Genomic DNA, 144,179 nt, shown 5'->3' on the forward strand with positions numbered 1-144,179 from the left:
TTTCAAAGATTTTCTTCAAAAAAGTGCATCAGAACAGCTGATTTAACAGTTTCATGATGTTTTCAATAAAACTTGGTGTTTACACACCTTTACTGGTTTAAGGTACCTTCTCAGCCTTTTATCCTCTTAAAACAAGATTCATGCCGGGAAGAAGCCAGAAGTTGATTTTGTAAAAGTAAACATAGTTTCAAATATTGTCTTAAAAAAAGTGCATCAGGACATTTGATTTCACAGTTTCATGAGGTTTTGATTAGAACTTGATGCTTACAGCACTTTACTGGTTGAAGATGCATCTTTACACACACAGACACACACAGAAATTTAAGAATTGGATTGTAAATTTCATCTCTACATGAGACAGCGTTGTACCCAACTGCAGATTAGCGATGATGCATTTTAACATTTACTGTCGATCTTTGGGTAGTTTTTGTTTTGTTTTATTTGTTTTTTTAGTCGCGGTACATGGCCGCGGATCCTGATCTAGGGACTCCGCTTTGCTGCCATACGCTCCCCAGGCACAAACAACATGAACGACACTTACCACTCAACACGCCGAGGATGAAGAAGACGAACAAGACTCATTAAAGATCTACAGTGTCAGCCCTGACTGAAGGCTTTCCGCCATCCATGAGCCTGGAAAACATCACACAAGACAGCTGTGAAGAATGCAACATGCTGAACCAAGCTGAGGATCAGTTCAACAAGCAAGAAGTTTCATCAGCACAGACGCAAGGATGCCCAGCTGATAATGTATCAGGCCATGAGAGGAGGCTGAAAGGAGGGGCAGAGACTTTGACACACACCAACTGAAGACTTTGGGTGCCATAAATGTGGCAGCTTGGACCTTAAAGAAGAGGCTGCTCATTCTCCATGGATCAAGGAGTGGTGGGAGGGCTCGACAATCAGCCATCAGACTGGGGAGGGGCAGCAGTCAAGCGGAGTGGACCCTAGTGATGGACCAATGACGCACACACATTACAACACAGAGGGTGAGTAAACTTTAGATTCTTTAGTTGACAAAGCTGTACATGCATTACACACAATAGAAATTAGACAAAACACCACTCATACCCACATAGCACATGTATTCAAATGAGTTTATTGGAAGAAATACTGCTGTTGTCTCTGTTTCTGTCTCCCACACAATCTGAGTTGTATTTTGCTTCTGTACTTATTAAATATCTTTTGATTTGCGAGAGAGAGTTGAGACCCCTTTAACAGGACCCAAGTCTCTTCCTGACCTTCCAGGCCAGGCCTGAGGCTTCTAGAACTGTCTCTGTTTTAAACAGATTACACATCAAATCAAGGTGTCAACCTTTGTGGTGCAAACTTCTTCCATTGACCTGCCGTGTGCAGACAACATGGCTAAGCTCCGCTATAGGGCTTCCTTAATATTCTAAAAGCATCGTTCTGATTATATCAAACAAAACAAATGTTCACATTCTACAAATTCTATAATCAGATTGGAGCACATTATGGTTGTAGTCAATGGAATTGGAAAATAGACTTGTTGAAAAACACGTCTGTGTCATCGTGCAGTGTTTCCTGTATTACGTAGTTTAAAGATGTGTGAGCAGTGTGCCACCTAAAAATGAAATGAAGTCCCAAACTCACTTGATTTGTTAGCCATGCTTGACAAATACTGAACAGCACCAATTTTTTTATTTCACACATTCATTATTTGAAGGGGACTTGAAGTGAGATGAAATTAATTAAAAGGTAGATTTTAAATCAGTAGATACCCTAGAAATCCTATGGGCAGCAATAAGGATGGAAACACTTTATTAAAGACTACACTTCATAACTGAAATACAACAGCAAATATAACACAATATAAACACAAAAGGATGGCAAACTTTGTATACTGTTTTCGAAAAAAAACCCTGTATATTTGAATTTAAAGACTTTAATACATTTTCCATGATCACTGGAATCCACCATTCAGAAAGGTGTAACAGCATTTACTGTGTCCACAAATCAGAAGATAGATGTGCAAACCATCAGCACACAAATTAAAACAGCAACAGAAGCTACTTAAAAAGTGAATTTAACACAGCACGTCAGTGACAGATTAGTTCAGGAGCCTGTGATGGTTTCACTTCCACCTGGAGTTGAATTGAAATTCTGTGCGATGTCATGACTCCACCTGCTACTGCTTCATGCAGAGAAGTAAGCAGAAGCTACGGAGGGCTTTGTTTGCTGAGAGAACTCTACAAAGAAAAAAGAAAAGAAAATGGACATGTTTATCAAAATACTTTCAAATTAGCATGGTTGTGGTGGTGGTGGGTGGGTGGGGGGGTTGCACTGCTAATGCTGGAACATTGTTCTTCAACATTTTCTGAGCCGCGGTACATTTTTTACATTAAAAAGATCCCGTGGCACACCAACAACCAAAAAAGTAAACGACACAGCATATATACTGACAATTTAATGACCGGTCTCTCAATTTGTTGATCCTTACTCAGTGTGAAACCTGGGCCTATTTAGATGGCAGAAACTGAAGAAAGGCTCACACAAAGCTCTTCCTCAACAGCTCTCAGCTCTCTAATTTTGTTGTTCAGGACCCAGTTGGGAGTCTGCATTTTTTCTTTTCAAATATTTCTCCATCGCTGTTCGTCTTGTCACCACAACCTCTCCTGCGCATCATTTATTCTACTGTCTTAAATTAACAAGGTCATTATTGCGCTACATACTGCCACCCACTGGCACGGAAGAGTATTTCATTACTTAGCCAGACACTATATTGCAGGCACAGCAACTAAATAATATTTTTTGAGACTCATCTCATCTCATCTTCATCCGCTTATCCGGGATCGGGTCGCGGGGGCAACAGCTCCAGCAGGGGACCCCAAACTTCCCATTCCCGGGCCACATCAGCCAGCTCTGACTGGGGCGCTCCCAGGCCAGTTTGGAGATATAGTCCCTCCACCTGGTCCTGGGCCTCCCTCGGGGTCTCTCCCAGCTGGTCGTGCCTGGAACACCTCCCTAGGGAGGCACCCAGGTGGCGTCCTTACCAGATGCCCGAACCACCTCAACTGGCTCCTTTCCACGCAAAGGAGCAGCGGCTCTACTCCGAGTCCCTCACAGATGACCGAACATGTCACCCTATCTCTAAGGGAGATGCCAGCCACCCTCCTGAGGAAACCCATTTCGGGCACTTGTACTCACGATCTAATTCTTTCGGTCATGACCCAGTCCACATGACCATAGGTGAGGGTAGGAACGAAGATTGCCCGGTAGATAGAGAGCTTTGCCTTGCGGCTCAGCTCTCTTTTCGTCACAACGGTGCGGTAGAGCGACTGCAATACCGCCCCAGCTGCTCCGATTCTCCGGCCAATCTCACGTTCCATTGTTCCCTCACTCGCAAACAAGACCCCGAGGTACTTGAACTCCTTCACTTGGGGTAAGGACTCATTCTCTACCCGGAGTGGGCAATCCACCGGTTTCCTGCTGAGAACCATGGCCTCAGATTTAGAGGTGCTGATCCTCATCCCAACCGCTTCACACTCGGCTGCGAACCGATCCAGTGAGTGCTGGAGGTCACAGCCTGATGAAGACATCAGGACCACATCATCTGCAAACAGCAGCGATGCAATCCTCAGCCCACCGAACTGTAAACACTCCTCACCACGACAACGCCTCGATATCCTGTCCATGAATACCACAAACAGGATTGGTGACAAAGTGCAGCCCTGGCGGAGGCCAACCCTCACCGGAAACGAGTCCGACTTACTGCCAAGGACCCGGACACAGCTCTCGCTTTGGGCGTACAGGGATTGGATGGCCCCCAGAAGTGGCCCCCTCACCCCATACTCCCGCAGCACCTCCCACAGTATCTTCCGGGGGACCCGGTCATACGCCTTCTCCAGGTCCACAAAACACATGTAGACCGGATGGGCGTATTCCCAAGCCCCCTCCAGGATCCTTGCGAGAGTGAAGAGCTGGTCCGTTGTTCCACGGCCAGGACGGAATCCGCATTGTTCCTCTTCAATCCGAGGTTCGACTATCGGCCGAACCCTCCTTTCCAGCGCCTTGGAGTAGACTTTACCAGGGAGGCTGAGTAGTGTGATACCGCGGTAATTGGCACACACCCTCTGGTCCCCCTTTTTGAACAGTCTGCCACTCCCTAGGCACCGCCCCAGACCTCCACACAATGTTGAAGAGAAGTGTCATCCAAGACAGCCCCTCCACACCCAGTGCCTTCAGCATTTCTGGACGGATCTCATCAATACCTGGGGCTTTGCCACTGTGGAGTTGTTTGACTACCTCAGTGACTTCCACCAGGGAAATTGATGATGCTCTCCCATCAGCCTCCAGCTCTGCCTCTACAATAGAGGGCGTATTAGTCGGATTCAGGAGTTCCTCAAAGTGCTCCTTCCACCGCCCGATTACCCCCTCAGTTGAAGTCAACAGAGTCCCATCCTTACTGTATACAGCTTGGATGTTTCCCGGTTTCCCCCTCCTGAGGTTCCGGATTTTTTGGGACTGATTAAGTGAAATTGGACATTTTCCCACGGCACACCTGACGATCTCTCACGGCACACTGGTTTGCCAGACACAATGTTTCCCTGCTAAAGCAGTCATTGTGAAGCTCTAAATGATAAGCGGTTTACCTTTGTGAAACACATTAGATGACAGACCATAGACTGGGATGCCATCATCTCTCCTCTCAAAGTACTTAGAATCCAGACCTGCAGAGTCTCCACTGAGGACAAGAAGAACACAGTGAAAATGACGTACATCGTAAAAGTTGAACTAAATTCCCCAACAAACATGACCGACATGATGAAACAGAGAGCAGACTTTGAAATTCAATTCTGATTTAAAGCTTGAATAAGTAAACAGTGAAATGCTAGTCCTCTTTAGAATTAATGTATTGTACAGTGTATACACAAGTGTATACTGTGGAAAGAAAGAATATACTCACGTGTGTCTGATGGTTTGCTGCACTGATCGCTGATCAACAGGAGACGATGCACTTATCCCTGTCTGAGGGAAAAGTACAGCATTAATTTTGTTGCTGTACTTTAAGTGAAGTGTGACAGTACTGCTCATGTGAACTACAGTGTACCTTTAGTCCTGTTGCTGTGGATAGAAGTGAAGGCCTGTCCAAAGGTTCAGCAGACTGTGACTTTCTGGAGAGCTGCTTTTCATTTAGCTGCTTGTTGAGCCAATTTATAACTGTAGTAAAAGAACAATAGCACAGAAAATGAGCGAGCTAAAAAAGTGACAAGGTTTTTTGATCTCTAAAGTATTATAATGACTATAATGCGTCATAAGTGTGAGATCTAATGTTAGGAAGTATTGACTTAACTTCTGAAGAATTCCTGCTGCCATACGAAAGATTTATCGCAGCGCAGCTTCACCGAATGAGTGATGTGCCGGATCCCAAATAAGATAGAAATTCGAAGAAACACCCGCTACGAAGCAATCTCAAAGTAAGAGGCTTTTATCTCGGCAGATATAAGTCATAGTAAGTTTGTAACCTTGTTGGTTTTGTTTTAAGTTTACGTGTTATTGTGTATGTTTACAGACCGCTGAGTTACGTTAGTGCTGTGTAAAAGTCACTGTTGTGTTGTTGCTGCAATAATTGTGATGTTTCAATGCTGTTTTTATGAGTGTTATTCAATGCTGCTGTAATAGTGCTGTTTACATCAGTCACTGCGAGTAAGGTTGGTAACTGTAACTATCAGTTAAAAGACCAGTGCCGTGCCTGCCGAATCTGAGTTCGCCGGTCGGGTTTCTGTGTGATAAGGTAAAAGTTTCTGTATTTTACTGCGGCGGTGAGGATCTGCCTTGTATTGAGTGTTTTCCTTTTCCTTGTTTAAACTAACCCACACACACACACACGTACAACAGTCATATCGGTTGTGCTGTTATCTGCCTTTTTGGTAGTTTCCTCTCTCCTCGCCAATTTATAGTCTCCTGTGGCGTGATCACGGCCGCCATTTTTATTTTGCTCTCGCTTCTCCCCCGTACACACATGCGCGCAAACATACAGGATTGTTTTTTGATGATCGATAGTATGCTTGTAATTGTAGAGTAGTTGTTGTTAGCTTATAATATTATTTACTTGATCAATGTTATTAGAATTTAATAAACTGTGTTATAATTTAAAGAGCAGCTTTCTGTGATTACTTTGGGCATGTGTATTGTGATAATAGCTGGATATCGTGGCCTGTGCTAAAATTCAAACCTTCCCTGCTCACTCCTAGTGTGGAATAGTACTTTGACTATTGACATTTTGAGTAATTATGAAACTTTAATTTATAGTTTAGTTATTGGTCCCTGATCTCAGGGTTGTGCCCCGTTATTATTTATAATCGTATTGATATTAATCATTTTATTAATGTCAATCATTTAGTTTTCATACTTGCTGATAACCAAACATGCGCCTGCCAGATCCCAACATTATTCAGGGTCCTAAATGTGTTAAAATAGTTTTTTTGCTTCTTGTTACGTGACTCTAAAGTTTGACCAGAATGACGCATGTGCAAAGTTTGAAACATTCCTCTGTGCTCACCTTGAATCGCAGTTGTTATATATGTATATACAAGTAGAACTCTGTGACCTCACAACTTGCTGGAAGCAAAATGGTCCAGTATGTAAGGGACATGTGGAATGTGCACTGAGAATGGACTTTTCAGTGAAGTAGGAGACATCTGGAGACCAACAGTCAACAACATTTGTATAACTATATATATGTATAATTTGGGAGAAGGGGGAGATAGAATTTCAACATTTTCTAAAGAGGTTACGGAATTTGTGAGTAAAAACACAAGTTAGGTGTCTTACAACATGTCTGACAACATCTCTGATCTTTACACACTCACGGGATAACTGATGGGTCCTCTAAAGTCAGTCGGTTTAAAACTTAAACTTTATTCTTGTCATCACATTCATAAACTGTGAGCAGGGGCTCAAGGACACGACATGAGGACAGAGGAGCCGGGGATGGAACCACCAACCTGGCTCTCCCCCCTAAGTGAGACAAGCTTCCTCACCATTCTCATTTGTCTTCAACACCTCTCTGCTTTCATTTAGCTTCTGTACCGTTGTCTCCAACTGCTCCTTCAGTTTTGAAACCTGTAATACACAAATCCAGTTCATATTAAACCGAGTCTTTCCTGTTAATATGCCAACTGGCCTGCAAACTGATGTTCCCTGGGTAATGTTGGTTCGGTACCTCTCAACCAGGGAACATCAGTTTGCAGGCCAGTGCAGGACAAGATGTGTTTATATGTTTGTAGCTCAAATAAACACTACTTCAACAAATGAATGCAAAGAGAGGGGGCACCATTATGTATAGTATAAAATATAAATTCTTTCCCTTTGGTTTCAGATGTTTTGTCAAACAAGTGATTTACAGAGTAAACACATTTAAGATAAGAAAAAGTGAGGTGAGGTAAGATGCGGCGAGGGGATGTACGATACAAACTAGATTATTAGAATTAGATACTTTATAAAGTTGCACCAATATGGAAGTTAACTGATCATTACTGATGTTGTGGCTGATCATACAAATGAAAAATGTAAACAAAGGCTCTATTTTAGACCAACATGTTTATTTTTCTGATCATCACCATCTAGAATTGTAAATATTTCAATATTGAAATATTGTAAATTTAGAATCCGAGTTTTGTTGCGTAAGTGGACTCCTGATTGAAGAGCATCAGTGCGGTTAAGAAAGCTACATGAGAAATGGAGACATACCTGCTCAACCCTGGTGACGAGCTGCTGCTGAGTGCTCTGTAGATCCTTTTCAACATTCTCAAGTTTTCCTGATGTGTCATGGAGGAGCTTCTCCTGTGACACAGTCACAGTGTTTTTCACTTTTATTTTTCCAACTAGGCCTCGAACCTCTCCCTGCAGCTTCTTAATGATACCGTTAGCCTGGATTTAAAAGAAATAGAAGGAAGTAAGACACTGGAATGGACCATATTGAAACATAAGGTGCAGTTATACACTGAGCTCAGCTAGTTTATTAGTTACACCAACAGGTGCTTTTATTATTTTCTCCACCCCATTTATATAAATTCAGCTAAATAACAGCAACCTTTCTTTCGAGTGCGATGCATTAATCAAATCTATGAATAGATGCCACAAAGCCAGTTTGTATGGACACAGTAAGAGGGGATACTGATGGGTAACAGTTATCTCTTTACTTCACTTGTGGGGTTAAACCATAGCAAACCTTTATGAGCTCCTCAGACAGGGATTTCACCGTTGCCTCAAGTTTTGTAATCTGAAGTTCTTTACTTTCAGCATTTTCTTCCATTGATTCCTAGAAAACAAAACACCTAGAGGTTATGTATATATGTATATATATATGTGTGTGTATATATATGTATATATATATATATATATATATATATATACACATATATATATATATATATATATATATATATATATATATACACATATATACATATACATATATACATATACATATACACACACACACACTATATATTAGGGGTGTAACAATATACGAAAGGGATACCGTTAATACAGAGCTGCCATACCTCTAGATGAGTACAATGTTCTGTACAATAAATTTAGTTGTTGAAGTTTGAGTAATATGAAAGAGCAAGCCTAGTTTCAGAATGCCATGTTTTATGTTGGCATTTCTCAAAAAAAAAAAGAAAAAAAAAAAAAAAAAAGGGCAATGTGATGTTCACAGTAAAACCACAGCAAGACCACGTTAACAAGTGTTTGTACGAGCCTCGATATAATAGGCCTGTTGCTGTTCATCAAGTCGTTGTTCATCTGGTGCAGGGACGTGCGGTCAGGGGAAATCATGAAAAGTAAAACACATATAACGCTAAAATAAAATAAATATTAATATTTCTCTACTGATCTGTGCTATAAATGTATTTTTTGTATGATTCCAATCATTTCTATAATCAAAATCGCTGAGCATGTCCTGTTCAAACAGAGAGGAAGACACGCAAGGTGACAAACTGGGTTGAGCGCGTGCCTTTTGCTGTCTCATCGTTTGTCACCACTGTAATATTTGTAGACACTTTTATTATACGTCCTTTCTTTACATAGAATAGGTACTGTATTTCACGTATGTGTAGAACCTATTTAGTGTTGCTGATCTGACAGTGTGGCAAGCCGGCCGGCCGGTGTGGAAAGCCGACTTTTCCCACACCGGCATGCCGGCCGCCTTACAACGACAGAGGAGAAATGTGCTTCTCTCTCTGAAGAATCTGTTTCTTCACTTCTGCAGGAAAATTGTCCACTTCCTCTCCCAGGAAGCAAAACAAAAACAAACCAAACAAACAGTCCAGTAGATTCGTCCAGTGAATATAAAACGGTTTAAAACCTAGGATTTTCGGTTAAAAACATAGCAACGTTGCGTGCTTCCTTTCACCGACATCAGGCTATTTTATAGAAACAGGGGCTGAACCACAGGGGTCCTGGGGTGTCTGTGGCCCTCGGCCAATTAGATCGCAGTTTTTCACATTCCGCTATGACACAGCATCGCAGTTACTTACTAAACCTGCTAGCTGAGGGAGAGGGTTATACGTCTCAGCAAATCGGATTTTAGAAATTTGACGCTCAGGTAGTTTTTTTATTCTGATTGGTTAACGAGTCTGTCAATCAAAGTCACGTTGGGTCGTCTCAACAGAAGAGGCTCTGACGTGTCTATGGAAGGTTCATTGGGTCAAATCGACCCATCATACACCCTGTAAGACCCTGGAAGAGATAAAATCTGGAATTCAGACAAGAAAATCCCACATAAACAAGCTCAGAGAGGATCCAGGCTCGCAAAATGATGCCAAACTGCTGTATTTGGATAGATTGAACACTATATATTTCACTTCACTAAAAGAAGTGAAATATATAATTATATAGTATATAAAATTACAATGGAACAGCTGGAACAAAATTACATTTTGGCTGACCTCGCCTGACCTCTCTGTACTAAAACCTCTAACTCTTGAATGCTTCACTTTTCACAAAATTTGCAGAGAGACTCAACATAATGTGCTATGATCTGGGAGAGGTTTAAAGCTTGCAGCTACACCATTAAAAAAATATATTTATTGAAAATTTTCAATTTGTGCTGTGTGCCATCTTAATTTACTCTTAACCAGTAACATATATACTGATAATTACACATATGAACAAATCTCACAAGTGGTACCTTTATTATAACACCAAAACTATTAACATTCACCTTGTAGTTAGAGAAATGCACTCTTTTTAGTATGGGTATGCAATTTTCGAGCAGAGGCCTAAAAATAGGGCTAGGGTACAGAAGGTTAAGAGACTTGGGATGTACCCCTGGTAGTCAATCGGTAATCAATGTTGATGTTTAAGATTTCTGGTCACGTGATATGGGTGTTACAAATCAGGGAAGGACACGTCATGACTGCTAATAACCAATCAAGTAGCGAACGCGGGTGTGGGCGTTATCGTTTCCAAACGTATCCGTTTTCGTTCGTCCAGACGAATACGCTACCCGGAGTTTTCAAACTTATCCGTCTTTGGGAGCGCTTCCAAAGTCCTCTACTTTCGGTCCTCGAAAACGCCAGCGTAGTGTGGACGCTCGGTGTAAACATAGCAAAACATATGCGTTTTCAAATAGAAACGGAGTAGTGTGGATGTAGCCTCAGTTCTGACGCCTGCTGGTGGCCAATCACGTGACAGGAAATCAGTTGACCATTCAGATCAAATGGGTCCCTCAAATGCACCATTTAAGTGACACTCCTACAGTGTACTTGCTGCAACACCTGATTTGGTGCGAATGCAGAGTAAACCACATGGTGGGATTAAAGGGCTGGGCCTGCAGAAAATAACTGCTCTCTGAATCTAAACTTTGTGCTTCTAAAAATGAAATAGATGAGGTTGAGTGTCTCAGGGTTATTTAAGTTGTTGTTTCGGCTTTTCAGGCGATTAAAAAAACCCACAGCTGAAGTTCCTCTTACCTTCTGCTGCTGAGTAGCTTCCAGCACCTCTTTCGAGCGGTGCATGAGCTGATCCTTATCTTTGATCTCCTGTTCCAGAACAGCCACTCTCATCTGCAGCTGGCTCCCCAAACGCTCCTTGTCATGGACCTCTGTGTCCAGAGAGCTGTTCTCCCTCCTGAGAGACAGGATCTGCTGCTTGGAACGCTGGCATTCCTACACACATAACAGCAGGAAAACAGTCCCAGCGTCAATAATCTTTCTTGAAATAATCTGTATCATCTACAGAAGTGGACAAAATAACAGAATAACTACACCACAGAACAGGAGCCCCACAGTCCAGTGTTGCTGCTCATTTTAGAGGCCATTTTGTACTGTTTTTGTAAAAAGTAAACAGTTTGTTAGCCCCCACCCCCCCACCCAGCCACTTACCTCCTCTGCACCCACTAGTTTAATCTTCAGGTCCCTGATGACAGACTCATTCTTGTATTTCCTCTCTGTCAGGTCTCTGCAAGAGGTCTCCAGCTCTGTCAGTCTGCTGTGGAGCTGCTGGCTGCTCTTCTTATGAGAATTCTCCAGCTCCTGACGGAGCAGCTCCGTCTGCTGCTGAAGTCTGCTCTGTAACTAAAGACACCACATAAAACTTTCTTACAAGTCCTGATGCAGAACGCATGTCTTTGCTGTTCATCCATGAGCTTGGTTAGTTTCAAATACTGAACCTTAATTTCCAAAGGTATTTATCTCAAACAAAAGGTATGCATCTCTAAAGAAATGATGGAAGCGTTTGACAGGTTTTTCCTCTGTTTTAACTCTATGTAAAGCCTGTGTACATGTGTATCTTTGAAGTTACATCACTATGGCAACTATTGATCCTGGCAGGCACACAGGTGATTGATATGAGCCAATTAGTGCACACATGTAGAGACACAGACACACGCACATACACAAATGACTTGGAGATATTCAGGCAAAGGCATTATAATACCGTCCCAGCCTTTCAAAATAAAAGCTTCACAGAGTGAATTCTAACTGGAATGCTTGTGATGAAGTCTGTAATTTAATAACCTCTGTGTGTGTGTGTGTCAAACATTATGATTCTGTCTCCTTTCCCCCTCTCTCCTCCACCCAGTCCCACCCTTTCAAAATAAAAGCCCCATGGAGTAACTGTATCTTAACATTAAGATTACATTTGAACACATGATAGCATTATAAATGACCTTTGTTCAATTCTCATTTTTACAGTTTGGAGCTTGAATGCACCACAATATAACTAAATGGAACGGTATACTAACAGATGTTAGCTTTTCCTGCTGATTTCAACACAGATCTATTCTTCAAAATGTAACATTATCAGGGATCAGCAGATAAAAAAACTCTAATGCTCATCTCCAGATCACATATTTTTACTCAATAACAATCCACAGTAAAACCTTTTCTCACTATGATGGTTTAACTGTGTAATTAATCCGCAGTTCTTTGACTCCCACACTGCTGATTTAAGGCTTTTTTGACAGATATACTGTAAAGCTGGAATGTTGGTTCCCATTTTACAGCTCTTCTTCTCAACGCCTCAGGTACAACTCCCTCTCACACAAAACACAAACGTTAAGGGACTCAGGGGAGAGACTCATTTTCACAGGCAGGAATCAGAACACCAAAGATATCGTAGATTCTTCAATTCTTATGATTATGAGGTTACGTAGCCGTGCTCCTAGTTAAATTAGTTAATCCCGCCATCCCTAGTTCCAAACAAATAAATGATGAATACTTGGCCAATAAATCACTAAATACACCACATTTGGCAAAGCCTCAAAACTTTGAGAAAGCAATAACACATCACAGCTAATACAACCTGGCATCAGAAACATGGTGTGTGCAGATGAGTCTTACCTCTACAGCCTTCTCCCTCTCTGATTGTAACTCTTTACAATGACGGCTGGACAGAGAGCTGGTCTGACTTGTCCACTCTAAACGCAGTTTGTCTAACTCTTTAGTCTTGTCAGACAGCGTCTGTGAGAGAAATACATGTGTTATGAATTAAACAGATTATTTTTCAACCACTCCCATATATGAACTATACTTGTATAACCTTTTTCTACCTAAAAAGACAAAGTGCTTCACAATTGGCCTCTAATTCACACACTCAGTGACGGAGTTAGCCTGCCCATCGGGTAGTCAAGGACACTCGAACACATGGACAGGCCAACCCTGTGATGAGTGGACGACTTGCTCTACTAGTAGCTCCAGGCAATTACAACGTTTCAAAATCTCGATTTTGTTTTTCAACTTTTCTCATCTTCGTTTCTCTGTTCGTCCAGCTGTAGCTCAATCCTTGTCTCTCCAAACGTTGTCATGATAATCGTTGCATTAAGATGACCTGCTGTGTTTTGGTGTTTTTGTGCAGCCTTAGTGAAATAGTAGGGGTGTAACAACACACATTCGTATTGAACCATTCGTTACGAGGCTCACAGTTCCGTCCGCAATACGAATCGAACAATACGTTTGAATAATACTATTGCATTTGGAAAATGCAGAAGCTTAAATTGTGGGAAATATAATGCGCTTTAGCTCTGTTTTCCATAACGGAGTATGGTCTCATGTCTGCAGCAATAACAAATACATTTGGTAATAGCTTCAGCCCGATCTGATTCTGCCATAAACGGTTTCTAAATGCTGCGGTGATAAGTTGTTGTTGCTGTTGTTATTGTTGTGCCTTGGTCCCTGTCACTGACAGACCAGGATGGTGGCACTTCATATGTGTGGACATGCTCGCTTATTGCCGTCCTCATATAGATCTTTCTCGTTAAACAATGCCTACATACCGTTTTGTCCACCATCCTTATCCCGTCACACACTACTGCTTTATATCTTTTCACTGCAACTCTGCATAGATATTTAGAGATGTATTACGTGAAAAAGTGTGTGCAGCAGTAAAACTTTATATTTAAACTGTAAAAAAAAAAAAAGAAGCAATTAATCCGTGGTTCACATGTGTGCCAAACCGTGAGGGGTGGTCCGTTACACCACTAATAAAGACTGAACATTGCGGAAGTTAGAGCAAGTTGAATTTCAAGAGGATTTTACAGCTGCTCTCTAGTCCCCCATTCCATCCCACCCCATTTGGTAAAATGTCAGAGGCTCTGATAATTTCCTGAATCTTGAAGAAATTAAAAAGTTGAACTGCTTTAAGAAAGTCCCAAGTGCCGTGAACGTTTTAAAGTTGATGGCCACGTTTGACGGTTTTCAAACAATGTTGAATATTTAGAAAGGTTTTAATAGGATGTGAAAGTTGAATGTGAAAGATGTGGAACATTTGAAGTTTGATTAGAGTTTCTAGGTGAATGTATGAATGAGTAGATAAGAAGCACACCTGTTGGGCATAACTCAGCTGCCTGGACAGATCCTCGTCAGTCTTCTGAAGCTTCATCTCTAGGGCCTGCTTCTCTGCCTGAAACATTGAGAAAACATGTCTTATCAAACATGACTTAGGACAAAAGGTTTGGGTTACATGAAAAACATTATGGATGCTTAGATTAGATGATTCCACTGAAACCAGTACTTATTATACATTTTTTTCCAAAAATATCCAGGTATCAAGGTATCAAGTCATTGAACTACTTAAACTCACCTGGTGGAAATGTACGAGCAATAAGCAATCAACAAGTCAACCACTTCAACAAACAGCACAGACACGAAAGCTCTTGGGATTGTTACGATTAAAGTATCCCTATAGACAAACCTCAGTTTGATCACAGTTCTACAGTATTCTGATGAATGAACCAACCTTGAGAGAGGAGAGACACACTGCCAGATAGTCTTTAATCTCTTTATCAGAGCCGTGAAAAAGCCTCAAAGACAAGTGGTTCAGGTGTTTGAATGCATTTGTCTTTACAACACTGAAGTTGGCAGGGCCTTCAAGCACTGGAGACTGACTTGACAAGTGCAGGAGAAACCTGTGGAAAAGATAAGAAAACAGTCATGTAGAGTCGGGTATTGTTTCACTAGACTACAGTGTATAAATCTCTAATATTTTGTCCATCCCACAGATAGAAGTTTATCAACTGATAAAAGCAACCACATGCATGTCAAGTTCTCTCCAGGAATATGAAACCAATCTTAAGAGTTATTATCCAAATCCACTTTTCTCTTTATCTCACAATATTTATGTAAAAGAAAATTAATTGCAATGGAATTATTAGGACTGATACAAATCCTTATATAATGTGAAACTGGGTTTATTCAGTAGGACAGTGTACTGTTGTGTGGTGGTTTTCTTCCTACCTTGGATTGTCTGACTCTTGCTCAGAATAACACAGATTAAGCAGGTCAATAAACTTCTGAGGAAATGATGCAAAGTCTATCAGTAGCCCCTGTTGGACTTTCAAGCTACACAAACAATAAGAAAGAAAGACAACGTTAGAGAAAGTTGAAGAAAACCTGTTCATGACATGAGTTCAAACACCGAGCATTGTAATTTATAGAGCTTTACCAGTACTTACCTTTGGAAATCTTCTTCTGATATAGAGAGGTTGAAGAGAAAATATGGATCAGTATCATCTGTTAGTCTCACTATAAGATCCTAATACAAACAAAAACAACCGGAGGTTAAGTGAGCAGGCCGAAAGCTGTTATAAACATATAAAAGGCTACACTGAGAACTGAAGTAGAAGGAATAGGTGTAGGCCTTAAAGTGTTTTTCCAATTAGTGGACGACTAAAAAATACAGATAAAACTATTTCTGTTGTTATGCAGAACTCCTACTCACCCTTTTGTGTACTGGACTGTTTGTCAACTGAAGCTCAATGGTGACACGGATGTTTGTTTTTCTGTAAAATGAAGAAGTCTCAGTCACTATTTAAAGCTCATGACCTTAGGTGAGGGTTGGAACGTAGCTGGACTGGTAAATTGAGAGCTTTGCCTTCCAGCTCAGCTCTCTTTTCACCACAATGGTCTGTTACCACGTCCGCAGCAATGCTGATGCTGCACTGAACCGCCTGTCCATCTCACCCTCCATTTTACCCTCACTGATGAACAAGACCCCGAGATACTTCAACTCCATCGCTTGGGGCAGTGAACCACTTCTAACCCAGAGGGTAAAATCCATTGTGTTCCAGCAGAGAACCATGGCCTCACCTTGGAGATACTGACTGTTATCCTAAATGCTTAACACTCGGCTGAAACACGCCCCAGTGCTGCCAAGGTGACGTTCTTACGGAGCCAACAGAACCACATCATCTGCAGAGAGCAGAAACGCAATTCTGAGGTCCCCAAACTGGACACTCTCCTCCCCCCGGCTGCACCTTGAAATCCCATCCATGAAAATCACAAACAGGATTGGTGACAAGGGACAACCCTGTTGGATGCCGACACGCACTGGAAACTCATTTGACTTTGTGGCAAATTTACAGACACAGCTCTTACTTTAGTCATACAAGGACTGGATAGCTCGTACCAACGGCCCAGGTACCCCGTATTTCAGCAGTACCTCCCACAGGACTCCTCAAGGGACACGGTCATAGGCCTTCTCCAAGTCCACAAAACACTCCCATGACCCCTGCAACAGACCTGCAATGACTGACAAAGAGCTGGTCCACTGTTCCATGGCCAGGAAGGAATACACATTTCATCACGTGGATCTGAGATTGGACGATCGGTTGTAGCTTCCTTTTAAGCACCCTAGAATAAACTTTCCCGGGGAGGCTGACCAGTGTGATACCCCGATAATTGGAGCACAGTCTCCAGTTCTCCTTTTTGTGTTGCCGAGATTGAAAAGTGAACGATGGTATGCCACTGTGATTCAGCGACATATGCCGCTCCCCAGAGTGGTATGTCACTCTTGTTCCAACGGTATATCGTTTCATACAGCAGGAGCCGCTTGAAAGTGAAAGTCCACTGTCAGACAGGCACACCACTCCTAATGCATATGCAAATTGTCTTTTTCTTTCACAAAATAATCATAAAGAACAGATAAGAGTATCGATAAGGAACCGAACCGATAAGCAGTATCGATAAGAGTATTAGTATCGATAAAATCCTAACAATACCCATCCCTACTCCAAGCAGTGTGATTTTTCCCAAGGTGTTGTGGATCTCAAGATATATATTAAAGTGAAAATCAAGAAGACTTAAAAAAAAATGTACCCCATCAATGTGCAGCCTGTTGGAAACTGTACAAATCCTTTCCTGGAGGTAATAAAGCTAATTATCTACTGCATAGCCGTGTGTTCAGTCACAATTGTATGGCTTTCGATACATTTAATTTCAGTTTAGACCAAGACTTGTGTTGTAATGTCATCTAAACTATCTCTATGCTCTTTCAATGATGTATTGGACAAGAGAAGAGGACAACTTCAAGGGATTTACAATGATGCACCTCACCATGGTTTCTGCAGACAAACATGCACTCTGACAACAGAGACATTTTTTTGTTCATAAACCACATCTTTGTGACAGCATGCCATTTCTTATTATTAACATGCCACTTCTTTCTGACACAGCATGCCATCTCTTTTTATTTATATGCCACTTATTTCTGACAGCATGCCATTTTTTATTTATATGCATTTTCTTTTTTAACAATAAATACAGAAATACATGATTTTTTTTTGTTTTTCATTTTGAACAAAAAATGGAAAAGCACAGCCGTTTTTCCGTTATTTTGTTGTCTGAATCCAAAAAAGAAATGAAAACGAAACTCAAATAAGAAGCATATTTAGTTTTTTTCAAATCTCTCTTTGGTTTTTTATTTCGAAAAGAAACGCAAAGCAAGACAGGTAGTACGAGTATGTCAAAATAAAAGTCAAGGCAATAGAATGACCGTATGCAAGCAATTCTTATATACAGTATATAATGCAAACACTTACCAGGGTAACATCAGAAGAAAAATAAATTATTGTAAATAAATAAACCTGGGCCGTTTAGAGTTTGTAAGCAACAGTAATGGATTAGTGGCAGCTTAATATTTATTTATCCATGTACACAGCGACAATAAAGTTTTCGATTAATTGGTACATTGTTTGATGCAATACAGTTCGTAATATAGTTTAATCAATGTAATTTTTGTGTGTCCAGAGTGGTTGCTGTTAGCATTGATATTTATTTTTCCACCGTATTCTGAGTGAAGGCAGAGCACACAGCCTGTATAAGGAGATTAAGAATAAATGTGTTTACCATTTTTACCAGTAGATGGCAGGATAAGTGTATTTAAACCAAAGATTTAGTCATATTTACCTGTGTCTTTGTTAATTATCTAGGTTATTGATAGATATGTATTTAATGCAGGTCATTTATTCTGATACATCTGAGGCATTCTCAGACCATGAGTGTTATCAAGCATGGGAAGTTTGGGACCGTTTGGAACAAGTTCAGCTTTTTTGATGGGGAATCACGTAAAGTAGTCGCCCGCTACGGCTAAGCCATTCCGTAAAATGTAAAGCTTTTGATAACTTTTAATCACAACAGTCTTGAGATTGTACTGACACAATTTGAAGTGGATCTGACAAAGTCTCTAGGAGGAGTTCGTTAAAGTATAGCGCCTATAAATTGTCCAAGATCAAGGGAAAATTCACACAAATTAAAATGGCCGACTTCCAGTACAGTTTTTTAAAGTCTTCATGGGATACATGTGCCTACCAAGTTTCATACATGTAGGTGAAACAGCGCTGAGGCTGCTCTTTTGAAATATTGTAGGGGGCGCTATGGAGGCAATTTAAAACTGCCAAGCCAAAAACCCATCGAAAATATGTCTTCCCATGACCTATGACACGTGAACAAAGTTTCATGAGTTTTTGGGCATCCCAAGCCACTGAACCATTAGCTTCTTTTTCATGGCAAATGATGCGTTGCCACGGCAACAGCGTTCAACAAAAGTCACAATATTCATGATGATGCATCTTCAATGTCATAAGGCTTTCCTTACTACATTTAAGACTGTTCTGGTCAACTGGCTAGGAGGAGTAAATAAAAGTATAAAATGTGACATTTCCTTTTGACAGTAGGTGGCACTATGAGTTATTGAAAATGTTGGCATTGATATATGCTCAGAATTGAAGTAGCATCATGCATAAGTAATTTTTTGCAGATTGAATAATGTACCTTGGAGTTAACAACTTTATTGTTCATGCCGAATGAGGCAAAATGGCCGCCACGCCACGTCAAGGTTCTTCCATGAAAACGCACAAATTTTATAACTTTTCATCACAAAGATCTGAAGAGCATCTTGACCAAATTTGAGGTTGATCCTATTAATTCTGTAGGAGGAGTTTGTTAAAGTAGAAAGGCTGAAAACTGCAAAAAGTGACCAAAAAGCACAACATGGGGAGTTTACGGTAGCGCCCCTTAGTGGTTGAATTAAATGAAAATGTCAGGATATGGTACGGGATGCAATGTGCACATATGCTGCAAATTTGGTGAGTTTAGGACAAATGGTTGAGAAGTTATGTGTATTGATATACAAGCCACGCCCCTAAGAAGTGGATTGGTCCATATCTTGTAAACGCAAAGAGATATCAAAAATCTTCTAATACGTTTTGATGATGTAGATCCAATAATGATCACGGGCAAATTTGGTAGCAATCGGATTCAGCGTGTAGGAGGAGTTTGCAAAAATGTGTTTTTCACAAAATTAAAAATGGCGGAAAATCTAAGTAGGCGGAGCTTAGGGGTCTGAGAGGCTTTTTTGTAGAGCTAACGGAGCTGCGCATGTGTGTCGAATTTCAAGTAAATCGGACATACTGGCTGAGGGGCGTCGCCGGTCCAACTTGTAGGGGGTGCTAGAGAGCCTACTCTAGCCTATATCAGATGGCTATTTCCACCAGGCCTGACAAGTGTGAACAATTTGGTGAGTTTTCGAGTATGGCAAGTCCCCCAAATATGCACCCGATGTACTGTGTGTATTTGAATTTCAATGGGGCCTTCGTAGCCCGACGTTGTCGGTTGCTCGGCCCTAATTAACAAAGACACAGGTAAATATGACTAAATCTTTGGTTTAAATACACTTATCCTGCCATCTACTGGTAGAAATGGTAAACACATTTACTCTTCATCTCCTTATTCAGGTGGTGCTCTGCCTTCACTAAGAATACGGTGGAAAAATGTATATCAATGCTAACAGCAACCACTCTGCACACACAAAAATGACATTGATTAAACTATATTACGAACTGTATTGCATCAAACAATGTACCAATTAAACTTTATTGTCACTGTGTACATGGATAAATAAATATTAAACCGCCACTAATCAACTACTGTTGCTGACATACTCCAAACGGTACATACATACTGTGCTCTGTGAAACGGCCCATTATTTACAATAATTTATTTTTCTTCTGATGCTACCCTGGTATGTGTTTGCATCATAGACTGTATACAACAATTGCTTGCATACGGTCATTGTAGTGCCTTGACTTTTATTTCGAAATATGCTTACTTCCAGGTTACCTGTCGTGCTTTGCGTGTGTTTTCAAAGGCAAAAAACAAAAAAAGATTTGCAAAAAACAAAATCAGCTCGTTATTTGAGTTTGGTTCTCTCGTTTTTCAAAAACGGAAAAACAGCTGTGCTTTTTGTTTTTTCCCGTTTTTGGTTTAAAACGAAAAAAGCCATGATATTTCTGTATTTTCCTTTCTCGATTTAACGATAAAACAAGATTATCAAAAGGTACACGGACCCACAAGGTTGGTAATTATTCTTGTTAATGCAGTTACACTAACGCCAAGTGAAGTTACAGGTTAATGTACACCGACTAGTAGCATGTACATCCATCTCTTGTTGCTAACATAAACACATTAGAAAGATATCTTGAGCTTGAGATATCTAGGTTTTGTTAAAATAGGTCATCTCACGTCAATGTCCGCAGTCTTACCTCTCCTCACAGTCCCTGCACCTCACGTTCACTTGCAACCTTTTGCTGAAGAGTTCCTCCATGTTGTATTCAACCTAAACGTTTTTCACTGGGGTAGTAAACTGATTCGTTAGTAATCCGGTTAGTTCTGAGAGGCAATGGCTTCCATCTTTACTTTTTAGTTGTTACCCCGTCAGGATTTTTGATTTGGCGCTTCTCAGCCGCCAACTGAATCGCCCTGGAAACGGAATGTGAATTATCTTCTTCTTCTTGACGTTTATTTGCCGTTGGCCAACATAAAACCCATTACCGCCGCGTAGTGACTGGGAGTGGAACCGGAGAGGATTGTCTTCAACAGCAACAAGTCATAATCACAGCAGGGAAGATTTAGTGTTTATAGTAAGGTGCAGTGCAATTGACCATATGACCCTTTGCCATTCAAGTGGCCCCTGCAATGAATAATTTTTTCGTTTATTAGTTGAGCAAAACACAGAACACACAGAGGGTATGACATGGAGGGGAGTGGGGGTTAGGTGTAAAAATAAGAGATAGGTGTTTCAACAAATACATAGATATAAGGAGATGAAAGAAATATTTTTTGTGTGTGAAAGAAAATATCCACGTGTTTGGTGATTTTTGGATTCATGGCGAAATCTGCACCAGGCCCATGCACGTGTTTGGAATGGGTGGCGCCCAGTATTGAACGATTGCAAAATAGTTGTGCGCATAAGGTTCAATTGACTCCTTTTACATTAACTAATATTCCAATATAATTCTGAAAATGACAATATTGTAAATTAGATATGGGTTATGGGTCCGTGCACAAAGTTTAAATCGTCTGCCATTGTTCACATTGTATAATGAATTTCAGTTTATGGGTATTGCCTAATTTCATTGGTCTACTTGTGTTCATATAAAGGTATTCTGCTATGTGTGAGTTTGTTGTTCGATAGCCTAAAAGCGGTTAGCGGTTTGTCTGTGTTATTGTTGATTTGAATGAACACGTGCAATGCAATTCAACTCACCAAAACAACAGCTTGTTCCATTATCCAACTAACAATGAAAATTGAGTCAAGGAAGTCGAGAGCCGGATACAGAGACAGCTCGCCTTCAAAGTAAAAGTTGAGCGTTTTTAAATGTGTTTGCTCCAGCAATCAATTTAAGGAGAGTTAAATTAAATACATAAACAAATAGCCTAAATAAGGGACATAATATATAACTGTGATAAAGTCATATTTCTGCCACTTTCCCCCAATTGAACGTGAATAGCCAAAAACTAAATTATTCATTATGTAATTTATTTATTTATTTAATTAAGGCTTCTTAAACTATTTGGGTGAATGTTTCAGGCTGTAGTGTTGAGACATATGATGAGTCTGACTGTAGAAAGGGTTGATTTACCTTGAACTTTGACTTTATAGCTGGCTCTGTTGTCATGACAATGACGTCACTAATCCCAATCCCATGTAAAATCCTTCAAGTTTATTTAGAGTTTGCACTTTTAACTATTCTAAATGACATAAAATAAATAAATAAATGAAAATAATTTTTGCAGGATTATCCTCTGTGCTGTGTATAGAGTGCTTCAACATCATGACTTTTCACTGTATAAAAGTCACTATCAAACATACTCACGATGGCAGTGCCAACCCATAATTAAAGAATGAATAAAAATAAATAAATAATAATAATTTAAAAAAATACATTCATCACTTAACTTAAAGGCAGCTACAAGAGCCCTCCCCCCACCCCACAGCACCCCATTAATTATCTTTCACATGTACCTCCATATACACATACATGCCCATACCATCCATCCATCCATCCATCCATTTTCCACACCTGCTGTGGCTCGACGGCGGCAGCGGCAGGAACCCGCTGCGGCTCTGAAACGACAGCGGCTGGAACTGGAGCCCACTGCGGATCGGAGACGGCAGCGGCTGAAACTGGAGCTTGCTGCGGATCGAAGACGGCAGCGGCTTGGACTGGGGCCCGCTGCGGATCGGAGACGGCAGCGGCTGGAACTGGGGCCTGCTGCGGCTTGGCAGAGACGGCTGGAGTTGCCCGCTGTGGCCCGGCAGGAACGGGAGATCGCTGACCCTTCCTCTGCCTCTGCCTCCTTTGAGGATTGTAAAGGCAGTCCATCAGGTCACGATTTGCCTTCTGGACACTCTGAGGACCTCCAAAGGCCAGGCGGGTTCCCGCAAACTCTTCATACCACTCAGGGGATAAGGGCTCAAAACCTAGGTCTGCTGAGTCCAACAAGTCATGGTTAGCTCTTTGGAAACTCAGAGGTCCTCCCCTGGCCCAACAGATCTCCCTAAGAGGGTCAAACAGGTGTGACGCAAAGCACACCAAATGATGGTCTGCTGAGTCTGACATGGTCGGATGGACCCGACAACCCAAACAGGGGAGTTTATATGAGGAGGTTCAAGTTCCGGCCGCTGCCTCCGCGGGGCCACAGATGACTTGTTGCTCCACGTGTCCTGTCGGCAGTCCGACCGACTCTAACTCCCCGTGTCCAGTCGGCGGTCCTATCGACTCCAGCTCCCTGTGTCCGGTCGGCGGTCCTACCGACTCCAGCTCCCCATGTCCTGTCGGCGGTCCGGCCGACTCCAGCTCCCTGTGTCCTGTTGGCGCTCCGGCCGACTCCAGCTGTCTCCTCTGAGCCACAGTTACTCCCAACCTTCAGCTCCTGCCGTCGGCGTCTCCGAGCAGCAACGACCTCCAGTTCCTGCCGCTGTCTCCGAGCAGCGGTAACCTCCAGTTCCTGCCGTTGCCATCTCCGAGCCGCAGCGACCTCCAGGTCCTGCCGTTGCCGTCTCCGAGCCGCAGTGACCTCCAGGTCCTGCCGTTGCCGTCTCAGATCAGCAGCGACCTCCAGCTCCTGCCGTTGCCGTCTCCGAGCCGCAGGGATCACCAGTTCCTGCCCCCGCTGCCGAATGCCAGCGATCACCATTTCCTAGCGGTCACCAGTTCCTGACCCCGCTGCCGAATGCCAGCGGTCACCAGTTCCTGCTGCCGCTGGGCCAGCATCCTGTTCCACGGAGCCCCGACTCCGAGAGTCCGAGTCGGGCTTGCCTGAGCACCCATGTCCGGAACAAGTTTGGCAGTCCGGCTGTCCGCCGGAACACCCGTGTCCGGAGCAAGTTCGGCAGTCCGGCTGTCCGGCTGTTCGCCAGAACACCCGTGTCCGGAGCAAGTTCGGCAGTCCGGCCGTCCCCCGGGCTCCTGTGCCCGGAGCAGCTTCGGCAGTCCGGCTGTACCCCCGAGCTCCTGTGCCCGGAGCAACTTCGGCAGTCCGGCCGTTCCCCGGAGCCCTCCTGTCCGTCCCCCAGAGGCCTGCGGCCAGTTGGATCTGGGCAATTTGTTGCTTTCCTGTGTGTGCTCTGTGTTCCAGCTTTGTTCCCTCCACATCCCATGGTTTGTGACTTTTTTTGTGACTTTGCCTTTCTACAGTTTTGGGATTTTTGCTCGCTCCCTGTTGGAGTTGTTTTTGTGTTCCCGTGTATGTTCGTTTTTTGTGCAAGTAAAATAACCTTGCCGTCCACCTCGTCTCCACTGTCTGCGCTTGAGTCTTTTGCTCTACCCCTGCTCCACACCACATGACAGCAGGTACTATTGTAAAATGTGTAGAGTAGAAACAAAACAGATGTCTTGGTGGGAAACACACCTTCCCCCCTTCTCTTTTGATGCTCTGACCCTTTAAAAGATGTGCTCAAACTGCACACAGGATTCTCCATCCCACAGACAACACAGGCACTCTGTGTGATGATTGAGTCTTCTCTGCGCAGAGAATAAATACTTTAAGGTCAAACTTCTTTCCTCAATGTTTCTTGTTTCGGTATTCAGTATTATAGGACTCAATTGGTACTATTGAATCTTTTTTTTTTCCACCACAGTGTACAGACACAAACTTCTCTAAAGTCTCTCCAGCTGTTAAAGCCGACTGACAACAGCGTCATCAGGAACAGACATTGCTTTACTTGACGCTTCAGAGGAAAGGACGTCTCATTTCTCTTAAAACATAATTCCTTGTTTCCTCTACTCGCATTTAAAAGACACAAGTGAGGGAAACGGGGATAACCTCCTCCTGGTCCCAACTTACCTTCCACCTACTCCCTACTAGTTTGTCTGCTTCTGCTGAGTGCTTACTTGGTTCCGGACTTGCTGCTTCTTTGACCACGTCTTCTGCTTGGTCCTTCATGGTACCTTTGTTCTTCTACAAACTGTTGCGTGAGTGTGCCACCACCTTATTGCACTCACCTCTGTCAAGTGACGAGACATGATGCAAAGTGGCTGGTGTGTTCCACTTCAAACTGTCACCGGTATTACACTCAATGCTACGACAGCCTTCTTACACACACACACACACACACACACACACACACACACACACACACACACCTAGTGTTGGTATCTACTGAGCCTTTGACAGTTGACACCATTCTTTAACCCTGCCCTTTAGTACCTTTAAGCTGTTTGACCAGGCCTTATATCTGCTTAGGCTAAATCTACATTACCAAACTGATTTGATTTGGAGTTTAATGTCATTGCCTGTTGTCCAGCCACATCACATTTTATCTACTTCCACAAGTCCAACAAAGAAATTAAATAGCAACCCCTCTGGGAGCAGAAACTTTTCCATGTCCCTTGACCAGTCTTCCCAAATAGGTTTCATATGAACATGAAAAAAACGCAGCCCACAAATTAAATTGACCTAGGCCAGTTTGGCGGGTGCAGCTGGGGTTTCAACACTAAACTCTCTGGCAAGAAACTTCAAGCTGCCACACTACAACATTACATCAAATGGCAAGGCCCTGCATTGGCCTATCAAATACAAGCAAGCATATACAGTATTTCTGGTAGATTACATTGTAACACATATTTCTACTGTTCAACCTCGCAATTGACTTTTCAGGGTTGTAATATTCTATCTCATAGTGTTATAACCTGCTGTGCATAAACCCTCAAACCGGCCTTGCTGGATCATGTCTTACCTGTACCTGGAACTACATGTCAACACCGATGCAGGGCTGTTTTCGTCTTAAGAGTGCAGGCAAGTCTCCACAGTCATACAAGCAGATGTGAATAAAATGAACAAACGGGAGGTCTGTTGGCTGAGTTGTGGTATATCTTGTTTATTAATGGTATATATTTTTGCATAGGGAAACATATTAATTTCCAGTAATGAACTCATCAGCAGTTGCTGATAGCAATGACTAAACATGGTTATAATGACATATTATCAAAGATGTTAATATCCCCCACAGCAGAATAACATTAGGTCAGAAACACTGATTGAGACAGCTGTCACTCAAACTATGAGACATTCAAACCGGAACAGAAAGTCCAACCTTGAGCAGACAGTTGTCAGTCCATGGGTGTTTCTAAAAGTCAATGATCCTTATAATTCTTCCGAGGACCGAGTTCTTCGCTCGGAGGCTTTTCAAGCATGCATGTGTGTATCCTCCGCGTTCTTAAAACACCCACATTTTCTTTCCACCCTTTTGGAAATGGGGGATATATGCCAGTAAACTTTACTTCACCTCAGCAGTACGCCAAAATTTGTTCAGAAACAGATTCTGAACAAATTTGAGGGAAGAAATTGCCAATCCAGTTGCTGGAACTTCACTCATATTAGATCTACAAGCCATAACTTAATCCCACTTTAGTCGCTCAGTGAGAGACTTGTTCAGCATGCTATGAATAGCAACGACAGGGAGAGATCGCGTGGTAGAGCCAGTATATTTTCCCATCTAACTCTGTGAATAAAGGCTTTATTTAACCTGAGTTGTTGGAAAAACAGAAAGAGATGATTTTGATGAGTTTTAGAGTGTTTCAATGTGGCTCTCCGAATGCTAGAAAGAAATCTTGCCTAGATGCCTCTGTAGGACCTGACTTGGAAGGACCGTCCTACCAAGGAAGGACCCTTGACTTTGAGAAACAGCTCATGACTTTAGTTTAGATGGTCATGAGAAGACAACATTTCCTGTCCCTGTCCAAATGCAGTCTGAGAAGAACAGTTTACATCATGCAAATAAAGGTTGAATATTGACAGCTTCACCTGAAAACATCCTAAGGAAAAAGTACTTAAAGCTCTTGTCAAAGCTGCTACAAACTACATCCAGCACCAGAGCAGCAGCCCCTTTCACAGTGAACATCTCAAGCCAGGTTTAATACCAGCTCTACCAATCTGGAACATAAGAAACACAAATGGCCTCTCCCCCATTTATAATTTTCTTATATTGGGATACCAAGACATGTATTATTGTGTGTTGGCTGCCAGGTGTCAATTAAAATTGTATAGCAAGTTAATTAGTCAAGTTAGACAAGAAAGTTGGGGCATAGTCCTTTCTTTAGGGAGTGGCCATGGTATGATAAAGCACTCTGAGGTGTTCCGATATATAAAATAATAGACTTCACTTCACCCTTGATTTGAGATATTGATTACCAAAGATTTAGTGTTGGTATTCCATAGCAAAAAAACTATATATTACCCTGATGTACAGTTCATGTGAAAGGTCTGTGGTCCTGGACTGTGGTCATGCAATAACTGATGAAAGCTGTTCATGCCTATGCTCTCTCTGATGTAAGGGATATATTTCTGGAAGCAAGCAAAGCAGTCCTTTACTATAATATCTAAGTTATGAGAAATATGAGACTGCATTCAAATGTTCTCTGAGAAACAACTCTTTTGTTCATAACAAACTGTCTTCAGCACATGTAGTATACAGTGTGCAAAAGTAATGTACCCGCAGATACAGAAAGGAATCAATATGGCATCACTATCACAGGAAACAAAATCCGATTTTCAGAAACTAAGAGGTTTTCCAACTGTTGTGAGTCTGAATTACAGAAAGGGGTTTGAAGGGCCATTAAAAAAATACAATTCAAATAAGAAATATCAAAAAGAAACATATATTGGAGTTACTACGTTTTCAGGCAACAACAGCAGTAGGGTAGACTGTTGAATACCATTAGTAGTTTATAGAAAAGAGCCATCTATGAAAACATGCCCCAATCCCACAAAACTCAATTGTTTAGATACCCTTTTTTCTCATACAGCATTCAGCTACAGAGCTGATCAACTGCAGCTGCTGAGCTAACAAACAGAAATCACGCCCTGCAGTTCTGTTACAATAAAAACGACTTACAACACCAACCGTAACCAGCCAATCACAATGGTTATGATTCTGATATGATGCATCTTAACAGGAGTCGTACAGAAACATTGTATGGTTATTCTCTGCCAACAGTGGTCAGAATAGCACTTGGTTTGTATTGTAAAGATCTAGATCTAGATCTAGAGGGAACATGTTAATCAGCCCTTAGCCAACAATTTAAAAGATCTTTGAATTCCTAGAGTGCATATTTCCATAAAAGTAGGCCGGATTTCAGAACCTGCCATCAGGGCAAAACTACAATCATGTCATCTTCCAACCAACTTTAACACACCATCAGGTGGATCCAGCGGTTACGTTATTAACACGGGGGATACTGACAACTGCATGGAACACATTGGCTCCATAAAGGTGTGGCAGTAACAGTAAACTGTAAGGTACTCAAAATTCTCACTAGTCCCCAACTAGTAAGGGTGAAATTAGGAAGTGCTAATGAGTGCATAGTTAACTAATAGCTCCTGAAAAAAATCAAGGATTGTAAATAAGATAATAATGAACCAGTATGTAATGATTTGTTTCTATAGATACTTACTTAACAAACTGTTGCTGAATAACTCAAACGCTGAAACGATGCTGAACCAAAGTCTAAATAGTACATAATGACTAACTACACACTGCATCTTTATGTGCATAATTATTAGCTACAACGCCAACGCTGGTATTGTTTCACCTTGTGAGTCTTTGTATGTGTCACAATGGCAAAGTGCGGTCCAGGTGACACCTCCTGTAGCAGGACTACCTGAGAGGAGGTCTAGAGCCCTTCGCCAAGTGACACCTTCTGTAGCAGGACTACTTGAGAGGAGGTCTAGAGCACTTTGCCAGGTGTTTATGTCCGTGAAGAGTCACACCACTTAAATCACAAAACATTACAGGTGCTAAGTTTAGAAAAAAATGAAGGCCAGGTTCAAAGATGGTTGTGGTCTGAGCAAGGGCGCCAGAAGTAGGGGGGTAGGAAGTGGGGAAGAATTCGAATTTTGGCCGAGGTGTGATCGCTTTGTGAGATCGTCTCTAGGAGTCTCTTTGTGTGTCCTACAAGTTATATTGTGCATTATACTGAGTAGTTATTTGGCACACACATATTGTTGACGAGTTAATGTGATATTTAGAATGAACTATCGGTATATGGGTTTTAAATATAACTGACCAATACTCGGCACCGGCCTACTTCTCCTACTTTGCCCATAGCTCAGCATCTCTCTAGTCTAATGCTTTGGTGGCCAACAGCAACCTTATATATAACTAATGCACAAAGGCCCGAACAGCTGGCTTGCAGGACCATTTGCTGCATGTAATTCCCCAACGATTTCTATTATGTGTGTAATACTAATGTAATTATCCTTTTTATGTTGTCAGCAGTAGGCCTTTTTCATAGTATATAGTTCTACTTGCCATAGTAGGAATGGCAAGTAATAACATTAACAACAGCTCTTACTTAATCGTGTGTTTCAGCATGACATTGAACCACAAGCACAATACCAGGGTATAAAGCTTTTCCAACTCTGACATGTCAAAGTATGTTGTGTGAAAAGGTCTTATGAGGTCAGTGTGCTGAGCAAGAGATAAAGCAGACAAAGGGGTTTAGGCCACCGCTTAGGTCCCTGAACATGATCCAACCTAAAGTGAAGAACCATGAGCCATGAATCCTGGTCTGTTTACTCTAGATTTTCTTCAACTCTTTGGGATGTTTATGGCTTGTTACCTCAGGACCATGTCGTGTTTGAACACAACACATACTGCAAAGCGCTCCATAGTAAATAAGAGAAAACTAGCAGTAGAATGATAGGCACTGTCTTTCTCTGTCCATGCTGTCTGCATGCTAGTATATTTGAGTAGAGCAGAGAAAGTGATGGTGTGACGTTCTCTGACCCGAGAGAGCACATTGTTTGCCCTGAACTGACTATTTTCTCTCCAAGTTCAGTTTTGTGATGAACACTTTATTCTCCCCTCACCACACTTTTGACTTTTGACTTGAAATTGTCAACATTCAAAGTGGAGATAATTCTTACCAGCGGGTGTGACCCCAGTCACTGAAAGCTGCACGGTACTTTACCTTGTCAGAGTGTGCTTGGTATACTGTAGAGGCCTGGGCTTACTGTATGTCTTGTGCAATTTTGCTTGCTGGGGGTATTTCATTTATAATAATCAAATGTCTCTATTCAGTACATTTTGTAGAATGGAATGAAGAGACATCCCACTGCACAGCTGACACATCTTCACAATCCAGTGGATTTGTCTTCCACTCAGCTGGCTGCTGTCATGCAGGGAACCATTTGACTTTCTTTGTGCATTGACTGTTGTCAGCAATAGAATCAAAGTGAAGAGGATTCACACTTCATAACCTGCTTCAACACAAAATCAAACCTCTCCTGATAGCCAGGAAAAATACAAACATCATCTCTACAAGTCCAGGGTTAGAAATTAAATAAATTTCTTTTCTGAGGTACAAACAGAGCTTCTGCTAGACAAAATGAAGCAGTGATGATATTCTTAAAGTACAATGAGCTCTGTAATCTTGGCCATCACCCACAAAGCCACTGCAGTACATCAGCCTTACAATATACATAACCTTTGCACTTCTTCCAAGAGAGGTGATTTAAATGCATGGCAATGTTGAGCTTTGTTGTGTTGGGTTGTGCGGCATTATATTATTGTGTCCACCCCCTAAATGTATTTATCCTGCAGTTTGTAGCTCTAAGTGGCAGCTACATGAGTTCCACAGGCTCCATACCTGGTGTGTTGCTGGTTACACAGTCTTGGATGTATTACCATGGTCATAATATTTAGGACTTCAGTTTGATTGAAAGAGGGAGTGCAAACATTTGAGCATGTAACATTGAAGAGACAAATGTTAGTGTCAGGTGTACATCTGTAGGGATAGCGCCTTCATGTGGTCATTTACAAAGCACTTTTCACTTTGGCTCATCAATTGCCACAGAACTCATAACGAGAGGTCTTTGCGGGTCCACTGATATCCAAGACCTGACACAGGACCTGAGTTAGCCAGGTCTGGTAGGGTCCCGTTTTACTACTCCCATTCAAAGCCCCAATATTATTGTAAAAATGCTTATCAGCATGACATTGGGGTCTATCACCTATCAACCTGAATTTGATTCAGTGTCACATTAAAATAACTAATTTAGAGGACTGTGACACCTTAGTGTAGGTGCGTATTTTAGCTCCATTTAACTTAATTTGACTTCCAAATTTGTCTCTCTCCCACTACAAGCAGTCATCATCCCTCACATGGCTAAACTTTGAAAGCAGCCCACCCACAATTTTACCCATTTAATGGCTCCCTTGTAGTGCGGCTTGGCCACCATTTTAAGAAAGCCAAAATAAAACGCACAAACAAAACAAACTTAGACACTCTATACATCCTTTTTATGACTGATAAGTCCATGTTTTACATATTGTACACACACTGCTGTGTTTAAAACTATAATGCCACAAGCAACATAATAACTCAAGCAATAACTAAAACAAGACCTAAAAGCCAAGTTGAGTAACAATAATGTTAAGTGCATGCATCCATATAATAAACTCAAACTCATCTATTGTGTTTGAAGTAACTTGTCACATGATTCGTCACATGGTCAAAGTCATGCAGGCTAATGGACGATGTTCTCGTGGCCATAGTCATAAAGCTGCAGTCTTGGAGCCAGTTTTCTATTAGATGGGACTTTGTGCCTAAATGCCTGACAATATATTGAGTTTTCTCTGTAATAAATACTATCAATGTGTTTAATACTTAATATTAAAACAGGATGTGAACAATTAGGCAATAATTAACCGCCAGACTTCACATTCAGAACCAAAGTTTTTGTTTTTGCAAAGTGCAATTTTGAGATACAAGGTAGCCAAACTGTACCCTGCGATAGTGTTTCATTCACAACCAATTGGCTTCCCCATTTAGGGACAACACACATCCAGTTCATTTTCCACACTGTGTCACACACAGCAACATTGTTGATGTCCTCACAACTATGAGCCATCACTTTAGCTTGAAACAGCTGAGCTACTGAACCAGATCAGCTCTATGAGAACACCTGGTTATGGCGGGGTGATCGTCATTGAAAATCACCTCTTAAAGAAACACTCCAGGTATTTGGGTGCTACTGTTCTTTTCTAGTATTACCAAGAAAAAGGTTTGCTCAGCTGTCATGGGGATGATTCACATGATCAAAGTATAGAACTTCATCATGTGATACAGAATCTGGAAGGCAAATCATAACCACTGATGCCATTCTTGAACCAGGATATGGGTTTAGATCTCCCTTGTATGTGACCACTTGTTTTCAGCAGAGCAAAGTTCCATACTTTGGTCACTGGATGCCACCAGAGCCGACACATTGGCTGATGAAACCTGTGAGATGAGGTCGAATGTAATGGTCAAAGGTAGCAAATGGACCTTGAGGTGAGATAATAGGGCCAGGGTTGGGATGTTAGCTATGCGTGGGCTGCTGGACGGGGGAATGACAGATATTATTCTTCTCGTGAGACTCTGAGTATGATAGCAAACATGTGGAATTCCCTAAATGTCAGACTTTTCCTTTGACTGCAGACGTTTACAGCTTCAGGTGGTGGATAGTAGCAGAGGATGAGCACAGCCCCAGCCTCTACTAAAGCTGATGAAAGCTGTCTTTGAGCTTGCAGTTAATACACTGCCCCAGTCTACCTGCTACACTGGTTAATGTCAAGCAAGCACACATGCCGCTTTTTATTGTTGTTTTTTAAGTGCTATCAGCTGTATCATGAAAAGTACATCACTTCTCCATAATGTATTATTGTTCTTTAACTAAAGGGCAAGGCACATAATGTGTTTCATGAAATATCGTGCAAAATAGAAGTTTAATAACTGAGCTATTATCAAAATCTAAAGAACTAGACAGCCCTTCAAGCCACTGTCTTCGGATGTAATACAGAGTACAGAGGGAGAAAGGGGAGGAGGAGGAAGAGTGGGATAGGGAGGGAAAGGTATCATCAGTTTGAGCCATGCATTCATTAGGTCAACACAGCGACCAGGGCAGCACCATGCAGTATACATCAGCTTTAAGCCAACTTTAACCAAACCTTAAACCTGGCCCTACCAAACAGCTCATATCAGCACCTTCAGTGGAAACGCTGAACCCCTGGCAGACACTGACACTTACCCTGGGAAAGGAAAAGACACCTGTGATCAGAATGAATGCAATGCAAATAGACATGCCCCTACTGCATGCAGAGTCAACGGAATGACTCAGATCCTTGGCTGCACAAGATCCTGTGGAGATCCTTCTGTGTAAAAATCACACAGTTTGACAGTAACATTTAAAAAAGCAAAGAGGCAAAAGAAAAACTGTTTCTGGTGATTTTCGAGTCAGAGCCGTCACACAGACACTCTCTGGTTGCTGCATGCTGTGTGCAGCTGGTTCACTGGCTCAATTTGAGCCAGGGGACAGTTATCTTTTACTACAGTGGGTTGCAGCTTTCCCAGATGTCTGCCTTCTACCTGGAATGATCAATTATTTTCCCAAAGTGACACCGTTGAATGAATCCAATATTTCCACTGGGTGTTTCACAAGGTGCCACCTGCAGGGGCTACCATGCAAGGTGCCCAGAAGGACTAACTAACATTCACACACCGTAGGCACAGCTACGGGAGCAACCTGGGGTTAAGTGTCTTGCCCAAGGACACATCAAAACTGCCAATCCTCTGATTGAAGGACAACCCTGCTCGTCTACTGTCGCCCCATGCCCCATGTTCCCTTCACCGGATGTACATCAGGTCCACTGCTCAGACATGGTGGGAATTAGAGCATTTGAACTTTGGTTTGGCCCTTGGAAGTCATTTTTTCTTTCCAGGTAGATGGAAGACACCTGTGGGACCACTGCTGTAAAATAATGTTGTGACTTCTCCCCTACTGTTTGCACAGGGAATGCAAGCGACCAAATCATGGAGTATAACGTCTTTGGACCATAGAAACACTCCAGCGGTTGAATTCATGTGAATAACGCAAATTGGCTTGCTGTTCCATCTGATTGCACCTCAACACAAGAAACACCAATCCACATCGCCAGGCAACGCATTAAAAATAGACTGCTTTATAGTTGCAAAGCCTCCAAAGAGATGGTGTACAAAATAGCAAAAGGCTAGGTGTATGTATTGACTTTTACTGACAAATATCAATAACGCTACATTTTATCCTTTGATTCTGCTTCTGCATTCAGATCTTTTGATCTACACACAGACTGAGTTGTTGCTATTCGCTGAACTGACATCTCTCTCTTTGTTACTTAAAGGATTCTAACTCAAAGTTAAAATGCAGCATGTAAGATTTTAAGCAATTACATGTTTTTCAAAAGATTATTGACTGAATTAAGCTTTGAAAAGCTAGAATATTGCTTTGCCTCACTAAAGCACTGTCATTATCCAAATATTGTGTCAAGGTTGGACACAGAAAAGCAAGCAAACTTGTTTGAAATGCTTGACTTGTTCCTTGCTGCTGGTGGTGGTAAACCATCAAGGTTGGACTTGAAAACAACCATATCACTGTGGCTAACCTGTCCTGTTCATCTGAACTCCAACACAAACCCTACTGCTGCAGACTGGTCAGGTCGGGCTTCTAGACCATTCTGGAGCTGAACAAGAAACTTCAAGTCAGTCAGAACCATAACCATCAACATGTACAAGAGAAACCTACCACAGCCTGCCAGCTTGCTAACATGCCACATCATGGACTTAATCCTCGTGCCTGCTGTATCTATTTCTAATTTACCTTCCTACCAGGACTAACCCGTCACTGTGCTCTCTGAGACACAAACCAAATCTAGAAATCATTTTAAAACAGAGCAGGGATGAGGGTGTAAATGTAGGAACCATACTCACAATCTGACACACACACACACACACACACACACACACACACACACACACACACACACACACACACACACACACACACACACACACACACTATGCTGCAGTTTCAAACACATTGAGATCAGCAGCCAGTCTACTGCTGCCACATGGTCCAAGTTTCAGAGACAGGTGCATGTCTCCTCCGAACAATATTGTCATGACAAAATGATGATGTTGTGTTTGAGCAGGGATGAATATAGTTCTTCTATTCCACTGTTACTCTTTGATTTATGATACAAAAGCATATTCAAACAACTTAAACACATGAGCATAGCAAAGCAACGAAATGGTTTTAGGCTGATGATTGTCAATAAAAAAGACAAAGCATCTGTGTTTTGGTGGGAAGAGAGAAAAAAATTGCTGTTTCAACTCTAAATATTCTTCAGATGTATCCATAACACATTAAAAAGTGCAAAGAAAAATTACGTACAACAGGATCTCTCTTTCTAGTGGGTTCAGAAAAAAGAGAGGCTTATTTGCATATATATTATAAGCAGCACCTGCAGCGGAGAGGGGCATTCTGGGTGTTGAGGGGGTATGAGGTCTGTCCCAGGGAAGAGGCCTTGCACTGGATTGGAGAGACCCAGGTAGAGGGCTAAAGGCTGACATCCATTCCAGGAACATGGGCCTCATCCTGGGAACACAGTTGGGATACAGGTTTCTTAGGATGTGGTGTGTTGAGGCCTGATTCTGATCTGAGTTCATCTAGACCAACCACTGAAGATCACAACTCGCACCAGTGGCCATTTCTGAGAACTATTTAGTGTCACATGGCATAGTTCACTCCGTGTCTGCAACATGGCTGAGGGAGAATAACATCCTTCTTCCATCCAGTCTGTCTCTTCTGGGTACATACAGATATACAAATATATTACACTGTATATTTATATATATGTATGACCACATGTTATACTTCTACAAAGATGAATATATTTTTCCTCTGGTAATGTCATGACAGCATCGTTTCCTTTCCTCCAGGGCAGTGCTGCTTTGACAATCACCTTTCCTCCACAGTTCACTCAGTTGCCCAAATACCAAGACTGGAACAGAGACAAAGACACAAGATTAGAAATGTTTAACTTCAGCCTGCATTTCTTCACACACAAGTACATAGATCCTACCATTGGTAATCAACACACAGTAAATCAGGGGTCCATTTCGAGAGAATTTCCTCATGCAAAGGTGCAGAACATCACAATAATGCCAAACTTGCTCTGTGATTTAGTCCCATATATATTGAAGTAGCCAACAGTTGTATTAACGTCTGTATGTAGTCAACAACTGATGTCAAATCAAATAAAAAAAGTGAATTATTATTCGATAATAACTATTCCTCTCTGTTGGACAGCCAGGAAGCAGGGCTTCAGCACCTTCTTGCTTTATCCCGCAAAACTCAAACTGACCCGCGGCGTAGAGGCTCACCTGTTCCAGACACACACGGAGGCTGAGGAGTTCATCAACGGGAACCGAGTCGAGAAACTCTAGAGAAGGTACTGAAGGTTTATCAATATGATATCACTGTCTCTGTCCTTACCTTTTGTACCTAAATAAGACCGGCCTACCTGGTACATTTCTTACTTATGTATTTTCTTTTGATAGTCAGTGTTTTGTGCTGACTGACAGGTAGGCGAAAATAAGTTGTTTCTAAATAACCTAACAAGCTGGGATTTGCAGCCTGTTATGGAATATGTTTATATAAAGTCAGATCCAGTCGAATGCTGATGCTAAATTATATTACGTTAGTAATTATACATAGAAGCGAGATATTGCTCTCGACGAGTCTGCTGTCTTAGCGTCACGTGACCAAACTGTGCTGGATGAATGATGGTACAACTTTTGTTAGTACTGTCAGGGAACTGGGGATATTATAGATATGCTTTTTTGTTATTTAGTTTTATTGTTTTGGGGTATCTGGGGAATGGCAACTGGGTAATGGGATACAATACATCTTCTATTCACTTAATTTCTTGCTTTGGGATGTATAATATTGACTTCATAATCTACCCATATGACTACGATTAATATCGCGAGCTGGAACATTAATGGCCTTAATAACCCGGTTAAACAATCTGCATGTTTAGACTTTCTCAAGAGGCATGAGATTCACGTGGCACTTATTCAGGAGTCACATCTTACCATTAAGGATGGTCATCGGTTTGCTAATAGGCACTATTATACAGCTGCTACGGCCTCATTTAACTCTAAGAGCTGCGGTGTGTTAGTGGTCCTCAAACGTAACCTTTCCATAAGCATTATAGAAACCTATGGAAGCACTGATGGCTGCATGGCTTATGTTAAAACAAACTTTCCAGGTCGCAAAATCGCTTTTGTTGCACTTTATGCACCTAACCAATTTGATCCTACTTTCTTTAATAATATTAACGATCTCTAAGCCAAGTTGGAAGGTTTTTCAGTTGTAATTGGCGCTGATATGAATGCTGTATTGGACTTAACACGTGACCGGTCTGTTGATTCAACCCAATACTCACATAAACGTACCATGTCTGCATTTCAAGGTCTCATGTCTGATTTTAGTCTCACAGATTTATATCGTGTTACCAACCCTACATCTAGACAGTATACTTTTTACTCAAACTGACACAAATCTTATTCTAGAATAGACTATCTGCTAGCTAGTTCAACCGCATTTTCTCAAATTCATTACGTTAACATTCTCCCCTGTTTGTTATCAGATCACAGCATAGTCACTTCTAAATGAACCTTGGCATATACACCCAAAAGAGCTACAAGATGGCGCTTTAATGTAACGCTACTGAGAAACGATGAGTTTTGCACTTATTTCAGAGAAGCCTTTAATGTTTATATTTCAGAAAATGCTGGGACCACTAATGACCAGCGTATTCTTTGGAACTCTATTAAAGGCTGTATAAGGAACACTGCAATCTCATACTCTTCTCATCTCAATAAAACTAGACTAAGCCAAATTAATGATTATGAGACCACTCTAAAAAGTTTGGAGTATGATCAGCAAAATACTAACTTCTCAGATGATAGGGAAAAACAAATTAAATCCATAAAAAATAAATTAAACTCCCTCTTAAGAACCAGAGCAGAATGTCTAATTCACAAATCTAGAAGGAACTATTACTTCAATGGTTCCAGACCAAGCCACCTGTTGGCTTTAAATCTACATAAGGGTGAGAAGTCTGCTAGTATTATATCTATTGACTCTGGCCTGAAAATGTTTTCGGACCCTAAAGAGATAAACTCAGAATTTCATTAATTTTACTCTAGACTGTATGCTTCCGAAGTTCACAAAAAGTGACACTCCCAACTCTCTCTTTGGATGAGTCTAATGACTTAGGGGCCCACATCACTCTGACTGAACTTAGAGATGCCATTGCAGGGATGAAAAGGGGAAAATCACCGGGATGGGATGGTATTCCCCCTGAAGTTTACTTCACTTTTTGGGATCTGTTAGGTCAGTTTCTATTGGACATGATTAACTGTTCTATTGAAATGAATTGCTTTTTAGACAACATTAATTTAGCTTTATTATCGGTATTACCTAAATCTGGCAAAGATCCTACCCTATGTAGCAACTACAGACCCCTGTCCATCCTTACTACCGAGATTAAAGTGTTTGCACGTGTATTGGCATCACGTCTTGAACCATATATGACCAGATTTGTTCACTGTGACCAGACAGGCTTTATTAAGTCACGATTGGCTTCTGATAATATGCGCCGTCTTCTGCACATTATTCATGCTACAAAAGATATCGCGTCCCCAAGTGCTGTCCTTAGCTTGGATGCTGAGAAGGCTTTTGATAGGGTTGAATGGGATTATTTGTGGGAAGTATTGGGAAGATTTGGATTGGGGACAAATTGTATTAAACTGATTCAGCAACGTTATAAAAAACATGATCGTTACTAATGGGATTGCCTCCCCCCAATTTCACATTACACGTTCCTGTCGTCAAGGCTGCCCCTTTAGTCCCTATTTATTTGCTTTGTCACTTGAACCACTGGCACAAACTCTAAGAGAACACCCATCTATTTTTCCAATAACTTTCAATGACACCAGTCATGTAATTTCTTTATATGCTGATGATATTTTAATATATGTTGACAAAGCCCCTACTTCTATCCCTCACGTTTTAAGCACCTTTGCAGACTATAGTTCCTTGTCAGGTTATAAAATAAACTGAACCAAATCAGCTCTTCTACCATTAAATCAACATTTGATACAGAGATCCCTACCCTCTGATATTCCCATTGTTAAACACTTTGAATACCTTGGAATTGAAATTTTCAATTCCCTTAATACAATCATCTCAAAAAATGATATGGGCATTTATAAATGTATTGAATCTGACCTTAACAGATGGACTCAAAGTTCAAAATTGCTACAGACTCGGGTTTCAATTGTGAAGATGGATATTCTACCGAGGGTCAATTTCTTTGGATCTATGTTACCCCTCTCTCTCTCTGGAATAAATTATTGGAATAAACTTAACTCCTTAATTTTGAAGTTTATATGGGGAGGGAAACAACCACGGGTTAAAATGACTACATTACAAAGACATAAATCTGAAGGTGGTCTTTCAGTACCAAATTTTAAACACTACTTTTGGTCTTTTGTTCTGAGACCACTTTCAACCTGGTTGAATCCAGAAGTATCAGTATCTTTGAAACCAATCGAAGAAAATCTTGCCTCACCACGCAGGTTAGAGGACGTAGTTTTCTCTAATATTCAAACAATATAAACTCTGCCTTGGCCCAATTATATCATTTATATTATCAACATGGCGCATTGCTGAAAAGGAGACCAAAACAAATCTCAAATGGCATCTCGATACCCAAATTTTTAATAACTGTCTACTACTTACTGGTGTGGCCCCATTTTAATCAACAACATGGCCAAGCAAAAAGGTACATAAACTGGCAGATATCTTTAATGAGAATGGTCTGAGGTCATTTAGCGATATACGTAGTACCTTCAATTTACCTGGTTCATAATTTTTTCTATACCTACAACTAAGATCATCACTCAAAGCATATGGGGTACCATGGAATGATCCTTTGGGATCACATCACCTACATACAATCTTGAATACACAAGGCCAAACAAAGGGATTAGTATCAAAACTGTACTCCTTCTTTTCTGTCTCTTCTTTTAAACCTCTGTATATCAAACAGGTCTGGACTAAAGACCTCGAACACCTGATGGAGAATGTGTCATTGGACTGGGATTACATTTGGAAAACCATAACTGAAACCTCTAAAAATCCTAATCACCAACAGATACATCTTAACTTTCTTCACCGAACTTACCTCACACCTAGGAAAAATTTCTTAATGAAAGTAATTCCATCACCAATATGTACTCTTTGTACAGAAGGACTTGCTGGTTCTTTTATGCATATGTTTTGGTTTTGCAAAGATGTAACTCTCTTTTGGAAAATGGTATGCTCCTTTTTGACAAATGTTCTGAACTATGTAGTTTCATGCATTCCGACTGTACTGCTCCTAAATGACATGTCCCTGCTAAAATTATCACAGCAACAAAAACGCACCTTACTAACCGGCCTAACAGCTGCAAAAAAAATGCTGGCAATGCGATGAGTCCTCCACATGCTCTCACAAAATCCCAGTGGTTAGCTAGTTATCTCAATATGGTAAATATGGAACTCTCAGTAGCTAGAATGCATGGAGCTAAAGGAAAAGCTATCTCATCCTGGACTAGAGTTTTCAATCAAATTCAAGAATTTATGTAATCAAGTACATTATAATATATCCCCTAGTATATTGTATGGAGATGTATAATGGGGGTGGGTGTCGCCAATTGGGGGAGGGGGATTACAGAGTAAGAGCATGTATGTGTCTATTACTTAGATTTTTTCTAATTTCTTTATTTTATTATTCTTTTTTATGTGTATATATACGTGTGTATATGTATGTGTGTATATATATGTATGTATGTGTACATATGTATATATATATATATATATATATATATATATATATATATATATATATATATATATATATATATATATATATATATATATGTGTGTGTGTGTGTATATGTGTGTACGTATTCATTGTAATGTATGGTTGATTTTTAATGCATATCTTGAAAATCAATAAAAATTTGATCACAAAAAAATGATCTATCGGTTGTAGGTCCAGGGTCCGGATACAACTGCGTCTGGGTCCGGATCCAGACCGCGGTCCGCCTATTAGTGACCCCTGCTGTCAATTATATGATTTGTGAACCATAAAAAAACATGCATGTACATCTTTTATGACTTCTTACAGACTGTGAAGCTATTGATAATACAAATAAAGATCATATCTGATTGGTGCTGACCCACTTTGTGGAACATTTTAAATGAACATAGAACTTTCCTGATTAGCTTCAATCAGTACCAGTGAGAAAGGTTATTCAGTATGAGTCTAATTCCCCTCAACACTGAGCCTGCGAGGATCCATGGTCCATTGCTGCTCACACTGTCAGGTTAGTCAAGCTCGAGAGCCATTACACACAGAATAAGAGATGGTTTAAAACTGAATCCTGCGTTGATGCTCACCCTAAACCCAAGCTGTAATAATCCATGAGGGCAACAATCAAATCATGACAAGGCAATCCATAAAATGACATTATGAACTTGAGTCATTTGCTTCTGCACAAGAAGTGTGTTCTGACATCTGATTCTCTTAAGGAACCTTCTCCACTGTGCAGTTTGGGGTTTACCATATCAAAGGTGCAGATCGAAAGAGAAGATCTTTGGCAGTCAATTAAAAAAACTGCTCCTGCATCGCTGATGTGCAGCTCTGGATGGTGTCAACATTCTGTTACAGTGTCAGAAATGTAGGATCAAAAACAGCCACAGACCAAATCAATTGATGGGGAACACTGAGGCTAACCCAAATTTCACACTATAAACAGCAAATGCCCTGTTTGTACTACAGCTAATTTCTGCGGCATTTTCAAACATGAGAGCAGTGCAGATGAATCATTTGAGTAAATTACTCTCTCCATTGTTGTGCTACCACTCACCAGGCAGGCATTGCCTCTGCCATGCCTCAAACTGATGTCCTTCAGTCTGAAACAGATTACCACCAAGACTTTTGGACCCATCTGAGTGTGACATGCAATGAACCTGCAAGCACCGTCAGTGTTCAGAAAACTGTCGATTGGAACGTGGTGAAGCTGCTTTGTACTGTTTGATTTTGCAAGCTGTTGTTTAAAATATAATTCCCACTCCCATTCATTTTGACATGTTTCACTAATCAAAAGCAACATAAATTTCACTAGCACGGACTACACCATCAAATAGAAGCATTTACAGATTTATTAAAGGAAAACATGATTGATATGCTAAGCTTGAACTTCACGTAGCACATCCGCTTATAGATGAATGCGTTGTAGAGAGCAAAGCTGCTGTTCACTATTTAAAGACAAAGTCAATCCTCCTTTCTTTGATTACAAAGAGTTCAATGACACGGTTGTACAGTACATCGGTGCATTTCAGTTCCAGCAAGAGGTCTTTCTCGATTGCCATGGACGCCAGTGATGACAGTCGAGCCTCCCTAGTTGTTTTTCTTGAATATGTTTTAATGCGTTTGAGGGCTGAAAATGTCTGCTCGACAGAGGCAGTAGATATTAGGATTGTCACCGCCAAACATGCCAAAACGCTAGAAATGTAATGTCACGTAAAAACTTCTTGCATATCTTTAAACTTTAACTCCCACTACTACAAAGTTCTGCTAGCTAGTTTCACAACAGTCCCACTAGCCCACTGACCAATCAAGCTGCATGTTAAATGATGATGTACTTGTAGGCCAGCTAGAAGGCTCTGGCATGTCATAGGAATACGCCCAACATGTCAAACTAAAAGTCTGATTGGTTGAAGACTATGACAAGCAACAATATCATACCCATTTACGTAAACTGCAAATGGATTCACTTGTAATTCTGAAGGCAGATTTGTTTTACTTAGAGACAGCATAGGGGCAAACTCTGATTGGATAAAAGCTCTACTTAAAGCTATTTATGAAAAATAATTAAATTATAAAATAGCTATAACTTTGTGATTCTGTCTAGGCCAGCAGAGAAGGCCTTGCTGGCTGTGACGGTCCACCACTGTCTCCAAGACAGTCAAACTTCTGAACTTCTGGATTGACAAACGAGAAAAACAATGGCGTTAGAGTGGCCCGGACTTGTGCTGCGTGGAGAACGTACTGGTGTAATAGACTGCCAGATTAGACGTGAACTGCATGATGAATGGGGCATTGCGGCGTGATTTGATGATGAGGTAAACGACTGCAAGATTGTCGATAGTAAAGAGATGGACTTGCTGGAACATTTGTGGCCCCACAGAATGGCCGTGGCTACTATTGGGTAGATTTCATAGAGAGAAAATGACTTGGCATTCACTTGCGAGCTCCGGGATCTGATTTAACGCAAACCACCCAAAACGAACAGAGGGAGCTGCATCGCGAACCAATTTGTGAGGGTCTGTTGCTTGATCATTTTAACCCTATAACTCCCTATTCCCTACAGTTTGGTAGAGCACATTTTGAGTCACTATATCTTATTAAAAAATGTATTGACTTCAACTTAACCTGATTGAGCTATCTCTACAACTTGTTTGAGGTCTCTTCTCATAAAGAAATCCACTAGATGTCACTGTGTCTGGGGTAGGCCTTCTTAACTTGCCTCTTCACAAGAAGTTAGCAAGACAAATTTTCCTCCAAACATGTGGACACTATTTGGTGAAAATTTCAAAGGTAAGCAAATTTATTTGACATATTACAGAACACAAGGTCTTACTGAACAGAATTATGTAACTTGATACAAAAAACAACGAATAAGGGTAAAATATTTTCCTAAAAACATGCTTGACCAAACGGATTAATTGTCACTTTATAATAAAGGTAGCGAAGTTAAGCTAACGTAAATAAAAGTCAGAATTTGCTATAAAATAAAACACATCTGATTATTTATTGTTGTAAATATGATACATTTAAGGTTATTTCATCATATATATATGCCAAATTATTTAATAAACCAGATTTCTTTCTGTATAAAAAGAAAGCCGCTACCGAACGGTTGATTTATCATTTATGGTAAACATAAGGATTCTGAGATAAATGTATTTTTTTTTTAATCAAAACCACTACATATTCACTGCTGTTAATATATATTTAATGTTATTCCAATAAATATTTGATGAAAAATTTTAACATTATATTGTTTTCCTAAATGGTTTTATAAATAGGTTTTCGTAAAAAGTAAATATGGTAACTATCTAGAATAAATACGGAGAAGTAATAAAACTACTAATTGGATGGTAACCAATTGACATATTCTCGAAAAGAAAAAGGGAAGAACGCACTAAAAACTCTTTCATTGGTGGAGCCAGAGGACACACCTGACCCAAGTTCACCCTCAGGCCCAAACAAAGGCACAAGGAGAATCTGGAAGCTTGAAGACATTGAGGAATTCCAAGTTCCTGAATCAATATTTGAACCCCCTGAGGCTGTAAAGACACCCTTCCAGTACTACAAAATGCTCTTCACTGACCAAATTATTGGACATATTGCTCATCACACCAATCTGTACTCTGATCCAATCAAGACTAGCCCTGAAGAGATTGAAGACTTCCTGGCAATACTACTCTTCATGGGTGTGTTCAACTTCCCATCCATTGAGGACTACTGGCACCACGAGTCACGTTTTGATCTGATAGCTGATATCATGCCGAAGAAGAGATTCCAGCTGTTACGCCGGTACATCCATTTTAATGATAATCAGCAGTGCAAAGACACTCCAGACAGATTTGACAAAATCCGCCCCCTCTTTGATATGCTTCGTGAGCAGTGTCTCTTGATCCCATCCACTTACAAGCACAGTGTGGATGAGGTCATGGTGGCATATAAAGGCACAAGGGCTGGCACTCTCCGCCAATATATTGCCAAAAAGCCAGACAAATGGGGCTTTAAATTGTTCTGCCGGGCCAGTTCATCTGGCATCATCCATGACCTACTGCTCTATTAAGGGGCAGCCACATTCTTCAATATTGCCCCAAGTGAGGAGGAGCAGGGGCTACTTATAGGAGCCAAAGTGGTGACAACCTTATGCAAAACCATAACACAGCCACGTCTTTCTGTCGTCTTCTGTGACAACTACTTTACCATTTTCAACTTGATCCAGAAGCTGAACGCAAACTTGGGTGCCAAGTGCATCGGCACTGTCCGACCAAACCGCATTGGTGGAGCTACCTTGATGACAGAGAAAGAGTTGATGAAGAAAGGACGTGTAGCTTTTGATCACAGGTCTGCTGAAGGGATGATCGCAGTGAAAAGGTATGACAACAAATGTGTCAACCTTTTGAGCAATGCCTGTGGGATCATGCCTCTTTCAACTGTCAAACGGTGGAGCAAAGAGGCCCGTACAAAGATTACTGTCCCGTGCCCATCACTCATTCCTGCCTACAATCAGCATATGGGAGGCATTGATCTTTCTGACATGCTGGTACAGCTGTACAAGACCCCAGCCAAGTCAAGGCGATGGTACACACCCCTGTTTGGATACATCCTTGACCTGTGATCTCAAATTCCTGGCTGGTCTAGAAGAGAGATTGTGGCCTACTGAACGAGAAACCAATGCCTCTCAAAAGATTCTGCCTGGCCATCGCCCACAGTTTGATGAGAGTCAACAAGCCAGCACCCAAAGTTGGCAGACCATCGTCCTGCTCTCCACCACCTCAGAAGAAATGTTACACCCCAAGACCCTCACAACCACAACCAGATGTGCGTTATGACAACTGTGGACATTGGCCCCTTCACTGTGAAGAGGTGAATCACTGTGGGAGGTGCGTGTGTGTTTTCTTTGTGTGTCCAAAGGGTGTGTTGAGATGGAAATGTCAGAAAAGCAACGTTGTCTTGTGTTTGAATGCAAACCAGCAATGCTTTGCAGCATACCATCAGAAATAAAGTAGAAATAATGCTCAAAAAACATTTGTGCTGTTGAAACACTGCACAGATGAGGTGTGTTGAGACTGAAATGTTAGAAATGCAATGTTTTTCTGTGTTTTGCAATGTTCCCTTGTTTGAATCAAAAACAAGATAGTATATCACCAAAAATCGTATTTGTATGTATTTTGGTACTTTTACCATAAAGTGACCTCTCAACTGTTTGGTAGAGGCCTGTATTTAAAAAACTGTGGGGTCTGTTGAAATATTTTTTTTGGATTGTTATAACTGCCCCAAAGAAATAAAAAATGCAAATTAATAATTTTTCCATTACTTTTTTCTTAGTGAGGACATTAAAAGGTTAAGAGATAATAATCCCATTCCTGTAAGCGAGACGGTTGAGCAAGACACAGAGTTTTGCAACTTGAACGGTCCAGTGAGATAACGCTTGAGGTGCCCCAGCAAGGGCAACTTGCTGTGGTTTGCTTGAAGTAGGCATCCTGGACCTAGGTTCCCCTGCTATGGCTGGCTGATGTGATTGCTGGAAGTGGATAGCTTGGGGCACTGGCATCTATGTGCCATATGTCATGGCTAGAGAGAGCTGCTCTGATTGCTGTAGTAGGCAGCGGGCAACCAGGTTTTTGTGATTGCTGAGAGTGGAAAGCTGGAGGTATTGGCAACCCGGCATCATGTTCCTATCCCACTCGCTGCTACCGTGGAGCAGTCACTCGAAACATGGGAAGCTGAATGAGACTGAATGAACGGTTCTTACAAACTGTGACAAACCAGGGGGAAAAGCCGAGCAGACCCGACACGGGGCGGATCCCCAAGCTCAGGTTGGGGGAGGTGATAGAGGGAGTCTATTATCCAGTTCAGGTGCTGCAGCCATTAGGCACGTGGCATTGGTCACACCTACAGCCCATCAAGTGAAGAGTGAGCATATGTTCACAGAGCTGGGAAGGAGCAGTGGCAGACAGACTGGGCAGAAGATAAGGAGGATTTCCTGAACCACTTTAGACAGGCTGCATGAAATGGGAGGTAATCCAGCAGGCTCACCGCTCTCCTCTGCTCTACCTACACAGGACGGTTGAACTGCCTCGCACTGAGTGTAGACTGAAGGCCAAAGACCCTGACCGGGAGGAATCTTTTGTTAAGTTTAACCCCATCCCCCTTTACCCTAACCTGTTTATTAAAGGACACTTTTTGTTACATAGCCACTGTCTCTGAGTTTCCTGTTTTATTTCTGAATCTTGCCTTCACGTCCCCTGGGTTGCCACAAAACGAGGACGTCTGCTATTTGTCCAGGAATAACAAAATTGCTGCAATCACAATACGTTTCTATATCGTATATATATATATATATATATATATATATATATATATATATATATATATATATATATATATATATATACACACACACACACATACAAACACACACCTCCCTCTGAACCTGCCATTACTGTATACCTACTGTAGCCTGCCACTTCTCTACCACCCTGCTGTAATAGCCTCATTCCTGACACTGAGCCACTCACACACTGCCTGACCGTTACAAGACTCAATTCACAGCGCACACTTCTGAGACACTCATAGTTTTGGATGGAAGCTGCAGGAATTCCCTGTCAGTGTTCTGTGATAGAAAATGTTGTTGTGCTAGTACATTTCTACTGGGATTTAGTTCATGTTACGGTCATTTTTTTTTTTTTTTTTTTTTTTAGAGACTTTTTAAGACCATTCCACAGTAAAGGAAAACATTCCAAATGTCAGTCAGCTGATTTGATCGCGGAGATGCGAGTGACATCTCTATGCATGCTGGCGTTGTACTCTGATAAACATAAGAGGAAACCATCTTTTGTTTTATTGAGAAAATGAGACAATCAACTTTTGATCTCAAGATAACAGAATTGAAAAATAATGGCAAGCACAGCTGTTCTCGGCTTCCGTACATAGTGATCATTTCACTATATTTTAATATCTGTTACTTTTTGTCTAAGGAGGATGTATCCACTCTAGACTATGTGAGCTGCCCTTTCATTCATGTTTTGCTTTCCTCTAAAAGTTGTGTCTCTGAACTCATTTGTGAATCTACTGACACCCTCTGGTATGTGCTCATGTGCCTTACTCACTAACAAAACTATATATGTGACATATGATTGTGTACCTAGGAGAGTGGTAACAGGACCATATGTGTTATCTCTGCCTTTTGCTTTGATAAGAGGAAGTAACCAAATGGGGGTTGCAGTTTAACCAAATAATGTTGAAGTGTGAAGATTCTCAGAGATAGGCAAGGGTAATAAAGACAAATCTCTTTGGGTGACAAGGCTCAGAAGAGGAAGGGGATGACTGGAGGGGTCAATGGGAAGCTTGAAACTGCTGATCAATTGTTATGCTGTAAATACCTGAGTTTCCCCCTACTGTGTGCTGAGATGCTTAAGAGCAGGAGACAAACTGAACTCTTGGCCCATCCTCTGCAGACTGAAATGCAGTCTGTAGGACGGTGAAGCCTTCTCTGGCCAGAGAATAAATATTTTAAAGACAAACTTCTTTCCTCAATGTTTCTTGTTTCAGTATTCAGTATCATAGGACTCACTCTGTACTATTGAATAGTTTTTTTTCCACCACAGTTCATTTTCCCACCAATGTTTTATTGGCAGATAGATTACACATTTTATTACAAGATTCTGTCAAATGTGATCCTTGTCATAGTACCACAAAAACCACAGAGCACTGAGTTTATTATTGAAAGCAATCATAAAACTAAAACCAGAGGGTGTCAGTAGATTCACAAATGAGTTCAGAGACACAACTTTTAGAGGAAAGCAAAACATGAATGAAAGGGCAGCTCACATAGTCTAGAGTGGATACATCCTCCTTAGACAAAAAGTAACAGATATTAAAATATAGTGAAATGATCACTATGTACGGAAGCCGAGAACAGCTGTGCTTGCCATTATTTTTCAATTCTGTTATCTTGAGATCAAAAGTTGATTATCTCATTTTCTCAATAAAACAAAAGATGGTTTCCTCTTATGTTTATCAGAGTACAACGCCAGCATGCATAGAGATGTCACTCGCATCTCCGCGATCAAATCAGCTGACTGACATTTGGAATGTTTTCCTTTACTGTGGAATGGTCTTAAAAAGTCTCTATGGGAGCTGACAGCTAGCAACGGTTAGCGGTAATGGTTAGAGTTTAGTGTATATATGTGACTACTTCCTGTTTTCAATATAAGGTGTTCACAAAGGGTATGTACAAAATACATTCTGTATGTAGTCAGAGATGTCTGCAACTCAAATGAATACCTGCCATTGTCAAGAACTATTTATTTTTTTCCCCAGTAACCCACAAATCAAAGATTAAAGGCATTTCCCTCACATTTTAGTGGTATCTTCTTGTTTATTGATAAGGGACACAGGTAATGTGTTTTATACTTCTTGTAAACAAAATCGAATTAATCTTATTTGTTTTATATATGTATTTTGTGTACAACTTTTGTGAAGTACTCCACTAGCTGTCAGCTTCATAAAATGGATAGAGACATAATATATTATACTTTTCAGCTCAATTTTAACCGCTTGAATGCATTTCCCATTAATGTCACTAGATGAGTGCACTACTACCTTAGTGTCAGCTGATTTGACCGTGGAGACGCCAGTGACGGCTTGACCTCAGTCATCTCTACATGCTGGCATTGTACTCCTGACCTCTGATAAACACTACAAGTAATAGGAAGAGACGACCTTTTGTTATCTCCATATAATGAGTTGGTTATCTTGTTATCTCATCACAAGTTAATCAACTTGTGATTTTGAGATAATGGCAGTATAAAAAATGATTGGGAGCATGGCCGTTATCGGCTTGTTGAGCTTTGAGCACCACGAAGGAAATTTTATTTGTTTATTAATTTTCTATTGACCTCTTATCTATGTTGGGAATGGCAGATATCTCAGAGAAGGATACATCCAAACCTCAGCATATAGAAGCATCTGCTGCCACTATTTTGACTGACGAGATACTATTATGTGTAAGCGGCCACTGATTAGTTTTCGTTGCAGATTCTGGAGCTCTTAACCCTCCAATAATCTGGGTTGGAGATTTGAATCTCTTCTAAATTGAGTTTAACATTGTCAAACGAACCATACTAACCTGGGCTTGGTAGAGTCCACCTGGGTCTCGAGGGGTGACTCCAACGAAGGAGGTGCGATTGGCAGGGGGTGTCCCAGGGGCCGAGTATGCTGAGGGTGTTTGCGTTAACAACATCAGTCTCATACTGTCTCTCATAATGCCATGTTGCTTGTTAAATTGCAAAAGGCTGTAGCCTACTTCAAATTAAATCTGTCCATATCAATAAGCAGCTACAACAGAGAACAGCATCAAACTGGCCAACCCTAACTGCTGGCAAATAAGTCACTCTATGGTTGTTTTATTTTGTACCTGCTCCACTCTGTCTTTATTGTCTGTCTATTGCAGACAGGAAGTCAAACTCCACCCAGCTGATATGTTTACACCTGACCTGAGAGGTATTCCAGATTGAGGAACTCGCAAAATGTCCAACACCTGGTAATATTAACCCACTTTTACTGCAGGAACATAGCAGAATATCATGTCATGTGTGTCCATTGTTTCCTCTGTTGTCTCTTTGGGGACGAATTCTGGACCCCTGGCTCAGTTGCCAATTCTGGATGCGCTTTGGATAGTAATAAGTCAAGTATCACATCCCACTAAGGACAGCTATAACAAACACAAGAGCAACTATTGCTTTATATGGAGCAGGACAACCAATACTATAAAAATACAAACTATAGAAAAAAAATAAAAGATTACAATACATTCAGCAAAGCAAACCACAAACCTACAAAGCTTCTTGACTTGCTAAACCCTGTTTATGGAGAACCAAGCAGGGACCTGAATCATCCCTCAGAGTACAAACTGTATCTCATGTTTACATAACCTGCAAGAAAATCAATGATTTTATGATTGCCTGTCCCACAAGCGCTTACTTCACTCATCTACCAAAACTACGAATGAAAGCTCCAGAACAGCTACTGTATGGTTTGGACCTTGAATGGATGGACTTTTGGGTAGGGTGCCTTTGTCAACTGCTCTTTCAAAGGCCTTTAAAGTAGCATCATGGACGTTACTGGAAGAGACATGTCCACAGTTGGATTTATCAGTGTTTAAAGTTTGTGTGGAAACAAACAAGAAGAATAGGTTGTTTGGTTCATTAACCTTCAACTGTGAAATCACAGTAAGAAATCACAGTCTTTTGATCACACATCATTACCTGAGTATTAACATCAGACCACCTCCATCTCCCTCCTGTAGCCCTCTCTTCCCCTCCACCTCCACTAACCCCCCTTGACCTCCACCTCCTCTAGCCCTCTCTTCACCTCCACTTCCTTTAACCTTTTCATCTCCACCTCCTCTAACCCCATCCTTACCTCCACCTCATCTTAACCCCTCTTCAACTCCACCTCCTCGAACCCCCTTTTCATCTACACCTCCTCTAACCCCGTCTTCACCTCCACCTCATCTTACCTCCTCTTTACCTCCACCTCCTCTAACCCCTTTTTCACCTCCAACTCCTTGAACACTATCTTCACCACCACCTACTTTAATCCTCTCTTCACCTCCACCATCTCTAACATGATCTTCACCTCCAACTCCTCAAACCCCTATCTTTTTCTTTTTTTTATTCTTTTGTTCTCCTATTGAGTCTTTAGCTTTCAGAAACCTCTGAGGTTTCAGAAGACACGGTTGTTTTTACTAAGAAGTGATCTGAGAAGTCATTTAATATGGTTCTATCGTTTATTGCTTTGGGTTTACAGATCTACATACGTACAGTACATCTATTAATTTAGTTTCTTCACATAAAAATTTGCCCTCTGGACACAGTTTGAAGGACTTCTTACTATGTTTGTCTTTTTCTTCAGTAACTGTGTTAAAGTCCCCACATAATATAATTTTATAACCTACTGACAATAATTCTCTGAGTCTTTTAAATAAACAGATTGTTTTGGGATTTGTCAGGAGAATTATACATACATATTTATCATTCTGTGTTTTTCTCCTCTAAAAAGACAATCTAGCATCAAAAGCCTGCCTGGAATAATATTTCTTTTTCTAATAACATCATGAGTTTAAAAAAAAATACCGACACCATCAGCAATGCTCTCACCACATAGAATGTCAAAGTCAGTGTCCAGTAAATGTTTAATTTTTTGGTGACAATAAACACTGGACTGAACACCACGAGCATTCCAGGTGGTGATTTTAAGAAAGCTCATAGTGGAGTGGAGGTGAGAGCTATGGTGAATCCCTGGTCAAACCCCTTATCCACCTCCTCTAACCCCATCTTCACGTCCACCTTATCTTACCCCCTCTTCAATATAACAGGAAACACAGAAATCTAACAACCAACAACAATAACAAAGTGCAGTCTACTGTCACTGTCTCTCACTGTTCCTCAGTTTATGGCAGGCAGCCCTTAGGGTCCTTCCTCAATAGAACTGATAATTTGTCTTCATCTGAGAGCGGTAGAAAACTTTTGGCTCTTGAATGCATTTAAAAAAATATATATTTCCCTAATGTTTTTATATTTGTCACATTTGGTGAGAGCTTGTCAGGTCAAGTCTGTTTCAGGCTCACTAAGGGAGCAGTAAGAGCACAGCCATGGCTCTCCAGCTGGGCTGTGCTCCACACTACTCCGTTTCTATTTGAAAACGCATAATGTTTTGCTATGTTTACACCGAGCGTCCACACTACGCCGGCATTTTCGAGCACCGAAAACGGAGGAGTTTGGAAACGATGACGTAGACTTGATTGGTTATTAACAGTTATGACGTATCCTTCCCTGATTTGTCATACCCATATCACGTGACCGGAAATCATAAACAACAACATTGATTATTGATCGGCTACCAGGTTAATTTAACATGGACAACTGATTACAGACGTTGCTGACCTTGTTGTCTTTACTAGCAGCTGTTGTTCAGTTAAAGTCTGCATTTTTGCGGAGGAAGCAGCTGTTAATGGAGAACGATGGACAACGATAGGGAGAACGATGGACACAAAACGGAGGACTTTCCTGTCCTTATTAATGCTTATCATGCGTTAACGTATTAATTAATTAATGCCGACAATTATTTTATCTTGCGTTAACGCAGTTTTTATTTTTTATTATTAAGTGGACATTTTTAACACAAGAACCGGGCAGCGAGCGGTGAACAGCTGTTTGTGTGTGTGTGTGTGTGTGGCATCTCTTCCTGCTGCTGCTGCCGCTCCCTCCCCCAGTCCAGAACCCCCCCCTTCACTCCATCACCGTCGGTCCCTTCTGTCTCACACACACGTGCACGATTGTCTCGTTACAGGATCAAACGTGACAATATCAAAATACATATTGTCGTGTTTTTAATCAAACATACAAGCAAGTGAGAACAAACTGCTCTTAACTGCAACTCTTTATTAACATAACTTCCACATGCACGTTACTGCCTCGACTCCCTCCACGTTCCATGCTTCACCTACATTCCCCTGGGTCCTAAGTCCCTCCATGTACAGCTTCTTATCGCCTTCTATGTAACGTACATTTATAACAAATATCACACATATTAGTTTTTAAAGTTTATTGTTTGGAATATGTATAAGCATATCATTTAGTTATCACTACTGAGAATTTAACAAACATAAAAAAAACATGACGGAGATAGGTTTGCAGTTTTCAAGGTGTATATTTCAAATTGCATCTATTACACACATGAAAATAAAATTGTGAACACCGGCTGAATAACTATTATCAGAATCATTATAACTGTATTTTAACTGCTACTGTGTAAAGGGAATACTGCTGTTAAAAAGCACCTTATTTGTTTAAAGTATTTGCAAACCAAATGTTATTGCACTTTTGTTCATATAGCAGTACTTTTAAAATAAAAGTGCGCATTACACTACTTTTGAATTCATTGTTGAATTTTGCGCATAACAATTGCAAAACAATCCTGCGATTATAAATTGTAATCGTTGCACTAGTTTTTTTTTGTCATGGAGCAAAACACTCCAGAACAGAGACAAGATGTGGCTGAAATAAAGAGAGATTTTGCCTGTCTGTAGCTCTTACAAGAGCAAGCAGGCTCTTGTAAGAGATACAGTTTATATGTTGAATGAAAAGGATGAACCTACCTCCTATTTCTTTGGGCTGGAGAAGCAACAGGGGAGATATACACATACATTCACTTCTGAATTAAGAAATGAGGGATGGGACAGTGGACTTTTAAGAGAGACTGTAGCAGAGGGGGAGTGTGATCCAGCCAGGTGGCAACCTCCGGTTCTGCCGAGTGAAACCAAAGGGAAGTGTCTTAACACTTGCATTATCTCTACTGACCAGCAGGGGGCGACTCCTCCGGTTACACAAATAAGTCTGATTGTATGGAAGTCAATGAGAAAATGACTCTACTTCTCACTTGATTTATTACCTCATTAAACATTATAAACATGAGTTTATGATCTCAATCGCTAGTTTTAAGTCTTCTTCAATACAGCATGATGTTCATTTAGTAAATTATGGTCCATTATGGTGCTTTAGGGCGGGCTTACTGTAATTGACAGGTCGCTGCCACTACCAATGCCATATACGGCGTCGCTACATCACTCCTCTGCATTTCAAATATTGTAACTTCTGATCACCGGTTGCAAAAAGACGGCCTAATCCACGATGGCAATGTAAAAATCGCCGAACTTGAGGCCTCATAACGGCAGTCCACAAACAAAAGTCACGATGATTACGTCCACTTCTTATATACAGTCTATGAATCCAGCATGTGCTAAAGTACTGATGGAGAGTTTGCCAAAACTATCCCCAGCACTGAAGGCTGAACCCAAGAATTTGCATTACAAAACACAAATCAGAATATAAATCAGACATTTTTTTGTCCAATCACTACAAAACTCACAAGATATGTTTCATGACAATGTTGAACCACGTGTGTAAAACTATTTTGAAACTGCTCAATAGGGTTCAACACTAGTTCCAATCATGTGCATGGGCCTGATGCAATTCTGGCTATAAATCAATGACGTTTTGTCTAACCATCACCACAGTTGCTACATAATTTTATTTGACATGCCAAGACATGTGACTGGAGAGATGTTGAGTGTGCAATTATTGACAAGATGGATTAAACCCACTAAAGTGGCTTTTCTCAGCTCTGTGAAGCCCAAACCCCCTCGCTGCTGCCTGCTACAGCAACTTATACTGTAATAATCTGCACATAATGTTAGAAAACCATGAGCACGTAACGATACAACAGTTTTGTGCATAATGTATTAAGTTATAACATTATGAAAAGAAAAGAAATACTCTCCTTGTCTTCTTAAAGCAAAGGAACCTTTCTAGTTTTACATGACACAACTGCAGGCCTTAATTCAAAGCAACTGGACTTTTTGGTCCAGAGGACATTTTCATCAATAACACAAAGTTAATGAAGCCTCTTCAATGTGTAACAGAATTCACGACACAAGTTATCCAGATGGATGGATAGATAGATAGATTGATACTTTATTAATTAAAAAAATTAAAATAGAATGGTTCCTGTTCTTTAAGAAGACAAGGAGAGTAATCTTTTTTATTATTACATTATGTGCTGAATTTATTACATTATTCAACCAGTTTTTGCTAATGTAGTGTCATAACTTAATGCAAAACTGTTATTATGTTATGTGCTCATGGTTTTCTTACAATATGTGCTAATTATTGCAGTATGAGTTGCTATACTGTGGCTTTTGGATTTTGGCAATTGAGCTGCTTCTTTCTCTTCCGTAAAAAAGGGGCTTAAACCCAGAATGACCGCTTCTGCTGTGCTGGTAGCAATGTCTTTTTATAATGCTGCAGGGTTTGGCGGGTTTTCTTTGTGTGTGGTACAGTGCTGTGACTAGTACATGATAGACATGTTTTATTTTAAAAGTCAAAAAGTCTCTCTATCAATTCAATTCAATTGAATATGCTTTATTGGCATTAATGGTGAACAATCATGCTTTTTAAAAATTTGGTGCAATTTAGACATGCAACACATTTAATATGAATAAAAGTTGAATAAACAAACACACAAGCATAAAAACATATCAATGGCCGAAGAGCAAAACCTCCTATCTGAAAGATGCCTGGATCATTTTGCAGATAGCAGCTTTTGCACTTGGTGCAAGTTGGAAGAGGTTCTACAAAACAATGCTCTAAATTAGGTTTCAAAGAAGGGCGGGATTATCTTGCAGACAGACTGAATATGAGCAGCCGTCCTTGTTCTCATCATCCAAAGTGAAATCTGGCAATCAGAAAATTCTGCAGATAGGAGGTTTTGTGCTTTGGCCTAACTTAATAAAGTGACATCACTGCTAACAGCATATTAACAGTGCTCAAACCCTTCTTTCTATAGTAAAACTATTAGTAGTAAAACTATCAATAAATGCACACTACAAGTACTTCACTCAAATGTTTACTTCAAGGGAAGAGGGACAGAGACATTTTCAGCACAATGTACTTATTATATATTTATTAATTATTTACTTAATGCATAATAATGCATCTTTTTTTATTTTGTGTGTCATATCTCAATCTGCAACGTGACCAGTAAAATGTAGTACGACAATGTTTTCCTCTGAAGTAGATGTACATAGTAAGTAGTATACAGTCCAGTTGCATATTTTTTAAGTGCCTCTCATAAGTTATTTTGGGGTACATTGACATAGAATAAAAAGTAATAATTGCATATCTAAACATCATAATAAATTTGTAGCTTTTTGGCTCGAGGCAGTTGTCTACCTCGTCTAACAGTTAAGTCTGCCCCTGGTGTTTTTTCCTGAATCCAGTGTATTTCAGCAGTGTAATTCACTTATGTCATGGCAGGTGTGTTGCTGAGGACCCAAGGAAGCTCAGTGTTAAATGTGAAGTTGTTCGAATGAGCGGTTCTCCAGAAAGCTGCCAGAAGCAACACCAAGCACTCAGCTCGTTCGGAAGAGCCACTGCATTAGTATTATATAAAAGAGGGTATTAATTGGATAATTATATCACATTTTATTGTCTTAAACAGAAAAATAGATAACTGGTAGATAATAAAAGGAATTACAATAAAATGATGAGTAAGTCATCAAATCTTTCTATTGTGCGAAAGACTATTCTCTTTTCAATAAACAATAACATTCTAATTTGGTGATAGATGTGTCATTAAGCCAATATTACATGTATTTGGATTTATTCTCCTTATTCATTCTTTTTAGATGCTCTTTGTTTCTGAGCTGGTAGGTTTCTCTGAGAGGATCTGTTTCTGGGCAGGGGCTGTTACTCAGAAAGACTTTGATAGTGGGTTCAGGATCAGCTTGTGCCAAGTGAACCTGGAACTGGGTCACTCTGTTAATCATCCATGACATCTTGTTTAGTTCCCGTTTTATTTTGCAAGTTCTTTCTTCCTCCTGTATCATGTCTGGCTTTACTTTGCCTTTGTAATTTTCCACCATTGTGTAATCAGTCTGTGTGCTTCCCGTTTCTGACAGTTCGTCTTCTTACTTAAGTCCAGTCTGTTTCCCTGTGTGTCAGTGCTCCTGGTATGTTTTTGGATTTGCCTCAGATTACCTGTTTTGTGGACTTTCTTTTAAGTTGAATTATCATTAAATCATTTATCACCACCTGTCTGGGTCCTCACATTCCTGAAGCGTGACAGAGAAGTTTCGCAGCTCTGCTCTACATTAATGGTTTGGGCTGTTTCTGTGGACTTTGAGGATTTCCTTACATACCTGTAGGTTAAGTTTTAAGTAAGTTTTTTTTCAATGGGGGATATTCCCAAAATGTATGCCACTGGTTTATTAGAGGGCCCCAACTTCACTTCCACATGAGGATGGGTTGAATAATGTTCAACCCATCCTCACTGAATGGTTTTAGCCAGACTTGAATTGGGGGATTGATTATATTTAGATATTTTGTGATGCTACAGTAGGCCCTGTGTGCCTAATCTGTGAGGGAATTTATTTATTTGCCATACCTCCTAGATGCACTGATGGTTATGCCCTAGTATGTTGAGATTAGATCCCCCTGTAGTGAAACTGTGTATGGATTTCTGTGATCTGAGCTTTCCTTGAATATCATGGTCGTATTTTTGGTAGAGGTCCAAGGGTCAATTAGGACATGATTAACATCTTTAAAACTGAGGTTTGTATTGGACATGTTTTCCAAGGCCTCTGAGGTGGTGCGGCTCCAGATCTTTTTGGATCTTCTGCCAGGGAAGAGGCGTTTTATATGAATGCGTTTCCCATTGGAATCACACAGAAACATAACTTTTGTTTTGCTGTGTGTGTGTCTTTGAGAAGGTGTTGTTTGTACAAGGAGATTAGGAGAGTAGGGGGTACAAGGCAGTGTTCCTCTTGATAGAGTCTGTTATTATTGTCTCTGACTTTGTACTCAGGACTTTCAGGACTTCTTCGGGATATTGAATTTTTAAGTCATTCATGTGTCCTGAGTGGCTATGTGTAGCTTGAAATGTTTCTACTTTCTGTCTTAATTTTCGACTGTTAAGTCGATGCTCCTGTGTGTCCATCAGCATGGTGGATATTAACTGACAGTTTGTGACAACTGATTGAAAGCAGTTATACTGAAAAGATCTGGTCCTGTAGATGTCCTTAGTTGAGAGAAACGTATAAAATTGTAAACACAAAATCATATTGTGCTCGCTTGCAACATACATGTATTAAAGCTTATCGATAAGCGCGCACACACACACACACATCACTTAGACAGAAAGCACCTTATGTCTGCAGGCTGATCCTTTCGTACTAAGAAACAGAGAGACTATTTTAGGACATAATGTACACTCAACATACGAACAGGCTTCCTGGTAGAAGGACATAATGAGCCCTAATGTCATAATGTCATAATGACAGGAGGCTCCTTATTAGGATATAATGTACACACAAGAGTCTCTGCTTGGTTGAGAAGCAGAACACCCTAAGACAACTGTCACATCCTGCGAGAGGCAGAGAGCAGAAAACAGAAGCACATAAATACCGAGATCTCCGGTCTCAGACCCAGAGACTTTTCTCCTCTCCCCTTTGCAGACTTTTAGCCTGGGCTCTTCTACAAGAGACTCTCTCCCCATAGCGGACTTTTAGCCTGGGCTCTTCTACAAGAGACTCACTCCCCATAGTGGACTTTTAGCTTGTGCTCTTTTAAGAGACTCTCTTCGATCTGCAGGCTCTTAACCTACGCTCTCTACAGAGACATGCTTACATATTAGTTAGTGCCTACGGGACATATTACATATTAATTAGTGCCTATGGAACATATTAGTATACGCAAAGCCTTCGAGGACATTCTTACATATTAGAACTGAATGCCTTTTTGGACAATTTAGTGCAGGGGTCACTAATAGGCGGACTGCGGTCCAGATCCGGACCCAGACGCCGTTGTATCCGGACCTAGGACCTAAAACCGATAGATAATTGAGAATTATTACATTTTGACGGAGTGCTTGTATTTTAACCGGCGCAGCTTTTTCAGCCTTTACGGCACTTGGTCAGCGGCGTAAATCACATCAAGTGATGCAGCTCAGCCAATCAAATTTGGGTATTCTGGCACGTTTCCTGACTCGAGTGAGATGTACACACACGGGGGAGAGACGAGGAATGACAACGAGGAGTAGGAGAATTATTACGTGAGTCATTGAAGTTATTTCACATGACGTTCTCCAAAAAGAGAAAAGTGGTCAGTGAGACCACAGAGACCAGAGAGACCAGAGTCTTTAACCAATAATGAACAGACTTTTATAGGTTCATTCTTCACACAGACAGTTTAAAACCAGTGTGTCTCATATGTTCAGAGACCGTGACGATTATTAAAAGCGGTAAAGTGAAGCGCCACTACGAGACAAAGAACAACTCTTTTGAGCAAACGTACCCACTCACATCTGAAATTAAGTCACAGAAAATAAACCTAACACGTTAATTCACTGACCAACAATGATGTTAACAGAGAGGATAGAGCTGAAACAAGTGGTTTAATAACCACAGATAAAGTCCCTGCACATAGATTTATCTTGTTAGAAGATGAGAAAAATATAATAATGTGGCTTTTTTGATTGACATCACTTCACACCTGAATAAACTGCATTTAAAGCTGCAGGGCGATTCAGTGAAATTAATTTTTCTAAAATTAAGTGCTTTATTTTAAGATGCACATTTTTCAAAAGCTTTCTGTTATGTCAGTTATTCTTTAATCCAGCCCTCATTTTACTTGAAATGAGAAGAACATTTATGTATTTCTATGTATTATTTATAATCCATCCAGTTAAATTTGAAAACTGAGAATAATTGTTAAAATATAATTGATGTGTACTTTCTTTATTTGATTTGACAGTTTGACTACACAGACGTTGTTACTACTTCTAGGCTTCTTGAATATATATATATATATATATATATATATATATATATATATATATATATATACATATATATATATATATATATATATATATACACATATATATATATATATACACACACAGTATATATATATATATATATATATATATATATATATATATATATATATAGCGCTAAATAGCGCAAGTAATGTTCCAAACCTTTGCTCGAGGAGATTTTCTCAATCTGGACCTTTTGGAATGTTAATTGAATACCCCTGATTTAGTGCATATCAGGGAATGCCTTTTTGGACAATTTAGTGCATATCAGAGAATGCCTTTTTGGACATGGGATATGACATAAATATACTTGCTTGCTTACTTGCTTGATTGTTGAATACACCTGTAAAATAAATCTTACTTGCTTGATAAACCTGTAAAGGAAATAAAAGTACTCTGATATACCCACTCAAGGGATATAGAGAAATCAGCCTCTGTCTCTGAGTACGAGGCACCTTCCTGTGACGTGAAGGTGAGTGTGTATTCTTCCTATAAAACTTGAGACTGGTGATAGACATTAAAACGATACAAAATAAAACAAACAGGGCTGTTCACAGTGGGGAAGTCCACCCACAGGTACTACCTGCCTCAGAGTAGTTAAATCGTCTATTCGCTCGGCAAAGTGAACCTACGTTAACCAGACCCCTTTTCAGAAATCCTCCTTGAAATCGTTGCCCAACATTGGTAAACTGTAGTAAGCAACCTAAGGGGCGGGAGGCTGCATTTATCCTGGTGTAACTAGATGGTCTACTAGAGACGAGCAGCCTAAAACAGACTGGCCGGGGCTCTCGTGTCATACTTGATATCTTGATATATAGTCAAAGACCACCGGGAATATCTGCTGAAGAGAGAAGACGCAACACCTTACATCAGGGGTATTCAATTAACATTCCAAAAGGTCCAGATTGAGAAAATCTCCTCGGGTAAAGGTCCGGAACATTACATATATATATATATATATATATATATATTCAAGAAGCCTAGAAGTAGTAACAACGTCTCTGTGTAGTCAACAACTGTCAAATCAAATAAAGAAAGTACACATCAATTATATTTTAATTTATATTTATATTAATTAATATTTTAATTTAATTTTATCTTTGTTGATAATGTAGACAAAGCAAACAAAGTGATTGAGTTGGGCATTGTTGTTATGTGTTTGTTTCAGTGTCTCCTCTCACTGCAGCGGTAAAAGAAGAAAGTAAGAAAGTTTTCTATGCCTGTAAAACAAAGAAAAAGAGGAGGCAAGAGGAGACGCAGCGTCAGAATGAACATAGTGAGAGTATAGCAGAGACACAGCAGAGTCAGTATAAAAACTGAAACTAGAGAACTCAAATCAAGCAAGTGAAGCAGAGAGAAAGAGGACAGGAAAAGTAACGGTGAAAAAGAAGCTGCAGTAGAGCAGGCACCTTCGGAAATGAAGAACTGGCATCCAGTCTACAGACTATGAAGTGGTATAATAGTGTGAGGAAGGTCATGGAGAAGTTCCTTCACCAGACCCAAACCCACTGTCTTCCTGACAGGTCCATTGTTGACAATCTGTCACTAACTAGAGATCTTTTGGAAGTCTCTTGTTCTTTGGGTTTTGACGCTTGTCTGCTTTCTTTGGAACCATGGCTTGACACCAACTGTTACTATCATTATTATTATTAGTCACATTACTATTACTATTACCGATACCATTACTGCTTTTATTATCCTTATCATTCCACTGTATTCACTGCTGCTGTTATTATTAGTAGATGTCATTTTTCCATCATTATTATACTTACTACTCTCAATATATGAATAATTTCTGTCAGATGCATTGAATGTGTTGTAACTCTGTTATGTTCATTCTGTACACATGACATCTATCACACTTCTGTCCATCCTGATAGAGGGATCCCTCCTCTGTTGCTCTCCAAGGTTTCTTCCATTTTTCTCCCAGTTAAAAGGTTTTTTGGGGAGTTTTTCCTTTTCCAATGTGAGGGTCCTGGGACAGAGGATGTCACATGTGTACAGATTGTAAAGCCCTCTGAGGTTAATTTGTGAAAAAATAAATTTAATTGAATTGTATTAAATAATAAATAACCTGGTAGCATTTACTCTATGGCACAGGTTAACAAGTATGAAGCACTGTTTTGGCTTCAGGAGGAGCCTTTACTCCACGGGGCCCTGATGGATGTTCCGGTAAGCAGCAGACCTGGCATCACCCAGCGTTTGTGTTCAGCTGGGAAAGTGAAGCTGAGGCCCAGAGTGGATGCTGCAGGTCCAGGACTTGGTAACACAGAAGCAGTGGCCTCTCTACTTGGTCTGAGGTCAAGTTGTCACACCAGAGACATATTAAACACATGGACTAAAAGGCTGACGACTAAGGAGCTGCAGATACTGTAGGAGTACACCACCGGAGCATAGACTCCCGGTGAAGGGGATCGTTTCACTGAACTCGGTCTTAAAGTAGATCCGACTGACGGACCATTACTGGTTTTAAACCTGTTGCAGCTGCAGACCTGTACATGTTGAGTGGGAAAGCTCTGTACAAATACTGTTTCCAACCTTTGAACAAGAGAGAGCTGAGTGGGAGAACAGACAATGTGTGGAGAGAGAGATTAAACTGGTTTGAAGGCTGTTTTATAAAGCACCTTTTAACAAAAGGTCAGTGGAGAATCCTGCAGGGGGGCTGGCTGTCAACTTCTTTGTTTCAAAGATCAGTCCCACTGTGTCCAATAAATGTCCTTTTTGTCAGGAACCGGAAATTTATTTTCACGATTTTCTGGACTATAAGAGACTTGAAGTGTTGTTTGAAACTTTGAAAACCTAGTTTTTAAACTGCAATAAGAGTTGGTCTGAAACTACTTTTATATTTGGTGCTGGTTATAAAAAAGTAAAGAAGTGGCAGCTGTTGAACTTCATAGTGGGACAGACCAAACTGTACATTTACAAAAGGACAAATCCAGAGGGAAATGTTTCAGGCAAGGGGCTGCTGTCAATGTTTGTGTCGCTGCTGAAAACCAGAGCCAGTGTGGCCTTCAGGTTTAATTCACTCATGAAACATGTTGATGAGTTTGTATCTCAGTGGTGTTTCACTATAATTGTCTGTTCTGTTGTTGAAGGGCAGCTGTGTTTTAACCTTCCTAATTATTTGATCCTTGTTTAAGAGTGTCTTGATTTATTGGAAAATAAAGGTTTTTCTAAAAATCTGAGTCTCTCTCTCTCTCTCTCTATGAATGTATTGAGAGATAAGTTCTTAGTGGTTTGTAATGACAACTTGTTGTTAAGGATAATTTGAAATGATTGCAACCCACTCAGTTTCAATTGATCTATTTAAACTACAAAACAGTTCCTTGCATCTACAGTGCTGTGAAAAAGTATTTGCCCCCTTCCTGGTTTCTTATTGTTTTGCATATTTGTCACACTTAAATGTTTCAGATCATCAAACTAATTTTGATATTAAACAAAGATAACCCGAATAAATACAAAATGCAGTTTTTAGATGATGATTTAATTTATTAAGGGAGAAAAGCTATCCAAACCTACTTGGCCCTGTGTGAAAAAGTAATTGCCCCCTAAACCTAATAACTGGTTTTGCCACCCCTGGCAGCAACAATTGCAATCAAGCATTTGCGATAACTGGCAATGGGTCTTTCACATCGCTGTGGAAGAATTTTGGCCCACTGTTATTTGCAGAATTGTTTTAATTCAGCCACATTGGATGGTTTTTGAGCATAAACAGCTTGTTTAAGCTCACGCCACAGCATCTCAATCAGATTTAAGTCCAGACTTTGACTAGGCCACTCCAAAACATTCATTTTGCTTTTCTTGAGCCATTCAGAGGTGGATTTGCTGGTGTGTTTTGAATCATTGTCCTGCTGCATAACCCAAATACGCTTGAGCTTGAGGTCACGAACTGATGGCCGGACATTCTCCTTCAGGATCTTCTGGTAGAGAGCAGAATTCATGGTTCCATCAATTATGGCAAGTTGTCCAGGTCCTGAAGCTGCAAAGCAGCTCCAGACCATCACACCACCACCACCACCATGTGTGACTGTTGGTATGATGTTGTTTTTATGAAATGCTGTGTCAGTTTTACGCCAGATGTAACGGGACGCACACCTTCCAAAAAGTTAAACTTTTGTCTCGTCAGTCCAAAGAATATTTGCCCAAAAGTCTCGGGGATCATCAAGATGTTTTTTGGCAAATTTGAGACGAGCCTTTGTGTTCTTTTTGGTCAGCAGTGGCTTTCGCCTTGGAACTCTCCCATGGGTGCTATTTGTGCCCAGTCTGTTTCTTATTGTTGAATCATGAACACTGACCTTAACTGAGGCGAGTGAGGCCTGCAGTTCTTTAGATGTTGTTCTGGGGTCTTTCCAGATTGATTCATGTCAATTACTTTGTCTCTCATCTGTTCTTGAATTTCTTTAGATGGAGGCATGATGTGTTGCTTTTAGAGATCTTTCAGCCTACTTCACTTTGTCAGACAGGTTCTATTTAAGTGATTTCTTGATTCAACAGGTCTGGCAGTAATCAGGCCTGGGTGTGGCTAGTGAAATTGAACTCAGTTTTCCAAAAAAATCACAGTTGATTCATGATTTATCAAGGGGGGGCAATTACTTTTTCACACAGGGCCAAGTAGATTTGGATAGCTTTTCTCCCTTAATAAATGAAATCATCATTTAAAAACTGCATTTTGTATTTACTTGGGTTATCTTTGTCTAATATTAAAACAATTTTGATGATCTGAAACATTTAAGTGTGACAAATATGCAAAACAATAAGAAACCAGGAAGGGGGCAAATACTTTTTCACAGCACTGTATTTATTTTATTTCCCATAAGTTGTCATGATCTCTTCTCCATCAGTAATGTGGTTCTAAAGATTGTAATATTATGAGTCAATGAGCTTTTTTTTATAAGTACAGTGAACGCTGCGTCATTTATTTATTTAAAGTTGTTGAACTCATAAATCCAACCAGCTTCCTGTGCCTACTGAAGACAGTCCAAAGCTGAATACAAACAAATCAAATTCATATTATAACCACAGAACATTTTTTGCACTAAGTATAAATACAAGTATAAACATTTGTATATATATAATATAGTTATTCCATATATTCCATATAAATGAGTCCCTTGCAGTAAGGATAGAAAAGATTTAATTAAAAGGGTCATCACCAAATGAGCAGAGTCACTGTGTCATTACAAGAACAAGAAGTAGTTCTGTGTTTGAACTCATTTCTTATGATGAGCTGAGAGGAACAAAGTAACACTTGGCCGTCACAATGTGGGAACATGTCACCAGTGGCTCTTTCATGTGTTTACTATACTACTACTACTGCTAGTAATAGTAATTAGTAACTATTAAGTATTATTATTATAACAAAAACAACAAAAGTAATCCACAACATTATAGCTTGCGGACACATAGTGAGGAGTCAGTTTGTCAGTCTGGAATACCCCCCAGGAGCCTTTACACCAGTAAACCATTTGTGTTCTTTCTTCTGCACTTGTATCTCAACCAGTTTTGTATTTAACTATAAATGATAACATATTGTGTTGGAAGGTTTTAAATATACATATACATGCCACACATCAACACTGACAAAATAAGTATGTTTTGACCACTTACTGGGTGATGTGGGTGAGTTTGCTCCCCCATCAGAGGAGGTGCTAGTGGCCTTGGACTCTGCAGGCAGAGTCGGCCTGGGTAAGGTGGATGGAGGAGGAGCCAGGGAGGGTGCAGGTCCAGAGGGGGCCAGCATCTGAGAGGAGATGTAGTGACTGGGCACTTTCCCTTGGTTGCTGCCATTCAGCTGGAAAAATCAGACAATCAAACAGAGATAAAGTGAAATTTCACATGTTGCAATGCTGCTATACTTTGTCATCCTAAATAATACATCCAAAACATTTTATAATTCATTAGCACTCTGAAGCTAAAAGCTTTAGAGGGGCAGTTTTCCATCACATTTGGAACTCACCTCACATAAACAAAAATTACCGCGAAGGACTTAACAGTGAGTGGCACTGTGCATGTCCAATATGTAGAAAACAGTAGGGGCTACTGGCTCACATTAATACTAAGTGGTTGTTTATAGAATTCTATTGAACCCTACGAAGATGCCTTGTCATAAACTCTAGTGTTTGTCTGACTAGTTCTATAAATACCAACCTGCAAATCCTTAAGGAAATGAAAGTGATAGCAGCAGCAGTGGAAACAAAACAAGTATTAGGTGCTGCAAATGTAATAGTTTGTATGTAAGCTGTTTCTTCTCTCTCGCTTTCTTGGTGTCTGTGCATGTCTGTTTGTTGAGCTTTTTGTGTTCCTGATTATTGACTTGCTTGAATGTAGCACCACTGTGTTTATTCTCTTTTTCAATTACAACTTATGCCACCAGCAAAAATTAAATATTCAAAATACTAATTATAGTAACACACTGACCTACAGACTAACCTCAATCTAGGTTGGTTGTGAAACAGAACATTTCAGCGTTTTAAAATTTTGCAAATTAATTTGTTATGTCTTTATATTTCTGGCAAACATCACATACAAGCTAGTTTTGTTGAGTCATTTCCCAGGTAGAATCTGACCAGAGCTACCTGTTCTACCAGTAGACAAACTAATTCAAGTTTAACATCAACAACTTATTTTGGTCAACCTACATAAGTCATTTTCTTTTATTGTGACGTTGGAGCTTCTGTCAAAAAAATCAGTAGATGGTGCACATTGGTGTCTACATCTGTGGTTCTAAAGCGTTGCTGGTATTACACTTAAGGCACTGCAACTGGCTGGTATTGGTTTGTATTCAGAACTAGAGTAGAATAATCTGTTTGCAAAGACATACAATTATTTGAACAGTAAAACGCTAGCTGTTATTCAGCTAAAGTAGTAGTGGAGCTTTGTGACATATTCTTTGACTGGTAGTACTCACTGAGCTGGGGGTTTGATTGGCAGGGTCACAGGCCAATGAGACCAGATCTTTGAGGGGGTCCTGGGCCAGGTGAGGAGGATAGCGAATCGCTCCGTGGGGAAAGTAGGACGAGGGTGAGAAATGAATAGATGACGAGGGGTGGGGACTCCGAGACAGACCTGGACAGAGAGAGACATGAGACAACACAGTAAATGGTATTTTGTTCCATGTATGTATGTGTACGTATATATGTATGTATTTAATTGAGAGAGAGTGTGTGTGTATTTATATGTATGTATGTATGTATGTATGTCTGTGTCTGTGTCTGTGTGTGTGTGTGTGTGTGTGTGTGTGTGTATTTTAGCGTGATTATGTATGTGTGTGAGGAAGCCTGACAGGAGTGGTTAGGAAAGTGGTAGGTGGCAGACACGAGAAACTTTGTCCGGAAAACCAAAGGTGTTTTATATATAGTGCCACCCTGTTACACATGTAACCAAAAAAAATATATTTACTAAACAAACAGTTAACTTGCCTTAACTGAAAAAAAAACTCAACTCATAATAAAGGTAACTCATATTTACATAATTTCACATGGACGCAGCTTTACACTGACGTCCATCCCCAGTAACACCCAAAAGCATCTGCTTAAATAGAGGTTTCCATCAGCAGGAGTAAATCTAGTCCGTACCATGACTGCAGGTAACTTAAATCATCTCCTGAGAAAGGGAAGTAACAAAGTGATTTCTTTATACTAACCTTTAGAAAATATTTTCACATAGTTAAAAATATCAAATACTTTTGCAACCATGCAGAACAGATCACAAGGGTGAAGGAAGAGGAAGTGGGTGAGCAACTCCTTTTGACTCTGGAACACATGGTGGGTATGGTATGTAACAATGAAAGATAATGATTAACTTATGGAATGCAAAGTGAACCAGTAAACAATAACTAAACACAACAGTACCTGTCCGTGTTTTACTTTAACCAGAAATGTTAAATGGGACAGGAAGTCAGCGATGACATTCTTGTGTCCTGGTCTATACTGGACCTGAAAACAACAAGGCTGGAGAGACAAAATACCATCTGGTAATTCTAGCATTAGTGTCTTTCATTTTGTGGATCCACTGCAATGTAAAATGGTGTTGGGATCTGGCAGGAGCGTGTTTGGTTATTAGCAAGTATGAAAATGTAATTATAATAAGATTATTAACATATATTAACAATAACGGGGGACCACCCTGTGATCAGGGACCAATAAACAAACTGTGGATAAAGTCTAAAAATTGGTGTTCACTCACAATGTCAATTTTTTTATATATAATTTTTTTAATTTTTTTATTATACTTTATTCTTTTGTTCTCTGCATTTGACCCAGCAGTGGGCTGCTCCTGAGAAGTGCCCGGGAGAGGTTAGGTTTTTTTTAGTGTCTTGCTCAGGGACACTCCGGCACAGGACACGTGGTAGCCAAGGATCGAACCGAATCCTTGTGGCTACCGGACAACCCCCTCTACCCCAAACATCTATTATGCAATTACAAGCATACTACCTAAAAGCAACAAACAATCACGTGGTCAGGGGATTATGTGTGTGTGTGTGTGTGTGTGTGTGTATGTGTGTGTGTGCGTGCGTGCGTGTAGGAGGGGAAGGAGTGAGAAAAAGAGAAAAACTTTTGTTAAGAAAGACTTAACAATGGCGGAGGCGAGAGGAAAAAGAGACGGGGAGCAAGAAGGCAGATGTTATCACATAAAGTAGTCACGTCACAAAATGCTCCACAAATTATTTAACGGGGGAATAAGACACACAATGGAGGCCATGCTTCCACGGCACGTGTGTATGAAATAAGCATAACGGCATATATGGGTGCGTGAGCGTTTGAGTGCGTTAAAAAAAAGACGAAGAAGAAAAAACACTTAAAACAAGACAAATCCTAACACAGCAGTAAAGTACAGCCACCGTAACTTTATCACACAGAAGCCTGACTGGAGAACTCTGGTTCGGCAGTCGCGGTACTGGACCTTTAACTAATAAAGTACAGTTTACCAGCTTTACTCATGGTGGCGGATTTAAACACAACAAAGCTCAGTAGTGTGGAACAACACTATTACAGCTGCAACAAGGACAACAATTATTTTACACAACAATAAATGGGACTCAGTGGTCCGTTTTTTTGTGATTTCTGTTTCTGTTTCTGTTTAAAGAGAATGGGGAGTTTGTTAAGTGTGCATGTGTGTAAGTAAACACGTAAAGTAAGTTCTACAGGAGTATAATAGATGTAGCTGCTGTTGTTGATGTTGAGCTGAAGTTTCAGTAAAGGTTTTAAACATGTACAGTTGTCGCTGGAGTTATTAAACTCACAGAATGAACATTCTTGGTTAAAGGCTCTGGTCTCGCTGTCCACTTTTCTCTTTTTGGAGAACGCAAGGTGAAATAACTTTTCTGACTCACGTTCTCTCGAACTGTTGAGTCTCTCTCCCCGTCTCTGCCGTGTGTGTGTTTATCTCACTGAGGGCTACGCTTATCAGAATACACATATGTGATTGCCCGGGTAGCATCATGTGATGTGATTTACAGAGTGGCGGACCATGCATTTTATACCTGGGCCTTCTGTGCCGTCCTACTACACTTGAGCCATCTCCTAATAAGCTCATTATGACGCCACAGCTATGGTTATTTGTTTCTAGAGGTGTAATAATACACGCATTCGTATTAAACCGTTCGGTACGAGGCTTAAGAACCAGACAATACGTTTGAATAATACTAGTGCATTTGGAAAATGCAGAAGCTTAAATTGTGAGAAATATGTTTTCGGAGGACTGCTCTCACGTAACAGACGACAGGCTTTGTGACCTCTGAACCCGGAACAATAACAAAAAACAGCTGAGGCTGCGGCCCTGCACGTGTCTTCAGGGGGGCTAAGCTAAGTAGCTTAGCGGGGAAACAACAGCCCGAATGGATTCAATTGTCCGGACAATAACCCCGCGCATGACGGGATGCTTCGTAATTAACGGACAATGCATATAGTCCAAATCAATGTAATTAACACAATGACAAGAAAAACTCACAAGAACCAGTCACATATATTTATATGACAACAAAGCAACAAATCAATCCAGCAACACTGCAGCGCTAGAGCACGAGCCATTCATATAATTCATAAAAACTACACGATAGACAAATGAACACTGTAGAAACGCTACTGTAGATGTAAAGACCCAAAATCAGTTAACTTACCACAGCTGCTCTTCACTTAAAAAGTCCACTCAGGTCTCTCCAAAAGTTTTCAAAAGCAAGTAGCTTGTGCTTGTCCTGTCCTGTAGCTGCCTTGGTTAGCGTAGCATAGCTCCAAACAGCTCCAAACACCAAGAGCTCAGTTGCAAATGAAATGCATTCTTAGCCATAAAATGTGCAACGCTTCCCCCGCTGTCAGCCAGAAATACAGTTCGTACAAATCCTTTGCCATGCTGGGTCAGGGCTGCTAGCTGTAGGCTTGACCGACCCTTTGATACAATGTCCAGCATTTCTGGAAATGTCCTTCTCCAGAAATCTGTTTAAAAACGCTAAAAATGTCATGTCAATGTCATAACTTCTTACATATGTTTCAACTTGAACTCTTACTAAACATTAAGATTTGCTAGCTAGCTTTCTGTTTGACAAATGTCAGCTGGCCCACTGACCAATCATGGCGCACCTTAATGCTGACATACCTAGCAGGATACCTCGGTAGCTCTGGCACGTCAAAGAATACGCCCAACATGTCAAACTAAAGATCTGATTGGTTGCAGACGATGACAATCACCAATATCGTCCCCATATACTTTAATCTGCAAGGTCTACCTAGAGGACCTTGGGTCTCTCTCCTTACCTAGAGACATAGAGGCTGAATCTGATTGGATAAAAGCTCTCCTTAAAGCAAGCTGCGCTGGAAGCAGAGCAACTGAGGAAGACAGGAGCTGTGCAATGAGAAAGTAAGATAATGGGAAAAAAATTATAATACTTGTAGTGTATTTGTGAAAAATTATTAAATTATAAAATAGCTATAACTTTGTGATTCTGTTTAGGCCAGCAGAGAAGGTTTAGCTGGCCCTGACGGCCCACCACTGGATTTACAACACATGTAATTGGTCGGTGTGTTTCCTGGACCGGTGAACGAGTATTGTAAAGGCTAGAAAAGCTGCGCCGGTTGAAATAGAGGCGTTCCGTCAAAATCAGTTTTAGGTTCAGGGTCCAGATACAACGGCGTCTGGGTCCGACCCCCCTTGGTTCATGAATACATGAACCAAGGCACCATTCACTCTGTCATGAACCAACTTCTCATAAATCTGAACCACCAGATTAAGAGCACACACATTTTCAAGCAATAATCAGAGCGACAAGGCAACCACAGTTAAATATTTCAGTGTATTGAATTGTGTATTTACAATTTAAACCACATTTAACTAAATAAAGTGTCCTTTTCAGGAAAGACCACAAATAAAGAGTCCTGATAAAGATAAACAGTTTTATGTTGAGTAAATCTTTTCCAAAACAAAATCAATAAAAGATCTCTGTTCGGATTTAGTTGTTCCCCACAAGGAAATATTTGTCGCAAACAAATCAATATGGGAATTCTGTTAAAGAGAGTTACCTCCAGTACTGGGCAATGATAGACTTCGTGCACATGGTGGCTGATGGTGATGATCAACATTTTATGTGAAGAAGGGCAGATTACTCAGGAGGATGCCAGAATTCAATTGGCAGAAAAGGTGCGAAAATAACTTTTATATTATTTCTGTAATTTATATTGAGAGAATAATAATAAGAATAATTGAAAAAAATAATAAAGGCAGATTGCCACAGTATGCATCAGGATCAAGACTAATTCACATTCATGATGTCACAGTAATCTGGTTCCGGGAGAAATTTGGGGTTCAGTGTCTTGCCCAAGGACACTTACACATGCAGACTGGAGGAGGTGCCAGGCATACCTGCATATGTGTGTGTGTGGTATATTATATATATATTTATGCATACTGACCACTGTGAACAGCTATGACTGGCCGGTGGTGCTGAGTGAAGGAGCCCAGTCTTGGTGAGTCTTCCTGGGAAGAGGGACTGTCCTGCTCTGCTTTCTTCACTGGAGGAGACAGACCTAATACAAAAACACAGAGGGACATATTTATTGATGCTAGAACCAACAGCACTAGAAACTTTTTGGTTTAAAGCCTCCAGCACCACCATTGCCTCATTGGCCTTTTATGGCAGTTTGTGTGAAAACTAGATGCCTCAGACATTTCCTCAGACAAGTACCCTCCTCCAATAAACCTCTGACCTTTAAGTTTAGAACTAGAATATAATACAAGCCAGCAGTGTATTTCCTGTATTAACATCAGGCTGCAACCTCTAGGTCTAAAAAGTGAGGCCAGTGGTGAAGTGCATTTTTTTCTAATGGCCATTATACTCCTCTGGTTGTATATAAGTCAATGACAAAATTACTCTACTTCTCTCTTGATTTATTACCTCAATAAAAATTGTGTATATGGTCTCAATCTCTAGTTTCAAGTCTTCTTCAATACAGCAACGATGTTCATTTAGTAAATTAGGGTCCATTTAGAGTAAAATAGATCATAAAGCAGGGAATGCTTTAGGGTTGGGCTACTTTGTGATTAACAGGTCGCCACAACGGCATTGTCTGGGAGATGTCTGTGTTTTTGACATACAACTTTAACCCTTTCACAGTGCGTTTTCACTCCATCAATGTTAATTGTAACATTTTCGTTGCCTAAAAATGTCTTATTTAGCGTTCTGTTGCACTTAGCTCCACCCTTTCATAACACTTCTGGTTGCAAAAACACAAGATGGAGATGGCCAAAAACCAAGATTGCATTGGCCAATATGCCAAAATCTAGTCTTTAAAAATGCAGTCCACAAACCAATGGGTGGCGTCATGGAGACCATGTCCACTTCTAATAAACAGTTGATGGGTAACGTTCTGACAGAGTACTCCTCTCCTCTCTGTTATGAGGCGACTGTGGCTTAATGTGTGGCAGGACACTTAACCCCAACTTGCTCCCGTGGGACCTTGCATGGTAGCCCCTGCCATCACTGTATGAATGGGTGTGAATGGGTGAATGACATGTAGTGTAAAAGTGCGATGTTGGAAGACTAAAAAAGTGCTATACAAGTCCAATTACCATTTACTCTCTAATCTTGATTGATCAGTGGTGACATGTACGCTATGTGATCTGATCCGATAAATCCTCCGTATGGCAGCGGGAATTCCTCGGAAGTCAATTTTCTTCCTTACGACCGGCAAATGTCGACTTGATTGGCAAGAGAAGTTGACCTTCTCTTCCTCAGAAGAATATGATCCTTCCTTCTGCAGGTTAAAGTTGACAGAGAATGGGACGAGTTGTCCGCTTCTCTTTCGGGATCCAAAACAGTCTATTATTCGTCGAGCAAATTATTACTATTCCTCAGTTTTCTTACATCCATACTACTCCGTTTTCGTTTGGAAACAGAGTTTTCTTACGAAAACGATCTCCGTCCACACGGCGTTTCAGCCATCGTTTCTGAAATGATCTCCGTCCATACTACATGCCTGAAAACAAATATCACATGACTCTTCACGTACACTGGGCATGCGCCGATGTAAACAGGAAGTAGATTGTCGTATTTTGTAACTAAGCAACCAGAGTAATAAAGTAGTCTTTAATGATCGTAAGTACATGTTTGATACTTAAGATCTTCTCTAAAATCTTCCTCTATAAACTCAAACAGATACAGTTCGTGGAAAGTTCTATAAGTTTCATTTTTCAGACTTAACGTTAGTTACAGCGCTGCCAGTCTCTCTCTCTTTCTCTCCCTCTCTCCGCTCACTGATCTCTCTCTCTCTCTCGCCACTCACTGATCGCTACAATAACAGCTGTTTCCTCCGCAGACATGCAGACTTTAACTGGACAACAGCTGCTAGTAAAGACAACAAGATCAGCAATGCCTGTAATCAGTTGTTCGTGTTAAGTTAACCTGGTAGTCGATCGCGGGTGTCTATGTCATCGTTTCCAAACTTATGCGTTTACGTCTGTCCAGACGAAAACGCTACCCGAAGTTTCCAAACGTATCCGTCTTCGGGAGCGTTTCTAAAGTCCTCCGTTTTCGGTGCTCGAAAATGGCGGCGTAGTGTGGACGCTCAGTGTAAACGTAGCAAAACATATGCGTTTTCAAATAGAAACGGAGTAGTGTGGATGTAGTCAGTGATGCCAGGGCCGTAGCACAGAGAGCCCCCTGTGGTGCCCATGGACCTCGTCCAATGAGACGTCAGTGTTGAGTTTGGACCAAAAATCACACCTCGTGAGATTTAACATCTCTTGGGGCTTGTTGCGATTTTAACCAAAATCAGGCTGTTGAACCATGTAGGCCCAACTCCCTTTGTTCCAACGGCATGGTTGGGATTTCACCATGCCGTAGCTCATATTTTGGAACAAGCTATTATTCCTTGTCCCTGTAAATTAAAACATTTTTATATAAAAGCTGAAGCTCTATTGTGAACAAGGGTTGTTATTGCTGTAGAGTGTCACTATTCTTGTGGGGATGCTATTCATTGTGTCTGTAAAGTGAGATTGTTTACTTCCCTTTGTAATAATGTATTTGTTTCTGCATAAGCACGTGGTTTAGTGTTTGATGATATATTTCACCACGGGGATACTATATACAACCAAACAATGACATTATGTATATCTTTATTAACTCCCCATAAATGTGATGAACGTTTTCTTATTCCATTACCTCCTTCCATGTCATCAGTCCAGTTCCTGGAGCTGCTGGCGGGAGAGGATGGTGAGTGGTAATACTCCCCTCCTGGACTATCAGCCTCTTCCTCCATAGAGCCAGACTTATGACGCTTACTCCTGCAGACATATATAAAGACACTCAGACATCTAGGATCATGGTTTCATGTTGCACTGTGTGAAGTAATGGAAGCAGAGAGCTAGAAAATATACGTCCAAAGTGTCTTCTTAAGTAGGTTCTTTGGGGTCAACGGCTGCAAGTGCTTCAGTATCTCCAGTAGAAGAAATGGTCGGAGGGTAAAGAGTGAAGTAAGGCCTCTAGTGAATACAGATGTTATGAATAATAGCTAACATTTATGCAGAGAGATTATTGACCATAAATAAAGTTTCAGAAAGGTTTAACCAGTGTTGGGGAGTAGTGCACAGCATGTAATCAAACTAGTAGTTTCACTACATTTTGCAGTAGCTTGCTGGTAGTCCAACTACAATCATATTTAGATCGTGATTGAAGTAGTTTCATAAAAATACCTCACACAGCAACAGCATCATTATGAATAAACCTCCGACTCTCAGCCTGAGGAAGAGACACCATTAAGCAAATACATGACACTGACTAGCTCCACCGACAAAACCTACAGTTTGTAGTATGAGCTATGCAAGCGAGAGTAAATACACTCTACGCACCAATGACCAGTTTTTTTGTATTATAATTTTTTATCACTACAAATTGTCAATTTGATCTTTTTATAATTTTCTATAAAAGTTTGAACTTTTTTTTCTAAGAAGCTTCAGTTGACCAAACTATGAAGCTATTACATTTATTATTAAAGGAGTAATCCAGCAATTTAGAGTCACACCTCCATAACATTGGAAATATCCTGGGAAGGATTCACATTTCTCTTTATTATTTGAAGATGATGTCAAACACATGCTTTTCACATTGTCAGTTTATAATGCTGACTTGATATGAATTTGATAACCTGTGATGACATCATCAGGTTTATTTTCACAGTCATGACACATTTCCTGTAGAGCTACAGAGGACATAATACAGCTATTTCACATGACCAGTAAACTAACCCTCATGTGTCAGTGGCAGCAAAGTGATTATTGAATGCTGTAATTTTTTTACATACTACTTTTGCTTTAGCTTACAACACTTTCTGCACTCTTTCTGAACAGAAGCTAAAGCCATGGACTGCGGTTGCGCTGGCAGATAAACCAAGGACAGTTTGCAGGAGAAATGTTCTTCCTCTCTTTACATGACTCACTTTGAGCTAAAGATTTATTCTGGTTGTTTACCTTTGTACTGCTGTTTTGTTCTTTGTTTTTTACTCCACACCACGACTTGTGAATAAATTAATCTGAATCTGGCCTGGCTATGCTATGGTCATGGTAGGTAACTCAACCATGGGTCTATTTAACCTTAAATGACTTCTGTTGTGATCTGGCGCTATATAGAAAATAAAATTAAACAAAATTAACTTGACCTTCAAATTATATTAGGGGGCGGGGCCCTAATATAATGGTAGGGGAAACACTGCTGAGTGACACCCTTTAACTTCTTAACAGTTCCATCTATCCATCCACTCACTCATCAGCTCAGTCATCCATTCATTCATCAACTGACCCATTACATCCATCCATCCATCCATATGCTCACTCACCCATCCATCCATTCATCCATTCGCTCACTCATCCATCCATCCATCTACCCAGACCCTCCCAAATCCTTAGTGACCAGCACATAATGGATTTGAAACAGTGAATGATGCAACAAAAATGTCCTCCACATTTGAGAAAACGACGCAGCATTTGTGGAGCCTCATGACCAACAGAGGGAGCCAGATGAGGACATTTTGGCTAGTCTAACTTTCTTCAAAGGCTGTTTGAGGGTCTTAACTTGGGTCTAACTAAGCTTTAGTTTAAAGTCATGGTAAGGGCTGACATCAATAATTGTTAAAGCTGCTCATGTATTCCCTGATGTTCTGATGGTAAGGATGGATTAATAAAAGTTTGTCAGTGTGTGTGTGTGTGTGTGTGTGTGTGTGTGTGTGTGTGTGTGTGTGTGTGTGTGTATGTGATTACCCGCTGGATGAGGTGCTGGCCAGTGATCGCCTGAGGCTGACTGGCTGGTTGAGGTCGTAGGCCAGATGACCCTGGAGCTCTCCCATAGAGAAACTAGGTCCTACTCCTGTGACTACTGGAGCTATATACACACACACACACACACACACACACACACACACACACACACACACACACACACACACACACACTACATATTGAAAATTAAATATGTATTTAAATACTTGGGTTGAGTTGACTAAATCTGTTGTCTGTATTATTACATCCCTCTTGCAAAAGTGTGAAGCTAATCAAATGTTCATTATCCTCACATGAAAAAAACAATGTGTCTGTCAGTTCAGAACAGCAGACAGTAAAGATGATACCTCAGATTATTACATTCAGATGCAAAACAGACACACCGGATTAGTTTGCTTTAAACTGTGATAATGTTAATTTGAATCAGCCGTTATCATTTCTGTAGGTTCACTTTACTGTATAACTGTCCTGTTTAAACACTTAAAATAAATTATGTATGGTGAAGTGTTCACAATGGCTTGTTTAGGACTCCTGATATAGAAGTGAAGTCCCACTAGCAAGTCAAAGACTTGACTTGGCTTTACATTTCATAAAGTCAAAAATGTACTGGTAACAATGGTTTTGTTGCAATACCATGTTTTTTGGTGCAAGTCAGTTTTTTTTCTCATTGTTTATTCATTTCACTTTCACTGAGGCGGGTGGAGTGGCACAGTTGAAGTTGAGCGAATATATGCGTTATGTATATCACTGTACTCTTTTGGACAGGAAATTGCACTTCTATTTCTGCACAAGTTCAAAGAGCAATCCTCCAAAATATGCTATGCATGTTGAGACATGTTCATGTCATATGGCAATAATTACCAGCCTCTTACTTGCAATTAGTATTGGTATCAGCATCCAAGTTATAATTATGACTGGGAAACTCATGTTTTTTAAATTTAATGTAATATAGCGCTGTACTGTCAATGCACAGTATCTGAAGTGTCCCATTGCCAATTCTTCAATCATATGAAGCGACATGCTTAATGTAGCGGAAACAAAAGATTGGTGTTACAATGGATGGTGGTGGTGGGTTGGTAAAGATTAAAGCTAATAGTAAATGTCACTTACTTCTTGAAACCTGGACCAGCTCAGTGACACTGAAAACACCTGATGTCACAAAACTCTCCTGGAACTCTGGACCATCTGTAGAAACACAACTGCATTTAGAAACGTCTGCTGTGTTTGTGTGCATCTCAAGCAGTGGGATGAGATGTTCTTTCACTCAATCAATGCTTTGTGGATGTTCAGTACACCATTATTTAGTTGTACTCGTGTACAAAGTGTTTCCTCTGTACAAAACTTTGTGGAATTATCACTTTTGATAGTTTGCTTTTATGTTATGTTTACTTTTCTTTTGTTTCATTCTTTCAATGTGTTGGTTTTGCAATGTGTAACATTAAGATTGAAGTCTCTCCAGTTTCTTGCTATGCCCAATATTGGGTTTGGAATTAATTGTATTCATATTTTGAAAACCTTATATCATAATCCTACAGCATTGGTCCAACACAAAACCAGTGCACCAATTGTTATGGCATGTGGTACTCATCAGTGTGAAATCAGGCAGATTAGACCACTCCCCCAGGATTATATAACTCCGCCTTTCAGGCCATGTGACTCCCTTCTTTTCCCTTCAAACCCTTCCAGGCACAAAGAGAGAAGTTTAGTCTTATGTTATTAAGGAGAAATGATTAACATGCCAGATAGTGATAGCATTAATGATGTGACTTAACACAATATTATCAATTCAACTCAATATATTTTGTATAGCCCAATATATGTATCTGTATATATGTATATATTAATTATTATTGTTTGTTTGATACTAATCAGATATGAAATATTTTCTTCTTTGTATAGAAAAAAAGATCCACCAACCACCATCCATTTGTCAACCGTTTCAATCCCTCCAGGATGCCAGCAAATTATTGGAATGGCATCCTAGACCCTGAATATATATTGTATGTGCATCACCACACAGTGTAGCTTTTTCAGTCTGCGATACTAGTCTTATTACAAGAGCCTAGTGCAAAGGATGGTGATGCAGATAATGTTAAGATGTACAGGCTATACAATCTCAATACATGGATGACACGTTAATGTTCGTGATCACAATCCTTCTTCTCTTCCAAATGGTTGAATATTCTTTTGGACTTGGTATGAATTTCATCCATCACATCTAACAAAGTTGAAGGATTGTCTATGGGTAAGGCAATTATTGTATTTGTTCATATTATTGAACAAAATTATGAAGAAAATGAACAGACAGTAAAAATGGAAAACAGTCCTATACATCAACAAAAACATTATGCATGTACATTACAGAATAACCAGGTTCCACAGAGTGAAAAACTGAATATTCATTCATAATGGAGTATCCTTTACATTACCCATGGTGGCGGTTCGACTGTCCTCCTGGTCAGAACCCACTCCTGTACGACTGGGACTGCTGCTCTGCTCTGCCTCTGAAGAGAGAGAGACTTGATCTATCCATACATCAGGACAATTTTAACAAGACACGGTTACCGGATTAAGAGTCATAAAAAGAACAAGAACTGACTTCTGAAACAGGTAAGTGAGGGGAAAGAACACTTTGACACTTCCATCAGGGTTTCTCTTAGCTGGTGTGTCCCATACATACTTGCCTATCATCGCTGTGTACTGGGACATTTAGGTGTACTGTGGTCTAAGCCCTGTTGAGTCCATCATTATACAGTGCTCTACAGCAGCAGCTAGATGGCCCCAGTTTCCTTGAATGAATGAATGAAACCCTGGTGTTTCAAACTAAACTGCATCGTTTTGACTTTACTCCTATGGTGCTGTTAGAAACATCATAGGTTTTAGAGCACTCTTTGAGTGTGTTGCTGAGTAGAAGCTGTGTCTACAACCACAGTCCTGACACTGAGACCACAGTGAGTTAGAGCCCTCGCCTTCCACATATCCTGCTGCAAAGCCTCCTCTGTTCCCCTGGCTGGCTGTCCATCATGTTTATCACTTGATATTTTATTAATGCTGCAAGAGACCCGGCGTCACTGGTGTCACTAGTTACTGGTGCTGTTGTATCTCTGCTGTCCTGTCCCATTAAAAACTGCTAATGGTGTTACAGCTCCTGAAGCCACAATATGAAAACCAGATGTGAACACTGAGTTCTTTCAGTTGTTTTTGGAGTCACCTTATACCTGCATTAAACATATTTATACACTTGTTTTTAACCAACCAATGAGAAAGAAGAGCTCAGTTCAGACGTTCCCAGATAACTTCTGCATCACTAACAGCAACTCTGAGTATGATTCAAAAACATCCACAGATCTCAAAGCCACTTGTCATGACAAATAGTAGGTTTTTAGAAATGATCTCCATATTAATTCAAATATGGATAATCATTGCACTTTTTCAGCCATGGTGGCAGTGTGGCTCTAAGAATGGACATGCCTGTCGGTCGGTCCCCCACTCTGGTCCAGACTGAAATATCTCAACAACTATTAGAGGGATGTGCCTGTACAGGTGCATCGGCCTCAGTATCAATTATTCTCCATAAACAATGTATTCGTGAACATTACATCGACTTTCTTTCTGCAAAACAGAATTGTCCGTATATTGTCTTTATGCAGGGTATAATGAACAATGCAGCTTCTAGTAGCTGGTAACAGAACTTAAAAATATTGAATCTTGTTAAATCTAGGCAATTATAGAATATGTTATGGAAATAATTACCAGTCTCTTACTTGCAATTGGCATTTGCATCAGCATCCAAGTTATAATTAAGACTGGGAAACTCAAATTTCCCTGTTTCCTAAATTTGATGGAATATAGCGCTGTACTGTCAATGCAAAGTATCTAAACTGTCCAATGGAGTCTTTTTGCAAGAGAGATATAGCTGCCGTTTCTGGTTAAACAAAAATTTTACTCTTTAATTGTTACAATCATTAAAAAGCAAAAGCAACATGTTTTGCTTTCAGTATTCCTTCAGTAACTAGCATAACATAGAACTGTTGATGTGCTAATGTACTCTGCTCATGTATTTTTTATTAGAGCAGGTCATCCTTCAATCAGAGGATTGGTGGTTTGATCACCCGGCTCCACTAGTCCATGTCGATGTGTCCTTGGGCAATACCCTTAACCCCAAATTGATCCTGTAGCCATGCCTACGGTGTATGAACGGGTGTGAATGGTTCGATACTCCTGATGGGCAGGTGGCACATTGCATGGTAGCCCCTTGCTATCAATGTATGAATCGGTGTGAATAGGTAAATTAACTATTGTGTGTTAGCTCCACTGGTTTTTATGTAGAAATGTAGCATTTTATAAAAGTATATCTCCCTCCAACCTCTCTAGGTAACGAGTATCACTATTACACAACATTTAACCATGAGTAGCTCCGAGTCAATGATACCACATTCACTCCTGTGGGTAAGACGTCACCCGCTGCACATGTATGTAGGTTGTACACCCACACATCTTTCTATCCACCTGGTCGGTAAGAGATTAAACCGGCCTTTTTTCTCACAGTTTTGGTTGATTATTGGGCTGCCTTGCACTTGGCAACCCCTTGGCATTTATTTTGTTCCTTTAGTTTGCAAATAAAATTGTGCTTTTCTTGTTTCCCCTCTTGTTCTGATGCAGCAGTTTTGTCCAAAAGGAAGAAAAGAAAGCTCTTGAATTGGGCTACTAGAGGGCATTTTATTTTCACTTGCATAGTTTGCATGTTTTTATTTATTTAGTTAAATTGCTGGCTGTGGTTCCTCTGGGAGGGTGAATATTTATGATGAGTACGATGAGGTTGGCGGTGACTCCCAGGTGGGTGGGGTCTGCCCTGAACCCAGTGATATTTATGTTGAGGCCCTAGTCTCGCCGGTGGCAGTGGCTGTCTGGTATCCTCCTCAAAAACAAAGACCCTAGCCAGAGGCAGGCTCCACTGCCTGTGTACTCTGACTTTGTCAAACATCTGCAGAGGTCTTGGGCTTAACCCAGGGACACTGCTTGCAGAGTGGGGTATTCTGGATTCAGTCACCATGAGGGGGCTGCAGGGGTGACTATAACAACTGATGCCTCCCAATCAGGCACCACAGCGAGGGGCGCTTGCATCCGTAGGTAGTGGGCCAGATATTGCTTCACTTCAGAGGTAGGCAGAGGTAGACCTCTTTGTCACAGTAGAGTACACTCACTGTCCTCTGTGGTCAACGATGTACGGCCCAGAGGGACCTCTGGGGACGGACACCCTGAGCCTATCATGGCTTCTTGTGAGGCTGTGTGCATTCTCCCCAACTCCTCTCCTGCCGGTTTTCCTCAGTAGAATAAGGCTACTGTGGGCCCAGGTACTCTTGGTGGCGCCAAATTGGCCGTGGATGTTGGAGATCCACGATATGCTGGAGGGCTATCCTTGGTTTCTTCCAGTCAGACAAGTTATGGTATCCCAGGTGCAGGGCAGGATATGTCACCCGACACTCCAGACCCTGAAGCTTAACGTATGGCATTTCAGCAACAGGGTTTGTGCTAACTTCGTCCAGACAGAGAGGTGGTGGACAGGTGGACACCTGCAAGCTTTGCTGGCCCCAGTACAGTGGCAAGACAAGGGTGTTTGAGGACTGGTGTCGTGCTAGGGGGGAGGATCCCTTAACTTGTCACATCTCATGTAATTCTGCCCTTCCTGCAGCAATCAATACTGGCAAATAGAAATGTGATGGTTTGTTCCCATGAGTGCATCTTTATGCACATTTTTAAGAGGGGTAAGATGGAGTCGTTCATCCTGGAGGCTTCTGCTGCCCTCTTGGGACCTCCAGGTGGTTATCAGAGAGTTTCAAGACACGCCCTTTGAGAATGTGTGTGATTGATTGTGTTCTGCGGTTTTTAAATTGTAATTGAATCTTCTTCTTTACAGCTTTTGACCTGTAAGTGGTGCCAATTCACTCTCCTCGTGATTAAATGAAACTGAACCTGGAACTGTTCATTGTCACTAAGCGGTTAATATTGTCCCTGTCTTTTCCTTCCCAGTAGGTGGTGTTGGGGCTGACCATGTGGCTGAAACAAAGACTTGGCTCTCACCATGTGCTCTGAAACAAAGGGATCTGACTTGGCCTGCTTGTTCAGCCAAAAAGCCTGATCTGGGTTGAGGATAACAGCAAGCTCCAAGGAACGTTTCACATCTACATGTGAAATCTTCACCCGAACGCAACGCTGGCCTCCCATTGGTCAAGGCCTGGGAATGCTGAGGCGGGACTTCTGGTTTAACGACTGGATGTCACCCAGTTGATAAAACAACAGAGTGACCTGCTTCGGGGCAAGGAAGCATGGAAACACAGCTCTGCTGCTTTTAAAAGAAAACAGTCAACAGTCTTACATTTGCGGGACGGTTTTGTTTTTGTTTCGGATCCTGAAAAGAGAAGCGGAAAACTTGGCTGCAGAAGGAAGAAAACGCATTATTCAGAGAAAGAGAAGGACAAATTCTCTTTCCAGTCAAGTTGATTCTCCCAGCTATAAGGACGCAGAAGATTCCCTTAATCTCCGGAGACTGAGTTTAACCAAGAATCTCGAAAGGACCACTAAGAAGGATCATTAAGAAATCATCTCACTGTAAGATGTTTAGCTTGGTGTCTGGGCTTAGTTAGGACATTGTAATAATAAACATTATTATCTTGTTTGTGTTTTGCTTAAGTTAATGGATTGTTATAACGTGTTGTTGTGTTGCTCGCGGACAGCCAAGTCCCGTTATACTGTGTATTTCATACTGTTACAGCTGTTTTGAGATAGATCAGTCACCGCTAGTGGGGTTGGTAGTTTGTTATTTTATCGGTATCAGAACCGCGGTTGGGCGAGTCCAAGATCGTCAGCTGGGTTCCTGTGTGATGAAATAACAATCTCTGTATTTCACCACGGTGGTGAGGATCTTTTTTGGAGGATTTCTTTCGTTTTGTTTGCTTTCTCTCTTCTTTTACTAACCCACACACATATTTAGTTACATACTGTATATATATATAAATATATATATATATATATATAAATATATATATATATATATATAATATATATATATATATATATATATATATATATATATACTGGTTGACCTAACTACCTCAGACATGTGTAGATAATGCAATCTCAATTTTGTAGTCTCGCGCCATTTTGTGGTCTCGCAAGGCGTGGTCACGTGTGAAACTACCCCTCAATTTTGATAGTCCGATCTCACACACAACTACATGCATGCGTGCACACGCGCACACACACACACACTCTCCTACCACAGATTGTTATTGTTTGTTGAGTTTAGATAGCATGCTCATGAATGTATAGTTTTGTTGTTAGTTTTAGATATTAGTTGACTTGATCATTATTATTGGAATTTAAAAAATTCTAAAAACTAATGATCAATAGATCAATAGATATATCAATAGATCAATCGATAGATAGATATATCAATCTCTCTATATATCAATCAATAGATTGATATATAGATAGATAGATAGATAGATTGGGAAATGAAGGAATGTTAAAGCTCTACTATGAAAATGATACCATCCTACTAGCATGTGGTTCAATTTAAATCCATTATAACATCAAGGCAGCGGTAAGCTTTTATTGTTACTAATAGCTCATATTACCAAAGAATTAATCCATGTTGTTTTTTGATTCAGAACCTTTCTGACAACGATCTGATGTGCTTTAAATTTAAAGAGAATGGGAAGCCTGAAACCAACATACAAACAGAGAAAATATGTAGGTGTATTCTCAACATCCTGATGTAGTGAGTCAGTATTTGAATTTTACCTCAATGAAAGTGTGTGTTCGTACATACCTCTCTCTTGCACATAGTAAGCGAGGTAGAGGTCAAGCTCTTTGACAGAGACAGAGATATGTTTAGGCTGGACACAGAGGACTGGATTAGAGCACTGGCCTCCCTTGACCAGCCGCTCTCCATCTGTGCTTTCCAATGGGATTCCTTTAAACAGGATGACCATCACCAGGTCTAACCTCCACACCTTGAAACAGACAAAACACAATCATTGTTGACTGAAAACAGCATAAATCTAACTATAGCCAAGGTGAGAATAACAATACACCATGAAGACTCACTGCACCAATGCTCCCCTTTATGTGAACCATAACCTGAATAGTTTCAAGTCATCTATGTAGTTTAAAAGTTTTCCTTCAAATTCATAATTTAAATACCTGTCAACCAAATAAAATCAGAAGATGTCATCTACAGCAGGATAAATGAATAGTCTTCTGTATATGTGTGTGAGACCAGAGAAACTCACACACAAAACATATGTGTAGCACTGTAGGTATTTACAGGTAGCTTGGACCGGAGTCTAGGTTCGGAGGAGCAGTTTGTAACTAGAACTCAGAAGTAACAGACCACAGACCAAGGAGTATGTTTGAACTGCCTGCTTATTTATGTAGACAAATAGTAGTAGACATACATATAAATTGGTACCAAATCACATACATGGAGGAATTGTGCATTTAAATTCCTTGAAACCCTCCAAAATAAAACCAAAATCTCAGAAAATACATATTTCTTCCTGTTTTATTTCACTTTGGTAGGTTGGTCTGGCAGAATAAAATGCCTATCCAACATGATTTCTCCTATGGGTGGCTTGCCATCTTCATTTCCCAGCTTTGTGTGTGTAAACACCAATTGATCCTCATAACTGAAAAACCTGGCCTGTTGTATAACAGTGCAATATACATACAAATATTTTATTCTTACATATTCTGTCATGAAATAAAGTACTTGAGTAGAACTAGCACCTAAATATAGGTTAATTACCTGTACCGTACCCTATAATGGCGGCACTGTTTACCAAACAATGCTAACTAGGCTAAACTTGACCATGCCTGTTGCATGTAGTTTCTCAATTCCCTTTACACAAAGGAAATGCACAAAATACATAGAGCTGCCAATTTTGGCTGCACATTCAGCTTGAAAACAAGGAAATAGCATGCTTATTGACGTGTAAAAATTACAGTTTTAACTTGTTAATCCTTGTTCAAAAAAAAAAAAAAAAGGAACACAAAATCCTCAAAAAATGGAAAAATAAAGTTTACACTCCTCAAAACTTCTTTCTTTGCTCTTATATTCCTTCTCTCCTCACTGGTTTGCAACCTCTCTTTCGTTCGTCTCACAATCTACTGTTCTCTCTCTATTTTTCCTCTCTCTCCAGCAAGCGGCACTACAGTAACACAACACTGGCTGTTATCGCTTTACACAAAGTAAATGGCAAAACCCAACAGTGTAAACCACCATTACGACTGTTAATGTCAATGAACTAACTATGAACTAACTATTATTTAATTAGTTTACCCTAAATGTATTATTTGTTTAACTTTGTATTTGTTTAAGGTTATAATAACCTAGGTTACATATGTAATCTAGATGTTTTTCTTGATTTGCAGTGTGGGGAAAATTCCTTTCATTAAATCATCAACCATGTTGCCCCAAATTGTCAACATTTTGCATGCCACAACTGCTTACACGATAAAACACATTCAACTACTTGACCTATCAAATGACATGCTATTAACAAAATGGTATCATTAGCCAACTTTTACTTTTGTTAATGTTGTCAGCCTGTATTTACTTTTTACAGTTATCTGGTATATTGAGGGGACTTCTCTTGCCCCAATACCTCAAAATACTATAACTTTAATTTCAACAAGGCAAGAGTAATTCAACTTTTGCACTTTCCAGTTGTAGTTCTCTAGGAATCCTGCCGACAACGCCAATTAGTACATTAAAATAATATTGTAACATTAAAGCTGCTAAATGCAAGATTGGGAGCATTTTTATGGCCTCTCAACGGCGCTGAGCCGACGACCTGCAGCTAATGGCTCTAACAAAACTAACTATGTCAGAGGCGCTGGTAGAGCTAACAGTATGAACCTGACGAGGAACCGGAGGATGGGTGCTACGCTTCCATGATGACACCATGAGTCGGGACGGCAATATCAGCTGTATTTTTGTACAAGAGTGGCGGCCGTGAGCTAGCCAGTGAGGCACGCTCACATGCACTAACGGGCTTGTGGCCCGCTGTGTCAACAAATCAAGGAGAAGCTTTGATAACAACACACACAGAGGGGGAGAGACTTCATTCTCTGCTCAGGTAGACATTATTCCACTATATTTTTACATAGACAATAAATGTTTGATGAGATACCTTTAAATAAAAAAATATAATCGTATATAATGTTAGTATCAGTGGCGGCTGGCCAATAGAGAGCGCTTAATAAACAAAAACATAACACTAATAATAATAATAAATTATACAAATTTTCAATATTTGAGTTTTTGAAATATGGAATGCACCCAGTAATATGTGTAAAATATGATATCTGCACTAAATATATGCTTTTCCTGCATGTCCTCTCTGCCTGTCTGCATGTCTCAGCAGCTCTGGGGCGCTGCAGAAATCGCCCACAGGAGGCGGGTCTGTGAAGCAGTTTAGCCAATTGCTGATTAAAGATATTTATGTATGACATACAATTTAGCCAATCAGCATCCTCAAATACATTCAGCATGGGGCAAAAATGTTATCACCCATAAGCTTGCACGTCCTTGTCAGGACTAGTCTCTACAGACAGACAAGGCGAGTGCGAGCACTACTCCTCCAAGACCCGTTTGAGAGGAGAACTTTGGCGGAGAAACTGCAGGTGAAAGAGCTGATCCCAGATCAACCTGACCTCACAATAAGACAGCAAACTAGCGGGAAAGGGAAGCAGTACATGCAAAGCTTCTTTAGCAGCTGGTACACCAGAAAGGTTTGGCAAGCTGGTGCACTTCATGTTTACTTCTTCTGATCTTTACCTCCCTATTGGTTTCCCCAACAAACAAGGTCCATAGGGGCATCTCAATAAATAAACATATTCTTTTATATATGTGTGTGTGTGTGTGTGTGTGTTTTATATTATACTGAATATTATTATATGATATATATTATTATATTATACTGAATTGCCTGTGAGGGTGACAAAAATAAGATGTCCTGATGTGTTTGTCAAAGTGTTATTTACTGCTTTTTTTTTTTTTCGTGTTTTTCGTGTTGGAATAAAGATGACCAGTGTGTTACAATATGATTACTTGTTAAAGGCCAAAACCAAATAGAAACTTAATGAATCTAGTAGAACAATGATGCCTTGTGATATGTCCACCTAAAAGTAACAAATGAAGATAACTGGATGTTAGCAGTTTACGAGAACGGCGGCTCCATTCTTGAGATAAGGATGCAGCTGCAAAACGGAGATGCCGATTGGAATCCAGCAGTTTCGAGAAGGAGCCGATCGAAGTCACAGCCAATCCCTGAACGAAACGTGTTGCTGACATATGGAAAGAAGGTGGACTTTAAAACCTGTTAAGCCAGACAGACCCAAATTCGGGTCCGTCGTGCTCAGATTAGTAGCATATAACCATCGAAAAAAGTCCATTTATGCATGTGTACAATTTATGAATGTGTACATATCAAATACCAAAAAAAAAAAAAATCTGGACAATACAAACAATCTAAGTCATTTTTACGAACTCCAAACACAATTCAACACAACTAATATAAGCAACTAGAAGATGTATCACAATATCACATATTTTTTGCCATGACTCGGCGAGCTATGCACTCCTCTCCGAGACACCATCACAAAGCTAACGGTTAGCACGGATAACCGATATAGCATAAAGCAAGAGAATTCGACACAGATTCCAGAGATACCTTCAGCATTTCTCTCCGTGAAACCATTACAAAGCTGTGAGCAAACAACCACCAGAAGCACAAACTGCAATATCCATCAAAAATCATAAAAGCTCCTTACTTTTTCGTTGATCGACGGTAAATCCCCGCTTAATTCCTTTAAACATATTTTCTACGTGTATCCGGTGGTCTCTGAAATGTTCCCGTGTAGAAACAAGGGTCTGTCTAACTAGGGGACCAGGGGGAAGGGATTTGATTTTCGGTGAATCCGTTCGCATGCTTCAGGCGGAGCGCTACGTTTTTAATTCTGACTGGCTAACGATTCTGTCAATCAAAAGCACAAGGGGTCTGTTGAATTATATGGCCTCGGACGCTTCGAGGAAGGGTTCATTGACTGAAATCGACCAACCATAGGCTAAGCTAGGAGACATAGACTGGAAGCCAGGCGAGAAAATCCCATGGATGACAGAAATAAACAGTCTCAGAGAGGATCCAGGCTCTCAAAATGATGCCAAACTGCTGTATTTGGATATATTGAACACTATTAGTGATACAAGAAGTGAAATATATAATTATAGAGTATATAAAATTACAATGGAACAGCTGAAACAAAATTACATTTTAGTTGACCTCGCCTGATCTCTCTGTACTTTAACCTCTCTAGCTCTTGAATGCTTCACTTTATCAAAGAAAAAGCAGAGAGACTCTCAACATATTGTGCTATGATCTGGGAGAGGTTCAAAGCTTTCAGCTACAACATTAAAAATATATATATTTATTAAAAATATCATTTTTTATAGTCAAAAATTAAAATGTTCAATTTGTGCTGTGTACCAATTTACTCTTAAACAGTAACATATATACTGATATTTACAAATCTGAACAAATCTCACAAGTGTTACCTTTATTAAAACAACAAAACTATTAAAATACACCTTGTAGTTAGACAAAATACACTCTCTTTAGTTTTCGAGCAGAGGCCTAAAAATAGGCTTAGGGCTTAAAAGGTTAAATAATAGACAACCAACATTTATATTTTGTGTAGGTTTTGTTCCTTCATTAAATGAGAGAAACAAGAAATAAATAGTCAACATTGTTTAGTCTCTAATTTGTTAATGCTAAGTACAATTTGTCAATGATCAAGACCATGTAGCACATCAACTTTGTTTGTTGTGTCCCGTTCTGCAGAACCTTGACAACAGTTGGTACCCTGGTAACCCTGGGCTCAGTGGGCTGCTCTCTCTGCTGCCAGTACCTTTATTCACACTCTACTGAGGTGCCTAACTGAAAACATTTGACTGCATCAGCCTCAAGGGACCTTTCTCTCAGCTTTGCAACACCATTTTAAAGTTTTTTTCGCCGATGGCTACGCAGCCGCAACCAGTCACATGGGGACGTAAATGTGTGTGCTTGTGATCAACTCCCGATAATAATATAAACAACTTTTAAAGAAGACATTAAATGTCCGACAGACAGAGTATTATTTTTTCTCAGAAAACCATTGATAAAACCTTGAGGATAGAACATGTAAGCTTAAACTTTGCCTTTACCTTCTGGTTTGTGGTGCAAACAGACTGAGGAAAAAACTACTGGAAGTGAACCTTGCACTATTAAGTTTACCTTGTCAGCTTGTCGAAGACAGTCTATGCGTCTCATTTTGCCTTTCTGGTCAGGGTTTGACAGGACGCAACACGCAGCTTTCTTCCCAGTGATTGACAGGACAAAGTCTTCTCTGCATTCAGGTCTAATGTCTTTTCTTAGCTTGGCCAAAAGACGGCTGGCCCACTTCTGTTTCACCTGGGAACGGATGATATTGCAAAGGGAATTAGAGAGTCAATTCATTTATTGAATAATGTATTAATATATGGGAATATTAAAGTATCTTAACATATTGTAAAATACTGGATTGAGAAAAAAGTGTTTTCAGTTTGTTTATCAGAAGTTGATTTAAACCTGAATTGTAAAACAAAACATAATTGTTTATTTCTACTATACACCACTCAATTTATCCATCCCACCTCTGCCTTCTCCCCCAGCAGTTCATCTTTGACAGCTCTCTCTTCGTCTTTGGTCATCCTTTTTTCATGTTTTTTGAAGTACTTCCTTTTCCTGGCCTGGAGGTTGAACCATGTGTAGGCAAAGGCACGGACCTGGGGCAGCAGAGCCTCAATGAACGGATGGAACTCATCCTACATGGTGGATAGACATGAATGTAAATACACACACAATAATAACCAAAGCAACTTTTACCACAATGTCCTCAGATCCCACATAAGGCAGGGGCTCTATTTTCCCAGGAGTATACCAGACATGTTTCAGCTTTAAGTCATCCATCTAACAGAGCAGATATACTTCAGTGGTAATCAATATATGTTTCACTCGCTCTTTGTGGCTCAGGAGGAAAGCGGGCCGTTGGGATAGCGGTTTGATCCTCCTGAACTCTGGCTGTGCTTTCTGAAAAAACAATCTAAACTCAAAATGAATTTACTTTCTTGTTCCAGATTTTGCAACCATATGACACATTCAGTGGTGGTCAGTTGTCATAAAACTGTAGATGTTTAAATTGTCCATTATTTTGAGCACTTTATGATCATAAAATATAATAGATGAATGACGGAAAGTTTGAACATCCATTGTTCCATGACAACTGAGCATTACCTGCTGATCATGAGATACTGTTGGAAGCTTCAGAATAAGCTGGTGGACCTCAATCAGTATTTAATTCTGTTTGTGGTTAGTCAAGTGGGATAACCAAAAAAGGATACTCTGATCTGGTTCTTTTTTACTTTATCTATAGATGGCTACTAAAATTTCCAGAAGATGTACATCATAATCCTTGCTCTGATTCTTTGAACCATGGTGTGTTCACGGTTCTCCCAATGGGCAGGTTGGAGAGGCTGAGTGAAAAAGTTACGGCTGGTGTGGTGTACAATTCTGAGCTGCATAGTCAATCAGCATTTGTGATATCTACATACATATGGGGAAAACATGTATTGGACCTATATGAAAACTAAACACTACACGTGGAATTCCCAAATATGGTGATATATCAGACTTTTGTAAAGATTATGCAAAATGATTATGCAAACTCCAGCAGTCATCTGCTATCATGGTGGACTGACATGTTTTTTTTAACAACCTAGACATTTTAACATTGTACATTAACAAAACTTCTAATTGATCAAATGTATTTGATTTATTGCCATTATTGTTGCCTAAAACATCAAGCCTAGCATCTCATTAACGTGTGGATACAGTAGTAAAGCTTGCCAGGCATAAATTACCAGATGTTTATAAATAACTTTATGCAATGGAGTTGCATTAATAATCTTCATCTTCAGAGATCACAAGTATTATCGAAACCTTAAGGATTTGGAGAGGATCTGCAGGAGTGGACCAAAATCCCTCCTGAGATGTGCGCAAACCTGGTGACCAAGAAATGTGTGACCTCTGCATGCCAACAACGGTTTCTCCATCAAGTAGTAAGTCATGTTTTGCTAGAGGATCCAATACTTATTTCACACAATCAAATACAAATTAATTTATAACTTTTATATGATGTGATTTTCTTTTTATATTCTGTCTCTCACTGTTAAAATAAACCTACCGTTACAATTATAGAACGTTCATTTCTTTGTAGGTGGGCAAACTTACAAAATTGGCAAGGGATCAAATAATTATTTCCTTCACTGTATATTTGTGAGAAATGACAGAGCCCAGTGAAGAAGAAAGTATTTGATGTGAGGAGATACTTTATCTTTATATATCCATCTGAGATACAGAGCTAGGGTGTTACAGTGGAAAATAGAGCTGAAACAGTAGTTAGGTGATTATTTCGGGTAAAAAGACACTTGATAAACATACAAAAGTGATCATATTGATGGTATATTGATTAGTGTAGGAGCTGTGCCTATGTTACCATGACTATATACAATGTCAGACCAGACACCTGAGGCAGTATGTCAACAGAACATGGTGGAATTGATAATCTTATACAAACGTTTTGTCTTATCAGACAGTTTTTGCCATATTTATGCTGTGAAATTGTCAAAGCTTCAGATTGTTTGAAAGACTTCCAAGTACTGTAGATCTTATTGTATAATTAGGGCCCGAGCACCGACAACTTCGGGCTGCGAGGCCCTTATTGAAACTGTAGGAATTATCGTTATTAGGGCCCGAGCACCAACAACGTCGGGCCGCGAGGTCCCTATTGAAACTGTAGGAATTATTAGGAAAAATTTGTATAATTTATGGGTCCCATGCTTGAGTATAAAAAAAATTGCTTGCTAGCGCCCCCTAGAAGTCTGACAGGCAACGCTTTGCGGCATCTCTCACCCAGTATGTCCGATTTACTTGAAATTCAACACACTTGTCCAGCTCCACCTACTCTCAAAAAAAGCCAATCAGACCCCTAAGGTCCGCCTTTTGACCATTTTGACTTTTGTGAAAAACACATTTTTGCTAACTCCTCCTACAAACTGGGTCTGATTGGTACCAAATTTGCTGTGGATCATTATTGGATCTATATCATCAAAAGATACGAAAAACGTATTGATATCTCATTGCATTAAGAATATATGGACCAATGAACTTCATAGGGACGTGGCCTTCTACAGCAATATATATATAACTTCAAAACCATGTGGCCTATCATCACGAAATTTGTAGAATACATTGTGTCCTGTAACATACCCTCAAATTTTAATTCCGTACAACCACTAGGGGGCGATACAGTAATACGCCCATTTTTTTGCATTTTTAGGCATTTTTCATCGTTTTCAGGTATTGTACTTTAACAAACTCCTCCCACAAAATGTATACGATCGACTTCAAATTTGGTCAGAATGATCTAAAAACATTAATGATGAAAAATTGCTAAAATGGTTTACTGACATTGAATGACCTTCGTTTTATGTGGCGCCCATGTCCAAAAGTCCACGCCTAAAGTCATAGCGCTACCTACTGGCAAAAGGAAATGAAAAGTTTTATACTTTGATGTACTCCAACTAGGAAGTTGCCCAGATCAGTCCCAGATTCGGTAAGGTAAGCCGTAAAACATTGATGATGCTTCATCATCAATATTGTGAGTTGTCGCTAAACACTGTTGCCGTGGCAACGCATCATTCGCCTTGAAAAATTAAGGTTATTTTTCTGTGGCTTAGGATGCTCAACAAGCCTTGAAACTTTGCACAGGTGTCATAGGTGATGGAAATTAATATCTCATATGGCTTTTTGGCTTGACCGTTTCAAATTGCCTCGATAGCGCCCCCTACAAATATAAAAAAATGCAGCCCCAGCACTACGTTTGACCTACATGTATGCAATTTGGTAGGGACATGTATCACATGGAGATTTAAAAAAAAGTATCTTGGGACCATGCTCTAAACCTAACGGGAAATCGGCCATTTTGATTTTAGTGTGAATTTTCCCTTGATTTCTAGTCGCTATACTTTAACAAACTCCTCCTAGGAACTTTGTCAGATCCACTTCAAATTTGGTCAGTACAATCTAAAGACCTTTGCAATTAAAAGTTGCTAAAAGCTTTACGTTTGATGGAATGGCATAGCCGTGGCGGCCATTTTACGTGATTCGCCGTTAAACAACAAGCTGATGTAACTCCACAAAACGCAGCCCCAGCGCTACGTTTGACCTACATGTATGAAATTTGGTAGGCACATGTATCACATGGAGACTTAAAAAGAAGTATATTTTACGTGATTCGCCATTTAGCAACAAGCTGATGTAACTCCACTGGACTTACTTAAATCTGTCCTAAACTTGCCATGCTTGATAACAGTCATTGCCTGAGGATGTCTAAAGCCAATTTTCACTCAAAGTCATGGCGCCACCTACTGGCAACAGGAAGTCAGCGTTATGTGACAGACGGGATCTGATTTACATGACATTTACATGATGTGGTCTGCACTTGATGTAGAGCAACATAATGCATGTTTGCACGTGTTCTCTAGCGCCACATAGTGGATACAAGAACTGGTGAAATATTTGCACTACATAATTTCCAGCATCGCAGGGTCCAGCAGGAAAAATACGTTGTACGATGGTCAAAGACATTCACGTCCGCGTCTGCTGGCGTCCCGCCAGTACCCCCAAGACGTGGGAAGGTGCGAGGGCCCGTACATCGCTGCTTGCAGCTTTAATTCATATTGTCATCTGTCTACTCAAATAAAGTTTGACTGAAACAGATAAATGTTTTTTTTTCATAACACCTGTTTAAACAGTGTTATTACATAAAACCTTTGTGAATGAACGTGTTACATTTGTCTAACACCACAAGATCATTAACTGTACATTTAAAAATGACAAAAACCCTCCTTAAAAAAAACCTCTTTATTCATAAACTGACATTAAAATATATATATTATTATAACAATGATGCAAAAAGTAGCAAAGCCATAACTTGTATGTAAACTGTCTCGATCATGTGCTTCAGTCAAGGGTTTCTTGAAGACTTAAGTTGTGTCAGATGCTGACGGCGCTCTCAGGTCAGTGGTGGTTTCTCATACTGTGTGGAGAGTCTGCTGGGTTCAGGTAAACCTCATCAGACGGGAGCTTCAGGACTGAGCATCAGGTCCCTCAGATCACCTGTAAAAAATTGCAGATTCACTGTTACATTATTCTGCCATGTAATAACATCAAGGTGTATGACAGTAAGTGTGACAGGAGGATAGGTATAGTTTACTACAGCATCATCATCTTACATGTGTAGTTATGCAACAGCTATAGAGTAAAAATGATGAATCAGTTTTATCAAGTATGGAAGATGAAATGAATTACACAGAGCATTTGACTAGGATTGTAACTGTTGTGTAAACCAAAAGTTTGTAAACCGAGTAGAAAGTGCAAATGGCGACCGAGTGATAATCAGTGAGACCGTGACCGGAGAGACCGAGGGCTGCTGACAGTATTTCAACATGTATGTTACACTGGAACTGCTACGGTGCTGCGACAGGTGTGTCACTAATATTACAGTATCTGTGAATCATAACGATCCTAGTAACTGTACACACTGTTCAGCTGATCGCTACAGATAGTGTTATTACCCTTTTACAAATTATTTAGCCTGAGACAACATTGAAACTGACAGAAGGGTTCACGTTGCAAAGTCTTTAAATTAGCTCTCTGTGGTTGAGAAGCAGCAAGAAGACGTTGACAGACTTTACTAATAATTTTTCCTCCGCTATGATCAACCGCTGTCTCCTCTGAGCTCATCCACTGCGCCCGCTCTCCCTGCCTACATCCAATCTACTACTGCCTTTATTTAACTGGCTTCATATGAGGCTAAATGTCCACACAGTCTCTCTGTATTACCTAATGTTACTCCATTACTCTAGCCTGTGGACCTACAATTGAAGCTAGCTGCATTAGCATTGCAGCATGCTAACGTTAACAGACAAACAGTTAAAATACACAGTATATAAATTAACATTAAAGTGGCAAAACTTACAGCTCCAAGTTTGAAGTTGGGTTACAGACAGCAGGTAAAGATCCATCCAGAGATTCAGTTTTGAAGATGTTACTGACCCTTGTTGAGAATGAGTTTTTCTTTTGTTGTGAGGACATTTCAGTGGAAAAACCTAAACCACCTAAAAATAAACTTAATCCACTGAGTGTTCACGTCCTCAGGTGATGGAAGTAGCATCTCTGTTTCCTGGCTCGGACAGCGCTAGCCACTATTGGCCTGGCTCAGACATTTCCTGCGTGACGCAATTTCCGGTCTTTTCGCTGTCAGTTTCTTCGGCAATCGCCATCAAAGTGTAAGTAATATTAATTCATACATATCAAAGAATCTACGTGTCAAATTTCATGAATATGGATGTTTACATGTCTAAATGCTATTATGAGAGAAAGCAGACAGAACACTTGGGCGACGCTCGGGCGACGTTCTGTACTCTAAAAAGTGTCTCTATATTTTCATCGTACTGCTTATATGAGTTAGCATATGAGTGTAGTTTGCAGCTAGCTTTACACTACTTTGTCTAGCCAATGAAAATATAGCATTAATGTGTGACATATTCTATAGTCTAATGGAGGGAGGAAGAAATGTGGGATGGAAAAACCAACAAAGAATTGTAGCGCTAGTTAAAGGTAGGCAGCTGTTTGTTTTTAGCTCTGAAACATAACAGCATATAAAATGTTTTTCTTAAGCCAGGCTACATTAAGTATATTCATGCACAATGATCTGATAAATTATGCAAATAATGTTGGTGTGTGTGTGTCTGTTTGAGAGAGGGAGAGAGAGAGAGAGAGAGAGAGAGAGAGAGAGAGAGAGAGAGAGAGAGAGAGAGAGAGTCTGTACATTTGTTGATAGCCAGCAGTGGCTCTTATGATTAGAAATATTTTTTTTTGAAGATTTTGTAAAGCGCTATATAAATAAAATATAGTATTATTATTATTATTATTATAAACCTCCAATACAATACAGTGCTAGGCTATACAGTATATAAGGTTAACCAAAACCTAAAATTCTTGTGTGGTTTATGTTCCTGGATGAAAAGATAGAAAAGAGGTAAAAGGAGACAGCAAGAAGCAGAAAAGAGTAGAAGGCAGACATCAAGAAGCAGAAAAGAGGCAGCAAGAAGCAGAAAAGAGCAGAAAGCAGACATCAAGAAGCAGAAAAGAGCAGAAAGCAGACATCAAGAAGCAGAAAAGAGTACAAAGCAGACATCAAGAAGCTGAAAAGAGCAGAAAGCAGACATCAAGAAGCAGAAAAGAATAGAAAGCAGACACCAAGAAGCAGAAAAGAGCAGAAAGGAAGAAGCAGAAATGTCAAGAAGTAGAATAGACAGGAAAAAGCTGTTAAAGTAAGAAAGGTAGGTAACATATGTCTGTGTGTAAATCTGCAATGGTTTATGGTAAATATATTTATGTGTCTATACATGGTAATTTGGCAATTTATAGAATCATTCAATTTATTGAGACATGAAATGTGGCTTTAAAACAATTTTTTTATTTAATTTCTTACTGTGCTAAAATGAATGTGTATTTGCAGATGGCAAACATCCGGCAAATCAGGAAGAGGGAGAGGAAGATGAGGAAGTGGACCCAGGAGGCCATGGCACAGGCCCTATACAGGAGGTGAAAGCAGACAGGCTCACTCTACGGCAGGCAGCCCAGCAGTTTGGGGACCTGAAGTCCAGCCTGGAAAGGTGTCCTGACTGTGTCTATGGTCAGAGGACTCTCCTCACCCCTGAAGATGAGGATTCCCTGGTGGAGTACTGTTTGTATTTTAGACCATTCGCCACAAAAAAGGAAGTTGTTGTAACTCGGCCGTACATTATCTAATCTGCTCTAAATTTCTCATATGTTATAACATCCTAACCTTGAAGACATTTATATGATAATTTAGAATCACAGCAATAGCTCCACCTAGTGGTGACAGGAAGTTATAGGTTGTGTAATTTTACATCCTGCTCCTCACAGATTAATCAGAGCCCTCTAAAAATGTGTTAGAAAAGTCTTAAGACCTTGATAATGCTTCATTGTGAAGATTGTAAGAAGTTGTCGAAGGGCGGCGACGTGGTGGCTCGGCGAATTTCAATCCCTCGCCATGAACTGATGTAACTCGACTCCACATCATCAGATCTTTACCAGATTTCACATGTTTGATTAGACTCCAGGCCTGCAGGCCAATTTTTAATCATAGTCATAGAGCCACCTACTTGTAACAAGAAGTTAAAGTCAACATCAATTTAGTTCCACACAAATGTAAGAAGTTCATAATGCCAGATCATGAAGCTTTTGATGTTTCGTAAAACACCGTTGCCGTGGCAACGCAGTCTTCGCCATGAAAAGCGAAGGTGCTTTTGAGGGGCTAAAGATGCTCTAAACAAAGCCAAACTTGGGATACACATTTAAAGTGAATAAATGTAGTTACATATTATGGTTTTAATGTTTCAGAGTGGCAAATCGGCTCAATAGCGCCCCCTACAAAATTTTGACGAAGCTGTCCTCGCAGTACGTTTCATAGATTTACAAAATTTGGGAGACAAATGTATCATATTTGGACTTCAAAGAAAGTCTCTTGGAGCCATGCTCTAAACCCAACCAGAAATTAGCCATTTTGAATTTAGTATGAATTTCTAGTGTCATTTTTGCAATATCCAGGCGCTGTACTTTTCAAAGTCCTCCTAGGGAATTAATCGGATAAACTTAGAATTTGGTCAGAACAATCTAAAGACCTTTGTGATTAAAAGTTACTCAATGTTTTTGAGGGGCTAAAAATACTCAAAACATAATCAAACTTGTCACACACATTTAAAATCCTGAATGTAGTTATCCGATGTGATTTTAATGCTTCAGAGTGGCAAGTCGGCTCGATAGCGCCCCCTACAATATTTCGACGATGCAGTACGTTTCACCTAGATCAGGGGTCTGCAACCTTTACTATCCAAAGAGCCATTTTGCCCTATTTTTCACCAAATAAAATTTGTCTGGAGCCGCTATTTGATATCACAGCTTATAAAGTTTTATATATTACATTCTTTGTTTGCTAATTTCTCGACACATTTCAAGCATACAGGTAAGCCAGCATCGTTGGCAGTGAAAGCAAATTAATACGTCCACGCATAATTAAACTCTCTATTTTCCTCTGTTACTTTTCTTTTTGGGGGATTTATCCATTGATAGTGTAGCCGAGCCTTAATGTTGCGCCAATACTTTATGATAATAATAAAATAATAAACACGGGGTTCCGTAATCTGCGTTAAGACAGCAGCAACTTTATTCACTTCTCCCACACTTCACCAGAACCCCTTTTTCTTTTTCCGTCTCATCCTCCACAATAAAAGCACCAAACACATTCACAGGAACACTGCTTCCTAGAGAGCTCTTAACGTGCTCAACATAATAGCTTACAATAGTTTACCGAGGGTGGAGGTCTGCAAATCATAATTTGCTTGACAGCGACGTAATAGGATGTTACGCACATTTTAGTTGACAAACTATTAAATCATTAAAAGGTTTTAACAAACAAAAACGATCTCCATCCACGCGCCGTTTCAGCATCGTTTTCGAGATGATCTCCGTCCAGACTACAACGCCTGAAAACAAATATGACGTGACTATTCACATACACTGGGAATGCGGGTGGGGCCAGTGTAAACAGGAAGTAGATTGGTTGCTCAAAGCCGCTAACCGTGACTTCAGATAGCCGCTCCGTAGGTCTGATAACGATAAGAAAGGTGAAGTAGTATCAAGAGCAACAAAGTAGGGAGGAAGACTTTCCCCAGGAGGCTGCTGTTCAGATCTGTGTGAAATCAGCGTGTCATGCAACTTACATACTTAATTAATGCTTTAATTAATTATTTGAACCCTAAACCTAACCAATCATAAGATATCAACCAATCAAATGTATTTATAAACTACCCACACTGATCAAAGAGCTGTACAGACCAGGGCAGAAACATCACTGCAAACAGCTCATATTTCAGCTTCATACAAACCGTTGGATGAGGACACGTTGAATATACTTTATAAATTTCCCTATACTAACTTAATTAGTGGGTATCACTGTTTTATCTTGTGTCATTTTCAAACATTGTGTTTCTTGACTTTTATTGACAAACCCAGAAGATCACAGCAGATCACGCATGGTAGCAGTGTGTTACTATATTCAGCAACACAATGTGAGCACAAATTCAAATAATAAAGGTCTTAAACCTTGATTTTGACACAGCACAAGATGAGCAATAATACAATAATACAGCATCCACTTACATCGATATTGTATGCAAGTGGTGCAAATTCCTCAACCACTGTGCAATCTTGAGGCCCCTGGGTTCTTGTGGTGCTGCCAAATTGGTAATCCAGCCTCGGTAGTGGCAGTGGCATTTATAATAGTACCAGTCATTTAACGTGTAGCTGTTGCAACAGTAGTGGTAAATAACATTGCAGCAAAAGAAATGTAGATCGTAGAAGAGTTAAATACTAGTAGCAAGGGGTGGGAATCACCAGAGGTCCCACAATACGATATTATCACAATACTAAAGTCACGATACAATATTATCAGATTTAACGCCCGTTGTGAGGCCAGATTGAGTGTGTGAGCAAAACACTTCACATGCAGGTATCCCGCTAACTGAATGGCAACGCCATGTTAGAAGCGTTGTCGGTTACAACCACCAGGTTTTTGTCGGCAATCCACCATTCTTGTGCTGCATTTTGCAAGAGGTCTGCAAGGTTTGCCCCGGTGCGACTTACGTGTACTACTCTAGTTTAGAGAACGAGAGACAGCAGTCACCAGTCCTCTGTGAGATATTGTGCTGTTATAGTCACATAGGAATCCACTGCCCTTGACGTCCACGCATCGCAAGTTAATGCAACCCTTTCTGCTGTACTCAAAGATTCCTTAACTTCAAGCTTCACTTCTCTGTAGAGCTTGGGCACGGCTGTCTGTGAAAAAACGCCACGATGGAGTCATAAAATCGCATAAATCGCATGTGTCATATCCATGTCCTTCTTCCCTTTCTTGTTAAAAAATTCAAAATAAGTCCAGACATTTGATTTAAATGTGGACGTCGCATTTCTGATTTCTTTCTCCGATGTCTCCAACTTTGTTTTGACCAACTTCCTACCAATCACGCTGACCCGGAACCTCTCCTGACCTCACCAGAAAACAACTCAGCACCATCTAGTGGACTGAAAAAGCAATTGATTTTATTATTCTAGTACCAAAAAGTTTAAATAAAAGAGCGATACTTGGCTTCCGTGTATTGACACAATATTGCCACGCAAAATATCGTGATACTATGCTGTATTGAATTTTTCCCCACCCCTACTAATAGCACTGCAATACTTCTTCAAAAGTACAGACAGCAGCAGTAGCAGTGCTAGTAGTAGTGATAACAGCAACAGCAGTAGCTGTGGTATTAATAAAAGAACTAACAGGGGTAGTGATCAGTAGTAACAGTAACAATAGTAAAAGCAGACATAACAACTGTCATATCAAGAGGAAAGTTTAGTATTAGTTTACTGTTTCAGTCATTTCATCTTGACAAAAGTAAGTTCTTGAGAGAATCCTGAATATGTCGACGATTTTGTCATTTATTGGACCACAGTGGTCATATTTAAAAATTATGACAGAAATATCAACCAACATCAGCTGAAAAGTGACCGTTACACTGTACACCACCTCTCCTCTCTCATATCTCTCACAGTAAAACAGATACCCCACTTTCTTTAAATTACACTTTAGGAATTTAGATGTGCATATGGCACCAGTAGGTGTGTGTATAATATGAGAGGATCAAAAGTCTGTTTCCAAACAGATGGATGTGTCACGTGTTACAGCTAACCACAGAGAGGAATAAGCTGGGCAGCTAATGGCACAGTGGAGGAACGCTTTTTGTCAAGTCCCCGCATAGCACACAAGCTGACTAAGGTCAGTAGAGGTGATCTCCTGTCAGCAGGTCCCAGCAGGTCCCAGCTAACAACCGTGTTATTGCAACGGCCTATGTGCTGCAGCTCTACACCCTCCACTACCTGCTGCTGATAGGAATCACACCGCTGTCTGCCCTATTCTGCAGCGAGGACTAGTTGAAATGGTTTGAGTGCAGACATTAGTCAGTCTGGGTTTCCTTCATACACACTGCATCAATAAATCAACACAGTTCCATGTGGGGCAGGCTCTGCTACAGCAGCGATCAGCGGGTTTTACCTGAGCCACAGCGAGAGGAGAAAACATGATGTTGATAAATCACAATCACACCAGGCTTTCCGTTAACGGAAACATCCCGAGGCTCGCCGTTAGTTCCTGCACATTCCTACGTGCTCTTCCCGCTGAGTCGGTTCGGCAGCTGTACCTCCGGGTTAGACAAAACGCTGCATTTCCTGGACTGCTCCGCTGGGTTTTGAACGATCCAGATATGAGAGCTCGAGTCGCCTCGGATGACTCTGCCGCGTTAACTCCAGAAATGATGACACGCCAGAAAAGTTGAGTCTCCGGAAAAATGCTCCGCCGGGAGAAAAACACCGAAAAAGTTCGGAATAGTCATTCTGTGGAGAGAACGGGGGACGGCGTCATTTCGAGAGGGAAGGAGATGAGGGGGCGAAGAATAAAAGAAAGTGAAATGACGTTATGAATTGAGCCCATCCCTTAAAGCCGCAGCAGCTGCTGCACTGAGCCTCCCAACACACAGGCCTCTGACGCTCCCTTCATCTCAGTATCCGTCTGCTGGCCTTCACGCGATCACTATCTGTCCTCACGACGAGTCCAAGGTGAACACAGAGAGGTGAACACATCGGCCTCATCCCACACAACAAGCAGCGGAAGGTTATGATGTACATCCAAAAACCAGCTGCAATGTAACTAAATACACTCACTCAAGTACTGTACTTGACAACACATTTGAGGTAGCGGCTACTTTATACTTCTACTCCATGAGGATACATATTAGAGATAAATAGTATTTGATATATATATATATATATATATATATATATATATATATATATATATATATATATATATATACATATATATATATACATATATATATGTGTGTGTGTATATATATATATACATATATATATATATACATATATATATGTGTGTGTGTATATATATATATATATATATATACACACACACACATAATATATATACTATTCGGTTCAATACGATACAGTGGTGCCACGGTTCGGTACGTTTTCAATACAGCAAAAAAGCAGAAATGCCAAATCCTGGTGAGACTCTCAAGGGGGCGTGTCTGAAGAACATGGCTCTTCATCTCCATTCAGTAGTGAGCTAATGTGTCGCTACAGTCAGGTAGCTTTGTGTCTGAAGAACATGGCTCTTCATCTCCATTCAGTAGTTAGCAAATGTGTCGTTACAGTCAGGTAGCTTTGTGTAGTCCGTGACGTCCAGCCATCTGTTGTCAGAGCAACAGCGAGAGCCACAGACATTTGATTCTCTGTTTGGGCTTTTGTTTTCTTTTATAATGCAGGAATTATGGTCTGGAGAAATGGGCTTGTGAAGGAGTAGTGTCACGGGGCTCAATAGCATTAAGCATGTTAGTACAGCCTGGTTTTCCACTCCAGAGTAGGGTCTCACATCCGCGGCTATAAATATACCTTTAGCCCTGTTTGAATCAGTAGGGAACAGCTACCTAAACGCTGCGGGGATAGTTTGTAGCATGTGTGCTGCTGTTGCTAAGCTAGTTTAGCATAGCGCACCTCTCCTAGAACATATGTGCCTCACCAGAGTAGAATATTTTTCTTCCGTACATATACGTATATATTGCAACTTGTAATGCCACTTAACATATCAAGACTGCTCAACACTACGTAAACTATTTCATATTAGCTACACCTCCACCAAAATGCTACTTATACATTAATACAGTCAGAATAATCTATAGAACAATGGAATGCATGTTTCTGCTCGGAATACTTTAAGTACATGTTGCTAATAATACTCATGCACTTTTCACGTTGTTATTTCCTTCTTTTACTTGTGACCGGAGTATTTTTGCGTAGCGGTACTTTTACTTAAATGCTGTGAATACTTCCTCCGTCACTGCTAAAAACAATTATTGTCATGATTGTAATTGAGATACAACTTCAATATATATAATGCAGCTGACATGTCACTAAGGTACATTATGGACATGTCCAATAAATAGGCTTGGTTGATATATATCCTTATGCCGTTCTATTAAAATGAATGGCATTTCGTTATTCAGACCAAAGCATCAATGTGCACGTAACAAAATTGAAGTCCCCTGAAAAAAATAAATGTGGAAATATGAAATAAAAGTCTCCTGAAATCGTTTGGAAAACACAATTTAAAATAGAAACCTATAATTGGTTAATTTATATATTTATATAAATGTACAATTATTTATATATGTATTGCCTTATTTATTTATTTCATAGCCATATTTTTTGTCATAGGCATATTTATTTATTTAATATTTGATGAACTGGAAGTCTGAGAGGAGGTCTTTAGAGTACTTTGTCTGTGGACAGATTTTGTCAAACTGTTAGCATCACAAATGCTTGAGTCCCAAAACATTACAGGTGTTAAGTTGAGAACAAAATGATGGCCAGGTTCAAAGATGGGGTGCTAGAACTAGAAGTAGGGGGTGAGGAAGCGGCCATTCGCCCTCACTTTATGCCCCTGACTCGATTTGGTGCGATCGCATGGCTGGTGCGATCGCAGATTGTCCAGGTGGTCTCTAGTAAAATGTTTTTGTCTCTACACTTAAACGGTTGCACTGATTATGCTTTCTTGTTTTTTAAAAAACACATTGTTTTACTTTGAAGTCTTCTGACCCGTTAGCCTATTATTGTTGTTGCTAGAAATGAGTTGTATAATATATAGTTCTCTAATCCTTCAACTGGAGCAGCATTACATTTTAGCTTCAATGAAATGTAGGCCTAATCTGTGTCCTGTTTCTTCTGATATAGAGCCTGTGGTGATGGAGGGGCAACATTTGGCTGCTCTCTTTTCCACAGTGGCATCTGCAGTTGTCTAGTGGTTCACTTCCACAACTGCAGCTGTGTTTATGCCGAGGCAGGAGGCCCTATGTCGGCCTGCCATTCTAACTCTGCCCGCTGGCTCTTACTGCGGCCATTTTCTGCTGATTAACACACACACACACACACACACACACACACACACATACACACCGGGAGAAGGACCGAGCTTAACTTTAACTTGGCCTCCGCTGTCCTGCGGGGGGAACGGAGCCAATGCAGACAGGCCTGCCGCTGCACGCTCTAAGACATACGCCAGAGAATCGACACCTTTCACTCGCGACTGCACGCGCTGATATACACGCACACCAATCATGTTGTCCAGTAACTAACGCGCCGCCAGTGGTCGGAAACCAGATGTGCCAGTGTCACGCCAGTACGCCCGCTCTTCCGCACGGAGGCGACGTTGCTCCAAACTTCATTCAAAACTGTAGGAATTTAAAATGGACTTGTTAAATGTCTGACATACTTGTCGCCTCGTGTGTGAGATGAAATAATCTCATTTTTGATGGTCTCTGGCCAAATTCGGCCTTTATTAAATGTTACAAAAATGGCTTAATGTCAACGAAATATGAACTTTTATAATCGTGTCACACTGCTGGCTTCCGCCCAGCACAGTGTGTGATGGGATGACGAACCGATTCTAAGAGTTAAGATTTTGATAAAGTATGAGGTCTTTCGTGAGTCGTATGTTTGCCGAATGGAAGAGTGTATCCTGACAATTCAACATTGTTTTCAAGTTGTGTTGTGCAAGGTGTGCATATTTGCCTGGGTACCAGGGATATTTTAATTGCCAGATTTTATAATGAAATTCAGCGGCAGATTCTCTCCATTGACAAGCGTCACTTATTGGACGATAGTGTTCGGACGCTGCTGTAAACTTGAAGACGGAGGTAAATAGAGAAAGCGGCTTGCTGGAATAGAGAGAAGGGATGTAACCATTGCCGCTTTCTGCCCCACTTTAAGCTGCGTAGCTAATGTTACTCGCTCAACTCCTCGCATTGCGTCTTTTTTGGAAAACACGAAACATCACACCAATAGGAATGAGCACTCTACTACATTGTTGTACCGGAACAGGTTTTGTCCTACCATTTCGAAGCTGAGCCGCCACCGGGGGAAGTTAAAGCTGATCTCAACGCCTGCCCATCTCACGCTGTCGGTCGTTATCATTCCATATTCATTGCTATCATCATGCGCGTGCCAGATGAAGTAAAGCCGCGGCGCTCGGGACCAGAAACGTCCCGCGTCAAGCTTCAGGCTCCACGGCAGTAACCCCCCCCCCCCGCCCGCCCGGTAGGTTGCGGCAGAATAGTAGAGTGCTACAATCACTGTCTACTTCTTTCCAGCTCTCTCTCTCTCTGGCTCAGTCTTTCTCTAATCCTGTTCTCCTCTAACAGGCCTACTGCCTCTTTCTACTCTAGGCCTATTGATCCTCACCTTTCCTCACTTACTTACTATGTCCTCCCCACTGTCTCTCCCCTCTTCCATTTAGGGCCGCAGCTAAAGACTATTTTGAGCGATTCATTAATCAACAAATTTGTTGATTACTTTGATTAATGAATTATTGATTGGATAAAAAGCAGATTTTTTTTAGCGTTTTATTGAAAAAACTAAACATATTCCTTGTGTTCTTGTACAGCGCTGTAGTGGGGATATAAATATATTTAAATGAAAACAAATGTTTGTTCAACCACTGATCCTCTGATTGAAGGATGACTCTGCTCTACCACTGAGCCACAGTTGCCATTAACTTAACAAACTCCATCTGCTGAGGAAAACACAAGATGCAGTTTAAAGTTAGTAAGCAGTTACAATACAATTTTTGTTAAACTAATGTCCTGAGGGGTTAGGAAGAGATGTGCTGATTGGACAGGTCAGTAGAGGTAATGGACTTGTGCAGGTAACAATCAGTAGGCTTTTGTTTATTACCAGGGGTGGAAGTAATTAATTACATTTACTCTCATTATGAAGTCTGGTTTTGTGTGTGTGTGTGTGTGTGTGTGTGTGTGTGTGTGTGTGTGTGTATATATATATATATTTGTAGTTTCAGAGTATTTTTAAAAATGATAGAGTACTTTTTTATCACACGTATTGTACTTGTGATAAAACAAAAATCATAGGAAAATGTCCTGATAAACTGTCAGTATTGAACAAAAGAAAAGAGATAAATCAGCATCTAGTGTGTCTGCGGCCGTAGAGCTCCAGAGAGGAGACATTCTAGAAAAGTTTCATCTTGAGTGAGTTTGTGAACAGCACAAAAAATGCCCAACAAAGCAATAAAATAACACATGATGATCATTATGGGTGAAGGTTAGCATTAATGTATCTTGTCATAGGTAAAAGAAAACAACTACTGTGTTGCCGAGCAGCGCAGTGTGTGTGTGTGCTGGTGCGGTGCTCTCTTATACATTTCCTTGTTTTATTCCATGGTGAAGATTTACTCTACCGGTAATTCGATAAGAAGTGGCAGTTTATATTTCATGTATTTGATTTAGTCGTTCATTTTGTTTTTAATAGTCTGAGTTTTGCCTTGCCTGGGTCCAGATCTCTGAATCATCCCACTCTACTGAGTTTGAGAGGACTGAGTTGTCTGGCATCTTGACATGAAACAGCTGTTTCTCCATTAAAGTGTAATCAACCAATGCACAGCAGGGGAACTAACAAATAGCCAATCAGTGCCAGGGGCGGGATTAAGGCTGCTGTCCCCTGTGGACCGAGGAGTAGCAATATGACAATGGAGATGCAGTGCAGACGAAACTGACACTGCTGTCAAGGCTGTTCTAAATAGATTGAAATAGCAAACATCACTCTGCTCTGATGTCTGGAAACATGTATTATCTTCCTCTGGCACAGCTTTTTCCTTCCGTGGTGTCTTTGTTGGCGTATCACTCTACTCTTCTTAGTCTTCTTAATTTGGGTCTGTAACCGTAACATTAAGCTCCAACTGCCATGGCTTTACAACACATTATGAAACTTCAACCCAACAAGTAATAGAATAGATGCCGTGTCTATTTGGGAGAATTATCGCGACATCTCTCAATTGTTTACTCAATAGTGATTGGTTAGCAAAGATCAATGAATTAAGACTCAGGCTGACCCAGCAACGGGAGATCAGGGACTGTGAAGAAACCTGGCTTCATCATAACATCCCAGATCAAGTTATTGCACTTGATGGGCGGACTGTATACCGTGCCAACAGAACACAGGACTGGTAAGAAGAGGGGAGGCGGACTGTGTGTAAACATCAATGATGCTTGATGCTCAAACTTCGTCAAAGTCGATGGACAATGTTTCCCTGATGTCTAATTTTGAATGCTAAGATGCCAGCCATATTATCTGCACAGAGAATCCACCATTGTTTTTGTTGCTGCTGTTTACATTCCTCCGGATGCAAATTCAAAAAATGCACGGCAGGAATTGTATGAGGTCATCAGCAGACACATGACAAACAACCGGATGGTACTTTTATTTTAGCTGTTGATTTTAATCAAACAAACCTCAGCTCTGTTTTACCTAAATTCCATCAGCATATCCACATCGCCACCAGAGGAAATAATACACAGGACCATGTCAACACAGGTATTCCTGGCAGCTACAAAGAGCTCTCCCCCGCTCCCACTTTGGACAATCAGGTCATATTTCCCTGCTCCTGCTGTCTCCATATGCCCAGCTAATTAAACGGGCAGAAAGAACAGTTAAAGTGTGGACAGATGAAGCTACAGCTGCTCTAAAGGGCTGTTTTAAATGTACAGACTGGCACATGTTCAGGAATGCTGCCACCCAAGAGAATGACATCAATCTGGAAGAATATACATTAACAGTGACATATCAGCAAATGTGTTGATGATGTGGCGATCATAAAGACAATAAAATCATTACTTTTGCCTGGATGAATGGAGAGGTGATGGCACTATCCAAAGTCAAAAAAGCTGGCTTTCAGTCAGGTGACAAGGAAGCATACAGCATCGCCAGAGCAAGACTGAAAGCTGGCATCAAGGAGGCAAAGAGATGTCAAGAGAGACTGGTGAGAGACCTCAACACCAACAACACTAAAGATACGTGGCAGACGATCCAGAATATCACAGGAGTGTTCCCACTTGCATCAAGACAGCTACCTTTGTTCCTGTACCTGGCACTCACCCCCTTTCAGACCAAGTGCTTTGAGAAACTGGTTCCCCAGCTCATCAAAAACAACATTCCAGCCAGTCGGGACCTTCACTAGTTTGCATACAGAGCCAACAGATCCACAGAGGATGCCGTCTCCACTGCTCTGCACTCAGCCTTCACTCATCTTAAAAATAACAACACCTACATCAGAATGTTGTTTGTTGATTTCAGTTCAACCTTTGACCCAATCTCCCCCATGAAACTGATTGGTAAACATAGCACTTTGGGTTTGAGTACCTCACTCTGGAACTGGTCATTAGACTTCCTCACAAAGAGACCCCAGCACCTCCTCCACTCTAGTGTTGAACAACGGAGCCCCCATGGCTGTGTGCTCAGCCCCCTCCTGTTCACACTGTACACGAACGACTACTACTCCAAACATGAAGAGAACTCTGTTGTGAAGTTTGCTGATGACACAAACTACAATGAGACTTCATTTAGAAAGGAAATCAACAATCATGGAGAGTGGAACAACCGACTGCTCAACATCAATAAAACCAAGGAGCTGATTGACTTTAGAAAATAGGAGGTGAAGACACACAGACCTGTCTACATCAATGGAGCTTAGGTGGAGCAAGTTAGCAGCTTTAAGTTCCTGGGAATCAGCATCACAAACAACCTGTCATGCTCATCACACATCTCCATCCTGGTAAAGAAAGCTCAGAAACGGCTGTATTTCTTTAGGAAATTTAAGAAGGCTAAATTCCTGTGCCAAGTTATTGTTATTATTGAGGTGTAATAGAAAGCATCCTGACTGCAAACATTACAAACTGTCATGGGATCTTCACGGTCCAGGACAGGAGGGCTCCACAGATTAAAACCACCATCTTGGTACCATCTACTGAGCATCAGTGATATTGGTGAGAAGAGGAGCCTTCAAAGAGCTAAGGGGATAATAAAAGACAAAACCCACCCCAGACACAACCTGTTCACCCTGCTGCTGTCTGGAAAGCGATACAGAAGAATCAGCTGCCGAACCACCAGACTTCATAGCAGCTCTTTTCCTCTGTGAGACTCCTTAATTCATTCTCCACCCTCCATATATAATATAGTTTTTTCTTATGTAGCAAATTGGGACTACAATCTAAACTTTGTTGCGCAACCTTGTCGTGCAACCTTGTTGTACAATGACAAATAAAAAAAACTTGTAACATCAAACTTAAGCTATAAGTTTTGCCATTTTTATGTTATTTTGGTTACTGTGTATTTAGCAGACTGTTTGCCTGTTAATATTAGCATGTTGCGCTGCTAATGCGGCTAGCTTTAATTGTAGGTCCACAGGCTGGAGTAATGGAGTAAGAGTATGAGTAGGTAATACAGAGAGACTGTGTGGACATTTAGCCACATATGAAGCCAGTAAAGACAGTAGACAGTAGTAGGTTGGACTGTTTTTTTTTTTTCTTGTTGCCTTTTGTGAAACTGTGTACTGCTATGCAGCTAAGCTGCTTTGTTAGCATGAAGGGCCATCTGCTCCGTGATCCACACCGATCTGTGTGAGCACATTGCTGCTCTGTTGAGTGTGTAGATTTATTTGCCAGACTGCCTTGAAGCTGCTCAGACCGGTGATACTGGGAAGCTCTGCTCCCTTGAAAGAGACACCAGCTAAAATAACCTAATTTATACTATGTCTTTAGACTTTTGCACTGTGTCTTTTGTTATGCAGGAATTCACTGAGACATACTCCTTGTATGGGCGAACGTTTCTTGACTATAAAAGGATTACTGTAGCTAGTGAGTGGGCGAGCATGGAGAGTGGGCGCAGTGGATGAGCCCAGAGGAAACAATGGTTGATCAGAGCGGAGGAGAAATTATTGGTAAAGTCTGTAAACGTCTTCTTGCTGCTTCTCAACCACAGAGAGCTAATTTAAAGACTTTGCAACGTGAATCCTTCTGTCAGTTTCAATGTTGTCTGACATAATATGTAAAAGTGTAATAACACTGTCTGGAGTGACCAGCTGAACAGTGATTACAGATACTGTAATATTAGTGACATACCTGTCGCAGCACCGTAGCAGTTCCAGTGTAACATACATGTTGAAATACTGTCAGCAGCCCTCGGTCTCTCCGGTCACGGTCTCACTGATTATCACTCGGCCACTATTTGCACTTTCTACTCGGTTTACACAACAGTTACAATCCTAGTCAAATGCTCTGTGTAATTAATTTCTTCCTCCTTACTTGATAAAACTGATTCATCATTTTTACTCTATAGCTGTTGCATAACTACACATGTAAGATGATAATGCTGTAGTAAACTATACCTTTCCTCCTGTCACACTTACTGTCATACACCTTGATGTTATTACATGGCAGTATAATGTAACAGTGAATCTGCAATGTTTTACAGGTGATCTGAGGGACCTGATGAGGTTTACCTGAACCAAGCTGACTCTCCACACAGTATGAGAAACCACCATTGACCTGAGAGCTCCATCAGCATCTGACACAACTTCAGTCTTCAAGAAACCCTTGACTGATGAAGCACATGATCTGGACAGTTTACATAAGTTATGGCTTTGCTACTTTCTGCATTATTGTTAGCCAATATATATTTTAATATCAGTTTATGAATAAAGACCTTTATTTTTAAGGAGGGTTTTTGTATTTTTTTAATTACAATTAATGATCTTGTGGTATTAAAAAAATAGACTGTGTTCTCTCATAAAGGTTTTATGTAACAACACTGTTTAAACGTGATATAAAAATATGTATTTGATTTCATGCATGCAGAGGGGTAAATAAAACCTGGTCCATTTAACACCCTGACTATGAAAATATAATCCTTTACTACAGGTAATAAAGACTGTGAGCAACACAAAGCATTTAAATGTTTCAGTCAGACTTTAGACAGTAGACCGATGACAATATGAATTTTACAATATTCTCTACAGTATTTTTAAAGTGTTTCAAACAGAATCTGAAGCTTTGACAATTTCACAGAATGAATATGGCAATAACTGCCAGACAAGAAAAAATGTCTCAAGTTTATATGAGATTAGTAATTCCATTTTAGTTCTGTTGACATGCTGCCTCACATAACTCATTATGGTAACATGGGGACAGCTCCTACACTAACTAATATACCATCAATATGATCACAGTGTTGTGTCGTATAAAGTGTCTTTTTACCAGAAATAATCACCTGACTACTATTTCAGATCTATTTTCCACCAGCACACTGGTTGTTACTCTGTTTACAATGCAGTTAGCTACATGCTAACATGTTAGCTCTGTATCTCACATGGACAAAGATAACAGATCCCTTCACATCAAATACTTTCTTTTTCACTAGGCTTTGTCAATCATTTCTCACAAATATACCTGTAAAGACGAATGTAAAGCAGAGAGTATTTTTATGGTTCACTGAGTTTATGCATAAAGTAAATACTGAGCTAACGTGACAGAGAGATATAAATACCATCATTTACTGGAGTCAGGGAAAGCTGTAATTTTTGTTGCAAATGTTGTTCATTTCTCTCAGATTCGAATCACATTCTTGCTGGAATTAGTGCTGTGTTTAGTTTTTGATCAATACACTTTTAATGAGGTTATTATTCACTGTAAATGTGCTCCTAAAACTCTGTTGAGAAGCGCTGCTGAGGCCAGCCTGCTGCTGGGAGAGTTTTATGAGAGCGATGATTGATAAGTAGATCCGGAAGTACTAATAAACCAGAGCAGACTGGGCTTTTTCGGGAGGGTGGCTTAAATAGACAGACTATGAACCAATACGTTTTTATACAGAGGGTAAATACACCAGTGGTGGACCGTGTATTTCATACCTGGGCCTTCAGTGCTGTCCTACTACAGTTGAACCGCCTCCTAATAACCTCATTATGACGCCAGCATGACGGGATGCTTCGTCATTAACCAGTGGCGGGCCGTGCATTTTATACCTGGGCCTTCAGTGCTGTCCTTCTACAGTTGAACCACCTCCTAATAACCTCATTATGATGCCACAGCTACGGGTTATTGTTTGTTTCTAGGGGTGTAACAATACACATATTCGTATTAAACCGTTCTGTACGAGGCTTACAAACTGAACGATATGTTTGAATAATACTAGTGCATTTGGAAAATGCAGAAGCTTAAACTGTGGGAAATCGGTGGACTTCGCTCAAAATGGCAACCCACCACGTAAGAGACACTCTGACCCCGGAAACAAAACATTGTACTCTGGTGAGGCACGTGTGTCCTGGGAGGTGCGCTAAACTAGTTTAGCAGGAAATCCAACAGCAGCACACAAGCTATAAACTCTCCCCGCAGCTTTTAGGCAGCTGTTCCCTACTGATTCAAACAGGGCTAAAGCAATCACCACGCAATCTCCATTTCTCCAGACCATAATTCTTGCTTTGTTAAAGAAAACAACACCCCAAACAGACAATCAAATGTCCGACCCTAACCCCGCATGAGTGGATGCTTCGTCATTAACAGACAATGCATATAGTCAAAATCAATGTAATTAACACAATGACAAGAACAAACTCATAATAACCAGTCACATATATTTATATGACAACAGAGCATGACAAATCAATCCAGCAACATTGCGGTGCTAAAACACGTATTCCGAAGCACACTGAAGAGCATGGGCCATTCAAATATTATTCACATCAGAGGGAACAATATTACCCATATCACAAAAATGACACAGTATAAAAATGAACACAGTAGTTAGTTATGAACGCCAGTGATGACAGTCAAGCCTCCCCAGTTGTATTTCTTGAATACGTTTTAATGCGTTTGAGGGCTGAAAATGTCCGCTCGACAGAGGCAGTAGATATTGGGAGGCAGCTTTTGCAGGTCTCACCTAAGTGTGAGATTTGGTTTGAATTTCCATTGAATGCGGTCCACACACCCCCAACCTCACCAAAGACTCAAAAGAGAACATACCGCTCTGGGCCACGCTGTCCCACTGAGACATCAGTCCCTACAGGAGGTGAACAAAAATGTGTCTGGTAACAGTCCCCAACCTTACTTCTATAGTGTGGACGCTCAGTGTAAACGTAGCAAAACATATGCGTTTCCAAATGAAAACGGAGTAATGTGGATGTACTCTAAGTTAACTCACCCTTTGTGTTGTAATGTGTGTGCTCGTCGTTGGTCCATCACTAGGGTCCACTCTGCCGCCTGCTGCCCCTCCCCAGTCTGATGGCTGATTGTCGATCCATCCCACCACTCCTCCATGGAGAATGAGCAGCCTCTTCTCCAATGTCTGAGCTGCCACATTTATGGCAACCAAAGTCTTCAGTTGGTGTGTGTCAAAGTCTCAAAGTCTCTGCCCCTCCTTTCAGCCTCCTCTCATGGCCTGATACATTATCAGCTGGGCATCCTTGTGCTGTGCTGACGAAACTTCTCTATCCATGTCACACCACTTTCTTGTGCGATGTTTTCCAGGCTCATGGATGGTGGAAAGCCTTCAGTCAGGGCTGACACTGTAGATCTTGAATGAGTCTCGTTTGTCTTCTTCATCCTCGCCATGTTGAGTGGTGGGTGTCATTCATGATGTTTGTGCCTGGGGAGCATACAGCAGCAAAGCGGAGTCCCCAGATCAGGATCCACCCGACCATGTACCTCGACTAAAAACAAACAAAACAAAACAAAAACTACCCAAAGTTCAGCAGTAAATGTTAGAATACATCTTCACTAATCTATAGTTGGGTACAATGTTGTCTCATGTAGAGACAAAATTTACAATCCGATTCTTAGATGTGTGTGTGTGTGTGTGTGTGTGTGTGTGTGTGTGTGTGTGTGTGTGTATGTGTGTGTCCCCTTTCTGCTCCTGCGAGCAGCTGTGCATCTCTCTCTCTCTGCTCCAAACACGTTTTAAGTTGACCTATTTTGTAGGCCAAAACTGCCTTTTTCAGGAAATCCCAATTTGATCCATTCTTCCAATTATTTGCCAGCCTGATTATCTCAGTCCCGCATTTATTAAGCCATTTATTCAGATGTTGACATATTTTGTAGGCCAAGACTTAAAATTGGTAAATAAAAAAAAACTGAAAATGGATAGATTATAGAATTAAAATTAAATCATAAAACAATGAAAATTCAAAAATAAGAAATCACTCTAGAATTATTATTATTGTAATTACCTTTCTGATCCACTGGATAACATACTTTTGTAGTTCTATGTAATTACCCCTAGGGTTTCTGGGTGATGAAGTTTTCTGTAATTATCAAGCAATTACTTCTCTTGTCCGCTAGTTGGCGTAGTTGTTTCTTTTCTTCTTCTACGTTTTTAGAAAGACATGTGCTTTGTAGCTAACACAACAGGCTAGGCTAGGCTAATGGCAACCACATGACTGCAGCTAGCACAAAAGCTAGGCTAAACAAACCGCCTCTGGGCTATCCCAAGAGGCCATGCTGCCACGAGCATGAATTTGTGCTAACACAACAGGCCATGCTACCACGAACATGAGCCTGCAGCTCACACAAAAGGCTATGTCACCCTCCTCCAATTAATCACGCTATCAATCGTTCTTTTACTTCAATAGCCTGACAAATCCACACACTCTTTTTCACTAGACCGGACCTTGGCTTTCCACAAACGTACCAGTTATTTTTCATAATTTCCTCTTTTATCTAAATATACTCTCTTTCTTACCACGTGATGTAAACAACACAGCGACACTCTCTGAGAATACAACACCAGCTAACCACTCTTCCACAATCAGTATTCTCTCCCATCACGGGTGGAGAATAGCCTGACTCGTTAGCGTGGCTTTGCTCTGAAAAAAAAACACGATACTAAACTACAAAGTTCCCCAATGTACTTTCCCCTTTTCCACCCCGGAATTCAGTCTCCTTAGACTCAAGTCAAAACTCAGCGAACCACTCTCCGAGAATCACTCCCCCCCCCCCCCCTTGTGGGCAGAGTTACGGCGAATTCTCGTTGGCTTAGCTTCGCTAGTCTCAGCCAGTATTTCGTCTGTTACTAATTCATTCCCACCCGTACATTAGCCCCCGTATTGTTAAACTCTACATAACATCTCTGGGTTCTGTTATTCGCTCGCATGACTTCTCCTACCATTGTTATGCCGATGACACCCAGCTGGTCTTGTCATTTCCCCCCGGTGACACCCAAGTGGAGACGCGCATCGCTGCGTGCTTGGCTGACATCTCGAAGTGGATGACACACCACCTCAAGCTCAACCTAGACAAAACCGAGCTACTGTTTCTCCCGGGGAAGGGTTGCCCGCACTGGGACCTGTCCATCACCATTGATGGTACCCTGGTGACGCCAACTCGGACTGCGAGGAACCTGGGTGTGACGCTGGATGACCAACTGTCATTCTCAGCAAACATTTCATATGTTACACGCTCCTGCAGATTCCTGCTCTACAACATCAGTCTGCAAATGTGTTTCCGCACTCAATACAGTTTCATCACTCTAGATTTCAAGTTAATATACTTTACCAGCCTCCTGCAGCTTCTCCTCGTGGCCAGTTCTCAGAGACGCAGACTGTCGGACACCTCCGCGAAAAGTGTCCACCGATTCACGTCCCCTCAGCCCTCTCCCAGTTCACCCGAGAAATCACATCAGGGTCACCAAATTGTAATGTTCAGAAATTTCTCAAATAGAGGGGAAGAAGGCCATAGAGGAGAAGAAGGCCACTGAGGAGAAGAAGCAGCAGCCCCCCCCCCCCTTGCACTCTTTGTTCCATCAGCAAGCAGGGCAGGAGTCAGCAGGTCCAGGTCAAAATCAAAAGTATTTAATATTGTTAACAGAAGCCAAAACAATCACAAACCAAATTACACTATCGATAGTAAAATATTTCAAGAAATATGAGACCTCGTTCACACCACAAGACAGATTGATGTATCTGCCCCATGGTACGAAGGAAGTCTGATTCTCTCGGGAGACAAACAGCTCCTTTGTCCCCCCAAAGTTACATTCCTCAGCCTATCGATCAGCTCCACGATTGGCTGAAGTCCGATGACCTCCTCCTTGGATCCTGACCCATTGTCCTGGGCAGACACTTTTGTCAACTACTTTCTTCCGCGGCTCCTGAGACATTCCTCAAACCCCCTCTTACAGACTCAATATACATTCAATGACCACACTCCTTGGTTTAACACTTCCTAAGTAAACACACTGTGAAACATAATATCCAGCACTAGGAATGCTTTAAAACTTAAAATTCTTCACAATATCTGCACCCTTGATACGGAAACCTTTCTCATCAGTCAGGACCTTCTGGACCTACTGTCCCCTCTCATTGACATCACATTTGGGCTAAGGTCAGGTCAGGAAGCCACTTGGTCCTCCAGGAAGTTAGCTAGTCCCGGATGGACAAGTTGCCATCATGCAGGTGGCCAGAGGAGCACTACTGATGCTTATGCCTCTTCCAGAGCCTTATTATGGCTCTGACCCTTTCATGACACTTACGCCCCTGTGTGGTTGGGTGCGTGCACCTAAATGGCATCATGACCCCAGACACCATCCTAACTCTCTGGTCTAAGAAGTTCGCTTTCAGTCAGGACCTGTACAGCAATCTGTTCTAACATATTCCTTGTCCAGCCTTCGCACAGCAAAGTCACCGCCTTCTTTCTGCTGAGTCACTGTTGTGACTCAGTCTCTGTGGACCAAGGGTGGGCAAACTACGGCCCGCGGGCCGGTTCCGGCCCGTTGGGCGTTTTGATCTGGCCCGCCGAGTATTATGAATTATAAATTATAGTAAAGACCGCTGTAACGCTTCTCCGTTCCCGACTTCAGTTTCCCGAAACACGATGACGGCAAAAATACCAGCATCGATGTTTCTTAACTCAAGTCGGGAACGGAGAAGCGTTACAGCGGTCTTTACGTGCCGTGCAGCAGAGGACAGCTGTGCCGTGCTTTCTGCAGCGCATCAGGCTGCGAGTACAGCTGCTGCTGTCTGCACTGCTCACCTCCACCCCTCCCCCACAGGCAAGCGCGCCACGGAGACATGGTCCGTTTTATACGGCATAACGAACGCACATCAGACCCACGGGACTGCGCCGCCCTGCGCGCTCATGTGACATATAGGGTTCTGCCTGCCAGCCTCCTGCCAGCTTCCTGCATTGAGCCCCTCTGATACAATGAGTGGACCAAAGAAAAGAAAAGTTGACAGTGAGTGCCGAGTTTTTGGACAGTGGACTGATAAATATTTTTTCACTGAAGTGAGATCAAAGGCTGTATGTCTTATTTGTCAAGAATCCGTTGCAGTATTGAAAGAATACAATATAAGCCGCCACTTTTCCGCCAAGCATGCTAACTATGCTAGCCAACAGTCAACGCCAGAACGGGCGGCTACCGCTCAGAGGTTGGCAGCCAATTTAAAGACACAGCAAAATGTTTTTTTTAGACAAACTGCTAGTCAAGAATCAAGCACCAAGGCAAGTTATTTGCTAGCATTTAAATTAGCAAAAGCCAGCAAGCCTTTCTCTGAAGGGGAGTTTTTGAAAGAATGCATGGTAGAGACAGCAGGTCTCTTGTGTCCAGAGAGCAAAAACAAATTCGAAAAATTTAGTTTATCACGCAGGACAGTGACTCGGCGTGTAGAACTAATTGACGAAGACTTAGCCAGCGAGTTAAACAAAAAAGCTGAGTCATTTAAGTTATATTCGTTAGCACTGGACGAAAGTAACGACGTAAAAGACACCGCTCAGCTCTTGATTTTTATCAGAGGGATTAATGAAGATTTTGAGATAACGGAGGAATTATTGACCATGGAATCTCTAAAGGGGACAACACGAGGAGAGGACTTGTATGACAAGGTGTCTGGTGTCATCGAGAGGCTGAAGTACTGAACTACTCAAAATAACTTTTTAGTTATTGGTTTTTACTTATAATTTATATTGGTTCACACAAACACTCTCTATCCATCTGATACTGGCCCGGCCCGTCTGTCAAATTTTAAAAGTCACATCTGCCTGTTGATCTTTAGGGGACTGAAGATGCCATGTTCACAGTCGTACTTCCAGCCTCTGCCCTGGTTCTGGGAACTTGTCTGTGGCACGTCCCTGTTTTAGTTGAACGATTGTTTAACCTACTTGGTTTGGAATCTGATGCACGTCCAGGCAATCTCCTCAAGGGACTTCCTAGGAACTCCAAACCCTGTTCCCTTTTCCCTAAAGTAATTAAACTGTTTGTTCCAGAATGAAACTTCCTTGAATCCTCTGCTTTCTCCTCAGTTTAAGCCACCCTATCTATCGAGGTGATCTAACCCGGCCCACAGAACAGTACTGTCCTAAAGAGATATCCAGACTCATAATCACCCATTGCAGCCTCTACAACAAGATAATCTTAAGTATGCCTCCACCCCTGTAATGTGTATTGCTAACACATCTGTTTACCCCCACAATTGACCAAGAGAAGACTAAGTGGATTCCAAATCCATGACACATTGAACAGGCTAAGCGACAACTGTCCACATCCTCGAGTAACTCCAAGTATGTAAGAGAGAATAGATCTGGAGGTGAAGTATCTCTGTTTATTCATGGAGACTATGAATTCAAAATTAGGGATGATCTCACTTTGAAGTCAGATAGGGATGAGGTGGAATCTGTTTTTTTTAGAGCTCTCTGGTGGAAAGAATGTTATTGTTGGTGCTATTTAGTTTTTAATGAAAGTCTGTGCAGTTCTCTTGACTTAATAAACTATGAGGATTAACCTTGTTACATTTTAGGAGATTTAAATATAAACCTTTTAAAAATAGACTACATACTCCTACTGGGGATTTTGTCAATATTCTTTACTTTAGTTACTTTTTCCCTCTTATTCATAAAGCAACACGAGTAACAGAAAATTCAGTGACTTTGATTGATAACATCTAAACCAATTCTTTAAGTGAAGGAACCAAATCTGGAGTCTTGTATTCAGACTTGTCAGATCATTTCCCCATGTTTCAGTACTCTTTAATCAAGGTTAATAGAGCTCAACATACGAAGAAAATAATGCACAAAAGAATTATGAGCTAGTCAAAAATGAAAAAATGTAAAGCTAGCCAGTATTTCATGGGATGATCTATGTGTGGAGAATAATGCTGATTTGACGTTTATAAAAGTTATTAACTTTAGTTTCAATGATTGTTTTCCAATTTGTAGTTCCACCAAGAAAAACAGTCAAGATTCAAGTAACCCCTGGTTTACAATACATTTACTGAAGCTGCTGAGGAAAAAAAATAAACTCCACAGAAAATATGTTTCAAATCCCCATTCACTCATGGTGCTTATAAATCCTATAGAAATAAATACACTCCATCTGCAAAAAATAAATATTTCAGTGAAAAATGTATGAAGTGTTCAAAAGACATAAAGACCACGTAGAAAGTAATAAATCAGGTGTTGCGAAAAAAAAAAGAGAGAAAAAAACGACCCCAGAGCTTCATTCAGTCTTTTTGGATAGTAAAAATGATCTTGACAAGCCATTTGATCTAGCTCAAAAACGTAATTGAATTGAATGAAATCTTTGTAAATATTGGTCATGAAATAGCTAACAATATTCCTGCTTGTCATGGGAATCCACTGGATTTTATTTCAACAAATGTCCCTATTATCTCTACTATTATGCCCCCTGATATTCAAGTGATATAATCGATGATCTTAAAACATCTTCAGCTGGCCATGCTATAATTTTTTGCATTCCTTGTCAAACAGGTGAAACAAGCAATTGCAGCCACTTGCTCACATCTCCTCCGCCTTGTCTTTGAAATCAGGTGTTGTGCCAGAGGATTTAAAAATTGCCAAAGTTATTCCTTTGTTTAAAGCAGAAAATCCACGTTGTTTTAACAACTATATACCCATATCTATTTTGCCTTGTTTTTCAAAAATACTCGAAACAATTTTTTCAAAAGGATTATGTTTCATGTAGTCTGATTCAATTCTTTACAAACATAAGTATGGTTTCCTTAAACATCATTCAACTTATATGGCTTTACTTTACCTTATTGATAAAGTTATCTCTGCACTTGATAATAATTCATTTGCTTACAGTACTTTCATAGACCTTTCCAAAGCCTTTGATACAGTTATTATCATATTGTATTGGAAAAGCTGCTTAATAATGGCTTCAATGATATCGCATACAAATGGTTAAAACTGATGTCTCCAATAGAAGACAGTTTGTTTGTGTTAACGGTTGCTACTCCAACAAAGCCAGACTAATATGTGGGGTTCCAAAGGGGTCCATTACAAATATTAATACTTATTTATAATAATCTTTGAATATAAAAAAATATATATAATTTTATTATTTTCAGTGGCAAAAGATCATACTCTAAGGATTTATCTAAAAAAAAAAAAATCTTAAAATTGAATCTGTTGAGATGCCTCAAGTGTCATCTACAAAATTCCTGGGAATTATTATTGATGAGAGTTTAAATTGGACTAAACATATTGACTGTGTTAGTAGAAAAATATACAAATCTATTGGAATAATAAGGAGGGTTAGACATATTGTCTCTGGAAACTGTCTCCTTATTCTTTATTACAGTATAATGTATCCCTATCTTTCATATTGTAATGTAGTTTGGGCAAGTACTTTTCCTACTACTCTGCAAAAAATGTTGGTCCTCCAGAAACGTTTTGTTATAATTGTAACCCAATCACAGTCAGACATCTCATCTGCTCTTCTATTTCAGAAACTGTAGATCTTTACTATTTATGACATCAATATTTCTCAAATTTGTGTTTTTATTGATAAAATACTTTCAGGTGAAGGTTTCTGATAATGATGATTCCTGATAATTTCAAGACCTACTTTAAAGTCAATTCACAGGTTCACTCTTACTCAACTCATCAATCTTCAGATCTTCATCCTCTTAAATTATTTACTAGCGGAGGTCAATTTTCAATAAGATTTAGGGGAACCAAATTATGAATGACTTTTCCCACTTACCAAAAGAATGTTCCTCTAAACATTTTTTTCAAAAGGTGCTTAAAAGAAAATGTAATTGCTGTTTTGTAATTGCTTTTTTATGTATTAATGTTCATGTATTTCTTGTTTTAGCTGTTATATTATATTTATAGTTGTGTCACTCATAGGGACTTGTAGCATTAAGGTTAAGTGTCTTGCTCAAGGACACATTGACATGAGACTTGCAGAACCGAAGCCGGGGATCAAACCGCCAATCTTCTGATTGAAAGGCAGCCCTGCTCTCCACTTGTAATTGTGTAAAGCCACAGTCACCCCACAAGCCCACACTTACTCTCACACGCACACACATGCACTCATATGCACGCACACACTCTAACACATCGACACAATTACATTTTATTTCTCTTTTGTTGTTTGTAATGTATTGATATTGTTATCATATTGCATATCTTATAAAAACATCTTGTCAATAATATCCTAGGTAGTCATATCTTATGCATGTTCATTTTATGATAATAGTAATAATATAATAGTATATAGGTAGAGGCTTCAAATAAGCCCAGTTAGCTTTCTGCCTCTTCTTGCAATGTGATATTATTTATCTCTGATATGTTTGTTTATTTTTATTTTATTTTTTAAATTGTGCAAATAAATAAACATCTAAGTTTCTAGTCACAGAGGAAAAAGTGGCAAGAAAAGCCAAAAACGATTCCTTCATGGTCTTCTTCTTCGGTCGTCATTTCAGGCCTTTATACTCGGTCAGCCCCAAGGCCTACCAAAAAAAACAACCTCCGAACAAGAACAATTACAAAGCTTGGGTAAAATGTTTCAGGGTACTGTAGTCACTACGAACTTACATTCTGCACTGTCTACAATTACACCTGGCATGCTTCATAAACTTTTTCAGAAGTTGTAAAAGAGAACATAACCTATGTACGAGTAGTCAGAGACTTCATGGAGGACCTCATTTGAAAAGTAAGCTCCTCGGTCAACAGCCTGAGTACCTATTCCAGTGTATCTGGTGACCCTGGACCATGTTAAGCAGAACATTACCCCTGGCACTACCACTGTTGTGCACCCTTCACAACTACACATGGTGTATAGTCTCTGCAGTGCAATCCCAATTTAGTAGACCCTAAGAGGTTTTTGTATACTTGTACAAAACACCCCCGACCATTGCTTACCTCACTCCTAACCAACAAAGGACACTAGGTTTGCCACTAGACACTAGGTTTGCCACTAGGTTTCCACTAGTGGCACTAGGTTTGCCACTGAATCAACCAGACATTATGATCAGTACCGGTATGTGTGTGTATGCGTGTGTGTGTGTGTCCTAGAAGAGAAGTGGAGCAGTTAGTTGCTGACTCAGCCTCCTTAAATCTGCATAGTGACTCCCCCTGGAGGTAGGTACACACACACACACACACACACACACACACACACACACACACGCACACACACGCACACACACACACACACCTCTTCCTACTGAAGTTAAAGGTGGTTGCAGAATAAGAATAATAACAAGAAATACAGTATTAATTCCATGGAGTCAGCAGACAGAATGAGTTTCAGAATGGCTCTGTATTACTGCATGTTGAACATGTACAGTTGTGGTGCAGTGAAAGTAATGTAGATGGTTGAGGTTAATCATGTAATAATTGTCTGCCCAGAAATTAAAATAATATTTAAAATCCTCTCCTTACTGTTGCATTATTAATGAACCTGATATCTTTAACACAGACCAATAGTTTAGGTTTGCGGTCATAAAACTGTAAAATCATTACAGACAAAGACGAGTGGCAGCATGTACTTTTGCATGCCAGCACCATACGACAGTATATCAACATGTCCACTTCCACCTGCTCCATCTAGCTGTCTCTCTCCCTCCACAGTGTGTACCTTGTGTATATTTTGTGCATGTTTGATTTTTCTTATATTTCTTCTTTTTGTTTTTCATGAATGTGTTATTAGCTCCAGATCATGTTCAAAGAAAATCGTAGTTACTCTGTGTTGAGCAGTAAATTCAGACTAAAAGTTATCATAATTTTGTGTCATTCCATTATGTGGAGTTTATGGGGACTTAAATTTCGCAAACTCACACTCAGAATTCAGACACTGATATAATATACAGGGTACATATAGTGCACAATAAAGTAACTAGGGAGTGATTTCAGACACAGTGCATGATACAACCAGAAGCTCCAGAACAGCTACAAAATGGACTTTATTGTTAGATTGTTTTCAACATCAAGAGTGAACTTAACTTCACATTAAACCCCTATAAAGAGGGATTTATGTAAAACTGGTGCTCTTTGTGTAAGGAAAGCCATGAGAAAACACAACCACACTTACTTCCACTGCACACACTGGAAATGAATACACCCGATCAGAAACTTGACACCATTTCTTTAATAAGTTCAGCAGACGCAGTGAAAAGAGTTTGGCAGTAGTGTTCAAGTGCCCAAAGTATACTTGAATGTCCTGACTAATATCATTTGTGGCTGAATTAAAGCTCAAGAGGTAAACATAGCCGCACACTTCTTTCTTTCTTTCTTTCTTTAGCTGGTAGAGGGCAGCATTTCACTGTCAATGGTGCATGAATGCAGCAGAGTAGCTCAGGGGCTGTGATATGTGGGAGAGGAGGAGTAAGGCAGAGCTTTGTCTCTTTAAGCATCCAGAGGACAGATGTTGGTGCACAAATGATCTGCTTTAAGACTCATCCGCTGGGCTTACAGAGCTCAGCCTCTTTCTGCAGGATCCACACATCCCACAGTAAGAGTGTTTGATGAGACTTTCTGTAACAAGTCTAGGTCTTTCTCACTGTCTTTGTCTTTGATGGACAGTTAAAGCAATAGAATGATTTATTCATAACTACGTCTTCATTAGTGTATGATCACCTGAAACTAAGAATGGGGTTGTTTTCGTTAGCTTCAATTGAGCACATCATGGGGAGTGGGTCCTCTTCACAGAAGCCACCATGTTGCACCACCATGTTTCTACAGCAGCCCAGAACGGACAAACAAAACATTGGCTCTAGAGAGAGCCTTTGTCGTTTGAATGTTATCTGAAGGCCACTGCAGTTCTCTAATGAAGGCTGTGTTGTTGATGAGGATTCTTGTATGTAACAAGTTGAAGTCCATGAATGGTGAGCAATACATATTCCATCAAAGGCAAAGAAGCAGAAACTGGACTCTGCAGGAGAATACTCTACAGGAGTATTTTGAAATTTGATATTGCTACTTTTACTAAAGGATCTGAATACTTCTTCCACCACTGCAAACCCTACATCAACTTCTTTTTAACTGACTTAAGTTACTGACTAAATACACTGTTGGTGTTGTGGATGCTCTAAACACAAAAATCAAAACAAGCAAAAAGCCTCCCAGCAGAAATTTGAACAGTTGAGAGGATCAAGAAGGGGAAGTCAGAGGGCTGAGCACAAATGGCATCTATTCAAACTTTAGATCCTCTGTGACATTTACAGATTGACTATAACAAGAAGAAGACATTTTGAGACACTCACGATTCTCCAGGATCATTGATAAATAACATAAACAAGGCTTGACCCCATTACGCTACAACTAGCATTCACTTACATTCTCCGTTCACTTCCCAGAAGTCTTTCAACACCTAACAATGCAATCTGCTGATTTGTCTTCAAGACACAGTCAGACTTATAGACTGAATATTGCTACTTGGGGGTAAACTGAAAAACTTCCATTTTCTTATATTCTAACTGGAACCAGGGAACCTGATCACAACCATTGAGTTTTAGTTACAGTGGTCTGTTAGTGTCAGAACAGATGTTCAAATTAAATAGAGGCCTGGCACATCAATGCTACTCTGATGATTATCTACTATGAACCTCTGGTCATCAGCCAGTGGCCTTCCTTTCATTGACTGTAAAAAGTAAATTTTCCAAAATACTGGTTATTAAAATATTCAACATGTAGCAGATATAAAGAAATGTGTATTTGGATCAAAGCTGCTTTGTTTCTTCATGCAGGTTGCTCTCTGTGTGATCCCTCCTCTTCCCCCTTCATTATAATGATCATTACTGTCTGCTGCCCTCCTACATATCCCTTGCCACCTAGTGAGTTTAAACATTCAATGTGACTGGAGGCACTAGCCCTTTAGTTTGCAATGAAACTGAACAATAAATACTAGAATTATCATGCTCTCGCTGTCATCTCACTGACAAGAAAAACAAAAATGCTTTTGCAGTTCTTCAATTCTGCAGTTGTGTAGCATATCCAACACTGCACATTTTAGTACGTCATAATCACTGACCTATTCTGACCAAATCCACACAATAATTATGCACAAAACAGAACAACATGATAGCAGCATGCAGCCATAATACTAAGAGGGTTAGAAATTCATTAATGAACTGTTATTGTACAGTGTTGAGCTTTAACAGTGTACCGTCACAGAAAGCTGTGAAACAGTCTCAATAATATTATACTGAAATAATGAAGATAATAATAATAATATGATGATGATGATGATATGATTAAAAAAAATGAAAAATTTGACAAACTTAATGACAGAAAAATATTAGTTAAAATAAAAATATGAAATCATAATGATGTAGAGTTGCATGGATAGGAATATATCATATATATTACACAGGGCTTGAGATTACAATGTAATTGATCTATAGTGTCATCTTAGTTGTTTCATATTTCATTTAGTTTTTCCATTATTTTTCAATTATTGGGTAGCCCTATTGTTGGTTCTGTTTCATATAATTTTACACACAGACCTTTATAACTTAATCTTCGGCCTCTTAGCTGATTTCCTCGCATGCTCTCTCACAAAAATAATCTATGTTGGCTATTCCATACAAAAAACAATAAGCAAGCCATGTAATACATATTTTCATGAGCGTAAATGAGGTAAAAGGACATCAAAAGGACAGTATCGGGCTTGTGTGTTTGCAGACATTTTCTTCCTTAAAATAAAACTACACTTAATTACAATGGAGGTTTCATTTTTGTAGCTTGGGTCATTGGTTTTATTGCTTGCGATTACTAACAATAGTTTAAAAGAGTAGAAACAAGCCGACAGCCAATCCAGATGATCTAAGCCACTTTATGCAGAGGTCGCCCTGAAATATCGCTCATAGTCCCTGCAGGTATTCTGTGTGCACAATTAAAGTAAGTACAGCAGGTTAATGTTGAAGCAAGAGTTTGGCATTGGTTCCCCATTTTTTGCTAAACTATTGGCTGATCAGAGACCTCTGTTAACTGTGTTCCCAAAACAGTATTACTATTTCTGATTGCTACCAACATAAACAGTTGTAACTGTACAAACAATCCAGATGTCAATTGTGTGCAAATAAAACAATCAGTAATCTGGCACATCTCACTGGCAGTGAGAGACTGCTGAAAATGTTTAATTTCATTCAGTTTTAATATCATAAAACTGCTGATGAAAAAAGTCTCTGCAGTGTCCAGTGTTCTTTTTAGTGTGTATATTAATATTGATTAAACATAGTCATACATCTAATCAAAACATTCCATTAGATTCAGTTTTAGAAGATAACCAGAGATGTACTGATTCCCTCTACAGTAAAATCCTTAGAGAAGTCAAGAGTCAGAGGTCAAACTCACCATCCACCATGTCTTGGCAGTGACATCATAACATAGTTGCCACTTCACTGAGCTGTCTGCCTCACCGCAACCTCCAGGTGTAGCTGACATCGCTATGACAACAGAGGAGGTGTTGAATTGTCGAAACGGCTTTGGAGAAAAAACAGGATCTGTGGTAAATCCGACCGACTAGCAGTACAGGGTTGTGGTTTTTGCTCCTTTTTTCAGAATTAATGTTTCTGTCCTGTTTGAGTTCAGTTCCAGTCCATGTAGATCCCAGTTGTAGCTTGGTAGAGATTATGTAATAATGTAGAAGTGCATTAATATTTGAAGATGTCTGTGCTCTTGGTTCAACACATTAATCCAGTCTCAGGGACTTCGACAACAGATTATTCACTCAGAGAAGTTTTAACCACACAGCCTACACAACATAAACCATACCTACAGAGACAGCCTGATCCAGCTCTGTTCCTCCTCTCCGTCCTGCTGGACTCCCACTGAACCAAAACACTGACAATAGAGACTTTCACAAGTCCCAGTTCACCATGTGTTCCACTTGTAGCAGTCCTTTATTTATTCACCAAGCCTCTTACCTGACACTCTTCCTATCTCCCACAGCCTCCAGTAAATCCTCCCCACAGAAGAAAGATTCATACAGGAGCTGAAATAAAAGTCTTGTGAATTATTTCTATTCAAGTAAAACTCCACAAGACAGCAGCTTTTGTTAATTAGGTCTCCTCTGATCACCTCCACATACGGCTCAGTACTTAGTCCTCTGTGAGTCCTGAATAGATCCAAAAGTTGTTTGACCAGTGTCTCTCAGCACCTGCCCAACAGTGATTTACACAGGGACTCCCAGCTTATAAAGCCAAATCAAGTTCCAGTCATTCTATCTGATTCAAAGTGGGAGAAAAGTACCAGCAACCAACCCCCCCCCCCCCCCCCTTCCACTGAGTAGGCTGTCACTCCGAAGAGGCGGATTAGGAAGTCTCACACACACACACACACACACACACACACACACACACACACACACACACACACACACACACACACACAGCTTCTTAGGGACTCCTGCAGCTGGTATGACATTTAAATACATAACAGTTGTATCATAGATGGTCAAAACACAAATGAGGTCAAACCCGTATTTAACATGACATGGTCTGTCTGTCTATCCACTGTAACTCAGTGCCCATTCTAATTTGAATTCCTCACACCCAAAAGGGTTCTGCAGGAGAACTCACATAATTCTGCTTCTGTGACATTGTACTGGAACCCACATGGTGTTGTTGAGAACCCTAAGAAAACACAAGAAGTTCTAAATGAGCAGAGCTTTTTGTAATACTGGATCATCAAGTAATAAGGACATCCTCCCTTCAGTCGTTACAATACCGACATAGTATCGGTCCAATGATAATTTCCAAAGGTCATCTTCAATTCTCCACCTCTTTATGTACGTGACAAAAGGGCAGTTTCACAAAACATAGTAGCATATTAGAAAATAAATAACATACCAATTGTGGGCTACTTTTAAACACATTACAAAAAAAAATAATTTTACAATAGAGTCCCTCTTTCCTTTTTTTAGATGTACATGTCCCTTTTTTATCGAGAAGTAACTTTCGATTTGTGCGAACCAACGTTACAGTTTGTTGTAGCAGCCCTGAAGGATCCGTGCAGCCCGTACCGGCCCAAGGTGGGACTATGACTTGCGGAACTAGATCCCTGTATGGGCAACGGACAGACACTTTACACATACAAGGTTCATTCCTATCCAGAACCTGCAGTGATTGTTTTAAGAAATATTGTAAGCCATTGTTTACTGCTTGATTTTTCATTACACATAAGAAAGTAGAGATGTGAAGAGAAGTGCTTTTCAGTTTCAAATATTTACTGAATAAACGTTTTAAATCAGTGCATGTAAGCCTCCTGTGTGAAATACATACATTGGGAACATGGGATTACATATATCAAGCAGCACTCAGTCCATACATAAAATGGAGGTGGAAAGTAAGAGAAATAACTAGATAAAATGACATGACGCCGTTGGTTGATTTTCATCCTGTTCTTCCTAATTTCACCAGCTGCCACTGATCTTTACATAGATAATGGTTGTTTGCTGCTTTATTAATGCTCTGGACCACCATGAACTTAAAAGTTCTTTGTAAACCAACCTTTTCACAGTGCTATTACCCTCAGCAGAGAATATTGTGGAGGACCGCTTCAATGTGTGGCAACAGTGTGGTCAGGTTAGTGTCTATGTCAGCCCACAGAGCTAGAGCCTTTCAGCTGAGGGCTTGAGGTCTCTGGATCAGACTAACCACAGCCTACTGTGGAGAAGGTCAGGACTACTCTACCAAATGTCAAACTGCTGTTTTAGGCTCGCCTTTAACTGGCATCATTATTTATGGAAGCCTTGCTCTTTATTGTTCTTTTCAGTGGATTTTTACATTCTATTTACTGCAGCAGGAGAGGAAAGAATGGAAACTTTACTGTAAGAATTTAGCAATGTGAAACAGCCCACCTGCCACCACACACGTGTACATACTGTAAACTAAAACACAATCTTGTAATTAGTAGTCCGATCATTCAACTCCTGGCTCCCACCCCCCAGTTAATTAGCAATTGACCTCCCTCAGAGGTGTAAACATCCAGCCAATCAGGCTTAAATATAGCAGCCCAAAGCCAATCACAGTGTTGGTCCAGAAGAACAACAAAGAGAACATAAAAAGCGAAAATTACAGGATAGAATGCACACACAGAAACACACAGTCTCCATTACCCAAACCTCTGACCCAAACAGACCTTACATTTACAGAATGACAGAGCAGAACAGCCCTCTCTTCCCTCCTCTGTGTCTTTAGAATCTTCTGTGCTTTTTCTGTCAATGCACAGCTTTTATTCAGTGCTATGCTGTCAGCCCTCATACATGTGTTCCATAAAAACTGTATTTTTTAAGAGTTTAATTGGAACAGATACAAATTAAATATCTGTGCTCTTATGGCTGTATGTTTAAAATGCTGTTTATTATCAAATAATAAGCTCACCAGACAGATTTGATTCAGTATCATTGAACAGAACTTTGGACTTCCTGTAAAATATCATGGCTGTGTGACCAGTAGTTGTAACTGGATTAATCTGTTAATTGCCCCCTTGACAAGTATTTGTTGTTGGTCAGAGTCTTTAAACCCCCAACAGAACCTGGTTGTGAGATGGTGGACATTAACCACAATGGCCATCTATATACAGAAAGTCACATGATATCAACAATGGGAAATGGTAGCCTTTTTTTTTACCAGCAATGACAGCAACGCTGGTATTTGTTTCACCTTGTGAGCCTGTGTGTGATTCATCATAGGAAAGTTTGGTCCTGGAGGCACGGAATGTAGGAACTGCCAAAGGAGTGGTTTGTAGTACTTTTTGAGGTGTCAGTCTGTCTGTCTGTCTGTCTGTGGACAATAGAGTCACAAACGTGCAAGATGCAGTCACAATACTTTCCACACAAAAGGGCAGCTGGCACAGAGGCAGCAGACACAAGTTACACAAGTCACTGGCTAAGGACACAGTTACACAAGACATTGACTACAGACACAGTTACACAAGACACTGACTACAGACACAGTTACACAAGACACTGACTACAGACACAGATAGAGCAGTAGAGCAGTCACTGACTACAGACACAGTTACTGTGAGAAAAACTATGCTTAAAGCACTCCTAGAGATGATCAGTGTGTTACAATATGATTACTTGTTGAAGGCCAAAACCAAATAGAAACTTAATGAATCTAGTAGAACAATGATGCCTTGTGATATGTCCACCTAAAAGTAACAAATGAAGATTACTGGATGTTAGCAGTTTACGAGAATGGCGGCTCCATTCTTGAGATAAGGATGCAGCTGCAAAACGGAGATGCCGATTGGAATCCAGCAGTTTCGAGAAGGAGCCGATCGAAGTCACAGCCAATCCCTGAACCAAACGTGTTGCTGACATATGGAAAGAAGGTGGACTTTAAAACCTGTTAAGCCCGACAGATCCAAATTCGGGTCCGTCTAGGTCATTTTTACAAACTCCAAACACAATTCTACACAACTAATATAAGCAACTAGAAGATGTATCACAATATCACTACATTTTTAATTTTGACTGGCTAACGATTCTGTCAATCAAAAGCATGAGGGGTCTGTTGAATTCTATGGACTCGGACGCTTTGAGGGAGGGTTCATTGACTGAAATCAACCAACCATAGGCTGAGCTAGGAGACATAGACTGGAATTCACAAGAAAATCCCATGGATGACAGACATAAACAGTTTCAGAGAGGATACAGGCTCTCAAAATGATGCCAAACTGCTGTATTTGGATAGATTGAACACTATTAGTGATAAAAGAAGTGAAATATATAATTATATAGTATATAAAATTACAATGGAACAGCAGGAACAAAATTACATTTTGATTGACCTCGCCTGACCTCTCTGTACTTTAACCTCTCTAGCTCTTGAATGCTTCACTTTATCAAATAAAACATTTTGCAGAGAGACTCTCAACATATTGTGCTATGATCAGGGAGAGGTTTAAAGCTTTCAGCTACAACATTAAAAAAAAATATTTATTAAAAATGTAATTTTTTATAGTCGAAAATTAAAATGTTCAATTTATCCTGCGTGCCATCTTAATTTATTCTTAACCAGTAACATATATACTGATATTTATAAATCTGAACAAATCTCACAAGTGTTACCTTTAATAAAACACCAAAACTATTAAAATACACCTTGTAGTTAGACGAAATACACAATATTTAGTATGGGTATGCAATTTTCGAGCAGAGGCCTAAAAATAGGCTTAGGGCTTAAAAGTTAAGGCAGTACAAAGCCTGAGGCTTTTCCGCAAAACGGGAGTTCTGTTGTTGACCTTTTTGCAGCTAACTGGGGAACACCAGTCTGTTGGGTGGAATGCAATATACCTCTATCTCATGAGATATATTTTTCTGTACTTCATAGTGTGATTCAGTTTGTAACTGTATTTGCTTTTGTTATACACTAAATACCTTTTGATTTTAACTTGAACCAGCTATTCGGCTTTATTTTGTTGACGGACCAGGAGCGAGGAAGGGGGGCTCCCTCGTTAATGAGAAAGTCTGAACACAACATTACACAAGACACTGATTACAGACACAGTTACACAAGTCACTGGCTACAGACACAGTTACACAAGTCACTGGCTACAGACAACGTTACACAAGACACTGGCTACAGACACAGTTACACAATACACTGACTACAGACAACATTACACACAACACTGGCTACAGACACAGATAACGCAGTCACTGGCTACAGACACAGTTGCACAAGTCACTGGCCACAGACACAGTTACACAAGTCACTGACTACAGACACAGCTACACAAGACACAGGCTACAGACAACGTTACACAATACATTGGCTACAGACACAGATAAAGCAGTCACTGGCTACAGACACATATACAGAAGACACTGACTAAAGACACACTTACACAAGACACTGGCTACAGACGCAGTTACACAAGACACTGGCTACAGACACAGTTACACAAGTCACTGGCTACAGACAACATTACACAAGTCACTGGCTACAGACACAGATAGAGCAGACACTGGCTACAGACACAGTTACACAAGTCACTGGCTACAGACACAGTGAAAGCAGTCACTGGCTACAGACACAGTTACACAAGACACTGACTGCAGACAATGTTACACAAGACTCTGGCTACAAACAAAGATAGAGCAGACACTGGCTACAGATACCGTTACACAAGACACTGGCTAGAGACACAGAGAAAGCAGTCACTGGCTACAGACACTGATAGAGCAGTCAGTCACTGGCTACAGACACAGATAGAGCAGACACTGGCTACAGACACAGATAAAGCAGTCACTAGCTACAGATACAGTTACACAAGACACTGGCTACAGACACAGAGAAAGCAGTCACTCGCTAAAGACACACTTATGTAGCGCACTGAAATACTGCAACGTAACATTACAAGAGTGTCCGTTGTAATATCCTACATGTTTGGGAATTCGTAACATTATATAAACCTAAAATTAAACGGTTAATGTCTACCGGCGGTCCCTGGAGACCCCTATGCTGCCGACTAGGATGGGAGATGGGGAGACAGAGTTAGCTGCAGCAGTACTCAGTGGCTTTTTCTCTTCATTGCAGCTAGCTGGTGCTGCAGTACTGCTCTCAGTTTCAGTGGCAGTTTATACAGATTTACTATTTTTTATTTGGTTTAAAACTTGGTATAAAACTTTTTACATCCAAGAGCAACATAATAATCTTTTGCATTTCTCTGCCCTGTAGCTCCTTCAGGCTTTCACTGTCTGCTGAACTCAGCCAAGTCAACCAACCTCCAGATGACACACAACACACCAATGCACTTCTCCTACTCTCTGGTGACTTTAATCATGCCCCTCCGTCCTCCACTCTGCCCACATTCACCTAATACGTCACATGCCACACCAGAGACAATAAAACCCTGGATCTCTTCTATGCCAACACCAAGGAGGCATACTCTTCATCACCTCTATTTCCCCTGGGAAGATCTGATCAGAACCTGGTGCACCTCCTGCCTGTGTACAAACCTATTGTACAAAGGCAGCCAGCTGTGACTTGCACAGTAAAAAGATGGCCCAAGGAAGCCGAGGAGGCTCTGAAGGACTGTTTTGACTCTTCGTGTGGGAAGTATTCAGTGATGACCATGGGGAGGACATTGACAATCTCACTCACTGCATAACGGACTACATCAACTTCTTTGTGGAGAACACTGTACCCACCAGGACTGTGTTTTTCCAACAGCAAACCTTGGATCACTCCTTAAATAAAGACCCTCCTCAAGGAGAGGAAGAGAGTCTTTAGATCAGGAAACAAGGAGGAGCTGAAGACTGTGCAGAGGGAGCTTAGGAGGAAGATCAGGGAAGGGAAAAAAGTCTACAGCACGAAGATGGAGGACCAGCTGCAGCAGAACAACATCAGAGGGGTCTGGAAGGACCTCAAGGCGATGTCTGGCTACAAGGGGCCCAACCAACAGCCTACGGGGGACCAAAAGTGGGTGAATGACCTGAACTTATTCTTTAACAGAATCCCACCTGATGAAGACGCTAGAGAGGCTGGTCCTCTCCGCTCCGTGGTGAGCTCATCTTTGGACCCACTTCAGTTCACCTACCAATCTGGCATCGGGGTGGATGATACTGCCATCTACCTGCTACACAGATGCCTTTCTCACCTGGAAAAGGCTGGGAAACACTGTGAGAGTCATGTTTTTTGATTTCTCCAGTGCCTTCAACACCATCCAGCCATTGCTTCTGAGGGACAAGTTGGAGCAGACCGGGGTGGACCACGACCTCACTGCATGGATCTTGGACTACCTCACCAACCGTCCACATTATGTGCGGATACGGGAGAGTGAGTCCGACCTGGTGTCCTGGAGCACAAGGAACTGTTCTAGCTCCATTCCTCTTCATCATCTACACCTTGGACTTCAAATACGACTCTGCAAACTGCCACCTGCAAAAGTTATCTGATTACTCTACAATCGTCTGCCTCATTTATGCCGGTGATGACAGGGAATACAGGGAACTGAACCAGGACTTTATAGGATGGCGCCATTTTGCATGTTTGCTTCAAATGCAGCCGACGAATGCAGCCTTCTGGTCCCAGATTTGGAGGACACAACTGATGTATCCTTCACAGCCCAGCATATCCCGAGATGCATTGCGTGCCGATAAAGATTTATTTTAACCAACATGGCAGCGAGTGATGCGGGAGCTGGAGAAGCGGCAGTATTCACTTTTAAATTAAATGAAAACTGAAATATCACTTTAACTCCAGTAACGTTACAAACGTTGAGATTAATTACACGAATACACTGAATTTGAGTATTTTGCTAATTCTGTTCTTGTTTTGTTACAAGGAGCCAGGAGTTGAGGGGGTAGAATGATGGACAAACATTCAGCAACCATGCCTTGGAATTAAGACATTAGTCCATTTGTAATATCTCCATTTGACCATCCTGTACTTAAGGTTACAGTTACATTAACTCTCATCCTGTACAAAGCCTTTACTAATAAGACAACCAGTAGAGAGGACAATACACTTCTGATTTATTGTTGCTGTCACAGAGATGACAGTTGTGATGTCACCGTTGTCTTTTATTTATTTAAATTAAAATAAGACATCCATGTAAATGATTTCTATGTGAATTTGTGTATATTCTGCTGTGTAAAAAGTGTCAATCTTCTAAGTTTGCATCCTTGTGTTAACATTATCCTCTGTATCCTCTATCCTCTGTAGCATAGGCCATCTCATTTCGGAGACCGCACGGTCTAGCCTTCGCGGTCATCAAAGGACGCACGCGGCCGACGTATACCGCAAAGGCTGGGTCCTCCGAAGGATGCAGCCCCTGAATTGAGACACAGCTTGAGATTGTGAGATCTTATAAGTACCTGGGTGGTCACTTGAACAATAAACTGGACTGACCACACACATGCACTTTACAAAAGGGTCAGAGCAGACTCTATCTGCGAGGAGACTGAGGTCTTTTGGAGAGCAGGGAGCACTCCTGAGGACCTTCTTCGACTCTGTGGTGGCATCAGCCATCTTTTATGGAATGGCCTGCTGGGGCATCAGCATCTCGACAGTTGACAGGAACAGACTAAACAAATTTATCAAGAAGGCCAGCAGTGTGCTGGGGTGTCCACTGAATACGGTGGAAGTGGTGGGAGACAGGAGGATGATGGCTAAGCTATCATCCCCGGTGTGTGAAGGAGAGGTAACGCAAGTCCTTCTTTCTTGCTGCTGTCAGGCTGCACAACCAGCTGTGCTCCCAGTAGACCACCAAACACAAAAACAATCTGTGCAATATAAATACACTGTGCAATACAACACTTATCCTGTCTGTATATATCATATTTTTAGTTAGTTATATTTTAGTTATTGTGGATTTTTACTTTTTTCCTTAGTTAATATCCTTTACTGTTTATCACTTATTTATGATACTTGTTTTGATACATTGTTTTTTACTATGTCTCTTGTTTGCACTATTCACTATGCTGCTGTAATTTCTCCAATGCGAGACTAATATAGGATTATCTTATTTTATCTTATGCTCCTTGTTATGTCTCATCTCTTAGCAACTCATGTCATCACCGATCATTTGTGACCCGTTTCATTCCAGCTTGGTAAGTAAACATTCTTTGGGGGAAATATTAACTTTTCCTTTTGGGGGATTTATCTTGCTGCTGCTCTGGGCAGATGCCCCTAGATTACAAATCTACCTGTAGAGTCCAAGTGCCAAAGACTTTGTTAAGACTCTATCAACACATATAATCTGTTAATAATAAACAATTATCTTTTCTTTATCTGACTTGTCTCTCCTGATTGAAATATTTTAGCTGAGCTTCTGAAAAAAAATTAAATACATTGTTGAATAATGGCTATGTGAGAAGAAAACAAATAAAGAGTATCTTAATTCATAACTAATACTTCATTAGTTTATTAGGTTAAATCTTGCTTATGCAGAATTTGTCACACATGGCTGGTGAATACAGGCAACAAGAAAAGGACGCAAATGCAGACAATAGAGACAGAGGGATGGAGTTCATTCACTGATAACCTGGAAGAAGGAAGTAATGAGGCAGGCAAGGGTAAAAACCCGGAAGGCAGTCTAAAATCCAAAGTCCAAAAGAGATCATTCAGAGGTTCAAAACAGGCAGGTAACTGTTATCCAGTTTCAGGTCTCAGATAATAAAACTGCTTAGTTTCTGAAACAGTCCCTTTAAATAAACAGTACTTTACAATCAAATGAACACGTCTAGAAGAACACCTCTAGATATGAATATATTTTCCTAAATGTAACCCATAAATTAACATCTGTATGAGAATATTAAGTGTCTAACTTAATTTGAGCAGTGACAAGTATATTTTTGTATAGAGCATGTTACATGACAAAGACAAAAGGGGTTTGCTCGTGGTCAGTAAGGGCAGCTGATTTAGTCAGCATTGATATAGACTCGCTGTTGGAGGGTTTTATAACCCACTTCCACTCCCTGCAAATTGGTTTGGGATGCAAATGAAGTGGATGTGGGTAGGGGAAGTGTGTAGGGGCCGGATAGGAATTGGGCTAAAGAGGCAGAATGTGACAGGAATACAGACAACTGAGACAAACATTTTGACAATAGTTATTTTTCAGGTATTTTGTAGGTGATTGAAGAATTCCAGTTCTTTCACGAGAGCAATCTAAGCCAGTGAATAGATCAGTCACAAATAGAAGGACCAACCATAAAGACTAAATGTTGTTCCACTGTGAGCCTCCAGACCAGCCTTACTGCTTCTTGTCATATATTCTCTGTAGAAGCAAACTGGAGGGATTAGCATTGGATATTCACTCATTTGCTGTTTTGATGGTGGTGGAGAGCCCCCCACATGATGAGTTGGGTTGAGATGTTACGACCAAAAAGGCCACAGCATATAATTCATATAATTTTCATTCTCATCAAACCGGGGAGCTTCGGTGTCATATCATATAAACAGCCTTATTAATTTCCATAGAGTCAAGTCATTCTATCATTTCTTCTTCTGTGTTATGGGCCCCTCTGGTGGTGGCAGAAAACTAGAGCAGTTCATGAATGTGGAGGGAAATATTCAAACCAAAAGACTCCTTTTATGGCTGCAACATTCCATACATATCTTGTGCAATTTCTGACAATTGTATTTTTTATATATATTATAAATTATATTATAGTTATTTGAAAAGGAAAAGCAAATAACTGTTTTTTCAAAGATCAACAGAGACATTAATAATGACTCGCTAAAGTCAGTATGACAAAAGTGAATCTAAAGCGGCCATATTCTTCACTTGATGAGCAGGTGACAGGTGTGGTGCTCTTCCTTTGGGTCTCTACAGACTGGTTTGTTTATCACCTTCATCCATCCATCCAGTCTTTTTTTCGTAACCCAACCCCTCTTCATCCTCCCTGCAACACAAGGCAACAACATGCAGACAGGTCAGTCATTTCCTTTTCACCTATTTGACCTGCAGTTATCAAGGAGTTAAGGTATGTCATACTGCATGAATCCTGATACAGGACTATGATGAAGGTGGTAGAAGAGTCCATTGTTCTCTAAATGTAGACACCTGTGAGAGATGGCTTTGTTTGATTCATCAGCCAATCTGACTGTAGTGAGTTTATCATTCAGTTCATCCCATGCTTATGTTACTCCAGTGGCCGGTCGTGCATTTTATACCTGGACCTTCAGTGCTGTCGTACTACAGTTGAACCACCTCCTAATAACCTCATTATGACGCCACAGCTACGGGTTATTAATTGTTTCTAGGGGTGTAACAATACACGTATTTGTATTAAATCGTTTCGGCTTACGAACCGAACAATACGTTTGAATAATACTAGTGCATTTGGAAAATGCAGAAGCTTAAATTGTGGAAATATAATGTTCTTTCAGTGGAGCCACTGCGCTCAACCTAGCAACACATCCAACGTTCTGTCTGACACGCCCATCACTGAAGAAAAACATTGTAGTCTGCTGATGCACATTTGTTCTGGGAGACAAAGTATATCCACCTTTCTTTGTTTACAAAGAGTTTAACACCGCGGTTGTACAGTACATCGGTGTGGTTCAGTTCCAGCCAGAGGTCCTCCTGTGAACGTGTTTGTTGAGTTTAGATCCACTCAGGTCTCAGCAAAAGTTTTCAAAAGCACCGTAGCTTGCAAGTGTCCTGTCATGCTATGATGTCTTGTTGCTGTCTTGGTTAGCAAATCTAACGTAGCTCCAAACACCAAGACTCTCAGTTGCAAATAAAACTCATTCCCAGCCATAAAATGTACAACGCTTCTACGACGCTGTTAGCCAGGAATACCGTTCGTACAAATTCTTTTCCTGGCTGGGTCAGGGCTGCTAGCTGTGGGGTTGGCCGACCCTTTTTTAGATGATTCTGGAAATGTCCTTCTCCAGAAAGGCGTTGCCAGTAACTCACAAATCTGTTTCTCCTCCTCCTTCAGCCATTGAGTGTTAAAAAAACAAAGCTACACCAAGCAAAACGCAAAAAATGTCATGTCAATGCAGTGGTGGGCCGTCAGGGCCAGCTAAGCCTTCTCTGCTGGCCTAAACAGAATCACAAAGTTATAGCTATTTTATAATTTAATATTTTTTCATAAATACACTACATGTATTATAATTTTTTTCCCCATTAGCTTATTTTCTCATTGCACAGCTCCTGTCTTCCTCAGTTGCTCTGCTTCCAGGTAGACTAGGTAGACTTTGCAGATTAAAGTATATGGTGACGATATTGTTGATGGTCATAGTCTTCAACCAATCAGATCATTAGTTTGACATGTTGGGCGTATTCTTTGATGTGCCACTGCTACCCAGGTAGCCTGCTAAGTACGTCTGCATTAATGTGAGCTGTGATTGGTCAGTGGGCCAGCGTGACTTTTGTCAAACAGAAAGCTAGCTAGCAGATCTAGTGTTTAGTAAGAGTTCAAGTTGAAACATATGTAAGAGAAGTTATGACATTTTTTTGCGTTTTGCTTGGTGTAGATTTTATTTTCTATTAAACTCTTTTGTAATCTTTGTCTTTAAGTGAACAGCAGCTTTGGTAAGTGAACTGCTTTGTTTTTACATCTGCAGTAGCGTTACTACTGTTAGATTTACTATCGTGTCGTTTTTTTGATATGGTTGATGTTGTTCCTTCTGATGTGAATAATATTTGAATGGCTCGTGCTCTTTAGTGTGCAGCGGAATACGCGTGTTAGTGCTGCAGTGTTGCTGGATTTATTTGTCATGCTTTGCTGTCGTATAAATATATGTGACTGGTTCATGTGAGTTTGTTCTTGTTATTATTGTAACGGTTGGTGTATGGACCCAATTGCAGTACAAAGGACTCAGAAGACAGAGGTAAAAGTTCAACGTTTTACTTAGACTCCGGCAGACAGGCAAACGGTTTAGAAACCGGCAAACAGGAATCAGGAGAGGAGAGGCAAAGTTCTTGGTCAGGGACGGAAGGCTAGGTCGAATAACCAGGAGGCAGACGAAGCAGGGAATCAGGGACAGGCGAGGTCGGTACCGGGAAGACAGGCAGGAGAACTCGGGAGAACCCGAGAACTCCCCATCCTCAGGCTGTGAGGAAGGCGAGTTCGCCGGCGGGTCCACTGCCTCCTCCTCAGACAGGGAGTCCTCCCACTGGTCCGGGGCAGTGGAAGGGCCAGCAGCAGGTGTCCTATGGCGACGGCCCCTGCTGATGTTGCTGAGGGAGGGCTGGTCCGGATGTTGCTGGTGAAAGTCTCGGATGAGACCCCGGTCCACAATGTGTTGAGCAGGAACCCAGGATCTTTCCTCTGGACCGTAGCCCTCCCAGTCGACGAGGTACTGGCAGCCCCTTCCACGTCGGCGAGAGCGGATGATGCGGCGCACAGCATAGATGAGTCCCCCTTCAATGAGGCGAGGGGGGGGTGGGGGTGGAGCAGCAGGCACCAGCGGGCTCTCGCTGACTGGCTTGACCTTGGACACATGGAATGTCGGGTGCACCCGCATAGACCGAGGGAGCTTGAGCCGGACTGCCACAGGGCTGATGACCTTCTCGATGGCGAAGGGCCCGACAAACTTGGGAGCCAGCTTGTTGGATTCCACACGCAGAGGAAGGTCACGGGTGGAGAGCCAAACCTTCTGGCCCACCTGGTACTCTGGAGCTTGAGAGCGACGACGGTTGGCTGCTGACGAGTACCGGTCTGCCGCCTTCAGGAGGGAGGCCCTAGTACGGGCCCAGGTCCGACGACAGCGACGGATGAAGGCTTGAACAGAAGGGCAAGAGGCCTCTCCTTCCAGGGCTGGGAAGAGAGGAGGCTGGTAACCGTAGGCACACTGGAAAGGAGACAAACCGGTGGCGGAGCTGGTCAGGGTGTTGTGGGCATATTCCACCCACAACAGATGCTGGGACCAAGAGGATGGGTTCTGTGACACCATGCACCGGAGGGCCGTCTCCATTTCTTGGTTCATCCTCTCAGTCTGGCCATTAGATTGAGGGTGGTACCCGGATGACAGACAGGCGGTGGCTCCCAAGAGGCTGCAGAACTCCCGCCAGAACACTGGTGAAAACTGGGGCCCTCTGTCCGAGACCACGTCAACAGGAATCCCATGAAGGCGAAAGACATGGTTGAGGAGCAGCTGGGCTGTCTCTTTAGCTGACGGGAGCTTAGGCAAGGACACAAAGTGGGCCATCTTAGAGAAGCGGTCCACAATGGTAAGGATAGCCGTCTTCCCATCCGATGGTGGCAGGCCTGTCACAAAGTCCACTGAAATGTGGGACCAGGGGCGATGTGGCACCGGGAGAGGCTGCAGGAGGCCAGATGGGGCTTGGCGCGATGGTTTGTTCTGGTTGCAGGTCTGGCAGGCTCTGACATACTCCCAGGTGTCCTCCTGTAATGTGGGCCACCAGAAACGTTGTAGAAGGACATCCCGGGTTCTCTGGATCCCAGGATGGCAGGTCAACCTTGAACCATGGGCCCACTGGAGTACATCCGACCTCAGAGCTGCAGGCACGAACAAGCAACCAGTAGGGCATGCACTCGGACCAGGCTGACCCTCTGTGGCAGCTCTCACTCTCTCCTCAATTTCCCAATTCAGGGATGCCCCAACACACGGGGACGGAAGGATGGTGTCAGGAGCATTGGCGCCATCATCCTCCCTCTGGAACTGACGCAACAGAGTGTCAGGTTTGACGTTGCGGGAGCCGGGTCTGTAGGAGAGGGTGAAATTAAACCTGGTGAAGAAGAGGGCCCATCGTGCCTGTCGAGAGTTGAGTCTCTTTGTGGTTCGGATGTACTCCAGGTTCTTGTGGTCCGTCCAAACCAGGAAGGGCTGCTTGGTTCCCTCCAGCCAGTGCCGCCACTCCTCCAGGGCCAGTTTAACAGCTAGGAGCTCCCGGTTACCAATGTCATAATTTCTCTCGGCTGGGGAAAGACGCTGAGAGAAAAAGGCACATGGGTGGAGCTTCTGGTCACTGGCTGCTCGCTGGGACAGCACAACCCCTACACCCATGTCAGATGCATCCACCTCCACGACGAACTGCCGTTCGGCGTCGGGGACTTGGAGGATGGGCGCAGAACTGAAGCGGTCCCTCAGGGTCTGAAAGGCCGTATCTCCAGAATGGGACCATCGGAAGGAAGTCTTGGAGGATGTCAGGGCTGTGAGAGGGGCAGCGATGGAGCTATAGTTGCGGATGAAGCGCCTGTAAAAATTGGCAAAGCCCAGGAACTGCTGCAGCTTCTTACGGGTTTCAGGGACTGGCCAACACCTAACTGCGTCCACCTTGGCAGGATCCATCTCCAGGTGACCCGGGGTCACAATGTAACCCAGGAATGACACAGACTGTGTGTGAAACTCACACTTTTCGGCCTTCATGAAAAGGGAGTTCTCCAGCAGGCGTTGGAGGACCGTCTGGACATGGTGGATATGCTCTTCGCGGGACTTGGAGAAAATGAGGATGTCGTCTAAATAGACGAAAACATACTTGTCAATCATGTCTCTGAGGATGTCGTTGACCAAGGCCTGGAAGACTGCCAGGGCATTGGTGAGGCCGAATGGCATCACCAAATATTCATAATGTCCGGTGGGCGTGTTAAAAGCAGTCTTTCATTCATCCCCCTCTCGGATGCGGACAAGGTGGTAGGCATTACGGAGGTCGAGCTTGGTGAAGGTCATGGCCCCTTGAAGTAACTCAAAGGCTGAGGAGATGAGGGGAAGAGGGTACCGGTTCTTTACAGTGATGTCATTAAGTCCCCGGTAATCAATGCAGGGGCGCAGTGTCTTTTCCTTCTTCTCCTCAAAGAAGAATCCTGCCCCAGCAGGAGACGACGAAGGTCGGATAATACCGGCAGCCAGGGAGTCATTTATGTAAGACTCCATGAACTCCCGTTCAGGACCAGACAGGGAGTACAGACGCCCCTTGGGAGGTGAAGTGCCAGGCATCAGGTCAATGGAACAGTCATAAGGCCGATGAGGGGGCAATGAAGTCGCCTTAGCCTTACTGAACACCTCCCGGAAGTCATGGTACTCGGCAGGAACTCTGGACAAGTCAGGACAGGAACTGGAGTGCATTGTCTGCTGGGGTACGGAGGCCTCTTTAAGGCAGACCTGGTGGCAGGAGTTCTTCCAACCGAGGATGGCCCCTGTGGCCCAGTCGATGTGGGGGCTGTGTCGACAGAGCCAAGGGTAGCCTAGGATCAGTGGAATGTTGGAAGATGACAGGAGGTGAAACCGGATGGTCTCATGGTGGTTACCGGAAAGTA

The 144,179-nt window shown here is 40.8% G+C and overlaps 2 protein-coding genes across 5 annotated transcripts; both read right to left on the bottom strand.

Moving 5' to 3' along the window:
- Nucleotides 1-994: 994 nt before the first annotated feature.
- On the bottom strand, nt 995-20,997 carry sass6 (SAS-6 centriolar assembly protein). Its single transcript, XM_068709348.1, has 16 exons — nt 20,786-20,997; nt 15,688-15,748; nt 15,422-15,501; nt 15,204-15,308; nt 14,707-14,875; nt 14,293-14,370; nt 12,813-12,932; nt 11,355-11,546; nt 10,944-11,138; nt 8,195-8,284; nt 7,714-7,893; nt 7,005-7,086; nt 5,072-5,181; nt 4,928-4,989; nt 4,614-4,705; nt 995-2,210 (listed from the first exon to the last, which is right to left on the bottom strand). The coding sequence occupies exons 1-16, from the start codon at nt 20,845-20,847 to the stop codon at nt 2,158-2,160; spliced, it is 1,731 nt and encodes a 576-aa protein (XP_068565449.1). The 5' UTR covers nt 20,848-20,997; the 3' UTR covers nt 995-2,157.
- A 4,888-nt stretch (nt 20,998-25,885) lies between these two features.
- Nucleotides 25,886-106,507, bottom strand: nfic (nuclear factor I/C). Of its 4 annotated transcripts, none has more exons than XM_068709352.1 (13): nt 106,311-106,390; nt 102,400-102,737; nt 90,743-90,913; nt 90,345-90,521; nt 84,839-85,022; nt 79,437-79,511; nt 78,118-78,192; nt 76,990-77,110; nt 74,900-75,021; nt 72,153-72,266; nt 67,160-67,317; nt 65,860-66,043; nt 25,886-35,886 (listed from the first exon to the last, which is right to left on the bottom strand). In XM_068709352.1, exons 2-13 carry the CDS (start codon nt 102,424-102,426, stop codon nt 35,762-35,764), a joined length of 1,533 nt encoding a protein of 510 aa, XP_068565453.1. In that variant the 5' UTR covers nt 102,427-102,737; nt 106,311-106,390; the 3' UTR covers nt 25,886-35,761. The 4 variants fall into 4 exon arrangements, with proteins under 4 accessions (XP_068565453.1, XP_068565450.1, XP_068565452.1 ...); XM_068709350.1 differs by lacking the exon at nt 102,400-102,737 and adding an exon at nt 49,943-50,031 and having other exon boundaries at nt 35,782-35,886; nt 106,311-106,507; XM_068709349.1 differs by lacking the exon at nt 102,400-102,737 and having other exon boundaries at nt 106,311-106,507.
- Nucleotides 106,508-144,179: the final 37,672 nt, after the last annotated feature.

Source organism: Cebidichthys violaceus, unplaced genomic scaffold (genome assembly GCF_023349555.1).
Source record: "Cebidichthys violaceus isolate CVI_PGR_0920_01 unplaced genomic scaffold, fCebVio1.0.p SCAF_144, whole genome shotgun sequence".
NCBI classification, from domain to species: Eukaryota; Metazoa; Chordata; class Actinopteri; order Perciformes; family Stichaeidae; genus Cebidichthys; species Cebidichthys violaceus.

Bases quoted from the DNA above. Each gene is read 5' to 3' on its own strand.
- sass6 (XM_068709348.1), bottom strand. From the start codon at position 20,847: ATGGAGGAACTCTTCAGCAAAAGGTTGCAAGTGAACGTGAGGTGCAGG. The intron at 12,933-14,292 runs GTGTGCTTCTTA...TTTCTCTCACAG, and splicing joins AGCTGAGTTATGCCCAACAG to ACGCTGTCTGACAAGACTAA. The intron at 11,139-11,354 runs GTAAGTGGCTGG...TTATGTGTGTAG, and splicing joins AACTAGTGGGTGCAGAGGAG to GAATGCCAGCGTTCCAAGCA.
- nfic (XM_068709349.1), bottom strand. From the start codon at position 106,391: ATGATAACGACCGACAGCGTGAGATGGGCAGGCGTTGAGATCAGCTTT. The intron at 85,023-90,344 runs GTAAACTTAATA...GTCTGTTTCAAG, and splicing joins GTCTTCGACAAGCTGACAAG to GTGTGGAGGTTAGACCTGGT. The intron at 77,111-78,117 runs GTAAGTGACATT...GTGTGTATATAG, and splicing joins GCTGGTCCAGGTTTCAAGAA to CTCCAGTAGTCACAGGAGTA.